The sequence below is a fragment of the Stenella coeruleoalba genome (genome assembly GCF_951394435.1).
Source record: "Stenella coeruleoalba genome assembly, chromosome: 21".
Taxonomy (NCBI): domain Eukaryota; kingdom Metazoa; phylum Chordata; class Mammalia; order Artiodactyla; family Delphinidae; genus Stenella; species Stenella coeruleoalba.
In genome coordinates, this window is record NC_137167.1 from 24,072,597 (window position 1) to 24,189,128 (window position 116,532).

The window sequence follows — 116,532 nt, forward strand, 5'->3', positions numbered from 1 at the left end:
AAAAAAGAGATATTCTGGTATAAACCTATCTTAGCCCAGGTTGTCTAGAAATCAGAATGAAGGACAATGCACTTGTGCTAACACTTCATCGGGGAGAGTGATCACGGGAAGGAGAGAGAACAAATATTATAAGAACAGTACTGAGCCGTTCAGAAGCACAGCTGATTCTCCATCTTATGGGAGGGCTTCAGAGGGGCTGAATAAACTAATAGATGTCTTGAAACAGTCCATGGGGGGAGGAAGAGAGAAGAATTTGTTCATCACTGCCATCTCTCACCTGCCAAAGTTTACCCTGCAGGATGTTAAGTCCTCATCTCCTGGGGGAGTCGGTATCTCCAAGCAACCAGTGGGAAAGCAGACCCCAAGACACTTGTGGCAGACTTCTCCCACCAACCCCATCCCCCGCCACCTGCAGCCATCAGCCTCAGCGGCCTGTTCAGGGCGACAGTGAGTGTGGGCTCCATGAGGTTCCCAGGGGTTCCCTGGCTCTGCGGCAGGAGGCCAGGTCGCAACAGGAACCCCCAGAGCACCACCATGGCGCCCTGGCCCAGTGAGCAGGTAGACGCCCACTTGCCATTGCTGTCAGCGCGAGATGGTGGCGAAGCTAGACAAGCTGCCTCCAGAAAAGATGGCGCTTCCTCTCGGGGAAGGCAGGCTGATCAGGACTCAGAGAACAGGCCGGCTCCTCATGAAGGGCGCCCAGAATACGCTGTCAATATGTGCTGTCTGGGCTTCCCTGGTGGCGCAGTGGTTGAGAGTCCGCCTGCTGATGCAGGGGACATGGGTTCGTGCCCCGTTCCGGGGAGATCCCACATGCCGCGGGGCGGCTGGGCCCGTGAGCCATGGCCGCTGAGCCTGCGCGTCCGGAGCCTGTGCTCCGCAACGGGAGAGGCCACAGCAGTGAGAGGCCCGCGTAGAGCAAAAAAAAAAAAAAAAAAAAAAAAGTGCTGTCAAAAACAGTGCTTCTTTGGGCCTTCAAGGGGGAAACATCAGAAAGTGAAAAGTTCTAGGTTCTATGTATCCGTGACTCACATCCTGATGCCTTCATTTTGATGAGTAAAAATTTTAAATCACCCTAGTTTTTACTGCAGAGAAAATAAGATACAGCAAAATCTTGCAGGGAACTTTCACTGGGATACGGAAATGACACGGCCCAGCTGGATGTCTCAGGGTAATGCTCTGATTCACTGGTCCCAGCATCTCTCCTTCTAGGGCATTCTAGGGACCACCCGTCACAAAATTCAATGTGGATGGAGCTGGGCAACACGGCAGTCCGACCACGCCTCTTGCCGTTCCTTGTATCCATAGGGAGGCGACCAGGACTCCAAGTTCAGGAAATACAATTTTCTTACAAATTGGGGTCCTGAAGACACAAGAAAAAGAAAAACAGGACGCGGGAGGGAGAGTGACGTCTGCAAGGGCCTCTGTCCAGCTCCTCCTAGGACTGTCCTGCTTTACTGAGGCCTGGGGCTGGTGACTCCGTTCTTCATTTTGTGATGATGAAAATGCCAAAAAAACAAAAAACAAAATATCATTACAATCTGCATCACATTTTACCTTTCTAGAAGAGTCCCCCCTGCCCCAAAGACAGCATTTTCTACTGTCTAGAGCTTTCACTGGGGCACAGGACACAGAAGCAGAGCTTGCGGAAAGACAAGAGGACTTTGCAAAGGGAAACAGAGGCCAGTGCCTCTGGTGTCTGAATTACACAAATTACATCGGTCCCTCGGCCTGCAGTGTCTGATCAATCTTCTCTTTCTCACTTTTTGACAAAGATCGCTGGCATCCTTAGTGTGGGTTACCGATGTTCCGGTCACTCTAACACTTACGGGGAGCTGGAAATGAGAATAACGGGCACAGTTGGAATCATCTGGGTTTGGGTTTCGGCTCTTCCATGCCTCAAGATTTTGTTGGGATGGGACTTGGAAGCTTCTAGGGATCAGGCGTGGCTGTGGCCTGTGGGTTTCGTCGTCATTCAGATGAGCCCATTTTTTTAGTGAATGAGTGGATCCGTAGTGGGCAAATGACAAATGGGCATGGGGTGGGTGAGGAAGGTGTTCTCCTGTATAGATGTAAAAGTGAGAAAAAAAAAGAAGAGGGAGAGGGAGAGAGGGCAAGAAGTAAGAAAGAACAGGAAAGAGAAATCTCAAAAACTGGGAGATTGCCAAAGAATAAGTCTGTAGTTTATCAACATATGCCATAAATATTTACCAGTCCCTTCTAATGCGTCAGGAATGGTTCTAGGAGCTAGAGACAGATCAGCGAAGGAAACATGTCTTTGGGGCAGTTACAATCTCGTGGTTCCACTGGAAGGCCCACTTAGGATTCTGTGGCAAGAAGGAAGCTATTAGGTCTTGTTTAGTTAAGACTTTGAAGCTCTTCGGGTCCCTTTGACATCATCCCCTAGTCGGAGATCTAAATCGAGATCTGCTTCCTACAATCTAAAAGCTGAGACACGACAGAGAATTCCCCCAGCCATAGAGGACTGGCAACTGGAAGAGAGCCAGGTCAATGAACATGGTGTCAAGCAACAGATCAGAGTCACCAACATCCTAGGGAACCTTCTGGGAAAGAGAAAAGCATCATGGTTATAACTACAGCGGCGGCTCATCTGCTTCTTCCTTGAGTAGCCGCAAAACGGAATCTTCAGAATCTCTCCAGGAATCCACACGGGGGCTTCTGGGGGCGTATATTGGTATCGTATCACCAGGTGTGCCCATCCATGGACTCTCTTCCCACTGGTGCTGTGATACTGTGGTTTGTTTTTTTTTAATAACATTTGTCATTTTTTCTTCTTAGAAAAAACCCCATTTACTGCTGAAAACACTTTAGAACAGATAAGTAAAATGCAGAAAATTAAAATCATCTATAATCCAATAATCCAAAAATAGAATTTGGTGCATATACTTCCAGTCCTTTTTCTTTGAGTATGTATTTGTGTTTTTGTAGTGTTTTGTTTTGTTTTGTCTTACAAGATTGTATCACACACACTGTTTTGTACCTTGCTTTTTCTGCAACAGTATAGAGCAGCCATTTTTGTTTGTTTGTTTGTTTTTGTTTTTTTTGCAGTACGCGGGCCTCTCACTGTTGTGGCCTCTCCCGTTGCGGAGCACAGGCTCCGGACGCGCAGGCTCAGCGGCCATGGCTCACGGGCCCAGCCGCCCCGCGGCATGTGGGATCCTCCCGGACCGGGGCACGAACCCGTGTCCCCTGCATCGGCAGGCGGACTCTCAACCACTGTGCCACCAGGGAAGCCCTAGAGTAACCATTTTTAAACGTGATTTCACCAGGGAGGAGGGCCCTCCTTACAAAGAAAGATTTGTCTGTTGGGGTTCAGGCCCCACTTGAGAGTTCTGCAGCTCTGCCAAACCAAACAGAAAAGAAAGAATGAAGGAGGGACCTGGGTCTGGCAGCCCTGGCATCTAAAGCGCAGGCCACTCTCCCTTCCGGGCGAGGACATTCCAGAGGCACCTGAGTCCACTGCTCTCATCCCCCGGCCTCCCTTCCAGATACCAGCCACCTTCTTCTGGACACAGAGCTTCTCCACTCTTCTCATCGGCATCTGAGGTGGGTGGGGGTGAGAGGGGCTTGGGGATGCCAGGGTGTTAGTCCTCCGGGGTGGAACGACCCCCGCAGACCCCAGACACCTGCAAGTGGCCTGGAGGTTCTGAGCTAGACACATCCTCTGTCTTTCCGGACTATGATTCCCCCTGCAAAGAAAAGGTAAAACTGATACCGCTTCACCTCCTAGGTGGGCTTTGCAAAATCCTTAGAAGGCGTTTTGCATTAGCTGTAGAAACTCGCTGTGGAGGCCTCGCTGAGAACGGCATCCTGCCCGCTTTCTGGAAGTGGCTGCACCACGTTTAAGCGAGGGGTGATCGCCGCGGGGTGAACGTCCATCTCAGAGGCGCTGGGGGCCTGTGAACTCCTTCAGGCTCAGCCCGCTGCCGCTCCAGCCGGGAGCCGGGTCCCCGCATGGAGGCAGCGCGTGCCCGGGGAGATGCGGGGATGCGTGGCAGGGAGCGTGCGTGCAGAGTCCAGTGCTCGCCCGCCCAGCCAATGTTTCTGCCGGTCATTCCAGCAGGTACAAGAAAACCTTTTTGCTTGCTTGTCACAGCTGGGTTCCGATTTTAAAACATAAAGGCTCCTTGTCCTGAAGTCATCCAGCCTGTCTAACCACTTTGGAAATTTCTTTCTGCTTCGCAGAACCTGGAGTCAGTCATCCGACATGGTCCTGGCTAGTGAGCCAGAGTTATTCTTGCACGGAGCCTCGAGCCTCGAAGGACCAGCCTTGGTTTTCGTTTTCTGTGAGGGAGGGGGAAGCAACACTTGAAAGGTCCAGTTTGCCCAGCGCGCTCAGACACACTTGACTTTGAGAACAGTAAACATTCTGCTACCTGATAGAGGAGGAGGAATGATTAACCTGAAAAGTGAAACATTGTGGTTAATGGTTGTAGGTGGGAACGAGCACAGGCTCTCTCCTTTGACCAAGCTTTGATCAGGCTCCTCCGAGCACCTCTGCTCAGCCAGGCCCGACTTGGGCTTCTTTCCCAGTCCTTGGAGAATCCTGTTTGGGCAAGAATCCTGCTGAATCAGTTTCATGCAAATCCCCACCTTGGTACCTGACCACCCTGGGCTGCCTTCAGCCAGAATTCTGTGGAGTTGGTCTAGCAAGAGCCCCCTTACCCCTTAGGTTTTCCCATCTCGGTAATTTCCCATCCACTGACCCCCGCCTGCACCTTGCCTACAAATCCACATTTGTCCCTGTCGGAGTTGGAATTGAATCAATCTCTCTCCCCTACAAAACCGCATTGCCATGGCCCCTCTTGAATAAGTCTGGCTAACTGTCTTTAACAGGTTTCCTGAAAAGTGTTTTTAACAGTATCTGTGTCTGTGTTGAAAGCACCATCATGCAGTGATTACCGGTTTTCAAAGAATTCGTATAAAATCCATTTATTAAACATCATTTAATCACTCCTCCGTGTCAGGCTCTTGCACTAGTTCCTCAAGGGAATCACTTGGAACATCTCTAATATTGATCTGAAGTGTGTGGTTGGCAGAGGTCTGCAGGAGTGGATGTCTGACACCAGTCTGTACAAGTTTTGTTGTTGGTCTTATCCTTACAGCTGAAGATTCCTTGTCAACTTTACTTTTCAAAGCAGAAGCTCTACACAGTTGAGTACAGGCACAGGATCCCTCTGTTCGGAGGAAGCCAGGTGGAGGGTGCTGGGTGTCCTTTAGAGAAGGTGACAGCTGCCGCCAAGATGTCAGAAGGCCATCACACCAACCTCCGTGTCCTGCAGCCTTTCATTCACATGATTATTTCATACGAAGGCGGGAGAAAAGGAGAGGACCAACAAACCAAAACGAAAACCAAAGCTCTTGAATAACACGAGAGTTAGTGAAGTTACCACTCATTATCCTGAAAATTATAAAGAGAAAGAATCAAGTTATTAAAAATTCTCTCTCTCCTCTAGGAACTATATTTTAGGGTAATTGAATAGACCTAGTAGATGAGGGGGAAAAAAGCTTCTATATAGCATAATTCCAGCCAATAAATGCAGGACAGTATATTAAAATTACATTTTGCAACTTCTAATAAGTAACTGATTCAGACAATTGCCACTGATGGATGTTCAGCTGAACTTTATAATAAAGGGGTTAGGCTGTCATTCTCTAAACCCACTGATCCATCGTAGCATGACTAAAAGTGAGGCAATCAGACCTGTGTGGCAATAGGATGTGTAGCATGTCAACTATGAGATATTATTACAGTGGTGTTATTATTATTATATTATTATTATATATTATATTAGATATTATATTATTATATAATTATATATTATTATTATAATTATATATATTATATATAATATATATAATTATATATATTATAAATATATATAATATATAAATATATATACATTATATATTATATTATATATATAATTTTTATATATATTTTATATATATTTATATATAATTATATATATATTTTATATATATTATTATATATATTATATATAATAATATATATTATATAATATTATGTATATTATATATTATATATTATATATAATTTATATAATATATAATATATAAATATATTATAATTATATATATAATATATAATTATATATTATATTATTATATAATATTATATATTATATTATTACACTGGTGGCGCAGTGGTTGAGGGTCTGCCTGCCGATGCAGGGGACACGGGTTCATGCCCCGGTCCGGGAGGATCCCACATGCCGCGGAGCAGCTGGGCCCGTGAGCCATGGCCGCTGAGCCTGCGCGTCCGGAGCCTGTGCTCCGCAACGGGAGAGGCCACAGCAGTGAGAGGCCCGTGTACCGCAAAAAAAAAAAAAAAAAAAAAGCAGGGGGGAGGCAGGCAGAAAGGGACTCAGACAAGCTTTGAACTGTAACAGTCCACAGGAAATCCAGGGGACAGAGAAACAAGCCAAATGACACCCTGGGGGCAGCAGTCAGCCAACACCAGGATGGGGAATATTTTACAAGACGCTGACTGCATGTCTTCAACAGGTCAATGATAAGGGATAGAAAGGAGGAAGGGACTGTTCTACATTAAATGAAACTCAAAAAAGACTTGAGACGTAATTAAATATAATGATGGACCTTGTTTGATGCTGATTCAAACAAACCAGCTGTAAAAAGACTGCTGAGCCAATCAGGGAAAATTGAACATAGATCGTGTATCAGGCAACCTTGAAGGAATTACTGGTAATTACGAGATGTAATAAGGTATTGTGGTTATGTTTATAAAAAGTCCTTTTATTTATGGGTGAAATTACGTAAGGGGGGAATAGATGTGGGTGCAATATCATGTAGATGGTAGATGGCGAAGTATGCATGGCTACAGAGCTGAGTACAAGCATGAATGTGTGCTATTATCTCTACTTTTGTGTATGTTTGAAAATTTTCACTATAAAAGTGAAATAAAATGAAGGGTAGCGATTAGAAGTAGAGAAAACATTGCAAACGTACTCTGAGCAACTGGTAAGCACTCACACCTCTGATACACGCATGAACTATCACAGAGCTCCTCCCACCCTGTGTTTAAACGATTCAATATTCAAACACATCTTGAATGTAGGGCTTCTCATTGTTTCCTGTTAAATTTGGCATTTGGGATTCAGTCCTTTGCTGAGACAGTGGTTTTTGATTATCACCCAGGGTCAAAGGTTTCTCAAGCTACAATTCTTCAATACTCTAATTAGCATTAGACAACTAACAAGAAGACGCGCTTCGCTCAAAAATCCTCGAATTCCAACAGAAAAAGCCCTGCCCTCCAGAAGCGGCGGTGCTGACAGCAGCGAGCACTCTTTCAGTTGTAAGTGAGTCTCAGGCCTCCCCTAATTCTCTTATCACTGAATAGGAACCTCTCGGGTGGGAAAAGCAGAGCCAGCTTTCCTCAGCGCTGGACGGGTCTGTCTACACTATGAATGCTTGGTGAGCCTGGGGGCCGTCTGGTGTGGACGCCAGCCAGCACCCCTTCATCACCTGCAAAGCGCTTCCCTGATATGTTTACTTTACAAATTTTATGTGCCCTCCAAACCCAGCTCGCATAACAGGATCTGTTCAAGGATGATGGAAACACATTCCCATACAAGAAAAACACAGAGTAATTTCATGACGATCATGAAAACAACTCCAGGGTCACTTCTGGAGGAAGCCATGCCTCTCTGCTGCTTCATCACTCAAACCCCATAATCACCTCCACTGGGGTTCCTTTCTACCTTGTATCTTTTATTTATTTATTTTTATCATGGAAAGTTACAGACATATCCAAAAGTAGAACCCCCAGGCACCCTTTACCCACTTTTAACAATGATTAACATTTAATAAGTCTTGTTTCATCCACTTCTCCCCAACCTGGTTTGTTTTTTGTTTTTGTCTTCTGGAGCATTTTAAAGCAATTCCCACACATCCCATCAGTTCACCAGTCTTGTGCCCACTTCTACTGCAGCAATCTCATGGCAGTGGAATGTGTTTGCATGCCAGTGTCTCCTGCTGGACCACTGATCTTCAGGAAGAGGATTCCTTTATGTTTTAGCAAAACCAGCACAGAAACTGGCCCATGGCAGGCGCTCAATAAACACTTGGAATTCAATGTGTAATTTAATTGTCAACAGCTTTATTGCCATAGACTTAAGAACAGGTCTTTTTTCCCCTCTTTTTTTTTTCCTGCCACGCCACGCAGCTTGTGGGATCTTAGTTCCCTGACCAGGGATCGAACCCACGTCCCCTGCACTAGAAGCAAGAAGTCTTAACCACTGGACCACCAGGGAAGTCCCAAGAACAGGTCTTAATTCACAGAAGGCGTAACGCCTCAGTCATCAAATCCATATTTAGCCCAAACTCATTTATTTAGGAGCAAACACTGGCAGCATTAGAGTGGTGGCTGTGTAGCATAGTGGTTAAGCACGTGGGCTCTGCAGGCAGTGTGTTGATTTGAATCCCAGCTCTTCCACCAGTTGCCGTGTCATTGGATAGGACAGATTGTATTTTCCAAAGATGGCTGCAAGGATCTCTCCTGTCCCCCCTGTTCTTCTAGGATGTGGCCATTTCCCCATCAGGAGGTAGGGTTTATATTCCCTCCTCTTAAATGTGAATGCGCCTGTGACCATAGTTGAAGTGATGTTATGGGATATACAAGGCCAGGTCATAGACGGCAATGCATCTTCCACCTTGCTGGCTAGACCACCCACACTGGAGCTCTGTGCTGCCACGTAGGCATCCAACTACCCTGAGACCGCCATGCTGTGAGGAAGCCCAAAGACCACATGGGAGGGTCCTGAGACTAAACGGAGGGATGCCTGGCTAGCCCCATGCTGCTTCAGCTCCCTCGTTCTCACAATCCCCACTATCCTAACTCCAGCTACTGTCAGATGAGCAACTGCCTGAGTGACCGCAAACCAGAACTACCCGGCCAAGCCCTTCCTGAATTCCTGACCCACTGAAACCATAAAAAATAACTGTTGCGTTAAGCTATCAAGTACTGGGATGATTTGTTTTGCAGTGATAACCAGAACATTGGGCAAGTTACTTACCTCTCTGTGCCTCGGTCTCCACATCTTTAAAATGGGGATAATAACAGTACCCACACCACGGTGGGCTTTTATGAGTATTAAATGAGGTAAGAACAAAGTTGCCCGGCACACTGTAGCCCTCAATAATATCAGTAATTATCATTTGGGAAATATACATGGTTTAGAAATCCTGACCAACCTAATAAACATATTATTTGCCAGTTCTCATGTGCCAAGCAGGCTGATACGTTCTGGGTAAGGGCGTATTCTATAAATGAAAAACTACTTCAAGGTGGCTGTGAGTTTTGCATCCTCTCAACGACTGGGGAGAAAACAGAATTTAAAACATGGCTCGACCTGTCACTTGCATGGTATATGTCACCTGAAATGCAGGGGTGCCTGGCAGGGTTGACTTTGGTTACATGTTCCCCTCTGGTAAAACACACTTCAGAAAGCAGACACAAAAGGCCCAGTGATCACTTTCTCTTTTGTTCTCAGGCACAAGTAAATTGAGTGGAAGGGAAAGTTTCTCATAAATTTGACCTTCGAAGAGAACCTGAATGTACTTAAACTACAAATTTCTTTTCTCATGCATGAAAACATGGGATCTCATACTCGTTCGGTGAATTGTATGCAGTTCTTTAGTAGCTGTGTCTGAGAATGGCATCGTTGGCTAAAATAAAAGGAAGATGGTGATGGGGCTCACCACAGGATGGCTTGAGGAGCCCTTGGTAGAAATGTTTCAGAACAAATCCACAAGCAAGAGAAAGTGCACATTTCTGTTTGGTATCGTGTTCATTCAGCAATCTCTAATCACTACTGCTGCACTTAACTGCTTCTTGACAATTATAGTCATTACTATTTATTCACTCAACCGTTAAATAACACAAGCCATCTCAAGTAGATTTTTACACTAGGAGTTGGGACACTTTTAGTGCCTTTTCTGGGGTTTTAGGTCAAGAGGTAAGGTGTGTGCTGGGACTACACAGACCCTCCCCATTACAAGAGTAACCTTAACTTTTCCACTTGTTTTGTCCTTGAAAGCACCCCCTCTTTCACTGCAATGCCAATGTGGAAATCACAGCTCAGAATTTTTTTTTTTGGCTGCGTTGGGTCTTTGTTGCTACGCATGGGCTTTCTCTAGTTGTGGTGAGCGGGGGCTACTCTTCGTTGTGGTGTGCGGGCTTCTCATTGCAGTGGCTTCTCTTGTTGCGGAGCATGGGCTCTAGGCACACGGGCTTCAGTAGTTGTGACAGGTGGGCTTCAGTAGTTGTGGCTCGCGGGCTCTAGAGCGCAGGGTCAGTAGTTGTGGCGCACGGGTAAGTTCCTCTGTGGCATGTGGGATCTTCCGGGACCAGGGCTCGAACCCGTGTCCCCTGCATTGGCGGGCGGATTCTTTTTTTCTTTCTTTTTTTAGTGATGGATGTTAACTAGATTTATTGTGGTGGTCATTTTGCAATATATACGAATATTGTATCATTATGTTGTGCACCTGAAACCAATATAATGTTGTATGTCAAGTATACCTCAATAAAAAAAATAAAACAGTGGCAATTATACTACCTTACATACTTTTTAAATATTTAAACCTCGTAATTACAAAAAAAACAATAATTTGTAAAATCCAGTTTAAGAAGTGAAGATGACAGCCAGCATTTGTGTAGTGCAGAGAAAGCTGCCTATGAATTCACTGCTTTTCAAACTCCAAACCTTGCATATTTCCCACTCGCCATGCAATCTCCAACTAAGAAAATGAAATTAAATGAGAGTGGTTATTGGAATTATTTCATTTATTAACTATTGCAGTTGTTTGTTTAAATTGAATCCCGTCATCCCAGATTCCCTAAAGACCGTTCAAAGACTTTCCAAGAGCAAGTACAAGTTAGAGGCATCTTCTTCTGATGGTGGTAACACCAGCACCTCCACCACAACCAACTCACTGTGTTTCCTGAGAAAGCGTCCTCTTCTAAGAGCCTGATGTGTATCAACTCACTGCCTCCTCACGAGAACCCTATGAGGCACTGTGGTGGACACACTCTAAAGGTGACCCCAGGATCCCCATCTTCTGTGTTCATGCCTTTGTGTCATGACCCCACCCATACCTTTGAGTGAGTGGTGGGTGGGACCTGGGACTTGCGTTTACTCACTACAATACAGCAGAGGGGACATGATAACATGTGTGTGATTACAGTGCCTGGCTTGCTGGAGCCTCTCCCCCGCCCCCCGGCTGGCTTTGAGAAAGCAAGTGGCCTTTGGTCACCAGCCAATAAGAAAATGAGTCCCTTGGTCCTACGACCACAAGGTCACACATTTCGCTAACACCTTCGGTGAGCTTGAGAGTGGATCCTCCCCCAGTCAAGTCTCAGATGAGACCTCAGCCCTGCCAGACCCATTGACTTCAGTCTTGCTGACGACCTGGCTGAGCTGTGCCTGGAATCCTGACCCACGGAAACTGCAGACAATAAATACGTGTTGTTTCAAGCCGCTGTGTGTGTAGTAGCATCGCTCTCAGCAGCAGATAACTAATACAGTGGTGTGGATATCTGCATCCTTGCTTTACAGGGGAAGGTTAAATAAACAGTTCGCGTTCACGGAGCGAGCAGGAGGCAAGAGGAAAAACCAGAAAGTCTGGGGCCTGGGAGATCAGCATTAACCACCACGCGTTACTGCCTCTGCTGACATCTTATAGCCCACCTGTCTCACTCCCTCTTCTGAGGGTGGGGACCCCTGTCCTGAAGCCATGGGCCCCGTTAGGGCACCAAATCCAATCCCTTGCAGCCCCGGTGCCAAGGCCATGGCATGGCATTTGTGCCGGCACAAAGGAGAGAGCAGGGGTAAGGGGCCATGACGTCCCTCCCACGGCCCTGGCAACTGGAAAGGAGCAAAGCTTGGTCGCACACCAAAGGCTCCGACTGCCAGGTGGATTCTTAACCACTGCGCCACCAGGGAAGCCCTACAGCTCAGATTCCTTAACACGTATTGTTAAGAACGGTATCAAGAAAGAGGCTTTTAATATTCTGGGTGGAGTTATTAATGGGCCATGAAAGAAATGACTGAATGAAAATGAACGTAAAGAATCTTTTTTTTTTTCAAGTAATGTGAAGACATTTTTAAAAAATTCAATGTAAGAGCCGTGCTCTGGAAAGCCTCTTAATAAAAAGAAGAAGTCAAGGATAAAGAATCTAAGACTTTCTGAGGAAAACTGAGTTGAAGTTGCACTTTTAGGATCACAGATATATAAAATTAAGCAAATTGGAAAATTAATTTTATGCCAAAGTCAATACCATCCTCATCCTCTTGGTAACACGCAAACATTGATTATCCACCGGCTCTTACCTTCAAGAATCAGGGGTCAAACTTTAATACACAGCTCCCCCAAATTCCAAATTTTAAATGCTTTATTTAAAAATTTATACCCCTGAGTGGTGCATAATACTGGTAAGGAGTAATACTGAGAATCAAATGGCAACACGGTACTAAGACAGAAGACAGGGTCCTCTCATGGGGGACAGATGACTGTGGCTGGTGCACAGAGGCAGGAAGGGAAAGACTCCGAGTTCCTTCTGGACACCTGTAACCTCAGTGAGTCAACAGCTCCTGCAATACTGTGACAGTTTTGTTTTTGGGACCCAGGAAGATCATGATTTCATGTATTTCTGAATTAAGACTTGCAATTTAAAAACAAGTGAACAGAATACACTCACAGGAAAATGAACGACAAGGGAGAATTCCTGGCTGAGAAAGGATTACGCTATTGAGGGAAAGCGCAGACCTGTTTATATGGTGTATTTACACTCACACAAATCACACTGACATCAAGGCTAACAATCTTAAAGTGGACGCCAATGATCCATCCGTTCTAACACGCACTGAGTACTCTGTGTTTGACGATGGCCGTGTTAACACATGAGACCTTTATTACATAAGCACGGCATGAGATGGACCTTTGAATTTTTCAAACATCAGGTTACATCCCCTTAGTGAGTCATGAAATCAATTCAGCAGGTTAAACCAGGAATATTTTTGTAGGATGTAAAATATAAGAGCATATAGAAAGTATTATTTCATGAAATTTTTGTTTACAGTTCCTCTTGTGTATTTAATTTTTATCATTCTCATACCAAGTCTATGGGATAGTATTATCATCATCCACATCTTACAGGTAAGAACAGAGACAAACAAAGGGCAACATGAACAGTCACCGGGGCTGGGATTTGGCCCTAGACAATCCGACAAACTCCTGTGGCCTCCACCTGTAAAGCTGTGATAACAGGGAATTCACGTCCTCCCAGCCCGTCACCGCCCCAGTGTCCCCGCAGATGCGCCGCGCCGGCTCTAGAAGGCGGCTCTATTTCCAGTCCTACGCGCCCCACCATCCCTCTGCAACCGTGTTCTTAGTAAAAGCTGCTCCTCGAAGCTGAAATCAAACAAGCGCAAAAGAAATAAAAGATACAGACAAGCATGTCTGAAAGAGAACACATTTATTCACATTATTCTTCTCCTTTTTGAAACTCCTACACTTTTAAACAATAAAAATCTCTGGGAAATGGGGTAGTTTTAAATTAAGATATTTTAACAAAGAGGATTTTCACAATATGATTTTTATTTACATGAATTTTCAGAAGTTTTAAATAGTTCTTTTCAAATCGCACAACATAACTAAAATCTCTTATTTAGACCTTGCACCTTTCTCAAAAACTTTTAGTTTAGGGAATTATGCTTAGAATCAGAATCTTGTTAGCATACTTATAAATACAAACCTGCTTCATAAATGATCCGCCTTTCGGCTGCAAGCTGAACCTATTTGACACGTTTTGATGGTAAGCAAAGATATTTTTTAGACATCTTAAATTGCTCTGATTAAAACTTTCTGGAAGTTCTAATCAGTCACGTGCCTGCTTTCCGGTTCCTGTGGATGTATCCTGAGCACAGACTAGATTCACGAGGATGGATTTACCTGTGGTTTAGCCAACTCTGAAAGAGACACTCAGGGATTCAGAACTTTCCTGGGGCAGACACTGGCGCGTGTTCCCCTTGTCCAGTCATATTTCAGATGCTTATCTTTCCTCGGCCACTGCATGTGCAAATCCCTTACTTTGAAAAGACGTTACTACCCATAAAATGACTTTCAACAGTAACAAAGGACTGACATCCTTTCACGTCACACTGACAGATTTCAAATATTTATTAGCGAAAACTGTAAGAGAGGATAGATTTTCCTAATATTTTAAGCATGAGTTCCTCTGAAGAGTTGCTATAACATCCATCAACAAACAGCAAAGATTAACTTGTACCACGATCAAGCTACAGTTCACCATGGAAAACGTATACACTTCTGTCCAGCGTCTCCGTAAGAACAGCCGAGGCCCGTCCTGAACATCACGCGGCAGCAATGGAGGCGTCGTCCATGAGTCTGCCCTGGGGCTGCCGAGTGGAAAACAAAACGGGTTTACAAAATGATAATGGCAACAGTAGCGCTATTAATTGAAGAGATTTTGAAGTTCTTGGAACTGTTTCACGAAAACAGAACAGACGTGTGCAAGTACCCAAACAAAATGTGTTGCTTTCCTCCTTTCCCCCCACCCTCTTTCTTCACGTGAGCCGGGGATGGCGACGGCACAGCCTCCGTGCTGCCACACTCCCTCTGTGCCCAGTGGCAGACGTCACCAGCCGATCACACCCACCCGCGGAATCTACCTCGTCACTACTTTTCTCTTAACCCGGTGTTCTGGCAGCTACCACCAATCTATCAATGCACCGCGCCTGAAAGGGAACCTGGCCACCATTCCTGCTCAAGCGGTGACGCTCTATCCTCTCTCCCTTGCTCGGCCTGTGTCCCGAGCTTTAAGCCGGCCACAAACCTGAGCTGACAGCAAGCTCTTTGGGATTCAAGGTTTCCCAGTCTCCTGTTTGAGAAAAAGTGATTCACAACGAACTCTAGGGTATTAACAACAAAGACTGCAAGGATTGAAGCAGCAGATAAAAACAAAATTTCCCTTTCTCGAAGTTCAGTGATTGAAAAAATTAAAAACATCACATCAGAAGAAGAAAAACTGAGAGTGATTAAAAGGTATCATGACTGTTTTTAGGTGTAAAATTTCTGACAGGTCAGCAACACCCCAGAGAGTCATCGAGTAGCTAAAAGAATGAAATTCTTGCAAGTGACTACTTTACTGCTGTACGTTAGCAGACCTCTGTGGGAAAAGCATGAGACGGTGTCTGGGACATGAACTAGATTAGCACTGCAAGCTCAGCACCACAGCCCACTGCTGTGTTTCAAGCAGCTGATTCCTGTGGGTTCCCTGGAGCAGCGAAGGGGGCGCCCCCGCTCTGATCTGTTGCTGGGCAGCTTTATGTACGTATGTATGTATGTACGCATGTGTGCGTGTGTGTGTGAGTCAACAGGCATCTGAATGGGATGAACGAAAGAACAGGTCGCTGGTCTTTCATACTTCATGTAATTTGTAGGACTCATGGAGGACGTTTAGCTTTAGAAACAGAATAAATGGCTCCACCAGGTCAAATCCTTAACGAACACAGCTTTACAAACAGGGACAGAGAACAATGAATCTGTTTTCTTATCATGCAATAAGAAAACAAATCTATTTTGCGAAGGAAGAAAAATATGGATCCAAGCTTGCTCTAGGCGGCACTGTCCAACGAGACTCTCTGCGAAGAGGAAATGCTCCACATCAGTGCTGCTAGCTGCACGCCTACTGAGCGCTTGCGACACGGCTAGTGCAACTGGTAACTAAGCTTTAAATTAAGTTTTAATTAATTTGAATCTCAATAGGCACATGTGCTCGTGGCTACCATACTGGAATAGCACAGGTCTAAAGGTTAATAAAGGTATGACGGGATGTAAAATTTTAGTCAGTGATTGTTCATGAAGTGGAAAAAGGGTAATCCTCATTCACTGCCCTTAGTGTGACAGGTAAAACAATTTTAATTATTGAGTTTTCCCAGATGATAAAGGAGCTGGCTCTGAATAATGCAGTCAATGATTTTAGCAGCAGTCAAGTTACTAGAAGATGGTTCTTAAATTTAGAGAAGAGATCATGGCAGTTAGAAAAGGGTGTGCTGATTAGGTTAAAACTTATGAATGTTTACTTTTCTGGAACCTTTCCTTATGGACTTAAAACACCACCACCCAGAAGAGGTTTACTGTGAAAGAAAATCAGAAGACGGAACTAGATTTATCTGGGATTAGTTTGGGTGTCCTGAGCACTTCAGGGAAAGGAATGAAAGAGATTAATTGATGGGAACAAAATGCTGGTTCCTCAACATGACCAACTCTCACATCTCAAACAAGCTCTGTTTGTTCGGCTGGAATACGATCAGGTCTGTACATCGATACATACTTTCAGGCTGATGAAAGCCATACTTCTGAGTTTAGGAAGAGCAAACTTTGGAGGGTCAAACAGCTAAAAGGACATCAGAGACCACCCATCCCACCGCCACTCCCCAACCCAGTCATGACTTCTCCCCTGCAGGGTAACCTCAGACATGACAGTGAGGAACAGCAAGGGAAATGGCTTTAGAGTGTGATGAGGTGGAAATGTTAAAAAAAGCCACTGCTGTGTGCAGGCGGGCGGTATATGGGAAATCTCTGTACCTCCCTCTCAATTTTGCTGTGAACCTGAAACTGCTCTAAAAAAAATAAAGTCTTAAAAAAACAAAAAGGCCACTGTTTAAACACAGGAGATCCAAAATTATGAGATTTAAAAAATGACAATTTAAAAGTATGGTATAAAAGGGAACCCTTTTGCACTCTTGGTGGGAATGTAAATTGATACAGCCACTATGGAGAACAGTATGGAGGTTCCTTAAAAAACTAAAAATAGAGCTACCATACGACCCAGCAATCCCACTACCGGGCATATACCCTGAGAAAACCATCATTCAAAAAGAGTCATGTGCCACAATGTTCACTGCAGCTCTGTTTACAATAGCCAGGACATGGAAGCAACCTAAGTGTCCATCATCAGATGAGTGGATAAAGATGTGGCACATATATACAATGGACTATTACTCAGCCATAAACAGAAACGAAATTGAGTTATTTGTAGTGAGGTGGATGGACCTAGAGACTGTCATACAGAGTGAAGTAAGTCAGAAAGAGAAAAACAAATACCGTATGCTAACACATATATATGGAATCTAAAAAAAAAAAGGTTCTGAAGAACCTAGGGGCAGGACAGGAATAAAGACGCAGACGTAGAGAATGGACTTGAGGACATGGGGAGGGGGAAGGGTAAGCTGGGACGAAGTGAGAGAGCGGCATGGACTTATATACACTACCAAATGTAAAACAGATAGCTAGTGGGAAGCAGCCGCATAGCACAGGGAGATCAGCTCGGTGCTCTGTGTCCACCTAGAGGGGTGGGATAGGGAGGGTGGGAGGGAGACGCAAGAGGGAGGGGATATGTGGATATATGTATATGTATAGCTGATTCACTTTGTTGTAAAGCAGAAACTAACACACCATTGTAAAATAATTATACTCCAATAAAGATGTTAAAAATATAAAAATAAAAAAATAAAAGTTTGGTATAGAATAGAAGCTTAGAGGGTTAATAAAAATGATTTGTTTTGCAGATGCAAAAGAAAAACACAACAAAACTGTGTAAGTCTAGAAAGGTAACAGGTGGGATGATTATGACACATACATGAACACAGGCTAACTTACAATTTACCAAATCCCAGATTATATAAACAAGGCTTCCCCAAAGCCTGACAGATACAAAAACGGAAATTGTAACTTGTCATCCAAAAAGGGGGTATAAACTTAAAAAGAGAACATACAAGGGACTTCCCTGGTGGCACAGTGGTTAAGAACCCACCTGCCAATGCAGGGGACACGGGTTCGAGCCCTGGTCTGGGAAGATCCCACGTGTGCGGAGCAATTAAGCCCGTGCGCCACAGCTACTGAGCCTGCGCTCTAGAGCCAGCGAGCCACAACTACTGAGTCTGCGCTCTAGAGCCAGCGAGCCACAACTACTGAGCCCGCATGCCACACTACTGAAGCCCACACTCCTAGAGCCCGTGCTCCACAACAAGAGAAGCCACCGCAATGAGAAGCCCGCGCACTGCAACAAAGAGTAGCCCCCACTGGCCACAACTAGAGAAAGCCCGCACACAGCGGCGAAGACCCAGTGCAGCCAAAAATAAAAAAACAAAACAAAACAAAAAACAGTGTGATCCTCTATCAATTATTTTAAAAAAAACACAACAACAACAACAATAAAAAAAGAGAACACACAGGATTCATATATGTTCATGTATCTCTGGTTACCAAGGGAAACCAGAACTATCTGGAGAAACAGCCTTAATTTAGGCATCAAGAGTGGCTTAACCCGAGGCAAAGCGATGACAATCCTACAGGGTCCTTTACTGAAGGAACCTGGAAATCGTATCACTGTTAAAAAATCAAAATATTAAACCAGAGTATAGTTTCTGACTGGTGATCGTTTTCAGAAAAGACCCAAATCCAGTAGTATTACATAGTTAGAACCAGAAAAGTTCAGGGACTGTATTCAGAAAGTTAATCCATTTTGATTAAAAAATAGTTACAAATTAACTACAATTTTAAAACATACTTTTAAAAAGTAAACAAAAAATTAAAATAAAGAAATTTAAAAAAGAAAAAAATAGAAATACACTTTACTAAACGCCAAAGAAAAACCATGTTTAAGGATGCCAGAAAGATAAACCTTTACCCAAGGGAATAAAAATCTTTGAAATTACATCTAGAAATATCTATAAAATAGAAATCTAAAAAAAATCTATAAAATAATAACTTTACAGAAATGAATAGCAATATTGCCAAATTTATACAGTAACAGTCAAAGTCCTATCCTGCTAGTCTCCAAATACTTAGTGAAGTTTACATGAAAAGACATCTTCTTTTGTTTGTTTTCAAGACAGTGAATTTAAAAAGCAGAAAATGTCTAAGCCTCACCTTTACAAAAATCCTGGTGGGTATAAAACGCCTGAGCAGTTGATTTGTGAAGTTGGGGAACCTGAGCAAGTTGATGTTGAGAGACGGTAGCTGCTGATACCCGGCCATCAGAGGGTAGAAATTATATAACATTTCCTGTTCGGTGCCAGGGAGGATACGTAATCGAATCTAAATCACAAAAGTTATAGAGAAAGATGATCAAATATAGATATCAAATATATCTATACGACGTTACCCATACATTACTAGCAAATGATAGGACACCTAAATCTTTCTGGTGAAATATTCACACGCTCTCCTATCCCTCCTTCCAGACAGATACCAAAATATACAGCGAATTAATGAGGTCAGGATCATGCAGTTAACAAACGTAACAAAAACATGTGCATGATTTCTCAGTTTCTACCAACATCTAAAAGGCAACCTGTACCTGCTTAACAATGGGACCACAGGGTGGATCAGTATTTCCTGTGCCTTAGACCAGGCAGGCTTTATAGGCAAGGCACAGGGCACTATGGGATAACGTGCGGAAAAGCATCTTTGTAAACATTATGTCAACATGAGACAAACAGATCGTTTCCTGTGTTTTGTGTTAGGGACTCTACCTTTGAGGTAAGGTAAGTAACTTCAGGGGAAGAAAAGATGTTTGTACTTTAGGAAAGAACACCAACAGGTAAGGTTTTTGGTATCTTACATTATCTAATTATTTTTAAGTCAATATGTGAAAGAGATCAAAACAATCAAGAAAAGCTTACTCATTTGCAAATGAGTACATATAGGTGCGTGTTGCGTCAGAGATAATACATGCGTGTGTAACCAACATATTACAGCTAATATTATATTTGGTATACACTATAAATTTAAATTACTGTACAGATTTACAGTATACTTCATGTGTAATTCTACTTTCATTTAACTGCAAACACAGCACTAAGGACATGCCCAGCCATGGCATGGCTGGTGAGTCAGGGCGGATGCTACTAGGTGTTAAGACAAGTTTGTGCTCTAATTACATCCTTATCTTACTGACCACTGAGGTGTGTCCCTGTTGCCACTCTGTTTTTTGTTGTTTTTGTTTTTGTTTTTGTTTTGGCCACACTGCACAGCTTGCAGGACCTCAGTTCCCTGACCAGGGATTGAGCCCAGGCCCTGGCAGAAAGCCCAGAATCCTAACCACTAGGCCACCAGGGAGCTCCCCTCTGTGGCCACTTTGAAGAGGAGGACAGTATTCTCACTGCAACATGGTTTTGCCTGAGAGTGTGCGTCCCACTCAAAAATCTGATGAACTTTTCCACCCCTGATTTGAATAGATGAATCAAAACATCTTAACCACTTATTTTTATGTATAGATACAAAATTGTGCCTACAGGAAACAAAGATAAGTAAATTCTATGCAAGATCAAAATCTCTTAAAAACTGTACTGATAGTTCAGCAGGGAATTAAGCTTTGATCTGTGTGGTCATGCCTCAAGGCCTCAAATTAAAAGACACACACACACACAAACTCATTAGTAATAAAAGGGATATTTTTAAATTTTCAGGAATTCTATTGTAGTCCAAGAATTTGTGAACTCCTGTTTTATACGGAGAAAGAACCTATATGTGTGATCTCAAAGCAAAAAGGGTTGCCCATTTAACTCAGTTCTATAGCAAGCTGTAATTAACCTTCAAAAGTGACTGAAGATTCCCCACTATCAAAACAACAGGGACCACAGTCAGCCTTATCAATTCATTTGTACACAAAATGTACAGCTTTCCACTTCCTGGCCATACTTTTGTGTCTTCATAAACAACCCAAAGAGATATGACCTGTACCTGTTTAAGACCTGAGAACATGAAGGCATCACTGGGCTCCACAGAAATCTCCACATCTTGAACTAAGTCAGTCTTATTCTGGAGGTGATACTTGACTGGTAACGACTCTCTAACACGCCCGAATGATGGCAGATCTGCAGAGAAAGATGACACATTACTCTTGGTTTAAAAAAAAAAAAAAAAAGCTCACCATTTATGGGTTCTTTTTTTTTTTTTTTTGTGGTACGTGGGCCTCTCAATAAAGTAAATATTCTTCCTGGATTTTTTTGATCAAATAAAATGTGAGTGCCGTTACCTGCGTTCACATGGAGAGGGATATTTTCTACAATCACGTGTGGCAGAGTGATGACAGTGCTGATGACAGGGATGTCGTCCATGGCTGAAGTCCTACAGCAGAAAAAGGTACCTTTTAAATCCACATTTCATGTGAGAAGTTAATAAATCAAAACCAGGGAACACGTATATTCACCAACTAATTACGAAGGAAATATAAATTATTCCTTTTCTAAAAGTTTATTAATGGAAGGAGTTTTGTGAAGAGCTTTTACAATCCCATTTTTGTTTTGAGGATTTCCGATTAACAAATGCTGTAACTCAAGGCTGCTGTTTGGTCCCAGTGATGAAGTAAGGAGTTGCGTCAGAATGTAAGTCAACGGCACACGAGCACGCCACGTAACACAGTGTTTTGGCAGCAAAGTGTTCTCAATGTCAGCAGCAGTGCGGTGCTTTACATTATGACACAAACACCTTCTCACACCAAGGACCATCTCCAGACGAGCACCAGACCACTGGACATGCCCTGCTGAAACTGCACTGTGGGCACACAGGAGAAACTGAAGACTAAAAACATTTTACTATCAGTAGACACAGTGGCATTCCAATATTCCTGAGATAAAGTGAGTTACATTATGAGACTGTCAGATATTTTTCCCTGTAGTGCAGTCAGGGTGGGAACTCCGGGGGCAGCTGGCATCTATCTGACTGCTGAGCATGTACGTAGAGGTGGAACCGCTGTGACGCTATTACAGTAGTGCCAACCACTGACAGGCAAAAGCACCCAACCTCTCACCATTGAGAAATACATGTCTTTTTTTTTTTTTTTTTTTTTTTTTTTGCGGTACGCGGGCCTCTCACTGTTGTGGGCTTTCCCGTTGCGGAGCACAGGCTCCGGACGCGCAGGCTCAGCGGCCATGGCTCACGGGCCCAGCCGCTCCGCGGCATGTGGGATCTTCCCGGACCGGGGCACGAACCCGTGTCCCCTGCATCGGCAGGCGGACTCTCAACCACTGCACCACCAGGGAAGCCCCAAGAAATACATGTCTTTATAGTAACACAGCAGAGTAATTAAGCAGCACCTTCAAAATGCTGTTTTAATTCCTATAAACATGTGAATTAAACTAAACATCAATATGGTAAATTCAAGGGGGGGGGGAAGAAAGACAAGTCAATTTTTTAAAAATAAAATTACCTATTTTTCCTTTCTCATTTTTATTATCTTAATTACTGTTTCAAGACTTATAAAATAATTGAGCCATGCCAAGAAAATAACACATGAAATACCATGCATCTACCTCCTGGCCTAAGAGAACATAAGAACATAGCTGAATCTTCCTGTGTACCCCTTCCCACTTGCATCCCCCCAACCTCCACTCTAGAAGTAACTACTAGCCTGAATTTGGCTTCTATCATTCCTATGTGTTTCTTTATGCTTTTCCAAATTATACGTATAGCCCTAAGAAACGTTTTACGTGTTTTCTAATACTATATATATGCAATTTGTTCATATTCTGCAGTTGCTTTGTTTCATTTAGTATTAATAGGCTGATAGGTGTAGCTCTGGTTCCCTCATTTTCACTGCTATATAATATTCCACTGTACGAATGTGCCACAATTTATCCAATTTCCTGTTGGTGGACATTTATTTTCTAACTTTTAACTATCATAAGTAGTGCCGCTATGAACATTCTCAGACATGTCCCCTTTGTGTATGTTTTTGAATCTTTTCTAGGACTGCAGGGTATAGCCATCAGATTTACCTGGTACTGCCAAATATATTTCCAGAGCAATTGTTCTAATTTATACTCCTCCTCTTGACAAATTTTGCACTGTTTAACCTTTCTATTTTTTCAAAGTAGTGGGAGTACAGCTGAATCTCAGATAAACTTATAAGGCTGACCTTCTCTCCCCCTATGTTTACTGGCCATCCAGCTTCTTCTGATCACTGTACTGCCTACTCAAGTATTTTTCTCAACTCTCAGTTAAGAGACTTGTGTTTTTCTTATGATCTGAAGAAGTTCTTGATCTGAATTCGAATCCTTTGTCAGTTTTAGATGTTGCAAATAGCTTCCCCCAGTTTGTATTTTCACTTTCTTCATGCTGTTTTCTAATGAACTGAGAAACAATTTTGAGAAATCAAATTTATCCATTTTAGTGGCTTGTACTTTTAGGGTCTTATTTAAAGAAATTCTTTCCTATGCCAAAGTCATAAAATGATTCTCTTATTTTTTTACTAAAAGTAATAAAGTTTTGCTTTTTACTATTAAACTTTAATAAACCTGGAATTTTTATATACAGTATACAGTGGTACAGCAGATATCCCATTTTTTTCCCAAGTCAATATCCAACTCTTTACCACCAATTATAAAGCAGTTCCTCCTTCCCCTACTGATCTATAATGCTACCTCTGTGAAATGTAATTTCCATGTGTGGATCTGTGGAACTATGTCTAGACTCTCTCTTCTGTTCCATTGGTTTATTTACATCTCCCAGAGCCAATACCATAGTGATGACTACTTACAATAAGTCTTAGAATCTGGAAGAGCAAGTACCCTTGCCTAGTTGTACTTCTTCTGGAATATTTTGACTATTACTGCCTCTTTGCCTTTCCATACAAATTTTAGAATCAAGAGTGTCAAGTTCCACAAAAACAAAAACAAAACAAAACAAGCTGTTGGGATCCTGAAGGACACTGCATTGAATCTATAGAACAATTTACAATATTAAATCTTATCCAAGCCCTATCAGAGATTATTTTGTATCTCTCCCATTTATTTAGGTCTTCCTTTAATGCTTTAAATTTTTATAATTTTCTCCATAAAGGTGACATCTTCTACTAGATGTATTCCTGTGTATCTTACCATTTTGTTGTTATGTAAATGACACCTATTTAAAAAATATTTTCCCTAGACGTTTATTACTGATATATAGAAATTCAGCTGATTTTTGTATGTTGATGTTATATCCAGCAACCTTGCTGAGACTCTTTATAATTCCAATAACTTGTTGATCCCCTTGGGTTTTCTATGCGAACAATCCTATTCACTGTAAATAAGGGCAGTTTCTCCTAATGTTTTTAATGGTTGGTTCTATCATCAGAATTAATTTGGCTAAAATTGCATCTGTAATAGTTCACAAATTGTAACAAACACAAACGAAAGTTTATCCTTTTAAATCTTTGTGTTTTTGACAGAAGGTCAATGACAGCATGTGACTTCTAGTTTGTTCTCCAGGCTGACAGAAGCTCTCAACTATTAAATGACAATGAGAAGGACTTCCCTGGTGGCGCAGTGGTTAGGAATCCACCTGCCAATGCAGGGGACACGGGTCCGAGCCCTGATCTGGGAATGTCCCACATGCCTCACAGCAACTAAGCCCGTGTGCCACAACTACTGAGCCTGTGCTCTAGAGCCCGCGAGCCACAACTACTAACCGCACGTGCCGCAACTACTGAAGCCAGCGTGCCTAGAGCCCGTGCTCCACAACAAGAGAAGCCACCGCGATGAGAAACCCGTGCACCACAACGAAGAGTAGCCCCTGCTTGCCGCAACTAGAGAAAGCCCATGTGCAGCAACGAAGACCCAACGCAGCCAAAACTAAACATAAATAAATAAATTTATTAAAAATAAATGAATAAATAAATAAATGACAATGACACATAATAAAGGCATTAGAATAACACAAATAATGAAGAAAAGGTAGGGCTGATACAATTTTACCTCTTCCAGGAGATAACATAATGCCCAGTTGCTACTCCACCTTCAACATTTCCAACAGATGGGCAACGAAGACAAAAGCATTCACTGGCACTCTCTGCAGTCCGTAAGACAACTACAAGAAAGAGACTCATAATCCTCATGTTGTGATTTCATCTATAAAAAGAGAGCTTTACATCCAAGAAATACAACAAAAAAGAATACTTTATCAATTATACATTATTTGTAGAGACTTGGAAACTAAGGCTTAGAGATGTTAAATGACTTTTTCAAGGAGACAGGTAAACAGAGCAAATGAAATGACTCACTTAAACAGAGCAAATAAAATGGCTCACTTATATTTGGTCTTAAGAATGCATCATGATTTTTTCCCCTCACAATATCTGCCCTTATAACCTAGTTGAGCACAAGTTTGCTTGGGTTAACATTCAAACTAATTTTTATTCTAACAGCTCGAGAAATATACAGAAGCCCAAAGTACCCTGAACCAGAAAGGCAACATCGCCTCTATGAACTGTTTTCAGTTGGATAATTGAGAAAACTTCTCGTCTGCTCTTCTGTATTTTCCAAAGTTTCTTTGGTAAACATCTTTTCCCATTTCAAATTATAAACAACAGTAAACATCAATTAAAAATTATAAAAAACAATCTATAAAAACTCCAAATATGAAAAAACACTTTATTTTCAATTACATTTTTCAGTCACTTTCTTACAGTATCAAGAATCTGATTTTTTAAAAAATAAGGTATACTCAGGCAAATTGTAAATGATGCTAATTCTAACTTAATTCTAAATGTACCTGCTTTTTGTGAGTGTAAGTCTCAAATTCCCTGCCTTAGCAAAAAGCTAACTCTTACACCACCAGCCTACACACGCACACACACTACTGTCTCCTGCTAGTTAAGGGGGATGGTCCACATTCTCACCGTTGTCCACCTGGGACTCCAGCTGGTCCACGGGTGTCATGGAAGGAGCAAGCTGCAGCTCACTGGAGACAATGGTGAGGGCCCAGGGAGAGGCACTCAACAGGTCCGTCATCAGCAGGAAGGGGATGTCGGCATAAACCCTTTCCAGGTGCTCAAACTGTCACGGATGGAGACAAAGGTCTGTCAGGAAGTAAGTTAATCCATTTTCTCTTTTCTGTTAATTTCTACAACCTCAATGATTTCCAGTATGCTTCACAGGAACGTACCTTTGTAGAAACAAATTTAACTGCAACGTCAAATGGAAAGACGGTTTCTATTGTTACAGTTTCATCCTGCAAGGAAATGTAAAGGGCACAATCAATGGCTTTTCTAAATCTTAACAACAAATGAAGTTTTAAAAACAGAAGGCATACAAAACACAATCGATTACTGATCAATAAATAATTCCAATTTAAAAATTAAGAAGCTAGGATCTTTCCCTTAGGTAGTATTTGTAAGAATCTATGCAGAGAGCAGACTAATAGTTCTAATTATCTGTGGTTTTGTAACAGTTCACACTGCAAAGTACTTTCTCATACATTATCTATCTCAGGATCTAGCAACAGTGGGCAGGGCAGGCACTGTCACCATTTTACAGAAGAAGAACCAGAAGTTAAGGAAGGTTAAGTGATTGGCCTTAAGCCACAAAACTAGTGGTGCAAAGCCTAGAATCTGGGTCTTCTTTTTGTCTAAGTCCTTCACCTCACCTTGACTCAAGACAACTAAAACAATGATAATAATAATAATAATGTAATATGACATAGCATTATAATCACTGCACACATATTAGGAAATGCTCACAGTAACTCAAGGAAACAGACACCAGTATCACTGCCATTTTAAGATGAAGTGGTCACACAGCTAGTAGGTGACAAAGGCAGAAACTGAACCAAATCTGACCCTGGAGCCTGGACTCAACCATCCTGCTCCATCTCCTCTGCACAGGGCTGTTCAAAAACCAGTGGGCTTATAAAGCAGAAACTAACACACCATTGTAAGCAACTACACTCCAATAAAGATGTTAAAAAAAAACCAACAGAGAACGAACAGTGGGCTTACTACATCTTTTTAAAAAACAACCCACACTGTTGGTGAGAAACCTTTAAAAAAGACCACGTTGGGTTAAGACTCCGGCTGTAAGGCCAAATGGATCTGGACTTTATTCCTGGCTGGAAACATACTTACTAGCCATGTAGACCTTGGACACAGTGATGTGACCTTGGGAAGGGTATATGGTCTCTTTAAGTCTCAGTCCTCCCAAGGTTGTTGTGATAATTAAATGAGATAATGCACACAAAACACTCAGTGAAATGCCAACATCATTTTTATTATTATTATATGCTTCAAATTATTTCCTCTCTCAATTATTATCAAGCTATCCCACCCCTCTAGGTGGTCACCAAGCACCGAGCTGATCTCCCTGTGCTATGCGGCTGCTTCCCACTAGCCATCTATTTTACATTTGGTAGTGTATATATGTCCATGCCACTCTCTCACTTTGTCCCAGCTCACCCTTCCCCCTCCCGGGTAAAATAATTTTGAAAAATAATCATTACGGCCTTTTGCGAAGCTTCACAATACACACTAGCAAATTTAAATGCTGTGCTAAGTCCTGAAGTAAAAATACCGGTTTAACACCCTTTAACCCAGTATTTTCCAAACATATTTGACCAATTAATTCTTTTCTTGTGTAATATCTATTTCTATTCCTCAGAATTAGCGCCCCTTACAAGCACATCTTGGTAATGTACTGGCTGATAGAAGAATAAATACATTCTTCTCTAAAAAAGTGGCATGTACCTCGATGATCTCATGTCTTGAGAACACTGCTTAAAGATGTAGCAGCACACTGGTTTCGCTCGAGTTCAGGATAGTTCCGAGGTAGCAAACGGTTATTTCAAAGTACATTCCAAGTCTACCATCAGCTTCATTATCAGAAGTAGAAACAACATCCAAGGCTTAGGACTTTAAATGTGCACAGAACTTTAACGTTCTTATTTTCTAGATGAGGAGATGGAGGTCGAAAGGAGTTACCTTGCTGACCTGGGTTCAGGATTTAGGAGGCAGTGCTGAGACTGGCACCCTTATCTCCTAGTTCACCAGCAGGGTCTTTTAATTACATCAGGCTGGTGAAATTTTTGACAGTGTGTTATATGCCTTCCTCCCTGCCACTTGGGGAATCCTCCTGAACTCTCTTAGGATGGTTTTGTTTCCCAGTGACGTATAAAACAGCCTGCGACCCAGCCCTGTGCAGTGACCAAACTACAAACCCCCAAATTCCTAGGGCTTCTCCTCTGCTGGACTGAGGACCCCATTCCTAAGAAAAGGCTGCCAGGACTAAGAAGATACCAAATATCATCATTTTCCATTAATAAAAGGGGATACAAGCATTATATACAATGTGGTTAAGTCTATATAAAAACACGTCCCCCTGCAATCTCTTGAAACAAAAAAGACCGATAAGAAATTCATCAAGGAGTTAATAGCAGCTGCCCCGGAGTTGTTGGACCCGATAGCTTTCTTATTTCTTCCTCACCAATGTGCACTCACCAAAAAGTGATGTTCAAAAGAATCTTTTTTACTAACAGAAGAAATATTCCACAAAGGGAGACCTCCCTCCCACAAGATCTTCTTCATATTAGCCAACTTACAGATTTTATCTAATGTGTGATTTTATAAAGAAGCAGATAGGTTTAGAGTCTCAAGACTTTTTTGCATGAGATCTTAAAGCTTTTGGTTCTCTGTACAAAAAAACCATATAGGCCAATTTTCTAATGTTTGAGCAATGAATACCATATCATCACATCATTTACAATAAACATAAATGATAAAAAAAATCAACAGATGTTTCATTAAAACTTGTAATGGACTGTAAGCACCTATGCTGTTTATTTTACAGGTTAACTAAGATAATACAAAATAGGAAACACTCCAAATATGGTATTTCTCGAAGTAGCTATGAAATAAATACCTTGTGACACTTGCAAACAATTTCTTTTTCTTCAATAGTTGTATCGATCAGGTAAGAAACATACACAAGAAACATTCTTGAGCCCACTGTTCCACAGCGAACATATAACATTTTTTCCAGCTGCAACAAAATAGAAGTATTTTAGTTTAATTACTATTACAGAGATTGCCTCCTGATATATATTCTAGGATAATGCTCCCACCTTTCAGAGTTTACTGTACCAACTGGCTAAATTCTTGAACACTTTTTATAGTTGTTCCTGTCGCAGCATGAGTGGGATCATTACTACTCCATCTTTTTTTTATTACCATTCTCAATTTCCCAAGAATTCTTTGTGTTTGGCTTGGAAATAAAAGTTGACCGAAAGGTTATTTAACTAAGCTACAAATTTTGTGTTATTTAGTTATTTTATCAGGCAATGAATTCTCCACATTAGCATCATTTGTTCTAAAATCCCTTGTATGAAAACTGAAGACATTTTACACATTAAATATGTGAAATGTGAATAAAACGTGCATTAGTTGAATCACTTTTTTAGTCTCGGGATATGCTGTTAAAATGCTCTAAAACTAAAACTCACTACATATTTAACACTACAGCCTAACCGATTTCCTCTCCAATCACAGTTGGCCAAGTTCACCTGCTCCCCGGGATGTAGGTCTCCAACAGGAATGTCAGTGAGTAGAGCCGGGTAGGACTCATCACACGGTTCTGTTCCATGAAGAGTCACATGAGTTTTCTGAGTTAAATTGGCATCCTGTCCTAAAAGTATGAATGTTGGCGTTTTAAAAATACAGGAAATTCAATCGCTATCTTGACAATTAATACTGCATAGAGAGCACTAGATCATAACCATTTTTTAAACAAACTTCCTGAAGTTGATATCACTGATGTTTATTTTATGTTGGAGCAACACGGCTCAAATTTTAAAAAGGCAAGTTTACCGGGTTTTAAACCAGCAGTGAGCTTCACGTCTCTGATGCAGGTCTTCTCGTGGGATTGCACAGTCACAACCAAACAGTACATTTCGTTAGTCAGGGCAGGAGGGTCATGTCGCAGATGGACAGAAATGTTTGGAACTCTGGAAATGATCCTTTGGGAAAAAATGTTAGCTAAGTCACTGATTTTTTAAAAGAAACAAAGTATTCAAAAGAAGTGAGGTGACCTTCTCCCATCTGCCCACCAGGCTGACTCACATGGTGCTCGCCTGGATCACTATGCTGTCCCAGTGAAGCTCGCTGTCGGGGAGCCTGGGCCTTCTTTTGAAAGAACGGGCGGCCTGTAAGGCTTCCTGGGTGGAAGCGGCATCTCCTCCTCCCCCCTGCCAATTCAAGACCACGCATCTTCCTGCCTCGCTGCCCAGAACCAGATCCAAGGATGTGATCTAGAAGGAGGAGGTCTGTCAGAAACGCCATCTCATACCAGTTCGTCACCATCCCCTCCCAACAAATTACAGGGTGGGCTGCTGGGCTGTGGCGTTCCTCGGACCCACGACGTGACACAGGTTGGAACACCTGCTGTGGGAGTCCAATCCCAGACCCTTCTCAGCTGTGACACTGGCTAGCCGTGTGTGGAGTTTCAACCTCTTCACCTTTAAACAAGGATAATGAGCTGACTCCCCAGCTCGGACACGACGGTGAGGTGCTGCTATCCCAGTGCTCGGCGTGGTGGCTGAAGGAGCAGACACTGCAGTAGTGGCTGCTGAGTGAAATCAATGAATGTTCTGCTAACCGTTAACATACTCACAAGCTAACTCCTAGTGGCCACACGTATTCTTCCCGACGACATCAACAGTATTAGCAATGAAATTCTTTATTAACTGAATAAATGTCCTTTCCACTAAAACCCTTAACAAATATACTCAAAATAGTATTATTAATTATGATTTACACCTGGTAGGCTTCCTTAGGTACCTTGTAAAAAATTAAAACATGTCACGAGGGATTTAGCCAAAATCATGCAGAATTTTTTTTTTAATGAATAAGCAAAAACTCTGGATATTGGTAAATAATAAAATCAACAGATTCACAGAAATTGTTATGAGAACATAGGGGTACAGCCTTAAGTTTCTGTCTTGGAAATGGTCTCTAGTTCACGTTAGCCGACCATTCCCGTTCCAGCCATGGGAGAGCAGCACTTCATGAGTGCTCACCTCGTCCTAGTCACTATCCCAGGAGATTTACGTTAACTAACTGATTTAATTCTCATGAAACACTGAGAAGTAGGTAATGTTACTATCCCCACTTTACAGATGAAGAAATGGAGACGCAAAGAGGTCAAGTGGCCCAGGGCCACAAGCAGATGAGCCAGAAAGCTGGCATTGAAACCCACGTAGCTTGGCTCAGAGTTTATGCTCAATAAAAATATGACTTCCATCACGTATTTCTGAAAGCCATTTTAATTATCTACATTAAATGAATCCTTTGAAGTATATATCTTCATTTTTTCTTTAAAAATATGCAATCAGCAATGTTTAAAGGTCAAAATGATATAGCTCTTTAGTGTGAATTATGTCATATTTTACAAAATATAATTACTACATTATAATTATTAAATATAATTACTATATATATATATATATATATATATATATATACAGTTTAAAATTCCTTAGCTGATTATGCAGCCATTAAAAATGAGGTTGGTCTCATGTACTAACAGGAAATGATGTCTAATATATCACTATCAAGTGAAAAAAGCCAACTACTGAATATTACGTATAACATATTCTCACTGGGCTTCCCTGGTGGTGCAGTGGTTGAGAGTCCGCCTGCCGATGCAGAGGACACAGGTTCGTGCCCCGGTCTGGGAAGATCCCACATGCCGCGGAGCAGATGGGCCCGTGAGCCATGGCCGCTGAGCCTGCGTGTCCAGAGCCTGTGCTCCGCAACGGGAGAGGCCACAACAGTGAGAGGCCCGTGTACCGCAAGAAAAAAAACCAAAAAAACAAAAAAACATATTCTCACTGAGGGGAAACCTACCAAAAAACCATAATGAATGGGTTCCCTTGGGAAGTCCAAGTGGAAGATTTTCATTTTTTACTTAATAAACTTCTGTATTATTTTTATTATAATTTTTTCTGACATACACATTATTTCATCACTTAAAATATTTTTTAAACACATTTCATAACTAACCTCAATTTTCTTTCCCACATCTTCAGTTTTTGCCACAAATTTAAATAAAAACTTCCTTGTTTTACCAGGAACTAAGCACATCTTTCCCTGAGTCAAATTTTCTAAAACGTCACTCGCTTTGGATGCTTCTTCGATTACACAGAACTGGTTGTATTCCTGAAAAAGAGGTGAGCAAGGGTCATGGTTTATGAACTCAAATGTCATATGTTTTGCTAACACTAAACACCGAATTACTTGGAGCTTGTTAAGGTTAACTGCACTGATACTGAAGCATTATGAATTTTCTATTAATAAAAGAAAAAGTATTTTTATGCCAGATGGTAGCAGTTAACCACTCACTGCTGCCACAAGATAAAGACGGTTCACACAGAAGCTGACCTCTGAAAACATTTATTTAGCCATCCCTTTCCTGGAGACAGAAACAAAGACTTTTTGTTTTGCGTCGGATGCTACTGTCTATCATCTTTTCTTAAAGAGCTTCCTTTTTACCTGGCTTCTGTGACACTATAATAGCTCCTGTTTCTCACTCTCCTGCTTTTCCCTCAAAGGTCTTTTTTCCCTCTTGTTCCCCTAATTCAGAGGTTCCAAAAGTTTCAGTCCTTAGCTTTTGGTTTTGCTTTTCTCTTTATGTTTACGTCACTGCAAAGTCTATCCATGTCTACGTATTCGGCACCTCTGTGCTAATATCTCCCACATAAAAACTTCTAATTCTGACCTATTCCTTAACTAAAAGCTTATGTCCACAATTGTCTCAGGGATAATTCCACTATCACTTCAAGCTACCTTCCCAGAAAAGCACACTCCTTACAGATGAATAAACAGAGACATCTTTCATATACATATCTAAGGGATCACCATTCTCATCCTTTCAATAAATACTGAGAACTTTCCAAGAGCCATCTTCTATCCCAGCAGGTGAATTATCTTCACAGAAGATTCTAATACAGTTAAGTTTTATACCTTCCTTCTAATTTTCATTTCTATTCCAGGCTTATGAAGCCTCGTACCCGCTACTTTTTTCCTTGTGATTTGCATCCTGCATTTCAAATAACATATATTCAGAATACAACTTTAAAAACAAATTGCTTTATATTTTATTTTAATGTTTTTATTAGTTTAATTACAGATGTGGTCTGTGTTGCTAAAAGGGAAAAAGAAGGAAGGAAAAGAAATGCAATAGTAGGCTATGATGTGAAAGGAAAATGAGAGTGCCTTCCTTGACCCTCTAAATTCCACATTTAGAATATTTCACAGTGAGTGGAAAAAAAAATGTCTGTCCTCTTGGAGCTTCCATTCTAGTAAGAAAAACAAGCAATTTACCAAATAATCACATGACAAGAGTGAAACCACAGCTGTGACAAGTACTATGAAGGGTTATGTGAGCCTGGCTAGGTCAATCAGTCATGTAGGTCAGGCGAGGTGTCCCTGAGGAAGTGAGGCTTTTAAGGGGATAAAACATGAGGAGGAACTAAGCAAATAAAAGAGGAGGGAAGACCAATCCAAGCATAAGAAACAGCACATACAAAGCTCCTGTCCTAATACTGTATGATCTTACTTATATGTGGAATCTACAACTTATAGAAACGGAACTCATAGAAACAGAGAGTAGAATGAGGATTGCCATAGGCTTGGCGTTGGCAGAAATGGGAAGATGTCGGTCAAAGGGTATAAACTTCCAGTTATCAGACAAATAAGTTTTGGGGATCTAACGTATGGCATGGGGACTATAATTACTGTATTATTTACTTGCACGTTGCTAAAAGAGTAGATCCTAAATGTTCTCACAAAGACAACAACAAAAAGGTGATTATGTCAGGTGATGCATGTGTTAACTAACCTTACTATGGTAATCATTTTGCAAAATATGTGTATCAAATCATCATGTACACTTTAAACTTACACAATTTTATATGCCATATCTCAATAAAGCTGGAAAAATAAACAAACTGTTTTGGGCCTGCAAAAACCAAATAGCCCATCCTTTATCCATCCTATCCCCATTCTGTATCCTCTGTATACACTCAGCAATCCAAACTTACCTATTTTTAAATGACTCTTATTCCTTTATCTCCATTCCCATCACTAAAATCCTAATCCAAATCCTCATACTTTTGTACCTGGGTTCATACAAAGAGCCTCTGGTTTCTAAAATATCATTTCTTTCCCTCTATTTTGCTACTGGAATAAAGTTTCTTAAACATAAATTTCATGTTCTTGCTTTAAAATTCTCAAAATAATTGGAATCCTTGGGTAATGGTTTGAAGTTGAATAAAACATACTAATCTTCAAGTGACCCAGGTTCATTTTACGAATTCTATTACAGGGACATTGCTCAGTTCTTATGAGTCAAAAAAAACCTATTTAAACCGATAACATTCTTTCTTTACCACCATTCAATAAATAAACAGATAACGAATAAATGAATGAATAAATCAATCTTAAAAGGCTTCTATTGATACTTCCCAGACTGACTCTGCTTAACTCTCCAGGTTCCTCTAAGCCACGCAGCCTGACTCCCACTCACCCCACCTATGATCCCTCTGCTCTCGTGAGGCTGCTGTCTTCACTTGCCCAAAAACACAGAACATTCACTCCTGTTTCCATTCAGCGTTTCCTCATTGCCAAACACATCCTTTCCCTCTCATCTTTTTAAACCTATCTTAATTGCATCTTCAATTTTGAAACTTCCTCTTTTCTCCAGCATGCCTGCCATAACAGTATTTCTAGGCTACACACACATTTAGGCCATCTGTGAGCCAGTCCTGGCCTTGCTCCCAAAACGCTTATATTTTAGTGGGGTTGATATATGCTAAACTTTTTCAGGTTCACCATGATGCTAAGAATATTGTAACTCTCAATAAATGCTTGCTGGTTACAGCTCAGTACACTTTCTGTGTGACCAGAAAATTAGAAGTGAGCTTATAACTGAAACAGAATGTAATCAAGCACTTGACTACATCACACTATAAAAATGTTCAAATGTAGGAAATATAGTACGATCCCAATTCTGGAGAAAAAAGTTGCTTATACATGCGTGCACATAAGATGTCTAGACTATTCACGAAGTTAATTGTGTCGCCCCCTAAGGAATGGAATTGGAGGAACACACATTTACTTTCTACTTTATATCCATCTATTCCACTTTCATTGCTTTAACATCAAACATATAACAGTTTTATAATATAAAGCTAATACCAATGTTAGAATAAAACAAATGGTTTTGAAAATTATATTCATTCTGAATATATCTTATTTGAAATTCAAGATACATGTTACAAAACTTTTTGTCTATGTGTAGACAAAGTTCTCAGGTTTCCTAAGCAGGGAGTGAAAACAAAAATTAGAATAGAAAAGTATAAAACTTGAATTGTGGATACAGAAGTTGAGAACTATAAATACAATTATTCTTAAATAGACTCTATCAAAATACATTTGTTAATATGAAACCATTAAGACCTAAAATTCACTAAGCACATTTTACCTCATTTAATAAGCTAAAATAAGATACACACATGGTAAAAACACCTTAAAAGGTGCCATTACCTGATTATTAAAGCTGACACAGAGCTTAGAAAACCTAATGGGATGTGGGCAGTCAGCCTTCAGATAAATATCGAACTGCACGGGAACGTCGACATGAAAACTTGGGGCGTGGAACTTGGCTTTGCATTGCACTAGAAATAAAACAAAAAGGGCCGAGTCAGACACCACCAGACACGCTAGACACACACACATTATTCTCTGATCCACATCTGCTCTTCAGAAAGAAAAAAGCTGCACTGGATATTCTGACTTCTGCACCTGAAGCATTTCAAAAGACATAAATCAAGCCAAATTTAAATAAACTCTAGCTCCAAAACCTCTCTAATTTTAAAAACATGGTTCCCCCTAAAATGTAACTGACATAGGATTTTAAAGAAAAAAGAACCGTTATTTTTAACTTATTTCAAAATACCTGCCTAGACAATAAAGCATAAACTTTTTAAATAACTGTCTTTCCAAATGCATTTCAAATAACATCTGAACTACAAACGAACAGAGTAAACGTTAAGACCTCAACTAAGTATTTAAAATTTTGACCATCTTTAATGTCGATGGGCAGAAAATTAAAAAAAAAAACAAAAATAACCACACAGTTCATCTACAAAGTGATCGTACTTGGAAAATTCTTTGACTTTATTATTCTGTGTCTATTTATTTTGTAGAAATAAGGACGATTTCTCTAAAATAATACTGTAGACGTTGGTTACCCACCAAATGGCACAAAGTCCTGTACGCCTATTGTGAAAAGATTGCTGCCGGCCAGAGAAATTCGGTCCGCCCACAGCTTCTGAGCAGTTTTCACAGCTAATATGTCACAGTCAGGTTCAGGAGCAGGACTTTCATTCTGTGCCAACATGGAGTTAAACATCTGTTCAGCTAGTTTTATAATATACACACATCCAGATACAGATGTTATATAAAGAATTCCAGCCTACCATTAAAACGTTTATGAGGTTCTTCTCTATCCGAGATTTCTGGTCATCTTTCAGAGTTGAAGCTAATAGGAAGGAAGAAGGAAGAAAATTAGAACTATAAGACAGGCAAGTAAGCCCACTACCCCCATTTCAGGTATTAAAACCCTGCAGATAAATCTCTCTTCTTTTTTTTTTTCTTTTTTTTTGCGGTACACGGGCCTCTCACTGCTGTGGCCTCTCCCGTTGCAGAGCACAGGCTCCGGACGCACAGGCTCAGCGGCCATGGCTCACGGGCCCAGCCGCTCCGTGGAACGTGGGATCTTCCCAGACCGGGGCACGAACCCGCGTCCCCTCCATCGGCAGGCGGACTGTCAACCACCGCGCCACCAGGGAAGCCCGATAAATCTCTCTTCTAAGATGGCTAAGCACAACTCTGGAAAACTGACAGCACAGCTTCCTAAAAGTCAGCCCCAATGCTTTATGTATGTGCGTTTGAACTCTATGTGAAAAATTATTTTATGTCATATTTTAAAAAGGCAGATTTTTCTCAACTACAATAAGACCTTCAACTCTAATAAGTTCCAATAAAGTATAAAACCTCTTCACTCCGCAAAGTGACTTGCATGTGATAACAGTACTACCAGATATTTGATACTGAATTATTCTTCCAATTTAAAGAAGCTTAAAGATGCTATGTAATTGTAAAGATTCAGAATTTTACTGAAAGAACATCGAGTTACCTCTTCCAAGGAGTTCTAGGGAATAAGTGATGTAATCTTTCAGTTGGGCCATGAGGTAGGAACACTTCAGAGCTGTGGTCAGTATAGACGTGAGCAGGGTCCACCATCCTTCACTCCGATAATCACACATCACATAATCCAGCAACCTGACAGAGGACAAAATGTCAGACGGGCCAAGACAGCTTCACGAGGAAGGGTTTGAATAGTTCATGGAGAAACTAAAATAAAAGTGCTTTACTCATTTTATATAAACTTCAGAAAATCTTACTGAAATAGTTTAACAGGTATTTTCACATTAGGTAAATGTGAGGTTTCCTTAGACTCTGATAATGACTGTACCTGCAGACAATACTCGAAAAAATATCATGGAAATGGTGTTTAATAGAAGTAGGAATAAATATGGAAATAATAAATCCTTCAATACAGATTTCCATGCTAATTCTGCTGCAAGAGAATCAGAATACTTGTAAAAATAAATAGTGAACAGAACTCACTTCAAAGCTTTGGTATAATCCTTTGCATAATAATATTCCTCTCCCATTTGAACCACTATAAAGGAAAAAAGACTGTATGAACATAATTTAAAATTACTCAAAGTTGCACAAAGTTGTGGCATGTTATGGATACCTACTCAGATGACTTTTCATTCTTGGACACTTATATTTCTTAAATTGTGCAACAGCATTGCTCAGAAGAGTTATTATTATTTCCTGTTAGAAAAGATAAAATGTGAAACATTCCAATAAAAATAATCTCATGTTTTCCTGGAATACTGTAAAAAATAGTTTATACTGGAAAAAAGACTTACAGAGTGAACAACACTTCTCTCCTTCAGCTGAATGGCAAGAATCCCCACCTTCTCTTTTTCAGGGTCAGAAAGATCAAAACCTGTATAAGATAGGACACAACCCATTTTAGATAGCTCATTTAACACAAATCCTTCACACGAACACTGGACGGGTACACTCCCTGAGTCCTTCGTATACAATGTACTTAAGATTCTTAAACATTCTAGAATTCTAAAGATTCTAACAGACAGCTTTATTAGCATGGAATCTTCTCTGTGGTCTCTGTTTTGAAGGGTACGTTACTGAGCTCTGTACTCTTTTGCCCAGTGGAATCAACCACCTCAAAAGTAATACCAATATCATTTTCTAGACAAAATACATTTCCTGTAGATTAAAGTAAATAATTTCTTAACAAAAAGTTTAATGGCCACAGAAATTGCTCAAATTAAGTGTGTATAAAACAAAAAAGATAGAGAAATCATGTTTAAGGTGGTTCAGGTAATGATGTTCTAAAATGTCAAACATAAAAAAATCGTTAAACTTAACTGGAATTAAAATATTTAAATAGACCAGAGTGGCTTACTAACTGTGTCATTTAAGACAACAGATGTCCAAATATTTTAGTCACATCTACATCTTTAATTATAAGTCATTCTAAGACGTAGTGATAAAAACAACACATTTTTAAAGTAGGTCTTAAAAAGTGTTTAAAAAGCACATATTTTTACCTCAACATATTTTTTTTTTTTTTGTGGTACGCGGGCCTCTCACTGTTGTGGCCTCTCCCATTGCGGAGCACAGGCTCCGGATGTGCAGGCTCAGCGGCCATGGCTCACGGGCCCAGCCGCTCCGTGGCATGTGGGATCCTCCCGGACCGGGGCATGAACCTGTGTCCCCTGCATCGGCAGGCGGACTCTCAACCACTGCGCCACCAGGGAAGCCCTACCTCAACATAATTTGTTATTATGTTGTGCAGCCATGGAAAAATTATGATAGCAACCTTGTGCTTTTGAGGTTGAGAGGAAGGGAAAGAGGAAAAAATTATTTACTTAGGATTCCTTGTCGCCATGGTCGCTGTCCATAGAAGTCAAGAACTCCTGTCTGTGTTTCTAGGGGATCAGGACTGGGGTGCGCTACAGAAGCCTGTAAATCAAAACACAGCCCATCAAGACCAACTCTCCCTTGATCTTTGTTAGAATAAAAAAGCTTTCATAAATATGAATAACACATTCAAATATCAAAGTTGTGAATATTTTAACATAAATTAAATTTCCATAAAATTAAACAAGAAATGTTTCATTTAATATTAGGTAGTCTTATAAAAATTAAATTGAATAAATCAACCTGAATCTGACAAATGATTTCATAGTAACTAACTGCTCTACATTTTCTTTTAATTTATAAATCAGTAAAACTACATTACAAATTAAATTTGATGGTTATTCCATATGTATAAGTGTTTTTTGTGCAAATAAAAATAATGTTATAGGAGTTTTCAAAAGAAGACACTATTTTCCTTTTTTATTGAATGTGTATTAAGTCTTGGTATTGATGGGGGAGGATACTTTTGGCACCAGAATTTACAAATTTATACCGCTTTTCTTTTTTATAAGTTTTCCCTCTAAAACCAAAATGTAATACAAGTAATTGTTAAAAAAATGCAGAAAACGTCCAAAAGGAAAATGATAAAAATTTAAATTACCTATAGAGCTACTATCACGGTTAACAATGTATATACATTATTCTTCCAGATTTTGTATGCAAACGTTTATTCGTCATCAGCTGAAATAATTTTTCAACCTGCTTTTTTCTTTTAAATACATTCTGTATATCTCACCATATCATTAAAGATGCTTCCAAAATGTTATTTTTCTTGGCTGCCTGCTGTTCCACATTGTAACAGATTCCCTATAGCTGTTCACACTGTTATTTTTATTTTACATTACAATTAATAAATCTGTCAGAACAACTCTATAAATAAATTTTAATACTTATCTCTTAGGATCTCTTATCTGTCTTAGGCTTCCTGAATATGAAATTCTGGGTCAAAAGAAAGGCATGATTTTGAGGCTTCTTAATTTATTACTTGACAGAATATTATTTTACATTCCAGCCAATATTTGCTAATGCCCATTTTCTCATAGCCATACAAGACCCAGTTTTAATCACCTTTTAAAATACTGTGCTCAAATATAATATGCCAAACTTTTAAAATATAATACATGCAATGAAATTATACATCATATACAAATAACATGGTAGAAAATAGTCTAGGTATATCATGATTTAAGGGGAAAAAAATCCAAGCATTTAAAGTACTAATATGCAAACTGTTTTTTTTTTTTGAAGTTTTTTAAGTAGCACTGTTGTTAAAATTCACCTATCTTCAGAGAAGAAATCTGAGGTTTTACGTGAAAATAAACTGATATAACTATGTGAATGTAAATATCTCTATCTATATACACACACCATGTTCTTATTTTAAAGGTGCTTATGGGGAAACTGGTATTTAAATATAATCATCCAAGAGAAAGGCAAAATGAAATGTCAAGTTTAAGAAAATATGCAGTTAACATTCTCAAATAGATTCTTTAGAGTTTTCCATGGAGAACCCCAGGAAGAGAAAGAAGGCCAATGTTATGCTCTCCAGTGGGTCAACATAAAGCACATTTCTCAGTGTCCTTCAAACTCTAGCAGTGATCACAGAAACAAAACAATGGATTTACAGTATGGCATGGACTAAACTGTGGCTTTTATTTTAAAGTAACTTTCTCTCCTCTAAATCACTGACTTATCGCTAATCATAAATCAGTTCTTCAAAGAAAAACTTCTGCTTAATTCACAGGTGAAAATAGAGTACTCAGGCTAAAACTGAAAATAATCCTAATTCCTGAAAATATAAAAGATAAAAACTTGTTACATGCAAAGGCTTGGAAAAAATTATCAACACCAATCAGCATTATCTCCTTTCAAGAGAAGGTTAATAGATTTCCTAAATGCCAGCTAATACAGGAGTCAGTGACTTACTTCATGGTTACAGAGGGTTTTCGTAAGCTGTTTCCGCTCCTGGGCATAGTATGCTGCCTGCTGGTAATAGAAACCAGGATTCTGAGTTTGAATAGCTGTCAACCCCAACTTGATAGCTTCATCAAATAAATCTCCAAAGGCCTGGAATCTTAAAGAAAAAAAAAATCAAGAAATAAAAAAATGGAATGAAGAAGAAAAAGGAAAGAAAAAGCAGCTTACTTCTAGTAGTTATTCATCCAGGAACCATAACCTCAGCAGACTGTATCAAAATAATCCTACTGCTGAACTATTAATTGTGGGGATTTCATTGTAAATACTAACACACTAATCGTAGGTTACAGAAAAATTCTTTAAGTCAACTCCTCTGTATTAGCAGGTCTTTATAAATATACCATCAAGCCAGATGTCAACATAGTTCCCACCACTCAAATACATCCATGTTTCTGGGAAAATTTTCATTTTAGCAATTTTTAGTCATCAGTCTCAGAGGGCAAGTTCCATGTCAGTAGGGATACTGTCTATTCACTGCTATATTCTCGGTGTCTAGACACATGGTGGAAACTTGATATATATATATATTGAATGAAAGAGATGGTCCCAGGAACTAGCTAATTTCCATTAAGAAACTGTATGAATCAGTATCTACCATTACTGGGAACATACTTATGGTGGATCATTAAAAACCTACTTACTGACAAAAATCTTAGTTCGATTTAGAACCAAAGTCCATGCTTACTCCATTCCTCCAAACCCCAAGTATTTGTTTAAAAAACATTCTGAAAATATAATTTAAAACATACTGTTTAGACATCCATGCAGCATGCTCAAAAGACAACTCTGCACTTCCGATTTTTTTCTTACACAAGTCGATGTGCTTTCGGAACTGAGCAATTGCGTCCAGTGGGGTGTTGTGCTGAAAACACAGCCTACAGATCTGGAAGATGTAAAATCAACCCCAAAGTAAAGAAGAAAACCAAAGTCAAAAGGCGTATTCATTTAAAAATATATAAAAATTGAGACTAACTTTAAAAAGAGTATGGAATTTCCTTCTCTGAAGTTCAGTAGAACTGAAGTGCAACAGAACTGATTTTCTCTATTACAAAGGTTATGCTAAAAACAGAGGATGTCCCTTTGATTCATGAATAAAATTATTCACTATTTGTGATGAATCTATTCTATACCTTACAAAGTTTTTTAAAGTATAGAATAAAGAAATATTAAACCCAATGAAGAGCATAAAGACGGGCAAAAATGAAGTATTTGCAACAGGTAACTGAGAAAGGACAGATTAACTTTCTAGTTTTAGAACTGTCAGAAAGCAAAAGATTTTTTGTAGAACAATTAGAGCACAGTAGACTCCATATCAAACAAGGATTACAGAAATTCTTGAAAAATTATCTGGGATGTTATTTCAAAGTAATAATCTATATGTATGTAGGGTAAATGAAAAAAAAAGAAGAAACAAAGCCTAAATTTATTTCCACATGCTTATTACCACTTTTAATTTTATTTTTTTAGGTATAAGGGAATACATGAAAAGTTAAATCTCTCATCCATCCCTGTCCCTCAGCCATCCAATTCCCCTCTCTAGAGGCAACAAGCTCCCAGCATACATTTGGTGATATATTCTGTCCACAGACAAGTATGTGCATTTACAAATAAACTATTATTTTTATACAAATAGCATCACACTAAATATGCTGCTTTGTGCCTTACTTTTGTCACCTAACAATATACCTTGGATATCATTCCATTTCAATGCACGGAGCTGCTTCATTCTCGATAGTTGTATAATATTTCGTTGTTTGGAGTTATAATTTATATTGACCAGTCAGTTATTGTGGGGTTGTTTCCAACCTTTTCCTATTACAAGAGGCAATAAATATCCTTACATATGTGATTTGCAAGTCTTAGCACATATGTGGGATAAATTTCCCAAAATGGAATTGCTAGGTCAAAAGGAATATCCACTTTAAATCTGCACTGTCATTGCAAAAATAGCCTCTATAGAAGCTGTACCAATTTACACTTACACATGCAGTGAACAAAGTGTCCCTCTACCCTTACATCACTAACCCAGTGCCAGCCTCTTGAAAAGATGAGTGTGGAAAGATTAAAAGCAAAAGACAAAGCCTCATCTGCCTTCTGGGGGTGTCTATTTCTACCATATACAACTTTAAAATGCTCACATAACAGATATAAAAGTTTTCTCTAAGGGGAATAGGTACACCTTTTCTATGGCTGGCCATTAAACCAAGGAAGGCTTACCCAGTTCTAATAAGTTGCAGCTTATAAAATTCAATACTGTAGGCAGCTTTCTTCTCACTCCCTCCTGCACCCACTTAAAAACAAACAAAAGACCCTCCTCAAGGAGTTTTACCAAGATAAAACTCCTCTAAATGAGAACTCTGGGACCATAGCTCAAAACCAAGCATTACAATTAGGCTGCTAAGAACCAGGGTGCTCCTGGAGATAAAGGACATAAAATAGCATAGCATAATTCATCAAATACTCACTTTTCAGAGCAAGTGAGTCATCTGGATTTCCAAACTTTAAAAAGATACTCCAATATTTAAAGCCAAATTTTGTTTATTTGGAAGTAGAACTATTACCTTGTAGTTTATAAATCCTGCCATGGTCTTAATTTCCAGAATATTAGTTTCATGGGCTCTCAATTCATGTACAAGATTATAGGCAGTCCTGTAATTCCTAATATAGACATGGGGAAGGTAGTTAATTATGATATAAATTAATTTTAAGAAAAGATTCCTAAGAGCAAAATTATTAGAAATAACAGAAACAATATTTACTCAACATTTCTTAGCACTCAACAGCTCAATAATAACATATACATAACAATCTCTGATGTCCTGAAAAATGATATATTGATTCACTATGTGTGGGAGGAATCAATGACTTTTCTCTAAGAACAGAACCACTGTACACTGCTGTCATTAACATCTGCCTATAACTGATAGGAGTTCAGCTGCAAAATGAAAGTGGAAAAGAAAAGTGTCCAGAGTTACATGACAAAATTAACATTGTTAAAAACAATTAGTATTTTTTAAAAGTACCATGTTGAGCTTCTCAAATAGAAATTGTATTAGCGAAGAAGGTGCTGTCAAGACAGAGATGGGTCAACAGCTTTAAACCCAAGTATCTCCACAACTGAAATGGGTGTCACTGGTCTCGGGTACGGGCTGCAGTGCGGATACCCTCAGGGCAGCTAGCGCTGAAGGAAAGAATAGTGTGAGAAAGGCAAGTCTGATAGAAGATGGAAGGTGATGAGAAAATCTCAGTCTTCTCCAAAGAAAAGTGTTTGCTCCTAACTTCTCCACGTAACATTTTTCTTTCCAGAACTGTGTTTGAACAGAATTGGAATTGAGGGTGTTTCACTAATACCACAGATAAAAAATGAACTACATTAAAACCAACTAAAACTATATGAAGTTTGAGATTTATAGAACACAATTTGGTGCTTAGCACCTCATTAGCAACAAAAGAGAGGAGGTTTCTGCAATATTCCTCTGAATGACAGACTTATTTATTTCTCTGTTCCACCCTCCCATGTATATTTAGCCTCTCCCCACTTTTAGGATATATAGCTGGTTTTTATCCTTTTGCTACACTGGCACTGTTAATCTTAAAAAACTGAGTTAAAGCTAGAAAGAGATGTTTTATTAAATTGTGTTTGGTAAATTAAAAGCAAAGGGATAAAATGCCTAACCACTGCCAACACATCTGCAACTACTCTTCAAAGCTCTAAGCAGAGCCTTAGAATGAAAAATGGGACTTCCCCGGTGGCGCAGTGGTTAAGAATCTGCCTGCCAATGCAGGGGACACAGGTTCGAGCCCTGGTCAGGGAAGATCCAGCATGCTGTGGAGCAACTGAGCCTGTGTGCCACAACTACTGAGCCTGTGTGCCGCAACTACTGAAGCCTGCATGCCTAGAGCCCATGCTCCGCAACAAGAGGAGCCCACTGCAATGAGAAGCCCGCGCACCGTAACAAAGAATAGCCCCCGCTCGCCGCAACTAGGTAAAAGTCTGTGTGCAGCAACGAAGACCCAATGCAGCCAAAAATAAATAAATTTTAAAAAGAATGAAAAATGATGCTACTGGCAGGTACTATAAACTGAAAAAAAATTAAGAAATTCAGTCTGATTCAGATAATGTTTAATACACATGAAACTTTGAAAATCAGTCTTAACACAAGGATTTTACTGAGTATACAAAGAAGAAGTAGGTAACAGAATGGGAAAAATTTTAATATGTTTCTTTAGATCATGAAATTTAATTAAATTATACCAGAAAGCTTTCAGACACTATAAAATTTACTTCTGATAATAAAATGGATATTTTTTTTAAAAGCTCAAATATATTCCATTTAACTAGAAAAATTAAAGTGAATATTACAAACCTGACTCTAACCAACATAAACATTTTAAACTTAAAGTTTGGTTGAGATTCAGAAATTGCCACTACTATGTTATTGTTAACATAAAGAAAAACTTAGTTTGACAACTGTTAGAAACTTACTTCAGAGCATTTTGTGTATCTTGTTTCAACTCACTGAAGAAAGCTATTTTGAACTGATGTCTAACAAATAAAAGCTGAAAAGAAGAATGGAAAAAAATATCATTATTACATATATTCTCTTAAAAATGTAAAAATTACAATAATGTTTAAGAGGAGACCTAAAAGTATGAAGGCAAATATCCAAAATTAAAGTTCAAGAATTATTCCAGTAAACAAGTGTAGTTAAGAAGGCTACCAAAATCTGTCTTCAAGAGCTTTAAAGGCAAAGAGGACAAAAGACAAAATAGTTTTTAAACGCTTTAAAAAAAAACTTCAAAAGCACAGAAGCCATTTAAAGACATCAAAGTATTAAAGACATTAAATCATCTCCTCAAAAATAATCAACGATGAATAATCTACTCTAGAATGCCGCTATTATTTCCTTCTTTAGGAAAAGACACGTACCTGGTGTGTTGTTTTATTCAAAAATTCTTTATGAGATTTCACTCTTCTAATCTCAGTGTAGTAATAAGTCTGTGCATGTTCATAAAAGGCATTTTCTAATCTGTTAAAAGAGACCAACATTCAGTGGGCTTCCCTGGTGGTGCAGTGGTTGAGAGTCCGCCTGCCGATGCAGGGGACACGGGTTCGTGCCCCGGTCCGGGAAGATCCCACGTGCCGCGGAGGGGCTGGGCCCGTAAGCCATGGCCGCTGAGCCTGTGCGTCCAGAGCCTGTGCTCCGCAACGGGAGAGGCCACAGCAGTGAGAGGCCCGCATACCGCAAAAAAAAAAAAGACCAACATTCAAACACTGAAGTTATTTTAAACCAAAGTGTTTCAAGAATCATATTTATAAGACCTGAAAGTAAAATCCTGACAGAGATAATGTCTGCTTTACTTCATGATTAAGACAAAAAGTAAAGCAAAATATAAGCTAAATTTTTAGATTAAAAAATCTAAAAAGAAGAACCACCAAAAGCCATTTAAAATTTTACAATCTAAGAAATAACTGATAAAAATAACTTTCTTGTAATTTGTAAAACTTAGGTAATCACTAATAATCTCCTATTATTTTATAATTTTATAAGTATGAAAGAAACAAATATCTAATACTCAACTAGATTCAATTACCTTTTGTGACTCTGACATTTAGGGTTTAAAGATTAAGGAAAATAATGGGAAAAGGACCAAAAATGAGAACTGGCAAATGAGGTGAAAATAACATTTGTATAAATTAAATCCTGCTTCATTCTATAACTATGAGACTACAGAGGAACCAAGAAAATTTGCCCAGAGATGGATAAACAACTCAAAGTTCTGTTTGTGAAAATAAGTACATATCAGAAGTATCTTCCTAGGGCATGAAAGAAAGCTGAATTCAAAGTCAGATAAGGATTGAACTTCAAGGTTCTTCCTCCTCAGAATAAAACAGAGTTCTGAAGCTGCATTCAAAGGGTTTAAATACATCTAAGAAAAATATGTAAAAAAATGAAATAAAATGGAATAGTCAAAACTTAAAAGATTCAGTATATATTCTAGGTTATTTACCTTATAATATAGCCCACAAGGTGGTCCGTATGGGGCAGTACAAACAAAGACTTCCCCGAGAGTTCACACGCATTGCACAAGGCTGCAGCCCTTTCTGAAGCAATGACATCTTCTCCTGTTGACAACAAGTGCCATAAAGAGAGAAAATAATTAATGCATTTTTTCTAAATGGACATTTCCCCAAATCAGGACAATGTAATTAAGAAAAAAAACCCAAACCACTTTTCACCACGTCTATAAGACCCCTGGAATCCTTGAGAGCTCTGTGGGGTGCTTAGAAGTTACACAGTACATATATGTTAGGAGAAAACTGGAATTTTCTACTAGGCCAAGACAGGCCGAGTAATGCCAACAGATATACCGCATAACTGTAACTAAAAATGGAAGCAACAGTTCATGAAAGTTGTTTCCAAAACTATTTAAGATGCTTCAAGTTTCAAGATAGAAACAAAAATAGTATTTTGGCTTCTAAAGTCTGAGATGGTAGAAGAAATACGCATTTGAAACCAGGACATTTTCTTATAGGAAACTAGAAATCCTGCAGCATTTTTCTTTGCTCTATTGCAAATTAAGAAAAAAATATTACGTAAGGAATATAATTTCAAATAGATCTCAGATAAGCAAAAAACCTTCTTTTTTAAAAATCAAGTGAATAACTCTTTTGTCAATTGGCATGTGCCTCCCTGGAGGGAAGGGGAACCAGGCAGCAGGACTTGAGAAGATCTACACTCTTTAATGTTTTTAATTTTTAAAATAAGCATTTACTCATGCATTACTGGTACTTTTTAAAGTTAACACACCATATTTCCCATAACTGAATGCATGAAAGATTTCAACATTAAAAACTATGCCTCCTGGTAATAAGAATTGGGGGGATACACAAATCAATTAGTTATTAATTAACCTTTTGCTACCTGGGGGCAAAGGGGTTTTCTTCTGAATCAGAACCACTGCAACTTTTGTGTTTCTCCCTTGTAAACTCTGCCTGCAGTGGAAAAATAACAATAAAATTAATTAAGTAATTAAACTGTTTTAACTTAAAAAATGTATTCAAGACTACATAAAATACAAGCTTGACAATTCAAAGAAAAACAAACTGCAACTTAAAAACCCCAAGATTGGGGGAACTCTTTTCCTACATACAAAGAAACACACATGCCACAATGATTTAAAATTTAAAAGTATAATCTCAGATCAAGCTTCTGTTCCTTACAAAAACCTGCTTTAAAGGCAAAAGTTTAACATATACTTCAATGTAAAAGTTACACTGCAACTTATTTCTTTATAGTGATATATTAGTCATCCAAAAGAATTACTTTGAAATAAATGGTGATAAAGCAAAAAGTGTTTTATGAGACTAAACAGCAAATCACTATATCTCCCCCCCAAAAAAAATTATAAATGCAAGAAAAAGCATTTGGAACTTCAGGTCAATTTGTCTTAGAAATTTCTTCACATTGCTTACCATTCCTTAAGTTAATATTAATGCTACCTGTTGGAAGTGAACAGGTTTCATTGGAGGCCAGTGATCCCCAAATGACCACTGCAGACTTAACGGCACTCAGCTGCCTTCGATAAATGTCAGTAAACTCCAGATGTGAGTTTGACCCAACACAGTCAACCTGACAAACGGGACATACCTAACTATTTCCACTCTGGTCGCGCACTCAGACTGCTTTTCTTTCCACTGGGGCTCATCCCAGTCTAGTTCGTAGAACACAACCACCAGGGCTGGCACCAGATTCAGATGTTTATTCATCCAGCCTGTCTTTAGGATCCCTTTGGGAATGTACCATTCATACGAAGTTCTCTGCAAACATTAGCCAAAGTTGAAAAGAGGTATTCTGACAACAAGAGCAATCACCTGTTATGGAGTACAGGCACTTTCTCTGTATTTATCTCATTCAGTATACACACGCCGCATTTCTAAGATGAGGACGTTCAGGCTTACAGAGATCAGGTAAGAGCCAGCAAGTACTGGAGGTAGAATCTCAACCCTAGAGCCAGTACCGTTTCCATTTAAAGACTGACCAAAGCCAAAGCATTTCTAATGATGTCAAGGCTTTCAAATACCCTGGAAGTAAACAGCCTTCTTCCCAATAAATTCTACTTATATTCCTCCCCATCCCAGATTCCGTTCTTGTAAAAGCTGCTCAAATATTCTCTAAAACCCAATATGGCTTCATCTGCTTCAGAGTCGTGTCACCAGGATGGCATTACACCTCACTTGTGGGTGAAAGAAAAAAATGAAGGACAATTCTTAAATACAGAAGCGTAAGGGCAGTCACTGGGGGTCAGCGCTAAGTGCCACGTCGTGGGGAGGGGATGCCCTGAAGAAGCTGGGTGAAATCTCAAACTACCCCCAAAGCACCCACACTGGCCAGACTACTCCAGTTCACGCTGGTCCAATGGTTATTCCACGTGAGGAAAGAGAGGACAGGAAGGAAGTCTGACACAAAACACCTTGGGAACTCAGGAGAGAACCAGGAGGAAAATGAGGATTCTGAAGAATGAATCCAGGAGGAAAGGGGTGAGTCCTGCTGGGTCGCTGGGCTTCCTTGACACAAACACCGCATTAAAAGTAGTGTGTAAGAGCCAGGGGTGCTATTGCTCCCACAGTTTCAGAGAAAGCTCATAGTTCCTGGCGCTGGATATATGAAACTGTGTCTGTGGTGTGTGAGTCTCAAACACATGCAAAAGAATCAGCAGGTGACCAAATCTACAGGTCCTATGCTCCCCCGAGTTTAACTGAGGACAGCCAGTATTGACATGCTTAATAAACACCCCAGGTGATGATATACTTGGTCCAAAGACCAGTCTGTCAGAAACATTGCTCTAGGGGGAAAAAAAAGTAGGCAGTTTATTTTAATCGATGTGTCTTATTAACTGACTTTCAGACCAACCTGAAAAGATTACAATAAATGACAAATCAGTCAATGTACACAACTTTCTTAAAAAGCAAATTGACATAATAAGCAATACACGTGTATGAGCTGCTATTATTAATTCATACTATCATCATTCTAAGTATTTTTTTCTAAGTAAATCAGAGTCTCTACCATGATGTTCATTCTAAAAGTCAGTTTTGAACTTAATACCCCTCCTATTCCACACTGAATAAACTGTTTTAGTTTATGTAGAACTCATCAAGGACAGAGAGTATGTATTATTTAAATTTCTATCACCAGCCTGTTGCATAGTTCCAGGTACTCTAAACCAAAGCAAGTGCTCAAAGTATGTCTGTGAAATCAAACCAAGCTGCAGAGACTATGGATTTTACAATGACACTGGCAATGGTGAGACCTTCCTTTTAGAGAGGCCTTTGTTAAAATTATGGAGCCTTGGGGTCTCTTTTTAACAACAAATAAAAAATGGAAAACCTAGGCTCATAGGATAGAAAGCTTAATAATTATAAAGTAATTATTCTTCTGGAGTAAAAAAAAAAGGGATTATTAGATACATCTGTAGCATATTACATACAGGAAAACGTCTGGAGTTTTCTTCATGCACCACTATAACCATACCCTTGATAAACTCAGGGGTTTTCCTGCACAGATACAGGAACAGAAAAGATACACACATGCAAAGAAAGAGACAGACGGAGAAGGAGAGTCCCCTTGCAATCATAATGTCATTACCTTGGGTCTACATTTGGGATACTCATGGTCACCTGGGAGCACCTTGAAAGAAATCGGTACCCGATCAGCCCTCCGATTGGCACAGAAAGCATCCCAGACAGCTCGATGGACAGCATTATAAACCACATCCAGGCCTGTGAGAGTAACAAAAGCCATAGGCCGACAACATAATTCCACAGGGAAGTCCCATTGTGTGGGGCTCATGTTCAAGGTGTCAGGAAAATTCTGAAATACAAATGTTAATACGTTAATAATTAATTTCTTAAAAGCCCACATCCACATCTAACATATGAACCTCCACCATTTGTAAAACATTACAAAAAGACGAAAGTCTTTGAGTGTCTACAAACTGTCAAGCAAATCCAAAAGAAGAGAGCAAAAGGGCAAACTTTAATTCTTGAATTGGACCTATTAAAATTTAATAACTATTGGTATAATATTTTTAAAAATCTTTCATATACAAGGGTTCCAGTCAACTTTAAGACAAATCACTATTTCCAGTAACATCTCAAAACCACACAAAACTTTGGGATAAACAGACCAGGAAAGCAGGAGGGTGATCAAACTTCTGATTTCAGTTATAAAGAAAAACAACGATTGATTTACATATATAATAAAGTGCAACTATCTCTAATTTCTCTGTAATTGCTAACATCTAATTTCTGATTTCCTGAGATATCATTAAAATAATATGCTAATTATCTAAGTAGCTATGTTTTCTCATTTCTCCACAATTAATACAAATGTACTACTTAAAGGAAAATCTACAAGGGAAAAGCTAATAATGAATGGAAACCTCTAGGAGGACATGTTTCTACTGTGCCCTTTAGCTGAGAAGCGGTCTATATCAATCCAAGATGCACTACGTTTTGAAAAGCAATTATATAAAAGTGTTTATTGCGAACAAAATTATTATATTTTAAGAATAATTTCTCATTTTCAAAAACATGTATCACATGGTTGGTTTAAAAGGTGATCTCCACCAGTATATCATACAGGACTCAAATACAACTTCTGTGAGAAGTTAGGAGCACTTAGGCCACCACTTGATTGGCAAAACAGTATTTTTAACTGAAAAGTTAATTTAGTAAAGACTATTAGGCTTCTCACACTTAAGTACTGACGGAACAATGGGTACTAGATAATTGGTTTGCAAAGTCTATCAGAAACGACAAATGTCCACAATAGACAGAAGTTTTAGAAATGCTTAAACAGATATTCTGAGGACAGGATTAAGGTACGAGGGCAAAGGACTGCATGTTCAGAAACAGATTCTGGTTCTAGTGAATTTGGGGTGAAAATAAAAAAGAGATGGGTCAAAACACAATTTAGGTACCACTGCTTGATCCCAAAGAGTCTAGATTAGAGCCCTAAATACCCACTTCCTTTAATAACCCCAGAGGCGCAAGAGAATTCGCCGTGTCCTTTGAATATGGAGTGGAAATAAGGGGAGACAGAAATTACGTTTAAATCACTTAAAATCACAATCCTGTCCAAGAGAAATATAATATAAACTACATAAATAATTAAAAATTTTCCAGTAGTCACATTAAAAAAGTAAAGAAAGGGATGAAATTCATTTTAATAATATTCTACTTAACCAATATGTCCAAAATATTATCATCAATTCAACATTACTATAAAAGTTATTAGTAAGATGTTTTACGTTTTTTAATACTATGTCTCCAAAGTCTGGTGTGTATTGTACACTCAGAGCACATCTAGCCTATTTCAAATGCTCAATAGCTACCTATGGCGACTGGCTACTATACCAGACAGTGCAGCTCTAAATTACGGTAACTCTGTCCCAAAATAACTGTACGAAAACTGTATCAGAAATTCTTGCCACATTGTACCTTAAAAGCTTTGGCATTTGAAATGGTTGTGCCTATTCGGTGGCAAAAAATGGGAAGAATATCAGCAAAGGACAAGTGCAGAGGTTGTATGGATCTCGATGACAGCCTATAGGAGAAATTTCCAGATCTCCTGGAAAAAAACCAATGAAGCAACTAACCAAACCATGACCTGGAAGGAGGTGCAGAAGTAGGAAGCGAACACTCTGGATGGGAGATCGTGTAGTGCAATGGAAGTCGTCTGGAAGCTGGCGTGGTCATAAAATTATAAGGAAGACTCTTAGAAATAATGACGGACTGCAAAGAAAGGTGACCTAATGAAAGTGACAGGTTAAAAAAAATAATGCAGTCACTATTTTTTAATTAACGGAGGTTCGGGATGCAGGACACAAGGCCAGTAAGGATGGGATTCAAAGATGTCCAACTACAAAACAATCAAAAGAGGAAAGACAGTTTGGGGCCGGGATGGCGAAACAAAAGCTGATGCTGAGGATGCGAAGCAACTGCCCAACTTAGGAAAGGATACCGCCCCAGGGTCGCAGAATCCTGCTCCGGTAGCTCCAATGAAGAAACGCTGCAGCTCTAAAGGCAGACGCTATCTTCCTCCACTCCTCCCCTACCCCCCCTTAAACCTGGAGTCCCTAGAAATAGGTGTGTCTTTTCTTTAGAAGCTAAAAGAGAAATGCACTCGCTGATGCTGTACGAAATCACAGGCCCCCCAAACCAGCATCGTTACGCGCTAGCAATCTCTCTCGGCGGTCTCGCCCGGCCCCACTGGTCTCCCGACCCGGACTCACCCAGGCCGCACGCCCCGAGCCCGCTGCAGCTGTGGCCGGTCGCCGCCAGCCGGGGGAGAACCAGGGGAAGCAGGCGGGGGGGTGTGGGTGTCACAAAACGCCGGGGGCCGTCCCTACCACCACCACCGCCCCTGATCCGGTGCCCACAAGCGAGACTTCCCAGGGCCCATCCGCGCAGGCACAGGAAGCACTTTCTGGGCTTGACCGACAGCGCCCTAGGCCAATCGCCGTCCCGGAACTCTACGCTGCTCCACGAAACGTAAGGAAGACGCTCCGCTTCCTAGAGGAGCAGGAGCTGGGGGCGGGGAGAGAAGGAGCCAATAGGAGAAGCGAGAGGGAGGGGGCGGGGTCTCTGCTGTTAACGCCTTTCTCCCTCTCCTGCGACTCGCTGGCTCGCCTGTTGCGGAGGCCGCTGGCTCCTCGCTTGCAATCCTCCGCCGACGGCTTCGCGCTGCCCGGGGATCGGGAACCTGCGAGACTCTCGTCTGCGGTGCTAAGGGTGTGCTTCAGCAGCCCAAGGCGCAGAAGAGGGACGCCCCGGCCTTGGGGCCACTGCCCTCGCATTATTTTCGTTGTCGCGAACGCCGTCCGCCCGGGAGGCGCCCCGTGACCGGCGCGATGAGTGCCAACGAGGACCAGGAGGTGAGTCCGGGTGGACGCTCCTTTCCCGCGCAGGCGGGGTGCCCCTCTCCGGCCCCGCACGTGCCCTCGCCTCTACGGCGGCAGCCTCGCTGAGGTGCCCTATGTTTGCGGGTGTCCTGCGCGGAGAGGCCCAGCGCGCCTACCTGGGTAGGGGACCACCTCTGCCCTTCCTCCCCCGCACTGCAGTTTTGAGTTTTGCAAACCCTGGGGTTCCCCCCAGGTCTCCTGATAACGAGGGCGAGTGTCCTTGGCCCGCGACCCGGTGCACTTGGCTCGCCTTAAATCCCGTGTGTTGTTCAGCGCCTGTGTTCTGAGTTAGGCTCTTTGGGAATCTAATCACCTTTATGTTTTAAAATCTGTTGGCTGGTAGAGAAAGTTAATTGAGTTAGTTAAATTTCTGGTGCAGGGAAATAATGACACTAGTGTCTTCTGGCTATATTGCGTGGTGGAAGGAATCATTTAATATATCCATCTGATAGTTGTCCAGTGGATACAAAGTCTGTTTTGACCATCCATGTACTACCGGAATTGTATGGTTTACACTCAGATATTTTCTCGTGAAATGCCCCTTTGACATTGAATCATATGATATTAGAATTGTAAGTAGGTGTTCACTTTTCATTTAGAGTATACTGCTTGAAAGTTAGTACTTTTACATGACACATGTCATGGAATCGCGGTATTGGAAGTTACCTTTAAAGAAGACCCAAAGTTCAATAAGCTGTGATGTCTGAATCCTTCTAAAATATTCTTGCCAGTTGAGTTTCTAAGCTAAGGTGTGAACAGTTATTACTGTGTAGCATGAAGCGTATAGTGTAAGGTTTCTCAAAGTTTTCTCAAAGTTTGGCCCATGGACCACCGCCTAGAACCGTTTGGGTGGTTGTTAGAAAAACAATTACCTGCACTCTAGCTCAGATTTACTGAATTGAAATTCCTGCGGTGAGAACCAGCCATCTCCATTTAACAGTAAAATAGCATCTTCTTCCACAGGACAGTTTTTCAGATGTTTGAAGACCATTTTCCTGCCCAGTTTTTCAGACCTCCTCCTCTCATGCCAACTGGTTCCTTTTAGCTCTTCTCCATTTGTTCATTCTTTTTAGTTCCTTCACTCTTCTGGAATTGTGTATCTGTGGACACATTATAAGTTTATTTATGTTCTTTTTTTAAAATTGGGGCATTGCAGTTTTCTACAGTTAGATTTACTGTCAACAAAAACCCTTAAAGTGCTTTATGCAGAGCAGTTTGTCTTTCATCTTCTGCTCTGTATGTTTAGGTACCTAAGGACAAGTTCTTCTTATCCTGTAAAGTTTCATCTTGTTAGATTGTTTTTAAAGGGCTTTTAAAATTCTTCTGCTGCTCCAGCATGATTCACTATCCCATCAAATTGTCATCCACAAATTTGATAAGCCTGCCTCCAACTTTTGTTCCTGTCCAAGCCATTTAATTGAAATATAGGGAAGGATTAAGGACAGAAGGAGTAGCACTACATTTTGAGTAATGTTGTTTTTCTAATCCCATCTCAGTTATTCCTCGATCCAGTTTGAATTCTTATATTTTTTTTTCCTGTGAAGGTAGCAAGAGAAACCCATGGGGCCTTGCTGAAATCCAGGGAGACTGTTTTGTCTCTTTCCCTAATGTACCAATCCAGTCACTCTCCCTAAGAAGGGTTGTGAACATATACCTTGTTTTTCATATTCTTGCCAAGTCGTAGGGGCTACTCCTTAACTCTGCTGGGTCCTCACAAACTCTTTCTTTAGTGATCTGTCTTAAAATGTTGTCCACGTAGGTCAAACTCACCATCCTGTAGTTTGTAGAATTCTCAACATGCATCTTTTTGAAAACTAAAATATCTGCGGAAGTGCAGTCTTTCTTTTCTTTACCTCTTCTGAGGTCTTTGTCAGTAAACACGACAGTGATTGGGTCTTCTCATTTGTAAGCCCACAGCATTCTAAGAAGTATTTCCAGCCAAGGATTGCTAGTTACATTTTCTCTTGCAGTCCTTTTTCCCATCTTGGATAGATACTTGTCAACCTCTTTCTAACTACCATTTTTTAAAAGTTCTTTTTATTGTCCGTAAGTGTTTTTTCAAGTTTTGTGTCCTTCTGTGGTAGGGATTACAAATATAAATAGTATGTGTAAATCATGGGGAATGACTGTGTTTCATCTCGTCCGCAAGTTTAATGTTCTTTCTACCCCAGGCTAGCCTTTAGCAGAGTGAGAAAGCACAGGCTCTGGAGTTGCTTTAAACTGAATAAGATTATTTTCCTCCCTAGTAGGAAGGAGAAAACAGTAAGATCTTCATAGGATTGATGTGAGAATTAAGTGAGATAATCCACTGCAAAATGCTTAGCGGTGCCTGGCGCATAGTGTTAAAGAAAGGATTAGGGTTGTGATGTGTTAGTATAGCACCTGGGTCACAAACGTCGAACGCCATGTAAGTCAGCCAAGTTTTACGCTGTTGAGTGGACTTGAACCAGAAACAAAAGATCCTCTATTTCTAATCCGTTTATATGACTAAACAATGCTCCTGTGATTCATTTCTTTCAGATGGAACTGGAGGCATTGCGTTCTATTTATGAAGGAGATGAAAGTTTCCGGGAATTAAGTCCGGTTTCATTTCAATATAGGGTAAGACCTGGCATGAATAGAAGCACTTACTACTTTGTGGGAAAAGACGAAAGTTGCTTTTTAAAATGCTGGGGGTTTTTTTTTGTTTTTTTTTAATTTAGTGGTTTATATTTATTATGTCTTTGGATTTGCTGAAGCATTTAAATGAAAACTCATCACTATGACATGAGTTATTTTCAACTTTTGAAAACTTAATTCAGAAACTTTTAAAAACTAAGATAAACGTTTTTATTGTAAGAGAATTTTAGAATGTTAGAAACAGAAGAAACATTAGAAATTATGTGGTTTTACCTTCTAATCTTAAAGATAACTTCTCAGTCCTTACTTCCCAAGCTCCCACAGCTGATATTGATAAATGTTAGGGTTAAAATCCAGGTCTCTAGTCCAAGTCTAGCATTCTTTTTACTACCCTATAATTTAGTCAAGAAAAGTTGATATTTTCTTAATTCTGTATTACCAATGTGCATGAATATTTTATGAGTATGTGAAATGTCAATTTTTCTTTAAAATAAAGGTTGCTTATAACTCTTTTTCAACGTGGAACAGTACCAGTATTTTATTTTATAAATAAATAACATAAACCGTTTATCTGAATGATTTTAAGTAGTAGTGGGTGGTATGGAGAACTTTTTTTATAAAAGACTTATGCAAGATTTATGGTTGTTAACATTGTCACCATTTAAAATAAATTGTTTGATGGGCTTCCCTGGTGGCGCAGTGGTTGAGAGTCCGCCTGCCGATGCAGGGGACGCGGGTTCATGCCCCGGTCCGGGAGGATCCCACATGCCGCGGAGCGGCTGGGCCCGTGAGCCATGGCCGCTGAGCCTGCGCGTCCGGAGCCTGTGCTCCGCAACGGGAGAGGCCGCAACAGTGAGAGGCCCGCGAACCCAAAAAAAAAAAAGGTTTCTCCATTCCTATAGAATGAGGACTAAACTCCTCAGCTTGACACCCAGTGCCTTCTGTTTGCTTTGGACTGTGTCTCCAGACTTTCCTGGCACTGGCATCTGTTAGACGTGATACCTTGTTAAATGTTTCCCTGCACTGTCGTTACTACTCTGTCTTGGGACACGTTGTTTGCTCCTGCCCTCGCCTCTCCTCCATCATGCATCCTACCCTTCCGTTAATGCTTACCCCAAGCCTCCTCTGTGGCATACGTGGGCCATGTCTCCTCTCTGTCCCCTGACTTCAAAGTAGGATCGACTAGTCCCCATTTCCTCATGCTATGTTCTGTCGCTTTGGAACTTTTCCTAGTGCTGCAGTTTAGTCAGTTGTCTGAAGGTCTGTCTCCCTTGAAGACAGTAGTGCTCTTGTCTCTTGGGTGATGCACAGTGTGAGGCGTGTGACAGTTTGTTTCTGCTTATACTTTGAGTGAGGGTTTAGTGACTGCATAAAGCAAGTAACTTTTATTACTTTTTTTTTCCTACTGTACAGCAAAGTAGAGTTCCCTGTGCTATACAGCAGCTTCTTATTAGTTATCTATTTTATACATGTTAGTGCGTATATGTCAATCCCAATCTCCCAATTCATCCCATCCACCACTTTTCTTACTTTTTAATTATCTCTACTTAAAACACAAGCATAAACCGATGACGTCCATTATGCAGGTAATCAACTTGTGTAAGTATAGCAACAGATCCCGAAGTTCATTTGACATAATTTCTAAGCCTCACCTTATATTGATGTGGGGTATGATTGAGGGTTAGGAGATGTGAATAAAAACATTAGTGGTCAGAAAATAAAAGTGAGTCAAGTAACAATTTAGGGTGAAAATTTTTTAAGTCTTTTGACTGAAGTTTAATATTAAGTATTTAAAAACCCACAAAGCAGCACATATACTAAAAATACTACAGAAGAGATTAGCATTGCCCTGTGCAAGAATGAGATGCCGATTCATGAATCATTCCATAGTTTTATTCGAAAATCATCGTTCTGCAGCAACCAGTGTGATGATTGTTTCAGGCAAGGATCCTTAATGGATACTGAAACCTTTGGGTGAAAAGTTGTTGAGAAACAAGCTATGCACATGGTTTTGTAGTACCACCCACAGATTTCTTCGTAATTACAAGATGAAAAAGATACCTTTCCATTGAAGAGGTCTGGAGAATATCACCCTAACCAAGTGATCAAACTTGGTATCACCACTAATGATTCTGGAAGGTCTTACGTGCCTCATTATTTGGTGCTGGGGGAGTGCACCACATCGCCTCCCCAGTATCTTTATCAAAGCCATTTACCAAAGCCGTTTAGTCTGAATCTGAACAGAGGAAACAGTCAGTCCTGATCTGGGGACTTATACAAGAAAACTGGCCTAGGTTCTTTTTGTCATGAAAGACATTTAGGAGGTGGGGTGGATAGTGGGGACTGTTCTAAATTAAAACAGAATAAAGAGATCTGACAACCAGATGTAATCCACGATCCTCAACAGATTATGGATTTGGGGGTTGAGGGAGTGCTTTGTTAAAGGACACTTTAGATACAATTGGTGACTTTTAATATAAGTTATGAATTAGATAATATTTTTGTATCAGTGTTGAATTTCTTGGGTGTATTAATGGTTTTGTGGTTATAAAGGAGAAGGTCCTTATTCTTAGGATATTTTAGTTTAAGGACATTTCATGATGTCTGCAGTTTACTTTCAAATGGTTCAACAAATGCCAAAGGAAAACAATCACATACATTGGGGAAAGGGAGTTGGTCCTATAGTGGAAGAAAGAGAAGGCAGGTGGAATAATAGGTATGTGGTGAATAAGATATGTGTCAGTGAATGTTCATTGTTCTTTCAAAATAAAAAGCTGGGGAGAGCAAAAGAAATAGAAAAGACATCTTAAATTCAGGTCAAATAGGTGATCAAAACATACAAACTTCCAACTATAAAGTAAATAAGTTGTGGGGATGTAATGTACAACATGGCGACTGCAGTTGATAGTACCCTATTGTGTACTTTGAAAGTTGCTAAGAGAGTAGATCTTAAAAGTTCTCATCACAAGAAAAAGAAAATTGTAACCATGTGTGGTGATGGATGTTAACTAGATTCATTGTGGTGATCATTTTGCAATATATACAAATATTGAATCATGTTGTATACCTGAATAATATAATGTATGTCAATTATACCTCAATTAAAAAAAATTTTTTAAGTAAATTTACTTATTTATTTTTGGCTGCATTGGGTCTTTGTTGCTGCACGCTGACTTTCTCTAGTTGCGGCGAGCGGGGGCTACTCTTCGTTGCAGTGCGTGGGCTTCTCACTGCGGTGGCTTCTCGTTGCGGAACATGGGCTCTAGGTGTGTGGGCTCCAGTAGTTGTGGCTCACGGGCTCTAGAGCGCAGGCTCAGTAGTTGTGGCACATGGTCTTAGTTGCTCTGCGGAATGTGGGATCTTCCTGGACCAGGGCTGGAACCCGTGTCCCCTGCATTGGCAGGTGGATTCTTAACCACTGCACCACCGGGGAAGTCCCTAAAATTTTTTAAAACTTTTTCAGGAGTTTCTGTCCAGCCTAAGGCACTCCTTTTCCTTATCTCTCTACCCTTTCCTTTTTTCTATAAATTTTACATTTCATTTTCTACTTTCTTGGGATCGTGCTAATGCATATCGGTTTACCTGTTCTTAAAGCCTCTTATGATTTAGCAACTGGAAAACTTAAGACAAAAATGAGGTGTTTCAAGATTTTCATTTTTGTCCATTCTCTTCTTGTTCCCATAGTTGATGTCTTATCTTTGTCCTCAGAAAGCTTTGATGAAACAAAAAAATACATGTGTCAGACATAATCTTGGGGTTCGAAAAGATTGGAGGGCTGATGAGAGAGACAGGCCATGGACATCAGCTAAAGCTGTTTAAAACAGCCTAGGAGTGAGTTAAAAGACAGATTAATCAAAGGCTGAGCCCTCACCCTCTGCTGGGTCTTAGCCCATACCCCGAACTTTTCAAGATATGACATGACTGATCTGATCACGAGCATTGGAAAGAAGTCAGCATTTTAAAGATCATCATTTAATATTCTGCCTTTGTAGCACTTTTTACAAGCCTAAGATTTCCCTTTTCTTCAGATAGGTGAAAACGGTGATCCCAAAGCCTTCCTAATAGAGATTTCCTGGACAGAAACCTATCCCCAGACACCTCCAATCATATCTATGAACGCCTTTTTTAACAACACCATGTGAGTAGTGTTCCGTTTTCATGAGGTGTTTTCTGTTGGGGGGCGGGGGCAGGGTAACTGTCTCTCTTACTTTTCTCTTAGCGATGTATATCTTGTGCATTGCAGATCATCAGCTGTAAAGCAGAGCATATTAGCCAAGTTACAGGAAGCAGTGGAAGTCAATCTCGGGACGGCCATGACCTACACATTGTTTGAATATGCCAAGGACAGCAAAGAGCAGCTCATGGAGAATCACCATCCTGTCCATTCGGCTGTGAGCAGGGCATTCAGTTTCACCATACTTTCTTTGTTTTGGTTTCACTCTGCTAGTAATTCATTTTTGCTAGTTATTATTTTTTAAAAATTGGAGGGAGACTTTGTGTTAGATTTAAAATGATAGTCACATCTGAGTTAAATAAGAACAGTGAATTTTAGATTTCTCAGTGTCTGCTTATCTTTAAAAATGAAATGATATTCTCTAGATTTTGCCCTTCACATAAGCCTAGAACACTTCGTGGGTGTGCCAGAACTGAGCTGTGTACAACCAAATACTTTTTCAAGTGTATTTAACATCTTCATAAAGCTCAGATAGAAGATTTCTTACCTAGTGCTGAAATACATATGAAATTACGTACTTTCTCCACGAGTCTTATTTAGTTGGAAGTAGTCCTGCCACAGTTCAATTGGAAAGTGTTGCAGCTTAAGGAGACTTCATTAAATAGGAAAAAATTATTTTATTTGTAGAATTATTTTAGGAAATAATCATCTTTTATGACCTTAAGCAGGTATGTGTTAGACCCCTCTGCACCAAATCACGCACTCCAAGACTTTCAGTGGTCAGTATCAGTTGAGTTTTGTCTTGTAAACCAAAGGCCACGAGCAGTTCTGGCTTCCATGTTCCCCATGACCACAAGTGGACGCTGACAGGCAGCTGGAGACGCAGTGGAGGGCGAGAGCTCCTGGACTGCAAGAGCTCCTGGACCGGGGGCCAGACCGCATGGCCCTGAGCATGCACTCCTTTGCTGTGTGATTTCGGGCAGTTTCTTAGTCTCTCTGTGCTCTGTTTTTTCATTTGTAAAATGGGGATTATAATAGTATCTACCTCGTGAGATTGTTCTAAGGATCAAACGAGTGATGCTGTACAACATTTACGGCAGTGCTTGGCACGTAGTGAGCATTTTAGGTTTTGTCTGTCTGACTACATGACCCCAGATATTTTTAAAATTTCCTTCATTTCCTCTGGGAACCAGGAGGTTCTAAGTAGGCATATGTGATTTTTCTAAAGACATATTTAACTTTCAAATACTAGCGCATTAACTGAACTGTAAAATTACCTTGGCACTTCAGAGCTTCAGCATAATCCTGGGATCAGATCTTGTTTCTCAGGGACCTGGTTATAACAGTATAATTAATACTATGGCCTTCAATGCGAACTTTTAGGAGAGTGAAACCAATAATGTGCTAAGGTTCCTGATCTAATAAACGAATACAATAATAAAGGATTCTTTTACTTCACAAACCTAAAAATTGTCAACTCATTTCAGGATATAGCCATATTTAGTGTAATTCAGTAAGTTTTAAGGCTTGAGTCTAAGAATTTGTTCTTTTTTTCTAGGCGTCCATAAGCAATATCATCTCAGTTGAAACTCCTAACACAGCCCCATCAAGTAAGAAAAAAGACAAAAAAGAACAACTCTCAAAAGCCCAGAAACGGAAGCTGGCAGATAAAACAGGTTTGTGTTACTTTTTTTCTTCGATAGCACACGTAACTGGGTTGCTTTTTGGTACGATATGAATGCTTAGTAAGTATATTTAGATTTAGAAGATTAGTTCTCTATACTCTTCATTCTTGGAACATTGGGATCAGAGACTGTTTTAGGTCACAGACGTACATTGAAAATATTTACTACTACTTTACCACAAGAGTTAAACATTTGAGAAGAAGGTCAAGTGGCAAAGTAACTATAAATGAGTCTGAAGATTGTAGACCATTAGAATAGTGTACAGATGTGTGTCCTACTGGTACCCTCTCTGACATGTTTGGAATTTTCCTGTTTGTTTACCTTTATGACAGATAAGTGTATTTTTGAAATTTTTTTGAAATATAGCTTTTATCTGAAATGAAGTCTGGTATACCATCAAATCTTAACACAATAAATAATTTAATGTTTTCGTCTGTAGTTGACTTACTTATACAACAAGATTTAAGAATATATATTTGGTCCTTTTTCTTTATTTAACCTAAAACTTTGCAAATTGACATCAATCTGTAAACTTTTTTCCCAGTTAAGGAAAATGAGGACATTATCATGTGGGCGTATAGATATTTCTATCCACGTACACAAGTGTGTACCTATACTTACGTCTGTATGTGTGTGTTATTGCTGTATGGTTACAAGCTGCCCTTTATTAAAAGAAGTGACCCTTTTACTTTGATGAAGAGGTTTAAAATAGCACCCTTTCTTTTATAAAGTCATGGTAGTTTTTGGTTGTTTATGTTTTGTTTAATGTCATTTGTGGCAAAATAAAAAGAAAGCAACTGTGTTGGCCCTCAAAATACATTTTTTGAGATCGTATTGGTTTATGAAATAGAAAATCTGGGACTCCATTATACCTACTGTCAAAGCAGCATTAAAGTATAAACAGCTGAAGCAGTAAATTGTTAGCCATTATAATCTGTTTTTCAGAATTTTGGTTCATCTCTTTCCAGAATGTTTTAGCATATATGTCAGTTAGTTTGTTACTGTTGCTTTCATACATAATGACCTACACTTGTTCCCTTCCATTACTATCTCCCTACCTCCCTCTCCTTGGTGATGCCCACCTAAAGTCCGTATCTTCCTATCAGTGTGGTGCAGGAGCTTGTGACTTGAAACTTGCATTCTAAATAAAAATTTAATGGGACAGTCATGGCACTGTGGGTGAGTTTTGGTTACCAGAATTGGTGATCTGTCCCCGTTCCCCCTTATAACCAGTGAGATAAGATTCTTATTGGCATGAAGGAGAAAAGAGCCATTAGCATCTAAAATTGAGCTCCAGTGATACAGCTTTTCTCCTGTAAGAATCACAGGGTTAGTTTCTGTTTCTCTTACTATACAATTAGTGTCCTTTATTTGAATGCAGATTTTGAAGGTTTCATAAAATGAGACATATATAGATACATGAAGCAAAGAGGAAATCAGGACAGTTTAGATTGAAAATTTTTAGACTACATTTATTAAACTATTTTTCAAATTTGAATAAAAGAGTGAAATTACTTCATAAACTATAAATTCTTATAAAAGGGTTGAGCTTGCTTTTAAGCGCTCCCAACAGATTAAAGCCCTGATTAAAGAATGTCAGGTTAAATAACGGATATTTTATCAGAGCACAGCAGTTAATAAATAAGTTGGCCCGGCCTCCTCTTAGGTTTGCAGGCAGACATGTTCAGAAGGCCTCTTGTCTTGAGCCTGCTTCCTGGTATGAACACTAACTCACAAAAGAGCAAACTGACCCAACTTCTCACTTCAGTAAGCAAGGACCTTTTATTATTTAAATTTTTAATAACATTTGTTGTGTAGAGTAGTATATAAACTCTTATTTAAATTTAAATATTACTGATTGGTCTTAGATATAAAGTTACTGTTTTCATCCTTTAGATCACAAAGGAGAACTTCCTCGAGGTTGGAACTGGGTTGATGTGGTGAAGGTATGTAATATTTATATTTCAGTCTTCAAAAAATTGTTACAGTTATTGCCATCAAGTAATGAAATTTATATCTTCCATTTTCACCCCTTCAACCTTTGGATTTTACTGGGATGTCTGTTTCCTTTTTCACGTTCAGCATGTAAGTATCTTTGAAATATCTTTCACATTTTTCTCTTCCCTACACGCTCAGTTTTCGGTTTTCTTTTTTTAATAATGGAAAATCTGTAGAAATGAGTTATAACTACAGTAAAGTGTGCCTGTTTATGTAAGTACATCTTAAGAATAGATGTGCTAAAATATGACTCTAAATTATAGATAATATGGAATTTGAAACAAGTCATGAAAAGGAGTGCTTTGATTTCTTAGTAGAAGTTAAGTATTTTTTTTTACGGCAGACCCTAAATGAAATTTCCCACCATCGTCAAGAAAGATTTTCTGGTTTTGTTGTTGAAAATTGTTTACTTTCCACTTGGAACTTTTTTTTTTTTTTGTGGTCACGGGCCTCTCACTGTTGTGGCCTCTTCCGCTGTGAAGCACAGGCTCCAGACGCGCAGGCTCAGCGGCCATGGCTTACGGGCCCAGTCGCTCCACGGCATGTGGGATCTTCCCGGACCAGGGCACGAACCCACGTCCCCTGCATCAGCAGGCGGACTCTCAACCACTGCACCACCAGGGAAGCCCCAAAGCAGTGTATTCTTAAAGTTTATTTTGAAGCCAGCTGTTTGGGCCATAGGATGCCTTTTCTGTAGAACCTATTTGAAGTAATTTTTGTGCTTCTAAAATCTAGTACAAAAATATTACCTGAGAGTAGGGAGCCATGAGCCACAACTGGAATAAAGAAACACAGTACACGCAGACCTTGTTTTATTTCAGTTCACTTTATCTTGCTTCGTAGATACTGTTTTGTACAAATTGAAGGTTTGTGGCAATCCTGCATTGTCAGACGATGGTTTGCATTTTTTAGCAATACAGTATTTTTTGATTAAGGTATGTGCATCTTTTTTTAGACATCATGCTATTGCACAGTTAATAAGCCACAGTATAGTGTAAACATTTATATGCACTGGGAAACCAAAAAATTCGTGTGTCTCGCGATGTTTGCTTTATTGCGGTCGTCTGGAACCCAACCCGCAAAATTTTGAGGTCGGCCTTTACTACTTCTTGCCTTCCTGGGAAGAGGCTGACCCTATACAAGCGATCGGTGTGGGTGAAGCTTCTCTGGCGTTGTCTCATTGACTTGGGCCCCCGCCACTGATCCTTCATAGATACTTACCATTGTCCCAGGTGCACCTGTATTTATCTCACCAGCTAAGTCTGCTCTCCCCTTAAAATGCCGCCTGCTCCAGAAGGAGCTGTCTCCCAAATCAGAGTAAGGATCCATCTTTCTGGTGAGGCCCATCGCAGCCAAGCATGAAAAGGAGAAGAATATGCATCATCTTAAGTGATCATGCGCCTCTTTCCCGAGAGCCAGAAGTGTCGTTTTCAGTTTTTTTTTTTTTTGATGTGGACTATTTTTTAAAATCTTACTGAATTTGTTACAACATTGCTTTTGTTTTTTGGTTTTTTGGCCGTGAGGCCTGTGGGATTTTAGTTCCCCAACCAGGGATCGAGCCCACACCCCCTGCATTGTAAGGCAAAGTCTTAACCACTGCACTGCCAGGGAAGCCCCCAGTTTGTTTTTAAGAGAGACTTTCTTAATATAAATTAGAATTTTAAGCCAAAAAATAAAGTAAAATTCAAATAATCCAGTAATCTTGGGAGATGGGAGAGATTTTTAAGGAGCTTACCACCTAGACACGGTTTGGACTCAGAATCCATTACTCTGAGCTAGTGGTTTCCATATGTGGTCTTTGGAGGCCCTCTTGGAGGGACTGTCAGGTTCAGACTATTGGCATCAAAATAGTAAGGTGTTTTTGCCTTTTTTACACTTCCTCTCGCACATGTACAGTGGCATTTACGAGAGGCTGCATGAAGTGTGATGATGCCATCACTACGTTCTCTATTAGAGCACTAACGGAATGTGTGCTTTTACATTCTTGCGTTTTCCAGAATTTTCTAAGATAGTAAGTGGGTTTAGGATCTAAGTACGTTCATTTCTGTGTTCACTCCGTTTGTTCCTAGTACTTGGACTGTGTTTTTGTTGGCCATTTTCCATTATATCTGCCTTACTATAGAAGCAGATTTGTGAGCACCCAGCTATCTTCTGTTGAGCTCGATAATAAAGAGATTTGCAAAAATGTAAAACAACACTACTCGTCACTTTAAGTTTTGGTTTTTTGTTTTAGAAAATGCAGTTTTTCTTTTTTTTTTTTTTTTTTTTTTTTTTTTTGCGGTACGCGAGCCTCTCACTGCTGTGGCCTCTCCCGTCGCAGAGCACAGGCTCCGGACGCGCAGGCCCAGCAACCACGACTCACGGGCCCAGCCGCTCCGCGGCATGTGGGATCCTCCCGGACCGGGGCACGAACCCGTGCCCCCTGCATCGGCAGGCGGACTCCCAACCACTACACCACCGGGGAAGCCCAGTTTTTCATTTTTAAAATGTGACTGGGTTATCATTATTGTTATTTTTATTTATTTATTTTTAAATTTATTTTATTTATTTACTTTTTGTTTTGGCTGCGTTGGGTCTTCGTTGCTGCACATGGGCTTTCTCTAGTTGTGGCGAGTGGGGGCTACTCTTTGTTGTGGTGCGTGGGCTTCTCATTGCGGTGGCTTCTCTTGTTGAAGAGCATGGGCTCTAGGCATGCTTGTTTCAGTAGTTGTGGCACATGGGCTCAGTAGTTGTGGTGCATGGGCTTAGTTGCTCTGCGGCATGTGGGATCTTCCAGGACCAGGGCTTGAACCCATGTCCCCTGCATTGGCAGGCGGGTTCTTAACCACTGCACCACCAGGGAAGCCCCTGTTATTTTTATATGAATTAAATTTCTCATTTTTCAAATGCAGGTAGGTATAATGTACATTTTAAAAAACAAAAAATCTCTTTAGGATCCTCAATTTTTAAGAGTGGGAAGAGGTCCCGGAGCCAAAATGTTTGAGGCGCACAGTTTGAGACTTATGTCACATTTTCAAAACTGTAAGAATTATGTAGTTAAGATGATAAGTCTTAAGTGTTTTATACATTGTTAAAATTTTAGAATTTATTGTTTGTAAAAAAACAAAAATAGAAGACTATCATTCATTTTATAAATGGTACCTTTTGTATACTCTTGGTTCCAATTATTCTTGGAAAGCTTCAAGGGATTTTTTTACCCCTCTTGTTCTGTTGAGGTTATGTTTTCAAAGAATCCTGTTTAAAGTAGCTGAGGCTAAAGTTGAAAAGTATTTCCATATGGTGGAAGCTGTAGATGGTGCAAGTTACTTGAACCTTGTTGCCTGTTGTTCTATTAACTGTAAATGTTGACTTGATATGATGTGGAAATAGTGAACTCAAATAATATGAAAGCTTAAGTTTGTTGAATATTTCTTTCATCTTTTTTTATAGTTAAGCAAAACTGGCTCTAAAGATGATGAATAGCACTTGGAATTTGAGACGAGGGAGGAACAGCATCCTTTAAAAAGTAAACTGGGTTCAAAATCTTTCATTACTCTTTTCTGGTATTGAGGTGGCTTTCTATAAAACAATTTTTTTTGTATGTTTCTTATGTAAAAAAATGTTTTAAGCTGAAAGTTCATGAAGAGATCTGGTTGTATTAAATTACTTTCACAAACTTGCCTTAATAAAAGGTGAAAATGCTACTGTTTAGTATACTTTATGAAGCCAATTGGCCTTTATAAATGGACAAGTATGGAGAATTATAAATCATCAGTGTTAATTTATGTGATCTTATTCTGGTGGATGTGATTTTTTTTAAGGAGTATGAAGCGCTTTTCAAATTCTCATTCCAATGGAGCAGAAGACTGAGTGAACAGTGAGTTCACAGCGTGATCCATATTAATAGGCTTCTCGTCTTTACGTCTTCATCCCTTCTTTCTCTTAATTACTGAAGCATAAATTGCTTCAGAGAAATTTAAATACTAGTATTTGAACTTTATACATAATATTCTTTGTAGTTCCTTTTTATTTTTCAAGGGTGAACTGCTTTTTAATAAATGAATATCTGTTTATACTTTCCTCCTAGTTTGGGTTATGTTTGATCATGAGAGCTTTCAATGGTATGTGGAATAGGAGAAAGAAAAAAAAAAACCAAATCTGCCAAATACATTAGAAAGCATTTGACTAGAAGTGCTGGTTCCTATTTAAAACCGTTCCCTTTGCTGCATATACCAAAATGGGAGTAAAAGATGCCTTAATATTTAATTTTTATATTGTTAGAGACAGTGGTTTTCATAAATTCCTATTTATCTGTTGTTGTGTATTTTTAGTTGTTTGATAACTGAGTTCTTCTAAGTGGTTTCACATAAAACCACATTTCAAGCATTGTTTCTTTTCAAGTATCCAAATGTACGTCTGAGCCCACTCATCTTTGTAAAAATAGACATAGAAGTCTTTCAAATGCTGTTTTAGCAGGAAGTTACTGATGTGTATGTGCGATTTACAGTGACTCTGTATATACTCCCCAGCTTGAAAAGCACTTAGAACTACTGCTGTGGTTTCTGGAAGAGTCAGTTGTTGGTTCCTCAATTACACCTGTGCAGCTCGGGTCTGAGTTTTTAAAGAATAGTTAACTTTTAAAGAAATTTCTTTGAGTTATATCCATGGTTTTTGCTGGGTTAACATTGGCTTCAGTTAAATCGTTTCAGTTATAAAGTAAGTATAACTATGGTGAAGAAGCTTGTCTCATTTTTAAATGCTGAGTCACATTTTATTTCTTGAATTAATACGATAGAAACGTCGAAATTCAGGGCCACTGGAATATGCCAGCTTTCTTGTTTGGGGTTGTGTGTATAGTTTTGTTGTGCTGACTTGTTTGCTTGTTTTTTAAAGAAACTGAAACTGCTATGTCTGCTAGTGGAAGAAAATGCTTTGTTTTGCTCTGAAGATTCTGAAATTATTCAGGCATATTGTGGTTCATAGATTACAAAGAATAATGCTAGTTAAATGCCAATGAACTATTTTTACTCTTTTTATACGAAATGTACAAATTTCGGGGCGGGGGGTGATGGTGGCAGCGGTGCCTCTTACTACCTTATGTAAAACACTTGAACATTCTCATCAATATTGCCATCATCTGTTTAATACTCCCAGTATATTTTCTCAACGTCTGTTTACCTAAAGTTGTATGGAATGACATAATAAGCAATAAAATCTGAATTACACTCAGTGATGTTTCTACGTGTTTTATTTCACATCACTTGGAGAGAGAATTGTTGGTGCTGTAACTGCACGGACTTATGGTACACGATGTACCATCCAGCTAGAAACTGTTCCAAATGTTGGACTAAAAAAGGTTTTTTAAATGAACTGATGAGGGTAAGATATACCCAGAGTCTACAAAATTAAATGGAAGTTGGAGGTTAAGGACAGCTTCAGCTTTCACAGCCTCAGGGGGCCCAGAGACAGGAGATGAAGTCCAGGGTCACCCCAGGGTAGGGAGACATAACACACGCACACGTGCACAGCATGCGTGAGGCTGAGACCTGTCCCCCGTGGGGGCCCTGAGGAAGAGTTCTGGTCTTGAACTTTGGTTCTGGGTATAGCAGAAAATGTCAGTATACATACATGTACTCTCCTGCACCCATAACAAGTTATCTCATACTTGGGTTTCAGCCCAAATTCCTCCCCCATGTGGGCAATCTCAAAAAAACCCTCAAGCCAGGATGGTACCAGGTGGGTAGAACCTCTGGACAACTGGTAGAAATGACCACAGATCCACTCTGAAATGTTGAGCCCACCTTCAATCCAGACCTCCAAAGAAGCCCCATGGAGTGAAAACAGAACAGGAGGTGTTACCTGGTAGGAATTACCTGGTAATCTATGATTCTGAATTTCAGTGTTTTTGATTATTTGACCAAATCAGGAAGTGATGTATGGTCTAAAGTGTTTTTCAAACTGCAGTTTGTGATCCATTAGTGAAGAAATTAATTGAGTGTCTTTACCAGCAGTTTTTCTAATGGGATGGACTAGAATAGGATTAAACAGAAAATACCAGTATATACTACATGTTGTAAGGGTATTTTGGGGTGTGTATGTGTAAGTATTATGTAAAATTTATTTCTTAAAGTGAGTAATGGTGAAAAAAAGTTTGAAAGCCGCTGATGAAAGTATACAAAAGATGGAACAAATTTTATATGAAAACCGTTAATTTTTAAAAAGACAAAATATGCCTTTCAGAGTGCTAATAACATTTGTCATTAATTTTGCATTATTACCGAAGACCAGTTAAAGCCACATTGCATAGTATAATGGGAAAGGAGCAAAACGTTGGATTTAGAGTAGGACTTTTCTAATGACTTTGTCCTGCAAGAATTTTCATTATTACAGATTTACAGTTTTTGCTTATATGAAGAACTGAAGAGAACACCTAAGAGCTAATACCTGAGTAAATAAATAAATAATTTTAATAGCTTTAATTTCATACTGAAAAGAACCCAAAATAAGAAAATTAGTTCAATTTTCCCACCATTTCTAGAGGTGTGAGCCTTTTCTTCCTGGGTTTCCTGTATCAATCCAGTTTCCAAAATAAATTATAACCTGCTTATGGTGGTGATAAGATAGACAGGAAACACTCCCACCCCTGCCCATTTTCCCCTATTTGTTACTGCTGGCAGCTGGGAAGTTCGAAGTGACCTTGCTCGTTTCTCTGCAGGCTTCTGGTGCTATAAGAGGTCTTTTTAGATTTGGCCTGTTGGGATGCTCTTCTTGATGCTTTAAACAAGAAACCGTCTCTGATCAGTTCTTTCTTATTTCATTCATAAAAGAGAATGCAAATTATAAAAGGAGGAAACTGTCCCCAGGGTTGGGGGAGGATGCAGATGAAATCATTTTGCTTCATAATTAAGTGGTTAGAAATTAGCCTTGAAAGGTTTAATCTATGACAGTGTTTAGAATGCAGAAGGAGATAAGAAAGGTTTTCATGTATGGAGTTACAGAGGACAAGCTTCAGCAGCCTCACTGTGTGTGGACTGAAGAATCCTTTGCCCTTGCATGCTCCAGAGTTTCATTCTGCGGCTACCGCAGGGTGACACTGCATGTGTTTCTACGGAGGGCAGTAGGTGTTCTGGATCACCGCCCACCTCATTTGCGAAGGAACATACTAAGACGTGGACCCTTGTATCCTCGGAAAATCTGAAGCCCTCTGAGGTTTCAGTGGATGCAGACACTTTATTAATTCCTACATTCTTTTCACTGTCTGTTGTGAATTCTTAAAATCACACCTTTTTCAAGTTCTACCCAATAGTGTGATTTTTTTTTAACACAAATGTGAAAAATTAAAAGTGAAAACTTTTCCTCCTTTTTCTGTCCTATTTCTCTGAAGATTGCTAAATCTAGGATTTGTCAGTTGGCCGTTTCATTCGATAAATGCAGACTACACTAAATGTTCCTCACCTTCCAGGGGCTGCTCAAAGATAAAACTTTAATTGGTAGATGCTATTTATTTAAAATTCTCATGATAACGGAGAAATCATGGAGTGGTTACAAGAATGGCCATCCATCTGCTAAGAGAAAAACTTCACTCCCACTGCATGCTGACAAATGCCATCTGTTAAGTTTTTCCCTTAGTATCTTTTTCTCCAAGTCTTTTTTTTACTCTGAGTAAGGTGGACAGCCTCTAGAGGGGTTTTTTCCCCCCAGCTTTATTGAGCTGTAATTGACATATAATGTTGTGTAAGTACAATGATGATTTGATACACTTATCACACTACGATTATTTAACACCTCCATCTCTTCATATAATTATTTTTGCGTGTGGTGAGAACAGTTAGGATATCAATTTGCCTTGCTAAGTATAAAATACAGTATTGTTATAGTCACCATGCTGGACATTAGATCCCCAGAACTTATTCATCTTATAGCTGGAAGTTTGTACCCTTTGACCAGCATCTCCCAACCCTCCAGCCCCTGGCAGCCACCATCCACATTGTTTCTACGCGTTGAGCTTTTTTCGGATTCCACATACACATCATACAGTGTTTGTCTTCCTCTGTCTGGCTTATTTCACTTAGCACAAGGCCCTCAAGTTCCATCCATGTTGTCACAAATGGCGGGATTTCCTCTTTCTCATGACTGAATAATATTCCATTCTGTAGAGGGCTTTGAGCAGAGGAGTGAGGCTATCTGACTTTTGTTTCAACGGTTTATTGTGGCTTCTGTGTTGGGGATGGACTGAAGCGGAAGGGACGGCAGGGAGAGACCAGTGGGGAAGCTGTCGCAGAAATGCGGGTGAAAATAATGATGGCTTGAACTAGGATGGGAGGTGGAGGTGGGTGAGCAGTGATCAGCTTCTGGATGTGTGTTGAGAGAACTGCTCACGGGATTTGCTGACAGATCACATGAAGGATGTGGGAGAAATAAATAGATGTGTATCAACAATGATTCCTAGGGAATTCCCTGGCGGTCCAGTGGTTAGGAGTCTGCGCTTTCACTGCTGAGGGCCCGGTCGGGGAGCTAAGATCCCACAAGCCCTGTGGCGCCAGCCAGAAGTCATATAATAATGACTCCTAAGCTTTTGACCTGAGCAATTGCAAAAAGTCGGTTTTGTCCGAGACATTAATTCTCCCTAAATTATCCTAAAAATTTAAGGTAATCTCAGTGAACTCGCAACTTGATTTTTTATTTTTTTGCAACTTGATTTTTAAAAGGAAAAAAAAAAAAAGCTTATTCTGAAGTTCTTAAGGAAAACCAAGCACACTAAAACAGCCAGAAAAAAATATTGAAAAGAGTAATAAAGCAAGATTAGTTCTACCCATTAGTAAAACATACTTCCAGCAACAGGAATTAAAGTGATAAGGTACTGGCACCTTCTGTGTTCAATGAAATAAAATAGAATCCAGAAATGGACCTAAATATATACAGTAATTTATTATATCTCTGTAGAAAATACAGTTTCTTCAGTAACTGGTATTAGAACAACTGGATAGCCACCTGGGGGGAGGAAAGGAAAGGCATTCCTGTCTCACTATTTACATCATAGTAATTTCCATAGGTCAAGAAAAAAAATGATTCTTAAGTATATAATTTCAGAATGAGACGACCTTCCTTATGTTGGACACAAAACCCTGAAGCCATAAAGAAAATGCTAAGTTGGATGATGTAAAAATGAAAAAGCTCTGCATAGAAATAATTTCCATAAATGACAACAAACTTTATTTTTCTTTTTGAAAAAAAACTTATTTTTTGAAAGAAAAATTACTTTCAATATATATACATAGAAAAAACTCTTAGAAATGATCAAGAGAAGAAATTATCAATAGAAAAATGAGCAAAGAATGTGACAGTTTTAGAAAAGGAAATGTAAATGACTTAAAGAAAAAGATGTTCACTCATAATAAGAGAAATGAAATCTGCAGTGAGATTCCATTTTTCTCCTATGAGGTTGGCAAAGCCTGAAAAGTTTGGTAATACCATTTTGGAAGGTGTGAGGAAACAGGCTTTCTCCTACAAAGTTTTTTGAGTGTAAATTATACAACCTTTATGAAAGACAATTCAGCGATGCCTGTCAAAATCACAAATACCAGAAATTCCAGAAATTCCACTTCTAGGAATTGTTCCCACTTCTATGCTTGTCTATGTGTAAAATGATCCGTGTGCATGGATAAGGTCCTTTACTATTACTCATCCATAATCAGTAACAGTATCTTTAGGTATATCCTGAATGAAAGGCACCAGATTGGATTTGGGATCAAATCCAATGTGGTAGAGTGACTCTTAAGCTTTTGACCTTAGCAACTGCAAAGAATCAATTCTTAGAGATATTAATTCTCCTTAAATTATCCTATAAATTTAAGGTAAACTCAAGGGTAGAGTGAAAAGGGCATTTGCATCAGAATCAAGCAGATGTATTAAAGGTATGCCCTTCTGCATTATTCGTGTGAATTGAAGTAAATGATGTCTCTCAGCCTCAAGTACTTCAACTGTAAGATGGGGACTTACTGGGAGAAGCAGACCACCATGAGGCCCGAGGACCCCACGTGTCTTTGCTGAGATGCCAACCTACAAGGCCTTCCCATCCTCCATCCCGAGCCCTTTGTGTAGCTGAGTCACACGGGCAACCACAGCATGACTGCAGTGCACCCTGCTCGCCCTGCTGGTCGTGGGACTGGCTTGTCCACTCGTGCTGTAAAGGGTGCTGGGCCCTTGGCCCTGGACCTCAGCTACAGCACAACCCACAGCTGCCGTCGGGCCCATCCCATGGGATGTAGGGTCAGGGACACTGGTTCCATCACGCTGAGCTGCTGTCACTTGCTGTGCTGAGAATAACAAACTACCTCACTCTGGTCCACGGAGTCTTGTTTACTTCCCAAAACTATGGCGTTATGGCCAGTCGATCGGCTGGCTTGCTTTGTCACTCCTTTGGGGGCTCGTTACTTCTTGCCGTCCTCTATGAGGCTGGGGTTCTTCCCTTGACAGGAGTAATAAATAGTACCTTGAACTGAAAAGTTGTTATGAAGATGAGAGGAAACATTTGTGAAGAGCCTAAAATCGTAATGGGTACAGAGTAAGCAACAAGTGGTAGTTATTATTTTAAAAACAAATACTTTGTCAACTTGGTTCTTCAAATCAGATGTCCTTGAAGATCAATATCAAATGTTTTCTAGTTTATAATCTTGGCTATCTGTCATTGCCCTATATAGATAAATGAAGTAGAGAAAAATGCATTTTTTAAATTTATTTTTTATCGAGGTGACATTGGTTTATGTTTCATGCGTCCAACATTAAAGTTCTACTTCTGTATACCCTACAGCCTGCTCACCACCAAAAATGTGATTTCCATCCATCACCATACAGTAGACCCCCTTTACCCATTTTGCCCTCCCCAGCCTGGCCCCTGCCCCTCTGTTAACCACTACTCTGATCTCAATATCTGTGTGTTTGGTTTTGTTTAGTTTGACAAATACATTTTCCAAACCTGTGTTTTCCTAACTGGTTCACAACCCAACGCATGAGTGGGTATAAATTCAATTGTGGGCTTCCAAAAGCAAGTTTTTTTAAATGAACAGAATAGAGTAGAATAGAATAGATCAGAATACAATATACATGTAAGAGTAGATAAAGTTCTGTGAAACATTTCCAGCTTGTTTTAGAAACAGTGTGTGTTTATATTCTGGGCTGTGGTGGAAGATGTACTGTGAGCTCTGTTTTCTAGAAATTGAAAACCACTTTTCTAAATCCTAAATTGCTGCTTGCCTTAAATGCCTGTGAGGATTTCCATGGAATTCGATCAAATAATCCTGTGTTTAACCAGAACACTGCTTAGTTGGGACCAAAGATGGCAGAAAGTCTGCAGGAGTGAATCCTAACAAACCAGCTGACCAGAGCGTGTCTGGGGTGCTTTATTCTGATACCAGTCCGTCTAACAGAGTCCTGAGAGTTCAGTTTAAGAGATCGCAAGAAACATTCTACCACTTTCATTGTCAGCAAATGGATCCTTGCTTTGAATTTTTAGTTTCCTTCAAATTTATAGCAGAATCATGCATTTTATTTAAGCTTCCTGTGCCCTTCATAAGCTGCAGAATTAGCTAGTGTCCCACGGTTTCCCACCTGAGCTGTGCCTCTGAGTCATTCTAACCACATCAGAACCGTTACTTTACTACTGGGTTGAGTCAGTGATTACAAAACAAAAATGTACTCCGTTCTGCCACCCACACTGTGATTCCTCAAGCAGAAGGAGAATGTCGTTCCGAAGCAACCTGATAATCAGTTTAACATTTCTTTCTCCGTCTTTCTAAATCTCACCCTTCAACAGTGTGCTTTTTCCATACTCGCTGGTTTTATTGATTAGTGAAAGGAATGCTGAGTGACAGTGTTTTAGTAGGAAAGGACTGTCGGGCATCTCCACTCAGAGAGCTGTCCCAGGCCTGTCTGCAAAGGAAGCGCTTGAATCTGTGTCCATACGTGGTGACATGGACTCTGGTCCCTCCTCCTTGGGCCATTGGGCTGAGGCATGTGCCCCAGCTCTTGTCTTATCTTCTCTCCCCCGAAGGGACTATACTTTCTTGACCTTGTTGATTAACTCAGTAGAATTTGGTTTCTGCAAGGATTTACAATTTAGATCAGGAAAAAGCAGTCTGTGGGCACTTAGGTCAAAGATTCTGGCGAATATTCATTAGCTCAGCCCTAGCATAGGCAGCCCAAGTAAAACCACAGAGAGAGGGCTTCCCTGGTGGCGCAGTGGTTGGGAGTCCACCTGCTGATGTGGGGGACGCGGGTTCGTGTCCCGGTCTGGGAGGATCCCGCATGCCGCGGAGCGGCTGGGCTCGTGAGCCATGGCCACTGGGCCTGCGCGTCCGGAGCCTGTGCTCCGCAACGGGAGAGGCCACAACAGTGAGAGGCCCGCGTACCACCAAAAAAAAAAAAAAACCCACAGAGAGAGAACTGTACTTCCCCCCGGGGTCCCCCCTTCCCTGTCTCCCTCCTCTGTTCCATAGACAGCGCCCACATGCTACTGGGGAACCCCAAAGTTCCCACTTCCCGTCCCCCTCCTCATACCTGCCCATATCCTAAGTTCCGTGTCAACATTCCCATGAAAACTCACATTAACGCCTCTGATTAAATGCCACTCCTCAGTTTGGGGGAAAACCACTTGCTTAAAGTAACTCATCTTCCCACCATCACACTACCCCCTGGGCTGCGAGTATACTCAGGTTCACCTATGTTCACTGAGTAAAAGACCTCCGTTCTAGCCGAGGCCCACCTCCCCACTTGGGTTCTAAATTCTGTTGCCTCTCACGGTCTCCAGGACTTCGCTGTCACCCCTTGCTTGCTGCGTCATCAGTTGCTATCTACCGGATCCTTCCCTTGGGCCATTTCACTGGGTGCCCACTGCACCATGCTGACCAGCAGACATCTTCTTTGATTCAAAAAGAGACACATTTGCATACACAGTGGCTCGTGGAAGGGTTGTGCTCTACTGAGAGCGCTGGAATACTGGGGAGCCTGACCTCACTGGCTTCTGGATATCCCCTGAAGGCCAGGGAGTGTTAAAGCCCATAGGGGGTCCAAGTCAGGTCTTCCTTCTCTAGAATAAATTCATTTTCTTGTTTCGTCTTCCGCGGGAGATCCCTAGAACTTGGCATTCAGCCCTCGGGACAGATGGCCTTTATTTCGGCAAATATTTCTGACTGAGGCTTACAGAAGATGTGCATCGCAAATAGCTTCAGTCTCTGCAGAGGGAGGGAGAAAGCCATAGCCAGCAAAGTCTTCAGGAGTGCCGGGCGCTTGTTCTCCTTCCCCACCCTGTGCACAGATTGTGCTTCCTTGTCCCAGCCCCTCGGTCTGAAATAATCATCCAGCTCCTAGGTTCCTTCACCTTCGCCTAAATACAGCTCAGGAACAATGCCCTCCTGGAAACTTTACTCTGCCTGAAACCTAAACACAGTGTAAATCCATTATCCTGCCTTTAAGCCACCATCCCTTAAAGATATGAAAAATGTGAGATTGCAGACAAATGGAAGTACAGAAATGCAACATTCAAGACATTCACGTGCTGTTGTAAGGTTTGGTCTGGCCCTACTAAGAGCCAATAGCATGCAGCGAGATACGGCAGGACTCAGAGATGCTCTTGCTTTTTAGCCTAAAACCAAGAGCCTGTAAGGTTCGAACTTGCTGCTGTGTGTCACCTTGTGATCAGAGAGACAGATTGTAACACGGACGGGATGCTTAAAAGCCTACGGGGGCTAGGCAGTCACAATATGAAGGAAGCTGGTTGGGTTTAGGGAAAACAATACAAAGCATTAAGGAAGGACGCTTTCTACTTGGCCTTTGAGTCTTCTGCAATGGGCTGATGGGAAGCACGGAGGTCTGCAGAGCAACACATTAGCAGCACGGCTTGACTCCAGCCTGTTTTTGCCATGGGAGAAGGAAGGTGCAGTATTACTAGATCTTTAAAGAAAAGCAAAAGTCTGTATTTTTACATAGGGTCTCCTGAATTTTGAACATTAGTAAGTAAAATATATTTAAAACAGGCCAAATAAACCTCGCCATGGGTTAGGGCCTGGGCCATGAGTTTGTGATCCCAGCAAAGCAGAGCCATCCTGTGTGTTTGTGCTTTTCACAGGGCCTCAAGTGGGGTTAAAATCCGTGTCACGCGCTAATCGCCAAGCTGCATGCCCAGGCTTGAGACTGCCTTCCCTTCCGCCAGCGCGGGAGAAGGAGGACGCTTTTCTGGTCGGTCTGCCAAAAGGAGGGATCCTCTTTTCCTAATTTGCACAAAGGTGCCTGTACATACCAGCAGTGATCCTGCAGCAAAGATAAACAACAGAATAGTAAAGCTACTTTGGGACACAGGACTTTCAGTGATACAGCTGGAAAATTCACAAACTGGTTACCCTACGTACAGCTGTGGCCAGCCTCTGTTCCTGGTGTTAATTTCTTTGGAGCTGAGCATAGCTTAGTTTATATCTGCACAAGCTTTTATGTTGGAAATGAATAGAAGTGCTTTTGCTCATAATTATAACTTACAGTAAATTTTAGAGGAAGAATCAGGGTTTTATGAGCTAGATTGACCGGAAGGTCCCGCTCTTGTTAGGCGATGGCCAGGTGGCAGGGTAACTGCACTCCAGGAAGAGAGAAATAGGTGCTTTGCCCAGCCCTTGGATTACCCATCTTTACACCGGGAAGGCAGCCTCTTCTGTGGGTCCCTGGGACTCCAGATGTGCCAGCCTGGCTGCTGGGGGAGACATCCAGAGCTGATGAACTAGTAAATGCATCGGCTGTTTCGATTGTCAATTGTAGGTTCCAACGGTTGACCCCAAAACCACATTTCTCTACTCAGTCTCTTGGCTTTAAGTTTGCAGTTTGTATCAGTCTTTTTTCCCCAAAGGACAATGAGGGGGGAAAAAAATCACCACTCATTCTACCACTTTGACATCTTTACAGCATTTGTGACTCCCTAAAAATTTTTTCTAGCCTGACCCAGTTCTTCTCCAATATGATACATGAGTGCATCATCCGTGAATGTAATTGGTTGGAACTATTTATATAAAACTTTCAGGGAAAATACTCTTTATTTTGCTAAAGTTCCCTCTCTCTTATGATGTATTTCCACACGCTAATTTTATATTTATTTCCCAGACGGTTTAACTCTTGCCTGAGAACAAACTCTGTGCGGAGAGGACCTTCGTGCGTAAATGAAATGACTTCCCTCCCTCTGATTCTCACCTTTCAAGAAGCAATACAGTTCCACTTTGCTAACAGTTGCAGCCGAGGGGACCAACTGCCTAGGTTCAACCCGCGGTCCCCCCGCTTCCTAAACTCGTGAGCCTGTGTTCTCCTTAATACCTCCGGGCTTCAGTCTCCCCATCTGCAAAATGGGGAGAGAAGTATTAGCAGCCACCTGGTGGGGTTGTGTGTACATTAAATAAGACAGAGGGTGGGCAGTACGGAGAGCAGGGCCTAGAATCTAGTGATGCTGAAATTGAAGTTGTTATGTACCTGCTGCTTCGGTCCACAGAGGATTCGTGGCAGATGAATAAACACACAGACAACCAAAAAGACATCAAGATGAGAGAAATATAAAAAGCACAGCACCAACGGGGATAAATAGAACACAGAGAATTTCCTATAGTGTCTTATATCGTGGCTACAGTTGGCCAGAAATTTAGCTCTGAGCTTTCTGCAGCTCAAAGTGAAAAGGAAAACAGGTACACTTTTAATAGGCAACAAGAGAAACGAAAAAGTCTTTGGGGGGACGCAAAGCTTTTCTAGCTTTTAACTCTAGAAGAATTTTCTCATATTAGGTTTCACAGCAGAGATGCAGAGAAGCTTAAACCTCCCACAACAAAAATAGTAATGGATTTTCATGAGGTCATTTTTTTGTTTATTTCCATTTTGATGTAATTTCAGACCTAGAGAAAAATGGCAAACACAGTACAAAGTCCTTTACACTTTCACCCAGACTCTCCGAATGTCGCACGTGTTATACTTTACCATATATACTTCATCATTCTCTCTCTCTCCCCGCTCCTCCCTCCCTCCTCACCCCAATTTCTCTACTTCTCTCTATATATGCATACATATATACAAATATACATATTTCTAAACCATTGGAGACATCATGCCCCTTTACTCCTAAACACTTCAGTGTGTATTTTCAAGGACAAGGATGTTCTCTTTTTTTTTTTTTTGCGGTACGCGGGCCTGTCACTGTTGTGGCCTCTCCCGTTGCGGAGCCGCAGGCTCAGTGGCCATGGCTCACGGGCCCAGCCGCTCCACGGCATGTGGGATCCTCCCAGACCAGGGCACGAACCCATGTCCCCTGCATCGGCAGGCGGACTCTCAACCACTGCGCCACCAGGGAAGCCCGACCTTGACATTTTTGAACAGTACGGGCCAGATAGTTGTAAAATGGCCCTCGATTCTGGTTTGCCCAGTGTTTCTTCATGATTATATTCAGGTCATGTTTTGGCACGAGTATCTTGGTAGTATCGCGTTCTCAGTGTGACCCGTCAGGAGACACAGCATACCTACTCTTCTCATCCTGATGATGTCAACTCTGAACACTTGCTTAAGGTAGTGTCCGCCAGCTTTTCCCCACTGTGAAGTCACTATTTCTTTTCTTTCCTTTTTTTTTTTTGGCTGCAGTGTGTGGCCTGTGGTTCTGAGTTCCCTGACCAGGGATCGAACCCGTGCCCCCTGCAGTGGAAGCGCAGAGTCTTAAACACTGCACCGCCGGGGAAGTCCCTGAAGTCACTGTTTCTTATAATTGAGAAATATTTTGTAAATAGATACCTTGAAATTAAGCAAATATTTTGTTCCAACTTTCCCCCTCTAGTTTTTATTGCTGATTCTTGCTTGAAACAGCTATGACCATGGAGGGTGTCAAGTGGTGATGTTCTAATTCCATCATTCCTTCTGCATTTATTTATTGGCATTTTATGGTCCAGCATTTTCCTCCACACATCAGTGTGGACTCATTTCCATGCTGGATTTATTCTTTAATCCATTTTATCCTATTTAATTTACTGCTCAGTTTCTCCCAGATTTGGCTGGTGAATGCCCTCACACTGGCACTCATCACACCTGAGTGATTCTTCACTTTCTGGCACAGCAATACACGCGGTTGTAGCTTAATGAGTTCTTGGACAAAATCCCAAAACGTGGCTCAATGCAAGCAGCTCTGTAGAGAGCCAGGACGGTGGGATCCAAAAATGCTGTTGACGGGCTTGCTCGATTCAAGGCTAAAGCTCAAAGAAACCATAGGAATGGGGCTTCCCTGGTGGCGCAGTGGTTGAGAGTCCGCCTGCCGATGCAGGGGACACGGGTTCGTGCCCCCGTCCGGGAGGATCCCACATGCCGCGGAGCAGCTGGGCCCGTGAGCCATGGCCACTGAGCCTGCGCGTCTGGAGCCTGTGCTCCGCAACGGGAGAGGTCACAACAGTGAGAGCCCCGCGTACCGCAAAAAAAAAAAAAGAAACCATAGGAATGAACCCTCTTCCACCAACCTTCTGTAAACATTGCTTCTCTAAACAGGCTTTTGATAAGATCTGGACATTGGACAATTCAAGGTTTTGTTTCCTGGCAAAGGTCAGTAGCGCTATCTAACGTAACTTTCTGATGATGGAAATGTTCTATAGCCACGTTATCCAGTGAGGTAGCCACTAGAGACAGGTGCCTATTGAGCGCTTGAAATGTGGCTCGTGTGACTGAGAAACTAAATTCTTAATTTAAATGAGTTCATTGTAACTTTAACGTATAGAACCGTATGTGGCTAGTGGCTCCCATGTTGGACACACAGGTCTAGAGGGAAGGTTTCCTATGGCATTGATAGAGGATGGATTTAAATATGTTCCAGACAAAATGATGAAACGTGGCCCTAAATGATTAAGTAGTTAATTTTGCAAAGTTTTTCAACTCGAACCACTTGAGTAGTTCTATGTATGCATCCTATAAGTAGTAGATAGTGAAATCACCGTGCTCCACTGAGGCTACTCCTAATTGGGGACCATATCTTCACAGCATAGGCTCAGGGGGTCCATTTTTTTTTTTTTTTTTTTTTTAGAATTTCTAACAATGATAAAGTTCTGGTTTAATTCCTCCTTTTGCATTTAGGTAAGACTGTTTCCCATACCAGTTTTACACCTTCTAGTATAGCTTCAAAAACTATAAACACACTAAAATTAAAACATGAACTATTAGGAATCAAAAATACCACAAGGGCCAAAGACCATGGTATGAGGCAGTCAGTAGTGTAGCCTATATGCACATCACCCCACCCCCGTGGTCTCTCTTGAAGTGACTGTGTGTGCAGATCATCTAAAAGTTCTTTCAAATCTGTAACCTCTGCGAGCAGTAATGGAAGGGAGAGAGGCCAAAAAAAAGTCCTATGTAATGTTCCCTCAACAATCTAAACTTTACTTAAGATAGGCTTTCTTTACGAATTGTCTATATACTTTGCGGAAAGACAAACAGGATTGTCTGACCCTGAAGACTCAGGTTGCCTGACAACAGTCTGAATGGGTCCAGAGCCTCCCCTTCCCCCAGCAGGAGGGGCTGTGCCCAAAGGCAACTTCCCACAGGTCAACAGGTGCTGGCAGCAGGCGCTACAGACAGCTAACTTCCCGAACAGCTGCCATCTAACTTCAGACTGCCCGATGCCCAGGCAGACACTGCATCCCAGTTGGCAAGGCCACTCCCATGCCTGCTCTATAAAAAGGGAACGCAACTGAGTGGGGGTGGGAGACTTGAGTCCTTCTTCTGAGGTCCCAGCCCAAGCATCCCTCCACAGAGCGCTGAGATCACAGACCGTGCATCTGCCCCACATTTACCCATACATTCCCACTTGTTCCGAAAAACTCTCACCTTGTTTGCTCAAGGACAATGTGAAGGACACATTTTTAATAAAAATAATCTGTATTTTCTCCCAAGTAGCTGACATCAAGGAAAATCGTCAATGAAAATTCAATATATGAATCATAGAGAAAAGAATGCACTTGAATGAGGTACGTGGAGTAGGTGGTATGAAGATTTCGCTGTTAATTTCCTGGTTTTGATGGTGGTCATTTCGCTTAGGTAGGAGAATGTCCTTGTTTGTAGGAATTACAAACTAAAGAATTCAGGGGTGATGGGGTATCGTAACAGCATCTTACTCTCAAGTGGTTCAGGAAAGTTTCTTCTATTCTTGAAACTTTTCTGTATGTTTGACATTATTTTAAAATCAGCAGCAAAAGAAGTGTGTCAAATAAAAGGGAAATCTATACCCCTCCCCAGGGAAAGCCCTCTGCCTGGTCACACGCTTCCACTTTCTTTCTGCAGGAAGCCTGTTTGTGTACCCCCATACTTGTTCCCTTCTCTTCCTTTCCAAAAGAACCTTGGTTGGGTTTAGAGTGGAGACCTGCGTGCAGCCTGGGTTCCTTTGCGGCAGGGACTGGGCGTGGGCCTCAATTCTGGGCAATGAGATGTAACCTGAGGCTTTGTGGAAAAGCTTTTGTTTTCTTGATACAGGTGACACCTCTAACTGTTACCCTTACCTTTCTTCCTTCATAAAAGGTGGAAATGAGGTTGGCAGTGTAGCCCTTATCTCTGCATTTCCCCCTAGTCTCTTGGGTCATGGTCAAGAGCACATTTTGAAGTTGTGTAGTAAAGTAATGGAGTGTTACCCCCAGAAGGAAAGTAGTTCAAATACCAAGAAGAGCTAATTTGTGGATTTTTCAGAAAAGAGGGAAGACAAAAGTCATTTCATCCTAAAGGCTACTATATGCTCAATTGGTTAATAATAGACTGATATGTTATTAAATAAATGTCTTCTCCGGTTGTTTTTAATTAAATGTGAACATCCCTGGGATACTAATAGTGGGTCCGATGTTAAAATTTCCAAATGATGGTCAACTTGACAACAAGATTAGAATATCAAAAATTAAAACTAAGGTACATGACTGAAAGTCTGTACCAGAGTTCAGGCAATAACTTGAGGAGAATGAAAATTCACACTATGAAGTCTTTATATCTGTGCCTTAGAAAGAGAATTTATTTGAACATAAAAATGTACTGATTTTTTCCAAAAGGTGGTCTTTATGATAACTCTGAAGGCGATTAGAAACAACGGCTTCCCTTAGGAATGTGTTCCAAAGCCTGGGGAGAGGACATAAGACCGATGCTAACGGCCCTGAAAGACGAAGCGCAGGTCAGCACTGCTGGATGGTGTTTAGGACAAGGTGTTAGGACAAGGTCCAGGTAGTAGAAGATATGGGAGCAGGGGACAGAGAGACGTGAGAGAGTGACAGCACACGTGAGAATGACCTGTGTATGCACAGGACCAGCCCTCACTGAGGTGGAGAAGACACAGCAGACCCCATACTCCGGTGGTGGCCGGGGAAACAAAGGTACCCATGAGAGGAGGGTGGGGGACATGTAGGTGTCACGTGGCAGCCAGAAGAGTGCGTGCACGTATGTGCTATAGGAAACGGGGCCACCCAACCCCTCCCATATTAGTCGGTTTCTCCAGAGAAATAGAACCAACCAGATATATACAGAGACAAATTTATTTCAGGGAATTGGTTCACACCATTGTGAAGCCTGGCAAGTCCAAAATCCGCAGGGCAGGCCAGCAGACTGAAGGCCCAGGGAAGAGTTAATGTTGCAGCTCAAGTCCAAAGGCAGTCTGCTGGCAGAATTCCTTCTTCTTCAGGGGACCTCATTCTGTTGACTCTTAAAGCCTTCAACTGATTGGATGAGGCCCACCCACGTTATGGAGGTTAATGTTCTCTACTCAAAATCTACTGAGTTAAGTGTTAATCTCATATAAAAAATACCTTCACAGCAACATTTAGACTCGTGTTTGAACAAATATCTGGATACCGTGGTCTGGCCAAGTTGACACATAAAATTAACCATCACCAGATTTAGGGAGGCCCTACATCCAGGGACTGGTGTCCGGATAAGAAGAGGTTAGGCACAGAGAAGAAGGTAATGTAACGATGGAAGCAAAGATCGGGAAGCTGCATCTACATGCCAAGGAATGCCAAGGATTGCTGGCGAAGCTGGGAGAGACACAAGGAAGGGTTTCTTGCTCGGAAGCTCCGGAAAGAACCAGTCCTGCCAACACCCTGATTTCAGGCTTCTGGCCTCCAGAGCTGTGTGACAATACATTTCTATTGCTTTAAGCTGCTCAGTTGGTAGGAAACTAATGCAGAGTGTTTTGCAGAATTCAAGGAAAAGTTGAACAGAATGGGCGTCAGGAAAGGTGGGAACCAGGGTCACCTCAGCAGGGCCCCTGCAGCAGGCACGTGGACCCTCGGGATCGTGCTCCTCTGTGTCTTCTGCTCCAGCTCTTTCAGCCTCCGTGACTCAATTTAAATAAAATGAGAGAAGCAAATATGGCCCAAGTTATGCCACAGTCCTTCCCTTGGTCAAATCACCATGGCCTAGAAGAAAGTCCAGTACTGAAACTATACTCGTCAAGACCCACCCCTTGTGGATAAGGGAAGAGTCCTCAGTAAAGGGGGTCTCAGGAAGGCTGGATATTCCTAGACCTCACCTACTACACTTTTGTCAGGTAACAGATCATGGAGAAAGACCAGTGACTTCTAATTCTGCCTGATCATAATCCCCTAAGAAACTCTAAAACTTATGAAAGACTGGGCTCCACCCCAATATCTCCTTATGGGAATCTCAACACGTATGGCCTGGGATTTTTTTCCTCCCAAACTCATTTGGTGATTATCATGATGAGCCTGTAGGAACAGTGGGCTAGGGCTAAATTAGGTTGTTGAAGAAGACTTTTTTTTAAAATAAATTTATTTATTTTTGGCTGTGTTGGGTCTAGTTGCGGCGAGCGGAGGTTACTCTTCATTGCGGTGCGCAGGCTTCTCGTTGCAATGGCTTCTCTTGCTGCGGAGCACGGGCTCTAGGCGCGCGGGCTTCAGTAGTTGTGGCTCTCGGGCTCTAGAGAGCAGGCTTAGTAGTTGTGGCGCACAGGCTTAGCTGCTCCGCGGCATGTGGGATCTTCCCGGACCAGGGCTCGAACCCGTGTCCCCTGCATTGGCAGGCAGATTCTTAACCACTGCGCCCAGGGAAGTCCCAGAAGATTCTTGATAAGTGTGACTTGAACTTCCTTAGAGGAAGCGTAGGATGCCTGAAGGATGGAATTCCACGCACATCCTTAAAAAGATTCTCTGAGTCCTCATAAATTAAACTGCTGTATGGACCCAAAAATAGCTTCACAGGAAAGACACATGGGCGTGCAAGACATATTCGTGTTTACAACCTGACTTTCCTGCATGGGTTCATCTTTGGATTTATTGCGTGCTGTCATACTGAAATGGAGCAGGACCCTGTGGTCCTTGCCTCTCCGTGTCCTCAGCCCGCCTTTTGTCTGTGGAAAAACTTTAGCCAAAGTTTAATCAGAGAAGTGAGATAATGCAGAAACAGAGGAACACAGTCAAAGGGAATCAAATAATAATAGTTTAGTCATTAAGCATAGTCAAGGACCTCTAGTTTCTCCTCCAGGGCTATAGATAATATTCTGGGCCGTAACCTGTGAGCTGTCTTGTAGATACTGAAACCCACACCAGGTGGAAGAAGTTAACTACATGATGACCAGGCTGTAGCCATGACCTAAGCTGCCACAATTCCAAGAATCGGCTTCAAAGAAGTGGAAACAAACCAACCCTGGAACTGAAGATTAAGTGTACCTAAAACAATGGAGATGATGCTGGTCAGACCGCCAATGACCAATTTCAAGATGACTGTCAGAGCTGACGGTGCTGTTTCTGCATGTAGCCGCTCCCTCCGTCTATAAAAGCTCCTGTCCCCTGATTGTCGGGGGGTGGGGAGGGAGTTGGCCTTTGGACAGGGATCTGCCCTCCGTCACCCCCCCCAAATATAATTTTTTTTTTTGCGTCCAAAATAAAGCAAACTTTCCTTTCCACCAAACTGGCCTCTTTATTTGCTTTTGAGCAGCGAGCAGCCAGACCCCACTTTCGGTTACAATATCGTCATGAGTTTAATGAATCAACCGATTTTATCCCTGTTTCAATGAGAATTGTGTCACACCCTGGGAGAAATCAAGGTACATGTACCCTTGAATTCAAAGGCCTTAATGGAACACAGTGATCTCTACCCTGTATCATCTGGATTTGATAACATCTTCTAATGGAAATACTGACATTCTGCCAGCAACCAGGAACATAATTCACTTAAATATCTTGGCCAAAAATCATTCATCAATTTCTGATTTGGAAAGATATTTTTTCTTCATGCTTATCGAAAGCAAGGGTTTAGAACTTATCTGTACATATTACTGTACTGATAGTAATAACTGAAAGCCTAGATATACTCTATCTAAATATTGGCATAGTGGAGGGTGGAGTTCTCTAAATGTCACTCACGCACTTGCACACACACACACACACACACACACACACGCGCACACACACACACACACCCTACGCTATGCAGTTTCCCCATTTAGAAGAAAGGACACGCTAACCAAACTCACCTCTATCTAACACTTATTAAACTACTTGCTGTGAATAATATGAAATTGAGGCTTTTACAGAAGCCCTTTGGAATTTAATCTGTAGGCAGCAGAGGGGTTAGAATTTTATCCAACCATGGGGTGAACCAGGGAGTGTGAATAGCAATTCAGCACTTTCAGATTGCTTCCTGTGCGGCACTGTTCTAAGTGCTTTTGTTAACCCATTTAAACCTCACAACAAACCTGTTAGGTTGGTTCTATTATTATTACGACCATTTAACAGATGAGGAAACCGGGGTACATGGAAATGACTTAATGCTCCGGAGTCACTCAGTTCATAAATCGTGGTGCCTGGATTCAAACTCAGGCAGTCTGGCTTGGAGACTGTGGTATAATAAGAAATACGTTTGGTCTCTGTCCCTGGTCCTTGGAATTTCCTGAATGATAGGGATGTCTTTTGTCATTTGTAATGAACCCTCTGCCACCTATTCTAAGTTTATGTTGCTGAGGTGATATAGGGTGGAGCCCCTACATAGCCTCAGGATGGGGCTGGTCACCAGAAAGACCAAGTTATTAGAAGGTTGGAACTTCCATCCCACCCAGCAACCTCTGGGAAGGGGAATAGTGGCTGGAGGTCAAGCTCAGTACAAGCTCTGGAATAACAAGATTTGGTGAGTTTTCCAGTTGGTAAACATACTGAGGCATCGGAAGGGTGACACACCAGGGAGGGCAAGGGCGCTCTGGATCCCCCATCTCGACACCTTGCCCTGTGTATTTCTTCCATCAGGCGGTTTCTGAGTTGTAGCCTTTATAATAAACCTAAAGAAAGTGTTCCCCTGGGTTCTGCTGTTCTACCAAATGCTTAAACCTGAAGAGAGGGTCATAGGAAACCCTGACTTATAGCTGGTCAGTCAGAAGTACAGGTGGGTAGGACTTCCAACTAGCGTCTGAAGTGAGAGTAGTCTTGTGGGACTGAGTCCTTAAATCTGCGGAATCTGATGCTAACTCCAGGTAACTCCGGATGCTCAGGTCCAGCGGCCATGGCTCACGGGCCCAGCCGCTCCGCGGCATGTGGGATCCTCCCGGACCAGGGCACGAACCCGTGTCCCCTGCATCGGCAGGCGGACTCTCAACCACTGCGCCACCAGGGAAGCCCCTATTTTTTTTGAAGATGTTGGGGGTAGGAGTTTATTAATTTATTTTTGTTGTGTTGGGTCTTCGTTTCTGTGCGAGGGCTTTCTCTAGTGGTGGCAAGCGGGGGCCACTCTTCATCGCGGTGCGCAGGCCTCTCTTTTTGCGGAGCACAGGCTCCAGATGCGCAGGCTCAGTAGTTGTGGCTCACGGGTCCAGTTGCTCCGCGGCATGTGGGATCCTCCCAGACCAGGGCTCGAACACGTGTCCCCTGCATTAGCAGGCAGATTCTCAACCACTGCGCCACCAGGGAAGCCAAGAAGGTCTTATTTTAAAAAATAAATCCACAGTAAATTGCATTAATCTTCATTCATGATTTAATCTATTACCCAGGAAAGGGGTATGATCAAGAGAAGCGTTAGGGAGAAAGCCTTGCAGATTTATAAGGTAAGAGAGCATTATTTAAAAAAAAACTCTCTTCTGCACCGCTGTGTCCTCAGCACCCAGCACCCTGTGCAAAGTGAGCATTCCAGAGATACTTGCTGAAGAATAAATGAGTAACTCCAAGCCATAAATTATTATAATCTGCTTGGTAATGTTTTTTGATGCTGACATACTTTTTAGTCGTGATGAAAAGGAAGAAGTCGTGAAAGAGAAACGTAGCTGTTTTTTTTTTTTTTTTTCTGGTACGCGGGCCTCTCACTGCTGTGGCCTCTCCCGTTGCGGAGCACAGGCTCCGGACGCGCAGGCTCAGCGGCCATGGCTCACGGGCCCAGCCGCTCCGCGGCATGTGGGATCCTCCCGGACCGGGGCACGAACCCGCGTCCCCTGCATCGGCAGGCGGACTTGCAAACACTGTGCCACCAGGGAAGCCCAGAGTAGCCACTTTTCAAAAGTACCTTCCATAACTTCTTGTTTCGTTTTTCATACGAAGATTACTTCTTTAAAGCATCTAAATCTAAGGGATATTCCCCACTGTCCCAGTCTTAGTCCGTTCGGGCTGCAGCAACAGACACCATAGACTGACTGGCTTGTAAGCAACAGGAGTTTATTCCTCGCAGCTCTGGAGGCTGCAAGTGCAAGCTCGTGGTGCCGGCAGATTTGGTGTCTGGTGAGAACCCGCTTCCTCATCCGTGGCACCTTCTCACTGTGTATTAACGTGGAAGAGGTGAGGGGTCTTGCTTAAGTCTCTTTTCTAACCACTAACCCCATTCATGAGGGCTCTGCCCTCTGAATTAATCATGCCCAGAGGCCCCACCTCCAATACCATCACCTTTGTTAGGATTTAAACACATGAATTTGGGGGGACATGTTCAGACCATGGCAATCTCCAGTTAGTTTCTGGTTTTTTCCTCCCCTTAAGTGTTATTTGCTGTGTGTGTCTGTGTATGCATGGTGTGTTTTTTTTGGTTTTGGGGTTTTGTTTTTGTTTTTGTTTTTTCCCTAAATGATCTATGTTGCTGAAACAGCAGAGGGAGCTAAAATTAATGAATTGAGGTTGCTGCTATCATCCAATGCTTCCAAGCACAAAATATTTCAAAACCAGTCCATTCCACTAGAAATGAGGTTTGAACAGGGAGTAGGGGAAGTGTGGCAGCCAAAATAAGGTGCTAGAGTTGAAGTATTGCTTTCCTGGGTTGAGAAAGCCTAACTCATCCAACAATACCTTCCAGAGGGCACCTGAGGGAGCAGTACTCTGACTTCTAGACCTGCGAATCCACACACTAAACTTCACGCATGTGGGAGAGAAGTTAGGCCCAGAGGCCTCTGTTAGTCGGCTAGCTCACCTCCAAAGGATATAGTGGTCAAGTTGGGCAAAGAGTTCTGGGCCACAGAAGTCCTTTAACTATAACAGATAGTCCACTTAAGTGTAATGTAATGACGACATATTTGGGTTTAAATCTACCTTTCTATTTGTCCCACCAATTTGTATATTTTTGTGATGGTTAATTTTATGTGCCAGTTTGACTGGGCTGCAGTGTGCCCAGGTATCTGGTCAAATATTATTCTGGGAAGGTTTCTGGGAGGGTGCTTTTGGGTGAGATTAACATCTGAATCCACAGAGTAAAGCAGGTCATCATCCGTAATGTAGGATGGGCTCACCCAACCAGTTGAAGGGCTGGATAGATCAAAAGACCAACCCTCTCCCAGTGAGAGAGAATTAGCAGGTAGACTGTCTTTGGATTTCATCTACACTGTCGCTCACCTGGGCCTCCAGGCCGCTGATCCACACTGCAGATGTGGACCCGCCCGTCTTCATAATCTTGTGAGCCAGTTCCTCATAATAAATTTCTTATCTCTTTCTCTATATATCCACACCTTCTTGGTTCTGTTTCTCTGGAAAACCTGAATAAGACTATATATACATATATCTGAATCACTTTGCTGCTGTGCACCTGAAACTAACACAGCATCATAAATCAGATATACCTCAGAATAAATAAATGAAAGCAGTTACCTGTGTGATGTTGTAGAGAAATTTCCTTCAAACTGATAAAATTAACATTTCAGAGCTTACAGAAATAAGCTTCAGATATTGGGAAATCACAGCCTGTTTGTGATGCTGACTGCCTGAGCTGTTAGTGCCTGCTTATTAGCCTATTAATTGGTCCATAGCCCTGTCTCACTCCAGGAGGAACATAGCTGAGAATTATGAGGTCACATCATAAGTCTCTGGTGGAGTAGGGGGTATTGCTTCAATTTTTTGATTTTCCATTTACTGATCCAGACACTAAACTAACTGAAGACAGTGAGTGAGCCTATTTTTTCTTGCTCTATCTGAGAGAGTTCTCAGCATTTTTTATCAGTGCCATCCCTGCTATTACAGAAAGGGCCAGTGCGTTGCTCTTATTAATATGCTGAAAATATTTGCTTCTGACATCTGCCATTTTGAAAAACTATGAATACAAACCGTAGACACCATCTGGGATGTCAGAACAAGGGGGAATGTGACTGCTTGAAATTCCCTTCCAATTTAATTTCACAGTTTTTGAAACTCTTGTTTTTCTTCTGTGATAATCATAGGGGAAGATAATTAACAGTTATTCTCTGAGTGATAAAATTACTACAAATTAAGAAACTGTTATGAGTATAATTTACAAATAATTATGTGACAGGAGCATGAAAAATGCAGAACTAATGAAACAAAATTAATTAAAGCTACTACGAGATCATTTTGTTTTTTATTTATTTGTTTTGGTCCCTTGAGGACAGACTGTCCCAAGGTGCTTTACAACAGTGAGAACTACAGTGCAAAAAGAAATCTGAGGAACTTCCCTGGCAGTCCGGTGGTTAGGACTCCGAGATTCCACTGCAGGGGGCACAGGTTCGAGCCCTGGTAGGGGAACTAAGATCCCGCATGTTGCGCGGCATGGCTAAATAAATAAATAAGAAATCCGAACAGCTTGCTCAGAAATGTATGTGGCAAATGTGTTGGGTTGTATTGCCCGTGGTGCATGGTATAGGTCTCATCAGAACCTTCAGGAAAACAGAGGTATCATCATGCAAAATGTTAAATTTATTGACATGAACACGAGATGGGGGTGAATGTGTTGATATCTTATTTTTTATTGGGGGTTTCTTATTGGGGGTTGACATCAGGAAAATAAAGTAAGACCTCTGAAAATTATTTCCTCTATAAAAGCAATGAGCAAACTGTTAAAAATTTGTCAGAATATAGTCTTTTCAACAAACGGTGCTGGAACAATTGGATATCCACATGCAAAACAATGAATCTAGACACAGACTTCATACCCTTCACAAAAACTGAAAATGGTTCATAGACCGAAATGTAAAATGAAAAACTATAAATTTCTAGAAGATAACATAAGAGAAAACCTAGATGACCTTGGGTATGGCCGTGACATTTTAGATACAACAGCAAAGGCACCATCCATGAAAGAAATGATACGCTGGTTTTCATTAAAATAAAATAAAATAAAATTTAAAACTTCTGCTATGTGTAAGATAGTATCAAGAGAATGAGAAGACAAGCCACGTTCTGGGAGAAAATATTTGCAAAAGACACATTTTATAAATGACTGTTTCTGAAATATACAAAATATTCTTAAATATTCTTAAAACTCAACAATAAGAATACAATAACAGACACCTCACCAAAGAAGATATACAGATGGCAAATAAGCATATTAAAAAATTGCTTTACATCATGCGTCATCAGGGGAATGCAAATTAAAACAATAACAAAATAGTTTGTTTTATTTTTCCTCCAGCCACCTTCGGGATTTTATCTTTCTCCTGGTTTTTAGCCATTTGACCACGAAGTGCCTGGGTGACCTTTTTTCTTTCCCCAGCCTGGAGTTCTCTGAGTTTCTTGAATCTGAGATTTGTTGTCTTGCATTAATTTTGAAAAATTCTCAACAATTATTTCTTCAAGTATGTTTTTTGTTGTTGTTGTTATTCTCTTTCTTTTCCTTCTGGAACTCCAACTTCACATGTATTAAGTTGTTTGATATTGTCCAACAGCTCTTGTTACTCTAGGCTTAAAAAAAAAGGTTTCTCTTTATGTTTCAGTTTGGATAATTTTTGTGAAACTCTCTTCACATTTCTTGATCCTTTCCTCAGCTCTTCCCAATCTGCTGATAAGCCCATTATAGGAATTCTTCATCTCTAATATCATGGTTTTTATTTCTCGCATTTCCATTTTACTCTTTTTTTAAAATTTATTTATTTTATTTAATTATTTTTGGCTGAGTTGGGTCTTCGTTGCTGCACACAGGCTTTCTCTAGTTGAGGCGAGTGGGAGCTATTTTTCATTGTGGTGCACAGGCTTCTCATTGCGGTGGCTTCTCGTTGCGGAGCATGGGCTCTAGGCACGCAGGCTTCAGTAGTTGTGGGCACGAGGGCTCAGTAGTTGTGGCTCGCAGGCTCTAGAGTGCAGGCTCAGTAGTTGTGGTGCACGGACTTAGTTGCTCTGTGGCATGTGGGATCTTCCTGGACCAGGACTTGAACCTGAGTCCACTGCATTGGCAGGCAGATTCTTAACCACTGCACCACAAGGTAAGTCCCCCATTTTACTCTTTTTTTATAGTTTCTATCTCTCTGCAAAAATTTCCCACTTGTTTATGCATGCTGTCCACATTTTCCTCTAGTTCCTTTCCTTTAACATATTAATCATAATTATTTTAAAGACCTGTTTGATAGTTCCAACCTCAGGGCTATATCTGGATCTGGTTTTTCTGATAACTTTACCTCTTAACATATTGCTTCTTCTTGCTTTTTTGTGTATCTCATAGTTTGTCATTGTTAACCAGCTTTTTAAAAATAGACTATTTAAAACATTTTTTTTAATTTTACTTATTTGGTTGCACCGCATCTTAGTTGCAGCTCACCAGCTCCTTAGTTGAGGCACACGGGCTCCTTAGTTGTGGCATGAGAACTCTTAGTTGCGGCACGCACATGGGATCTAGTTCCTTGACCAGGGATTGAATCCAGGCCCCCTACACTGGGAGCGTGGAGTCTTATCCACTGCGCCACCAGGGAAGTCCCAAAAATAGGCTCTTTTTTTAAAAGAGAAGTTTTAGATTTACAGAAGTAAAGAGAGTTCCCACATACCCCCAGCCGCCCCAACACATACACAGCTTTCCCCGCTATCAGCATGCCCCACCGGAGTGGTGCATTTGTTATAACTGAGGAACCTACACTGACACACCAGTATCACCCAAAACCCATGGTTTGCATTAGGGTTCACTCTTGGTGTTGTACATTCTGTGGGTTTTGCCAGATGTATAATGATATGTATCCACCATTATAGCGTCCTACTCTGAAGATCCTCTAATAATCTCTCCCTCCCTACAACCCCTGGCAACCGCTGATCCCTTTATGTTTTTATGTTAAACTTCTATGGTTTTGCTTTTTCCAGAATGTCGTATAGTTAGAATCATACTGTATGTAGCCTTTCGGATTAGCTTCTTTCACTTAGTAATATACGTTTAAGATTCCTTTATGTCTTTTCATGGCTTGATAGCTCATTTCTTTTTTGCGCTAAATAATATCCCATTGTCTGGATGTACCACAATTTATTTATCCACTCACTTACTGAAGGACATCTTGGTTGCTTCCAAGTTTGGGCAATTATGAATAAAACTACATAAACATCCATGTGCAGATTGGTGCGTGAACATAAATTTTCAAATCCTTTGAGTTAATACCAAGGAACATGATCGTGTGTTGAGTATCATACGTTAAGCGTATGTTTAGCTTTGTAAGAAACTGCCGAGCTGTCTTCCAAAGTTTCTGGACCGTTTTGCATTCCCACCAGCAATGAATGAGAGATCCTGTTTCTCCACACCTTCATTAATAGCTGGTGTCATCAGTGTTTTGGATTTTTACCATTCTAATGGATGTGCGGTGGTCTCTAATGCCGTTTTAATTTGCAATTCCCTAATGCCGTCTGATGCTGAGTATCTTTTCATATGCTTATTTGCCATCTGTACGTCGTCTTCTTTGATGAGGAGTTCAGATCTTTTTCCCACTTTTCCCCCTTTTAAATAGACTTTATTTTTTAGAGCAGTTTTAGATTCACAGTATGTATGTAGCCCTTTCCGATTGGCTTCGTTCACTTGGTAAAAATACATTTAAGTTTCCTCCATGGCTTAATAGCTCATTTCTTTTTAGCCCTGAGTAATATTCCGTCGTCATAATTTTATATAGTATGGTAAATAATGATACTTTTAAAATGTGATACGTTGACTTAAGATTTTTCTGGCTTGCTTTTCTGTAAATTCATTGATTAGATCATCAAAAACTATCCTTCTGGCAATTTCACTTTCAATCAATATAATTGAAAGCAACATCAGTCACTACTACCAGATGCAAGATCACTAATAATTTTTGATGATTTTTTATTTTGAGAAAGAAGAAACTATTTCCGGAGCTGTTAAGAGAATTTGCAGTCTGTAACAACATGATAAATTTCTGATACATTATTTTGAAATTTAAAGTTTGGCACATCTAGAGATTATTTTCACAGGATAATTTTTCTAAAAAAGATTTTACTCAATACAAAATCAATTTTGTGTAAGTCTGAATTCTATTAAGTTTTAAATTTCCCACTGGCATTTTAAGGTTTTCCCTGGTATTTCCTCTAACTTGTGGAGGTTTTTGAAATTGCCTTCATGATTCTTATATAACTTAAAGCACTTATTTATGCATTCTATACTTATATCTTCAATGACAATGAAAATTTAAGAATTTCTCCCTTATTGATAATTGGTTTACTTGAAGCTTCTTATGAAAGCGGTGTTCTTTTCCGCTGAACGCAATGACCTTTAAATTTAATTTTCAAGCCTGTGGATGTTTGCTTTGCTTTGCAATGTTCCAGCAGTTTTAAAAACTGGAGATCCTAAACTCTGAGACTTCTAATAACTTCCTGAGATGCTTTGCTGCAGTTCCCGTGTCTATGATTTCCTTTTGTAATAATTTGCTGACAAGCTTTACTGCTCCCCGCCCCAGGTGCTGGCACTGGCTGCATACCGAGCCACTATTTTCTCCCCACGGCTGCAGCTGGTACCGCTGCCACCACTGCTTCTGCCACAACTGCTCATCACCACCGATCAGGGCCGGGTCTTGGCCTGGCCACCTTAGGACCCCATGGAGCCCAGCTACCCACAAGGCATTCGTATGTGTGCTTGGCCGTGAGGCTCAGAGCCTGGCCCCGGCATATCTCTGCTGCTGACATGCGTATTCCATTGTCCCGCAGGACTTCCTCGCAAAACACAAGCTCAAAGAGGCAATTATCAAAAATTTCAAGGTGGCAACAGCAGAGCATAAACCCCACACCCTAAGTGAAAGACCACGTATCACGTGAAACCAAGTCGCGAACTCAGGAAGGCAGCTGTGGCTTTTGCTTGACCGTTTCCCAATGTGGTACCACCTCCCATCAATAGCACCGGAGGGCCACGGGGTTGCTGGCAGGCATCCTTTACCCTGTGTAAACTTCTGCTGTCCCCCAGGGCAGTCACCCTGTCTCCTCCATAGGCTCCACGTGTCAGGCAGTCCTCCACAGTTCTCGTGCCCAATCTTCCCCACGGGCTTTCAAGACTATGACTCCATGGTGCCAAAGGGCCCCTCCAGTACGACGGCCCTTCCGATCCATGTTCTCTCGTGCCTGCAATCCACACCCTGCCGGTTTTGCCAGATAAAGGACTGACATTCCTGGCATGAACTGGTCCGCTCTTCTCTTCCTGCCCACGGCCCCTCCCTGCTGGTGGCAGTGTCTGGAAGGTAGGGGTGCAGACGACATTCAAAGAGATCACATTCTAACAATGCAGGGATTACAGTGTAAGGAGTGCAAGAGAAGACCTGTTCAGATGATGAGTTGTTCCATGTTTAAGCTGTAACATTCCAAACAGAAAAGCCGACCTGGCCAGAGAACACACCACTGTTCATATTTTCCTGCAAATGCTGGATCAGACTTGCATTTGTGGTCACCATCAATGAAGCACAGTGACAACCTTTAAGGTGGTCATTGGAAGCCCAGTGGATTAGGCAGCCTCATGAGTAATGACGTAGCCAGCGTTCCCTGTGGGGACGAGCAGAGACTGAAGATCTATTCTGTTTCAGTGCATTCCGGTTCTGAAGAGCCGTGCGTCGTGAATAAGAACAGTGCTGTTACATTTTTCTCACGATGAGAGATGTGAACGTGGTCAGGAAGGGGGCATCTGGCAATAGAGAACACAAAAGATGATTCCTGGACGTGAACAGAAAGAGATGGGGCTTGGACGCTAAGAAGAATTTTTATGTGCACTGACTGGGCAATAAGCAAATACTTTAATATCTCTCCTCCAACTATTATTCTGAATCTTCACTAATAAATCACTGTAGCTCATATGGGTCCATAAATTTTCTAATACTTTTTTTTTTTTTTTTTTTGGCAGTACGCGGGCCTCTCACCGCTGCAGCCTCTCCCGCTGCGGAGCACAGGCTCCGGATGTGCAGGCTCAGCGGCCATGGCTCACGAGCCCAGCCACTCCGTGGCACGTGGGATCTTCCCAGACCGAGGCACGAACCCGTATCCCCTGCATCGGCAGGCGGACTCCCAACCACTGCGCCACCAGGGAAACCCAACTAATACATTTTTAAAATCAAATTGTTTATATAGACAAGGAGCTTGGAAAAATGTATTTGCCCAGAATGTGCACAGAGTAGGAATAACCTTGACTTTCGGTGAGACTATAAGCTTCTTGAAAACAGGATTTTTGTCTGCTTTGTTTATATGTATCCTTGGTTCCATACTGGATTGAACTGATTGTTTATACTAATCAACTTCTAGTGAAATTCCTGGGTGTCTCTAAATGATGTGATATGTTGTGTAGGAATTGTTTTGCTGGAAACTGTTGCAATAATCAGGATTTAGAAATTATTTTGTAAAACAGAGATTGCTATATTGGTCTTTGCATAAGCCCAATTGGAATCATGTAGCTTTTCTCCGATTCAGTTAATGGTTTACAGAACGCTTGCCAGCTTTCAGGCACTTTTATGTCTATAATTCCAGTTCGCCACTCTGACAATCAGTGCACCATCCGAGTGTACAGTGGAGTAAACAGACATGACAGCTCGGTGTCACCATGTCATTAACAGAGCAGGCGTGAAAGCAGAGCACTCGAGTTTCTAGGGCATTCATTGCCTGAGAGCTGCTGGGCAGCCCCCTGTGCTTGCCTCTATAGCCTAGGCTACAATATTTTATTCATAAGTCTTTCAAATTAATCCAAGAAGCCTCTAACTGCTTTGAGGGTGTCATTTCGTTCATACAGCAGGTGATGCCATTCACTCGGGGATTGTAATGATGGCTATTCATCTGCTCCTGCTGCCGCTACAGCCAGTGCCATAAGTACTAATCTTCAGTCAATGAAGTAGCATCCCTTGTGAAAATGATTATTGGCAGGTAGGCTACACCTCTCTGCAAAAATTGTTTGAGGTTATGTTTGCAAATGAGCCCCAAAGTGCCCTTTATAGACAGTGAGTCATCACCTCTGGAAGGGCCCCATTCAGACCCTGCATCTCTCTGCAGCCTAAGATTGCTCGCAAATCTTCCCTCACCAGGGTCAGAGCAGGGCAGCCATTTGAAAGGCTTGAATCTAGAGAATGGGTTTAGTTTGGGAGAGTCTGGAAGTTCCTGGCTACTTAGAACAACCTGGATGAAGCATGGACTTAGCTTGTAAACTAGAACCAGAGACTTGTTGAAAGTGAAGTGTGCAAATGTCAGAGGAAGGACTCTACTAATTCAGAAATGCCTGAGTAAAACGCCACACATTCTACAACGCATTTTCTGTATCCTAATTCATAACCAGCCTTCCAGGTAAGTTACACTTCAACTAGGATTTAGACGTTCTTGCAGAACATGTGCAACGGACAACCAAGATAAATTTCATGATTACATATGCGCCACTATTTTTCTTATATGGATTTTTTTATTGACTGTCCACTAGCTGATGCATGTAGAAATAAAATGTGTGTACCCACAAAACAGAACAGTTATTATTTTGGCAATAAAAATAAATGAAATACCGACACATGCTACAACATGGATGAACCTTGAAAACATTATGCTCAGTGAAAGAAGTCAGTCACGAAAGACCACATATTGTATGGTTCCATTCCTGTGAAATGTCCAGAATGGGCAAATCTGTACAGACAGAAAGTAGATTCATGGTTGCTTGGGGCTTGTGTATGCGGGCGGCAGATGGGGGAGTGGAGGGAGTGGAGAATGACATCGAATCGGTACAGGGTTCCTTTTAGAAGGGGCGAAAATATTCGAAAATCTGATAGTGGTGATGGTTGCCCAATCTGGTGAAGGTACAAAAAAAACATTGCGTTGTAGACTTTGAATGGATGGATTGTATGATATGTGAATCATATCGCAATAAAGCTATACAACTTTTTGTATTTGGGTTTTAAAGTATTCATGGTTTATTACAAATTACAGGCAGCCCTCATCTGATTGCCCTTTGGAGACGTTGCAATGTTTACAGATTGGAGTTTCATGGCACAAGCCTATGGGCACCACTCTTCCAACAGCATTTGCTCACTCTGTGTCTCTGTCTCACATTTTGGTAATTCTCACAATATTTCAAACTTTTTCATTATTCTCATCGGTGTGATGGTGATCTGTGATCAGTCCTCTGATGGTACTATATAATTGTTTTGGGGTCCCATGAACCGAACCCGTATAAGACAGCAAACTTAATTGATAAATATTGTGTGTGTTCTCACTGCTCCACTAACTGGCAGTCCCCCATTTTTCTCCCTCTCCTTGGGCCTCCCTATTCCCTGAGACACAGCCCTATTGAAATTCGGCCAATTAATAACCCTACTGTGGCCTCTGAGTGTTCAAGTGAAAGGAAGAGTCAATCAATGGGACAAACTTCATTGTTGTCTTATTTTAAGAAATTGTCACAGTTACCCCAGCATTCAGCAACCCCCACCCTGACCAGCCAGCAGCCACCAACGTCGAGGCAAGACCCTCCACCAGCAAAAAATTATGACTCGCTGAAGGCTCAGATGATGGTGAGCGTTTATAAGAAATAAAGTATTTTTAAATGAAAGTATGCACATTTTTTAAAAATTAATTAATTTATTTTGGCTGTGCTGGGTCTTAGTTGTGGCATGCATGTAGGATCTAGTTCCCCCACCAGGGATAGAACCCAGGCCCCCTGCACTGGGAGCATGGAGTCTTACCCATTGGACCACCAGGGAAGTCCCCTGTACATTGTTTTTTTGGACATAATGCTATTGCACACCTGATAGACTACATTATAGTGAAAACATAACTTTTATATGCACTGGAAAGCCAAAAAGTTTGTGGGCCTCACTTTATTGCCATATTGGCTTTATTGCGATGGTCTGGAAGTAAACCTGCCATATCTCCGAGGTCTGCTTGTATAACTCTAAATATTAGAAGACTCTCACTTCAGAACTGGGTTCTTTAGACCAGTAACTTAGGTTAAGGCCATGTTCATAGTACAGAACATGACCAAAAAAAAAGGGCAAAGTTATAAATAGGCTGGTTCTCAGGCTCCTCCCTCTCTGGAACTTTACTACTGTTCTTCCCTGACGTCTTGTCAAATTCCAGCGTGAGGATCTCGTGAAAGCTGTGGGGACACTGGGGAAGGCGGACTGGTGTAGTGTGGTGTGTGCCTGGCAACTGCAGCTTATAAATCAAGCTGAGAGCTGGTGGATCCACGAGATTTATAGCTCGTGTGAAAATATGCTAACTCAACTGCAAATTTATACCACACCAAACTGGGCTCCATCTTCTTACGTAACACCGCTCAAACTGTCAGGCGGTCTTTGGGAGAATTTATTGCAGCATGTTCGATGGAAATGGAGTGTCTGGAGACTTGACTGAGCCTTTCAGATGCAGCTCAAAATGATCTCCAACCAGCTTGCAGAAGAGATGGACAGAGCCTCCAACACATGCCTTCAGCCAAAACAGCAGAAGGGATTTGAAAAACTTAATGCATGGAGTCCATAAAAAAGCGATGGGAAATTTTGGCCTTAAATTTAACTTCATTTAACCCTTTAGGACAAGTGTAAAGGCACCCTATGCCTTTACTTATGAAAGCACAACTTGGCTTTAAAATCTTTTGAACACGATGCGAAAGGATCACAAATTAGGACGGTTGAACAAATTAGGAATCATGAATGTCTTTCTCTATCACTCTTTTTTTCCCCTTCTGTTTCTCTAATGGAAATTACAGCGTTTGAAATTCCTTCTTGAAATAGCTGGAGTTCCAGCCATCTTTCAGGAATCCCCATTTTCTGAGCAGATTTTGTCCCCTAATCCTAGGTCAAGAGGGCGTGAACTCTCTCTGTGATGAGCCATTCAGAACTGGCTAAGAGCCCACATCCTCTGGTCTTTGTTTGTTTCTGGCTCACTTTTGGGGGGACTTCTGTTCCATCCATAGAGTGCCTTTGTGTCTCTTGGTGACGCCCGGCCTCCCCTCATGATAGTCAAGAGTCATATGAGCAGCAGCTCCGCTTAAATCAGAAAGCTTCCTCCACGGAACCCTCTGCCTCTGAATCCTCTGGTATTTTGAATAATGACCTCAGATCTAATCTTGTTCATGCAGTCCTTCTGCATCCTGAATTCATGGCATAGGTCTTAGGATTTGATAGCCTGCATTTCAAATGCTCACTTTCTGTAGTTTAAACTAGTTTATGGTCTTATGCTATCAATCACGAGGTTGAGTTATTTAGTAGGACAGTCTGCTTTCTTTATATACTATCTCTGACGAGAAATTTGAGAGCTGTTTTTCACAGATTCATGTTCCTTCCGCCCTGACTTGGTTATATTTTAAGCTGTGTTTTCAGGTCTGATGAACACTGGGATTCCAAGATTCCGACGATCCTCTTCTTCCCTCTGTCTCCCTATCTCCTATGCGTACAGCTCTCATTCTCTTCCTCTGCCTCTTTTTTTAAAACTGGTCATAAAATTTAAAATATAGCTCACTATTTTATATATGCCCTAGGAGATTTTGTGTTCCCTATTCTTTTTTTTTAAATTTATTTATGTTATTTATTTATTTATGGCTGTGTTGTGTCTTCATTGCTGCACATGGGCTTTCTCTAGTTGCGGCGAGCAGGGGCTACTCTTTGTTGCGGTGCACAGGCTTCTTATTGCTGTGGCTTTTCTTGTCACGGAGCACGGCCTCTAGGCGTGTGGGCTTCAGTAGTTGTGGCATGCAGGCTCAGCAGTTGTGGAGCACAGGCTTAGTTGCTCCGCGGCATGTGGGATCTTCCCGGACCAGGGCTTGAACCCGTGTCCCCTGCATTGGCAGGCGGATTCTTAACCACTGCGCCACCAGGGAAGCCCATGTTCCCTATTCTTAATTCAGGAAATGGGTTGATTAAACACTGTTTACTCCAAACCTTCATTTATTAAACAAACTTCTAATCTAATTTGATCTTCTGAGTGGGTTTATTCACACCATCCCATTAGACTTATCTTTCATTGTTAGTTAATACATGGGGAGTCTTGTTAATTAAACTTTAGAACGTGGAGAAAGAAGATGTGAAGGACAATAAAGAGATAAAAAGACCAGTTGACTAAAAAATCCAGTCTAACCTTGACATTCTCTAATCCCTAAGAGTGGACGAGTGGAACGTTTCGTGTCTTTAAAGCAATGCTTATTCAAAAGGCTTGTTGTTATTTGTTCCTTGAATAGCATTATCAAGATGCATTTCACATACCACATAAGTCACCCACTTAAAGTGTATAATGTAGTGGTTTTTAATACAGGCACAGAGTTGTACAACCCTCACTAAGTACGTTAAGAACTTTTCCTCACCGCAAAAGAATCCCCGTGTAGATTAGCAGTCAGTTCCCATCTCCTGGCCTCGTCTCCCAGAACCGTCCCACTGGCCCCCCGCCCAGCTCTAGGCAACTACCAACTTACTTTGTACCGCTATGTACTTTCCTATTCTGTGCATTTCATATAAATGAAGCCATACTATATGTGATCCCTTGTGACTGGCTTCTTTCACAGAGCATAATGTTTTTAAGGTTCATCCATGTTGTAGTATGTGTCAGTACTTCATTACTTTTTGCTATTGAATAATATTCCATTGGATGGCTATATCTCATCTTATTAATTCATTCATCAGTTGATGGACACTGGGTTGTTAAATCTTTTGGGCTATTATTATAATGCTGCTGTGAACATTTGTGTACAAGTTTTTGTGTTCACATATGTTTTCAGTTTTCTTAGGTATATACTTCGGAATGGAATACTGGGTGATAGGGCAACTCTATGTTTATAACCTTTAAGGAACTGCAAGACTATTTTCCAAAGTCTGCACCATTTTACATTCCTACCACAAGTGGTTGAGTGTTCCCGTTTCTCCACATCATTGCCACCACTTGTTATTATTTCTTTTTCATTGTAGCCATCCTAGTGGGTATGACATTGTGACTATTTTTAATGGGTTGATAAAAATAAGCAGACCAAAGCAAGTAAAAAGAAAAGAGACTTTGACGATTATGATCACCTTTGTCATCTGGTAGAGTTTATGTTCTCTGTGCTGATTCCATCGTCTTTTTTTCTTTTTCCTAACCTATGCCCCCTTGGAAAAATATAAAAGCTCATGACACCCCAAGTTTCTCATATACCTCCTAGGTTGAGGATCATCTTAATCTGATATCTGAGACTTTCTGATTTCAAAGATCAGGAAAACAAATTTGCCAACTTTGTATTTGGTCAATTATCAAATACAGTAAACATAATTTCATCAATTAAAGGACAATTTAACCCTCAAAACAGTAGAAGAAATACTTCAGGCTAAAAGATAGTCTTTGCAATTTTACCTGCACACACACACACACACACACACACACACACACACACACACCACCCTACTGTCCTTAATTTCCAGCGCTAAAATGCTAGTTTCCCATATGGATTCCTATGAAACCCCTGGTGAGGACTTACATTAGAATAATGCTGTTGCTACTCTAACAGGCCGGTGCCTTTTTTGACAAGTACACCCATCTGGAGGCAGGCAAAGGGATGAGGGAACAGAGAGGCCGTGGAGAAAGAGATTTTTCCTACACCCAAGCAAAGACTACTCCTACAGCCATGTCCACACTACCTGACACAGCTCTGCGCTGAAAACACTGGCCCTGCTTATCCTCGTAATCTGAGTACAAAATGGTCCTTTGTTGACAGAGGCCAAAACCATTAGATGAAATGTTGGTAGGAAACTTCATAATGGAGGGATCAGTCTGACAATCTGGCCCATAGTGATCAGTCTTGGCCTTTCTAAAAGTGGAACAATAAGCCATTATGTACCACATAATGTGATGCCAAAAGAAGTACACAGCACCTCGAATAAAGGATTCTTGACCGTAAAATTGAACCCAAGTTCATGTACAGGAAATACACGAGTCTGCAGAGCAAATCAAGTGACGCCATGAGGAAACAGTCAGCCAGTACAGATTGCAGGAGAGTCTATAGTCAAATGACTCATTGTCTTTTACGTACCATACATGGCATGTAGAAAAGAGTCGGCTATAGAATAAAAGAGAGACAGCGACCAAACGTAATGTGTGATACTCGTTTGGACCCTGATTCAAAAAATAACCTGTAAAAAAAGGCATTTTTAAGATAAAGTGGGGCATTTCCAGTATGCTCTGAATTTAGATTATCCTAAGGAATGGTTAATTGAGGTATGGTTGCCATACATCGTTATATTAGTTTCAGGCATACAACATAGTGGTTTGACATTTGCATATATTGTGAAATGGTCACCACAATAGATCTAGTTAACATCTGTCACCGTACATAATTACAGATTTTTTTTCCTAAGGAATGGTTATTAATAAATGTGGTAAATGTCAGAGTGGTTATGTTTTTTTAAAATTCCTTTTAAATGATCACTTAGACATGCACATTGAAGTATTTATAAAAGGACACATTGTTTGAGATCTGTTTCAAAATGCTCAAGAAAAAAGAAAAAGAGAAATATGGGGAAATAGATGACGTAAGATTGGGAATGTTGTGACAATAGTTGGAACTGCATCATGACAGATATATGGGGACTCATTATACTCTTCTCTTTTCTGTTGTGTATGTTTGAAAGATTTCATAATAAAAAGTTAAACAATAAAATAAAATAAGCTTTCCTCCTAGGAAATAGATGTAGATTCAAATTTTAAAGTACATGGTTTATTAGGGAAACAAGTGAACACTGAGTGGGGAATAAATTTCTCTATGCATTATTCTTTTTTTTTTTTTTTTTTTTTTTTGTGGTACGCGGGCCTCTCACTGTTGTGGCCTCTCCCGTTACAGAGCACAGGCCCCGGACGCGCAGGCTCAGCGGCCATGGCTCACAGGCCCAGCCACTCCGCAGCATGTGGGATCTTCCCAGACCGGGGCACGAACCCGTGTCCCCTGCATCGGTAGGCAGGCTCTCAACCACTGCGCCACCAGGGAAGCCCACTCTATGCATTATTCTTTTGCATTGTTACAGGGAGGTAATTTGGTGTTAACTCACTGATTTAAATATTATAAGAACTCATAACTCTACAAGTCACTGCAAGATTAAAGTAAAACAAAAGTCCCTCCGACTAAATGGAAGGTAAAGTATAGAAAAACTCCCAATGATCAAGCCATGAAAAGGAGGTGTTGTGACTGAAAGCCCAAGAAATCCAACTGTGTAGCCAAACGGAGACAGGGGAAATAGCGTTCTTACCCTGGAATTATAAAATTAAACGGTTTTTAGTTGATGTTTTTCACACTGATCCCCTAATCCTGTTACTTCTGACAATGAAGCTTTCTGCTCTAGGCTAGAGTTATACTTTCAGGTGAGTAGAATGAATGCCTTGGACTCCAGCACGCACAAGCCCTGGAATTTAATTTTGTTCCCCTGGTAGTTGCATAACTTACAACATGTCCAGTAACCTCTTATGCAACTGGCATCTCATGCCAGGTAGGCTGGAACCAGAAGCTAGTCATGGGCTCTAATCTCTACTAACACCCAGTTGCTTGCTTGGACAATGTTTGACAGAGGTGATTAAGCCACAGGAAAGAACTCACACCAGTGTGGACGAGATCAAGTGTTCTGACTGAGGTAAGCGGGCAAGGAATTGATGCCAGGACACCCAAAGCCAGCTTCTAGATCAGTGTCGTCTACAAGAAATACGGGAGCCACAAAAGTAATTCTAAATTTTCTAGTAGGCATACTTGAAAAAGTAAAAAGGAATAGGTAAGATTAATTATAATAATATACTTTATTTAATCCAATATATCCAAGATGTTACCTCTTGTACAAGTAATGAAGATAAAAACCATTATGAGATATTTTACACTCTTTTTTATACTAAATCTTCACAATCTGGTGTGTACCTTATGCTCTAAGCACATCTCAGTTTGGACCAGCCGCGTTACACGTGCTCAGTGGCCACATGAGGATATTGGCTACCATATGGGACACGTTTTTAAATGACTGATGGTGGAATTGTATAGATAAAACCCAGAAAACTTTCAGCAATGCATCAGTACAAATTAAATATTTTTATTAGCAAGGAAAAACATTCAATATTAAATACACATTCACTTCTGTCTTGTGGATAGTGAGATGAGGAAGGAAACTCTAGTCAGTGTTAGACACGAGCTAAGCCTTCTCCTCTTAGGTCAGAGGACTGTGCACTGGATATAAATAACCTCAGGAATGACAAAACTTGTTCATACAGGCTATAAACGTGGGTCCTGCTGAAAATATAATTTGTAAGTCCTAGGAGGAAAAAGAATTGGTAATAGCTAGGGAATTACTAAGAGAGAATCAGACGGAAACTTTTCCCAAGCTTTATGGTTTAATAACATTTACAGAGCCTGACCTCTGGCTAAGAACCAAGTTCTACCTGGAAAGTTACAATACCCAGATATACTCTCACAAGGGTCAGCTCATCCTTGTTATTTTAGTTTTATTAAATTCACAACCGTGCCCTCCTCCCACTGGCCCACTGAGCACATCTGCGACACTGTGTGTACACTGCTAGTTTCAAAAGAGTGTGTTTTACAAGATGTACTCTCATACCTGGCATCCTATTTATTGAGATTCAGGAAAAGACATCTACCTCTCCTGCAGGAGTAGTGGGGTACCATGTCAGCCCATTGCCGGACAGTCTGAAAAGACCAGGCAATTCCAAGTTGTGGTCAAGAAAGTATCTGCACCACTTAAATTAAACCTAATGAAGTTGCCAACAGTGCCCCTCTGAGGGCCACAGCCTACCAAGCTACGAAAACTCTAAGTAATGACACTTTTTTTTTGGCTGAAGAAAATTAGCATGTATCAGAATACAATGCTTAGGTAAAATTCCTGAGGACCGGACGTGTCATCTTTGGACTCAATGAACTATGGCAAATTGGGAGCTAATTTAGTTTGAAAACCATTTTTATCAAGATCCAACAGAACTAGAACAATCTTACCCAGTGTTATGTTAAAATTTAATACAAACGTCTGCTTTACATTTGTGAATAGTGGCTTGCTGGGCGCTATTGTCATTAGCGGATTGAGTGTCATTATTTTACTAGTCCTATGATGTTGCTGAGACAAAAAGACACAAGCCTCCTTCTTTCTTTTTCTCGTGGGAAATGCCAAGTACAAGAACTGGCCATATCTTAAGAGAATTGCACCCAAATAGTCCCATTGCATGGGAAATAGTGAAGGTAGTATATGGCCGGGGAACCCAAGGAAAAGCCCTTTTAGGGACTCCTAAGCCTTTTGCCCTCTGTGACTCTCTCCTTCATCAGGGAAAACCTTGGCTTGATAAAGTGTTGCTAAAGTCCCGAGAACAAGATGTTGCCAGGCCTGGGCTGTACCACTTCCCAAAGATGATTAACAGAATTTTTAACGAAGGAAGGTGTACAAAGTATTCGAGGTTCTGCAAAACTTTTTTTTTAATTCTAAAGAACTTAGATTTATTTCCTGAAGTATAGTTGATTTATAATGTTGTGTTAATTTCTGCTGTACAGCAAAGTGATTCAGTTACTTATATATATGTATATATATACATACACACATTCATTTTTTATGCAGATATTCTTTTCCATTATGGTTTATCTCTATAAAACTTTTTCACCTAGCCATGCCCAAGTACTACTTTGTAAGCACAAGTAAGCATGTCTTACTTACTACCTCTATTAGAAAATAGAGTGGGCCCTCCTCCCAGTGTTCCAAACGAGAGGAAAAGTTCTAAGTGGATGTCGTCACTGTCATTGACCCCAGCTATTTATTTTTAAGGGTCGGGGACTCACCCAGAAAGGCAGGGACAAATTCATAGCCTCTAAGCTTGACCGTGGATGACTTCTTTTTGCTGGTTCTACTCCTGAGACAGAAGGAGCCTTCAGTATTTAGACTTTTAAGACAGAAAGAACCTAGCAGAGGGCTGAGAAATTGGTGTGTGTGGCAGAATATTGCATAGAAAATGAAAGGGATCTATGAAGAAAAATGAAATTGGGTTCTAACCTTAGACCATATACTAAGGTAGACTCCATATGGAAAGAAGTCCTAGGTGTAAATGATAAAAGCTATACAGTTAACAGAAAACAATATAGGGGAATATCTTTGTGACTTCGAGATGAGAAAGAATTTCTTAAGCAAATCCCCAAGAGCTTAAGCCATAAGGCAAAAAATTGATGGAATTGGGGACATCAAAATTAAAGGTTTCGGTTCAACAAAGAACACCAAAAATAAAACTCACAGACAGATCACGAATTAGAAGAAAATGTGTACAATATTAATATCTTAACTATTTTAGAAAGTCCTGCAAATCAACAAGGAGGCTGGGGACCTCTTTCACACCATCTGTCGCTGGTGTGAAGCACCATCTCAAACCAGGAGAATTTTCTCCTTTCTGATCTTGCTAAACACAAGCCTTTTGCTTAAAAACCCATCCCGGCCTTCAGCAGGCTCACTGGTGAGTTCATAACTGCAACGGGCTCGGAGGGACGTCACATAAAGAGTAAAATAAACCCTGCTGTGTTGCAGAAGCACAGGCTGGTCCCACATTCTGATGAGGTGGGAGGTGGAGCAGGAGAGCCTGGGGAATTCCCTGGGAATGGCAGTCACTGGGGAAGACCGTGTGGGGAGAAAGGATTTCAGTCGAAAATCTGTGCAATGTCCCGGAAGGGAAAAAATGTAGGACGTGGAGAGAAGGCAAGGGATGGGATTCTAAATTATGAGAGGGTAAAGAGCAGAGCCAGACCGGCTTTCAAACCCGTGTCAAGGAATTTGGACTTTATCCTGAGAGCAGTGTGGTGCGGCTGAAGGATTTTAAGCAGGGAGAGATTTATTTGTATCTCAGAATGTTGACTCTGGCGAACGTGAACCGCAATGATCTTTAAAGTGCAGCAGAAGCAGCCTACGAGGTGTGCAGAGCAGTCTGCTGAAGAGTGGGAAGAAAATATGAGATCTCCTTTTTCTAAAAAAGGAAACCGTTAAGCTTCCCTGAAGTTTAATACATACAGGTTTCAGCATATAATTGTATGCATAATTTAGAAATAAATACATTTAATCCTTGAACAACTCAGGGTTAGAAGTGCCCACCCTCTGCTCAGTCAGAAATCTCTGGGTAACTTCACAGTCGCTATTCTGCATCCAGGGGTTCCACCATAGATCAGGTAGGTAGTGCGTATTTGTTGAAAAGATTCCGCATATAAGTGGACCCTCACAGTTCAAACCTATTTGTTCAAGGGTCAGCTGTATACATCGGGGGTACACGCTCAAAACACTTTCGCTGATAGGGATGTAGCATCAAATACATTTGGAGACCACGGATACAGAAGATGACCTGGAAGGATCCACGGGACGTTGTTCCTTTTCAGTTCCTAGTAGACTTGATCCTACCTTTGGGAAGAAGGGCCGTAACCAGGGCCTTGTTCACAGCTGAGGCCCGCACCAGATGCCACCAGGCCCCAGGATGGAGGGACGAAGTGAAGGGGTTTCACGGCTGCCATCCCAGCAGTGGCCGCAACAGAGAACTTTCCAGGGAATGGAGGAACCCCGCTGATGCAAGATAGAAAGGACAGACACAGGCAGTCCTGGTGGGACCCACGGAAGGAAGCTAGCAGGGGCATTTGGCTGACACCCCCAAGGTTGAGGGAGTCTCAAATTTAACAGCTGTTCAATGACAACTTTGTGCGAGGACCAGGATAAGGCTTCTTCACAAACGTAGTTTGACCTTGAAGTATATTTTTTTCTAAGAGGCGCACTGCTAACCTTTACAGAGGCTGTTGTCATGGTTACTCATGGCTGGTCATTCAGTGCAATAGTGAAGAGCTTTTGGTGGCCAGGCTGTACGGCAGGGAGAGAGAGGGTTTTTTCATGTGAAAAACACTCCCTCACATTCGATAACCTATCTCCAAGAGAGCACTCTGAGATATGAAAAGACTGATTTAATTGTCTGCGCTACTGTAGATTGTGATAGCATTGCTTGATGAGGCCCCTTGGAAAACACGTATTTTTCTCATTTGAGCCTGCTTTGTATTAGGTTTTTCACTTACTATTTACTTTTCTCTTAGCTTTAAATTGAGGACTTGGAAAATAGGACATTGCACTCAAGTTCATTTATTGGTGGCTTCCCATTTTTAAAAATCTGCTCTGTGTACGACTTTCAGCCTATTTAAGCTTTATAATCCTTATCACTTGCCACCTAATAATTAATTGTTGTCAATCAAACACTAGTTTTTTCAAATGTCAGCCTTATTCAGAATATAATTTAAGTAAAATGTAACCAATGAATAATGCAAGGATTTAGTTATTGCAGGTTTATCATTTTCAATTTGTTCATAATATAAAGTCATTGTGCAATGACTTTATTGTTTTCCCAGGGTTCATTATTAGATCCTATGGAAACCCATGACCATTAGTACTAGCTAAATGTGAGGGTAGAAGGATAGTTTTGAGAGAGCGGGACCTCAAAAAAACCTGTATGCTACCTGGTTTCATTGAAGTTCCTTAGAAGTTGTTTAGACTAGCATGTGACAGTCATGCTAGAGGAAAAGCAGAGGAAAAATCCACTATTTAGGAGGTTAAATCAGCAGAATTCTGTTATATTACATTTGGAAGATAAAGATAAGTGACAGGTTGGGCATGACACCTAGGTTCTCGCTTGTATACCTGCCTGGTGGTTCCAATCACCAGCTTTCAGCAGGAAGATAAACTCAGTCTTGAACATGTTGAACTTGAGAAACTTTCGAGATATTCAAGTAGAGAAGTAACGTAGGCAAGATCTAGAGTTGAGAAGAGAAGCTTGAAGACGTCAATTTGGGAGTCATTAGCATAGACAGTGATTGAAGATATTGGCAGAGCTGAGATTTACCCAGAAGAGTAGAGAAGGGGAACAGCGCTTAGGACAAAGCCTTAAGGAGTCCTGAGATTTAATGACCAAAAGATGAAAGTGTTAAAAGAAATAGCTATTGTGTTAAATGCTGTTCAAAATGAGGTAAAATGAGCATGGAATGATATCAAGGGCACTGCAGACCCTGACGTAAGCTGCATGGATGTGACGGCAGCGGGTCTATACACATCTGTCTAGAAATCTAGCTATAAAGGCAAGAAGAGAAACACGGTGGTTGTTGGAAAGGGTGCAAATCAATTGGAAAGAGAGCAAATCAAAGCAGAGATTTTTGGTTTGGCTTTGCTTTGTTTTAAGATGGCAGAGCACGTCGTGGAAAGACTGCAGTTGAAAGCGAGAGGCTGAACCAACAGAAGGGCAAAGGGATCCTTGCAAAAGGGATAGGGATGGAGGTCTCCAGGTCAGGAAGAAAGAACGCCTCCTAACGGAGAGCAGGAGAGGCTAGATATGGGGGCAGGTGATTAATTCACAGCGTGTCAAGAGAGTTCTTGGCTGATGACTTCAATTGACTCTAAGAAGCTGAAGAAGGAAGGTGAAAAGATTAGAGGCTGGAGGAAAGTGGGAAAGTTTCAAATCAGTCACTGAATAGACAGGGAAGATGAGTAAAGCAGAGAAACGTATTAGGACGTCCAGGCAGCACTGAGAGTCCATTTGAATTCGGTGATGATTAATTTATAAACGCCCCTTTTCACAGCCCTTGTGAAAAGACTGCCAGAAACTCATTAAATAAGTTAATATCAGGAATTCCCTGGCAGTCCAGTGGTTAGGACTCCGCGCTTCCATTGCAGGGAGCACGGGTTCAATCCCTGGTCGGGGAACTAAGATCCTGCATGCCACTTGGTATGGCCAAAAAAAAAAGAAGTTAGTATCTTTCTTGATGATTACTCTTAATAAGGACACCATACTGTTTTCTTCCACACATATTCTATTGTCTATATTTGTCTTTTGTCATTCTTGAACATCAACTTCAAATCCATGAGAAAGAGTTAAGGTACCTGAATCTCATTCTTTTTTTCTTTCCAATTAAAAAAAAAAATTACATACCAGAGTGGCTGAAAAGCTAAACCTTGAAACCTCCAAAAATATCAATCTTAGAATTCGTTTTTAGAAGGTGGATGAGGCTTCACAGATAAAACCATAGCAGAACAACAGCAAGACGGGCTGCCAGAGGAATTAGCTAAAAGTGTGCAGAATTCAATAATTCATGAGGAATAACAAAAGTCATTAAGATGCAATTAAGGATATAGTATGGAAAAGCAAACCCAGAAAATTAAATAAACCTAAGAATTTGAGTGTGTGAAAGCAAAGAAGCTATGTGGCCTTGAAAAGGACCTTACGAGACAAGCAGTAAGGGGCAGCATGAGAGCGACCGAAGGCTGATAGGGTGAGAAAGGCAATGGAATCCACAAGGAGGGGAGATGGTGAACAATGAAGGCAAACATTCTGGGAGGGGTATGAATACAAAATGAAACAAAGTCAGGAAGTACAGAGAACATTTTAAATGTACCAACACTTATTGTATCGCTTGGTCTCTCACTATTAGGATGTTCCTGGGGTCCTGGGCAGAGAAACAGTGAGGGATCTTCTACCCAGGGTTTCCATTCTAACCTTCACTGTTGACGTCTAGGCAACATCCAACACGAGCTGGCCATTTTCATGTTGAGCTCTGCTCCCTCCTCTGTGTCCTCTGCTGGGAGATGACCCTTCCCTTCACATGTGCACATCTTCCTCCTTTTGGGTATGTTCAAGAAAAGTCTAAATAAGAGATCAGCGTCTAGGTCAGGAAGTTCCCTGGCCACCCACTCGGCTGCCCCTGACAGCAGCCTGCTGCTCTCAACTCTACTGTCTCCCCACCACTTGCCCAGATTTCATCCATCTACAGGCCCTCTCTCATCTCAGCCACAAGTTCTACCTCTGAAATGTCTTTCCAATCCCTACACCTCTCGCTCAATCCCACTGTTTCTACCTTGGACCGCCATCGCTTCTCACACAAATTACAACCATTACCTCCAGATAGGCTTCCCTGCCCAGGTTTCGTCCATTTTCACCCTCTCTCTTTTCTAGTTCGGTTTCTTTGTGGCCAGAGAATTTCCCCAAATGCAAATCCAATCATGCTAATTTACTGCTAAGTCATGCAGCGTCTCCCTATTGCCCGAAGGATAAAGCCCTACATCCCAAAACCTTGATCTCTCGCCCTCTGCAAGCATCTGTTGAGCCTCCCGCAAGCATCGAAAATTCCAGCCTAGGTAAGTTCATTTGAATCATATTTTAGATTCCACATATAACTGCTATCATATGGTCCTTGTTTTTCTCTTTCTGGCTTACTTCGCTTACTATGATGATCTCTAGGTCAATTCATGGAGCTGCAAATTTCACTCGCTTTGCTGTGCACCAGAAATTAACACATTTTAAATCAACTATACTTCAATAAAAAAAGTTAAAATTAAAAAATTTAAAAAATCAAAAAAATAAAAGGCCATCCTAACTGAACTCTCTGTTGACTTCACCATGCTTCTCCTTCACCTGATTTCCTCTGCTGTCTTCTACCTCTTCCTGCCCCATTCACTGCACTAACTCCTAATTCTAGTCTCTATTTAGGTACTGTTTACCCCAGAAAGACTTCCTGAACCTAATCATTTCTTCTAGACTCAAAATTTTTCTTTTTTTTTTTAATTTTTCTTTTTTTAAAACATTGATGCCAAGAAACCCTTGTCATATGTTATTATAACTATTGTCTTGAAAGCTCTCTGTCAGGATCACATCTATTTTGCTCAATGCTATATTCCTAAGCAAAGTAGTTGGGCTTTAAGACGCTTCCAAAATATTCAACTGAATGAAGAAATGATCAAATGAATTCCCAAGGCAGTCCACAACTTTTTGGAACTCAGAAACTAGATTGAGTCAATGTTCTGGGTTTGATCAGATTTGGGGAAATGCCTGACAAGTCATTGAATGATATTAATCAAAATTCCAATGTATTCATTTCAATAAGAAATAATACTGACAAGTACGCCCAGAGTTCATGTAGTTCTTATTTTCTCTGTGGATTTGAGAAACCAAATTACAGAACAGTTTTTGATTAACATAGATTCAGAGAAAGGGAAGTGATGATTCAAATGTTTATGACATAGGCTTTAATTGCCTGAGTCCCTCACTTTTATAACTGAAGGGCACACCTGCCAAGTAAAGACTCTGGATCTTTTTTCTTTTTTTTGAATTTTATTTTATTTATTTTTTATACAGCAGGTTCTTATTAGTTATCTATTTTATACATATTAGTGTATATATGTCAATTCCAATCTCCCAATTCATCCCACCACCACCACCCCACCACTTTCCCCCCTTGGTGTCCATATGTTGGTTCTCTACATCTGTGTCTCTATTTCTGCCCTGCAAACCGATTCATCTGTACCATTTTTCTAGGTTCCACATACATGCATTAATATACGATATTTATGTCTTTCTGACTTACTTCACTCTGTATGACAGTCTCTAGATCCATCCACGTCTCTACAAATGACCCAATTTTGTTCCTTTTTATGTCTAAGTAATATTCCATTGTATATATGTACCACATCTTCTTTATCCATTCGTCTGTCGATGGGCATTTAGATTGCTTCCATGACCTGGCTATTGTAAATAGTACTGCAATGAACATTGGGGTGCATGTGTCTTTTTGAATTATGGTTTTCTCTGGGTATATGCCCAGGAGTGGGATTGCTGGGTCATACAGTAATTCTATTTTTAGTTTTTTTAAGGAATCTCCATACTGTTCTCCATAGAGGCTGTATCAATTTACATTCCCACCAACAGTTCAAGACGATTCCCTTTTCTCCACACCCTCTCCAGCATTTGTTGTTTGCAGATTTTCTGATGATGCCCATTCTAACTGGTGTGAGGTGATACCTCATTGTAGTTTTGATTTGCATTTCTCTAATAATCAGTGTTGTTGAGCACTTTTTTTTTTCTTTTTCTTTTTTTGCGGTACGTGGGCCTCTCACTGTTGTGGCTTCTTCCGTTGCGGAGCACAGGCTCCGGACGCGCAGGCTCAGCGGCCATGGCTCACGGGCCTAGCTGCTCCGCAGCATGTGGGATCTTCCCAGACCGGGGCACGAACCCGTGTCCCCTGCATCGGCAGGCGGACTCTCAACCACTGCGCCACCAGGGAAGCCCACATCTCATAGGTTTTGGATCATCGTGTTTTCGTTGTAATTTGTCTCTACGTATTTTTCAATTTCCTTTTTGATTTCTTCAGTGATCTCTTGGTCACTTAGTAATATATGGTTTAGCCTCCATGTCTTTGTGTTTTTTACATTTTTTTCCCTGTAATTGATTTCTAATCTCATAGCGTTGTGGTTGGAAAAGATGCTTGATATGATTTCAATTTTCTTAAATTTACCGAGGCTTGATTTGTGACCTAAGATGTGATGTATCCTGAAGAATGTTCCATGTGCACTTGAGAAGAAAGTGTAAGCTGCTGTTTTTGGATGGAATGTCCTATAAATATCAATTAAATCTATGTGGTCTATTGTGTCATTTAAAGCTTGTGTTTCCTTATTAATTTTCTGTTTGAATGATCTGTCCATTGGTGTAAGTGAGGTGTTAAAGTCCCCCACTATGATTGTGTTACTGTCGATTTCCTCTTTTATAGTTGTTAGCAGT

The 116,532-nt window shown here is 40.9% G+C and overlaps 2 protein-coding genes across 7 annotated transcripts; one reads left to right on the plus strand and one right to left on the minus strand.

Annotated features, from left to right (window-relative positions):
* Positions 1–13,547: 13,547 nt before the first annotated feature.
* TRAPPC11 (trafficking protein particle complex subunit 11) lies at positions 13,548–53,446 on the minus strand. Of its 2 annotated transcripts, none has more exons than XM_079909183.1 (30): positions 53,261–53,446; positions 50,611–50,835; positions 48,613–48,782; positions 47,887–47,957; positions 46,973–47,087; positions 45,891–45,990; positions 45,447–45,520; positions 43,522–43,618; positions 41,710–41,843; positions 40,910–41,057; positions 38,932–39,025; positions 37,903–37,982; positions 37,726–37,804; positions 37,589–37,643; positions 37,095–37,240; positions 36,376–36,437; positions 36,152–36,284; positions 35,441–35,571; positions 31,898–32,053; positions 29,957–30,144; positions 29,705–29,853; positions 29,401–29,522; positions 28,761–28,880; positions 26,017–26,082; positions 25,751–25,907; positions 24,828–24,939; positions 21,128–21,219; positions 20,833–20,966; positions 19,018–19,185; positions 13,548–14,480 (listed from the first exon to the last, which is right to left on the minus strand). In XM_079909183.1, the coding sequence occupies exons 2-30, from the start codon at positions 50,812–50,814 to the stop codon at positions 14,436–14,438; spliced, it is 3,402 nt and encodes a 1,133-aa protein (XP_079765309.1). In that variant the 5' UTR covers positions 50,815–50,835; positions 53,261–53,446; the 3' UTR covers positions 13,548–14,435. The 2 variants fall into 2 exon arrangements, with proteins under 2 accessions (XP_079765309.1, XP_079765310.1); XM_079909184.1 differs by lacking the exon at positions 53,261–53,446 and adding an exon at positions 52,467–52,543.
* Positions 53,447–53,628: 182 nt separating this feature from the next.
* On the plus strand, positions 53,629–69,606 carry RWDD4 (RWD domain containing 4). Of its 5 annotated transcripts, XM_079909423.1 has the most exons (8): positions 53,629–53,902; positions 56,450–56,530; positions 60,577–60,686; positions 60,792–60,939; positions 62,281–62,398; positions 64,304–64,353; positions 67,835–67,910; positions 68,206–68,280. In XM_079909423.1, the coding sequence occupies exons 1-7, from the start codon at positions 53,879–53,881 to the stop codon at positions 67,865–67,867; spliced, it is 564 nt and encodes a 187-aa protein (XP_079765549.1). In that variant the 5' UTR covers positions 53,629–53,878; the 3' UTR covers positions 67,868–67,910; positions 68,206–68,280. The 5 variants fall into 5 exon arrangements, with proteins under 5 accessions (XP_079765549.1, XP_079765546.1, XP_079765548.1 ...); XM_079909420.1 differs by having other exon boundaries at positions 64,490–69,606; XM_079909422.1 differs by having other exon boundaries at positions 67,835–69,606.
* Positions 69,607–116,532: the final 46,926 nt, after the last annotated feature.

Excerpts from the sequence above, each read along its gene's own strand:
- TRAPPC11 (XM_079909183.1), bottom strand. The coding sequence starts at position 50,814 with ATGAGCCCCACACAATGGGACTTCCCTGTGGAATTATGTTGTCGGCCT. Across the intron at positions 37,983-38,931 it reads ATGGCGACAAGGAATCCTAA|GTTTTGATCTTTCTGACCCT; the intron begins GTAAATAATTTT and ends TATCTTATACAG. Across the intron at positions 14,481-19,017 it reads CCACCAGGATTTTTGTAAAG|CCCCAGGGCAGACTCATGGA; the intron begins GTGAGGCTTAGA and ends TCCACTCGGCAG.
- RWDD4 (XM_079909419.1), top strand. The coding sequence starts at position 53,879 with ATGAGTGCCAACGAGGACCAGGAG. Across the intron at positions 60,687-60,791 it reads GCCTTTTTTAACAACACCAT|ATCATCAGCTGTAAAGCAGA; the intron begins GTGAGTAGTGTT and ends TGTGCATTGCAG. Across the intron at positions 62,399-64,073 it reads GAAGCTGGCAGATAAAACAG|GTTTGCAGGCAGACATGTTC; the intron begins GTTTGTGTTACT and ends GCCTCCTCTTAG.